The sequence below is a fragment of the Lycium barbarum genome, chromosome 7 (assembly GCF_019175385.1).
Source record: "Lycium barbarum isolate Lr01 chromosome 7, ASM1917538v2, whole genome shotgun sequence".
Taxonomy (NCBI): domain Eukaryota; kingdom Viridiplantae; phylum Streptophyta; class Magnoliopsida; order Solanales; family Solanaceae; genus Lycium; species Lycium barbarum.
Window position 1 is genome coordinate 198904 of NC_083343.1, and position 109688 is coordinate 308591.

Consider the following 109688-nt stretch of genomic DNA (forward strand, 5'->3'; position numbering starts at 1 on the left):
CTTATACTTCTCCACTAACTCCATTAATCCCTTTATCTCAAACTTTTGCATTATCAAAATAGTTGCCCCAACTCTTAGGCCACAAAGCAAAATAGAATTGAGAGAATAAATATGAAACAATGGCAACACACACATGATCACATCTTCACTCTGGAAATAAAGATTAGGGTTTTCACCATCAACTTGTTGTGCCACACTTGTTACAAGCCCTTTATGTGTTAGCATCACACCTTTCGGCAACCCCGTCGTGCCGGACGAATAAGGCAACGCTGCTACGTCATCCGGAAGAATTTTTACACTATCAGATAAAAATGTATCGTAATCCGATTGAGTAATTAATAACTCGGTGAAACTAAGGCAACCCTCGGGTGGCGGCGTATCGTCCGCGCACACGATTTTCACCCCATTTTCCTCAGCGTAACACTTTATTTTATCGACATAATGAGATTGTGTTATGATGAGCTTCGCGCTCGACGACTTTGCTTGCTTTGTGATCTCAGACGGTGTGTAGAATGGGTTCGCAGTCGTGGTTATCGCGCCTCGGAAAGATGCTCCGAGGAAAGCGAATACGAATTCAGGCGAATTCGGGAGCAAGAGCATGATGACTTGTCTTTGATCAATTCCGAGTTTGTGGAGCCCGAGGGCAATTCTTTTGGCGGTGAGTTCAACGTTCGCATAGGTGTACGTTGCACCCGTGGCACTATCTATCAAGCAAGTGCGTGAACTGAATTGGGAGATGTTTTCAAAGCAATATTTGTGAAGAGGGAGATGATTTGGGACGTAAATATCAGGAAGTTTTGATCGAAAAATGTATTGATCATCAAGGTGATTTTCTAATTTGTTGATCATTTCCATAATCTTTTGTTTTTGCTTTGCAGAGAGAGAGAAAAGAGAAGGTAGCTTTTTGGTATAGAGGTATAATAAAGATGAATCTTTATCTTTATCTTTGGTTTGTTTGGGAATTGGTAAGAAGTTATAGACAATGGCAAGATGATTAGGTGATGGTAGAGGAACTAGTAAATTAATGGGTTATTGTTGGTTACTGTTTTGGAGTTTCTGAAAAAAATAGATTTAAAAAGTATATAAAAGTGGATTAGCTACCTTGGCCAGCTCATTGTGCTTATGCATTTAAGATATAAGTTTAAGTTATATATACTACTAGCTTAAAATATTTTATACTATCAATGTTTAATCTATTATAGCAGGTTAGTTACCATTTTAATTTGGTTATCAATCAATGCTTGCTGTAAAATTTACATATACACAATGACACTGTAAAGATGCTTTTACACTATATATCAATGAATTTTAACATGTGATATAGCAAGTTAGCTACCATTTTTTCAAATTATCAATTGACGTTTGTCAAGAGATATGTAGCTGTGATTATCTAATAAATGATTTGATTATGTAGATATTTTTGCACTACCAATGCAAACTTAAGCTCAATACTTATATACTGTAGATAGTAATAATGCAGGGTACCATTTGTCTTTAAAATGTTTCTTCCTTTTCTGTCAAAGACTATATATATATCATCCATATTTGTCGAAAAAATAATATAATATGGAGTATGTTCTTACGTTACGATTGAAATATTGCAGTCAATTATATCTAAATATCCGATCAATATTGCAAATTCAGCTTCATGCAAGCACGTGCATGTGCTATAACAGAAAGATTACAATTTGGTTGTAAATCAAAATTGATTTCGAAAATTATGATACTATAATAAGTCAATATGTCAATAGAAACTTGGTCATCATTAAAGTTAACAATTATACTTATCAAGGGTCATTTGGAAACAAATAACACTTGTGCCTACAGTAATTCATACTTAGTCAAGCTATCAAAAGTTAATAAATTGTTTGACTCTGGTTGGTATACTAAAATACAAGATTTGCACTTCGTAATACAAGAAGACTAAATTAGTTTTTTTAACGCCATTAGTATATAGACCTAATACTCTTTTCAATTTATATATGTATTCGCGAGTAACTTTAGGGGTTGTATTATTCTAAAAAAAAATCCCTTTATGATAAATTAACGTAACCAAATATTGAAATTTGGTTTTAATATTCTGTGTCACATTTGGATAGAGGTTCATATGAGGTATTACGTTTGCAAGTTTACATGTCACCTAACATAATGACTAGTCAAAAACATAACTTAAAATACACTAAATATTGTAATAATGTGTCTTTACAAGAATAAAATAAAAATCTAGGTCGAAACTTTGAAATAGTCTCGATCACAATGTAACAACTGGTACAGCTTACCTACTTCCATTCAAAAGATGGCTGATTAGATTTAGTCATTAGTGCATACATATATATATATATATGTGTGTTTTGTTTACTTAGTCAACTTACATATATATTCCAGAAAAACTTTATTTGAAATGAGTTGTGAGAACGAATAGTTTCACAAAAATAATATAGTATACTCTATCCCTTTTCTTATTTTGGTTTGGATAAGTAAAGTAATTTACTTTGGCACCACAATTTTTTATAATCCAATTAATTGCATTCCTTTTTCTTTGTCAAATGTTATCCTAAACATTACTTTAGTCATTTAGTCTTGAGCTACTAATAGTGGTAGCTGTCCATTTGCTTTCAAGCACCTCCATTAGGTCATGCTATGCTAACCTTTGAAAATCTTATATCCCGTCTAGCTAGATGTAGTGGTCTATGTACTCTTTACCAATTTTGACTCTCCACTTTCCTTGCTTTACACTATGCCTATAGTCTATAGATGATGGAACATTGACATTCATAACATTACTGGTTCAACTAATCTGAATTCAGCGACCTATTAAAGGAGAAAACACTCCTTATCAAAAAAAAAAAAAATTCATTCCCAAGACTTGAACCCAGTTACAGTAAGACGTGAAAACACACCTCAACCTCGATATGTAGAATTGTCTTGCGCCATATGTACTAAGATTGTTTAGGAGACAGGGTCGAAGCCTATAACAACATATCTGTTGTAATCCCACAAGTGACTCTGGAAAGGGTAGAGTATACGCAGACCTTACCCCTACCTTATGCAAGTAGAGGTTGTTTCCGATAGACCCTGGACTCATGAAAAGCATATAAAACAGCATTTATGGAAACATAAGCAATAACACTTGGTCCAAGCCTATCAATAGAAAACATAAAAGTCTGATAAAGACTAGCCTTCCGGTTAAGGATGGAGGTATACTATCCATCTCATAATTCTCGGTGGTGGAAGAGATGGTAGTTGCATTTAATATCCAACTTGATCAGTCGATTAATTCATTAAAAAAATCTCAACAAGATAAAGTAAATTTTAAACAATTAAGTCAAATAATTTTCCCAAGTACATAAAGAAAGGTTATAACTTTAAAATTCATGCAGCCCATAAAGTAATGACAAGCCAGTTGAGGCGTCCACCAAACTTGAACTATATGTCATTATGGACGTTAACTACAAAGTTCGTTTCTATCATATCTATCCATGAACTACATGAAATGATGCATCATTTTGAACCAGAAATACAACAATAAAGTTAAATATGGACAAGCCACCTGATTTTAGAGAAACTCATCAACTAGTTTCTTTCCAAGACTTGCAATTTTTTTTTTCTTTTGCTTTTTCCCGAGTAAAGACAAAAATCTATATCATAAGAAGTTGCAAACAAAAGTAAAACAAAATGTTGCAAAAGTGTGAGGCATCAGAAATATTTCATTCTCCAAAAATTACATAGTATCAAGTTTCAAGGTAATAGAAATCCAGTAAACCTTGAAGAAGCTTATGCAACAATACTCCTGTAACAACATATTCTTTCAAATTTATCATCATTATATGAATCTGACAAAAAAAATGACGTAAGATGTAAAGGCCACACTTTAGGCCTTTGAAAGAATTTTAACAAAGTCAAGCTACCAAGTAAAATTGATTGAATTCGCTAGCACTCTCTATGGCTTCAAAGCAAGGCAAAGACCTAACTTAGGTACTGAATTCTTTGCCTTTGTGTCATACTCGGCTGAGAAAGTAATAAGCGACTTTGGCCTCCATTCCCGCTGGCAAAGCATTGCAACCTTCCCATTGTCGGAAAATCTAGTCTTCACAGATGTTAACGGATCGACTCTGAGAGCACTCCCGATGCTGAAACTATTCTCGAAGGTAGTGAATCTGTGTATCATCTCTGCAGCAACTTCAGCTCCGTTTGTTGGGTCCACCGATTGTACATATGATGCCCTCACGGCTTGTCCCCTGTCCATTCTACATGGATAGCAACAAAAGTGCAGATTAGATACTCGACATGTGTGAATGAAATGCTCCATGTATCATGCATCTAGGACAAGGTAAAATTTTCAATTTTTGCTCAGAAAAGGCACAAAAAGATATACATTGGTTTTGACAGAATTGTGACAAAACTGAGGAATTGAAAAGATATATGAAGAAAGATCTAAGCGTGCTACATCATTAATTAGGAAAGCAAGTAAAGTGTGCTACATCAATTTGGTTATGGAAGCCTAGACACTGCATGCTACTTCAGCCATCTGAGCACAGTGAAGAAATCCGCATGCATTCTCAGGGAAATACACTTAATCTTGACCAACTATTTAAGAGCTCAAGAAACAAATGAGAAATGAAATTAAATTCCAATTACAACCCCTCATTGCAACAATGCAAAGCACCATCCAGATATAGCAGCTCTCGGGAAGTTCAACAAACATGTGCAGCTGTCGGGAAGTTCAACAACAATTTTTTTTATGTACATGTTTCAACAAACAAGTCCAGCTCACGGGAAGTTCAACAATTATTTTTTTATTTACATGTTTCAAAAGGAAAACACCCTTCAGCAATAACAGCAAATTTTGGTAATTCATGCCATAGTTGCTTCCACAACTAGCTTGGGATTTGATGCCCATAGATACAGCTTGCACCTAAAAAAATAAAAAGCAATCTTTGTTTGCTACCGAGATCTATGTCGCTTCATTTTTTTATCAGGAAGATCTATGCCGCTTCATGTACTTCCACCCAATTTATATGACCTGATTTAAGTTGTAACCAAGATTACTAATGTAATGCAATTGATTGTCTAGATAGTATTAAACACTTCAGAGACCTAGTGAAAAAGCAACGGAAGACATAACAAATACCAAGCCATTTTATTTTTCTGTTCTATTTATCAGGAAGTAGGCGTTTGGCCATAGATTCCAAATATTTTTTTTGATTAAGCACCGGGTGTCCGAGGCTCTTTGAGCCCCGACTAATCCCGGGGGTGCACAGGCCCTCGGCAAGGAGTTTCCCGCAAGTGCACCACGGGTAATTCAGGGTTTTACCCAGTCCGATGGCCCTCAGAAATTGTTTGCACCCAGTGAGTTTCGAACTTGAGACCTTGAAAGGGAGCACCCCAAGGCTCAAGCCAATTGCCACCAGGCCAACCCTTGAGGGTTAGCCATAGATTCCAAATATTTCGCATTTAAATTCATATATGTATGAGAGTATGCATTGGCGCAACGCAAAGAAAAATTACTATAGGCACAAACAATAATTACATGGACAAAAGAATTGAAAATTGAAATATCTACAATTAAGCGAAATTATGAAATAAAATCAGATAATCAACTTAAAACCCATTTTAATTTTCTTGATTTAGATGAAAAGCAGTTTTTTTAACAAGGTAAAATATCGAAAAGAAGTTGTTTTATGTTGTTTTTGAGCTAGTATTCTTGTACCAAAGTTTTAATTTGTTGATACCAATCACTAACATTATCTTCATCATGCTCTTAAACTATCAACCTAACAATATCCTCATCATGCTCTTAAATATGGGTGACAAAACAGGCAGACAGAACAATTTAGTACCTCAGTGGAATGCCACCTAAGCGATGCAACGCGCAACCTAACCTTCATTAAGCTCAAGGCTTAAGCACGCAACAAACGAACCTATGATAAAATCACTAAATAAAGAGAATTCTAACAAATGAGTTTCCAAGGATATCCTAGTTTCCTATACCTATTTGACTGCCTATTTTCACCCCTTAAAAGACTTTTCTTTGAACGTATGCTGCAAAAAAATTAGATTAGAGATTACTAGTATGTTTTTTCTAGAGATTCTATTTCTGTCCATTGAATTCTGGTAGGATCTTTATTTAACCTTTTTGTCACATCCTTAGCAGATAACTAGTCATCCAAGTAGACCACCACGAACTAATCAAGGTAGGGATGAAAGATCTTGTTCGGTTCTAGAGACATATGGAGATTTCCCCTTTGAAAACCCTAGAACCCTATGGATTTACTAGGGAAAGTCCTTGGAACTTTCTAGCCTTGTAGAGAATTCTAGCGAAATCTTAGCCCTTATATATACTAGTCACTTAGGGGCTAGTGTGTAAATATTAATTGTTATACAAGTCCATCATATTTACAAGATAAGGGCTTTCTCTAGAATTCTCCACAAGGCTAGAAAGTTCAAGAACTTTCCTAGCAAATCCGGTAGGGGTATCCAAGAATGGGAGGCGCCGACCATGGTAACCAAGTTAAGATCTTTCATAAGTGGCTATTGAGTCAAAGCCAAAAAATTCTCATTGAATTTTGCAGAGCTTCAGCAACATTGTCACTTAACTTTTAAATTGATGAAAATTTGATTTGACAACATCATTTGATTAAACCAAACAAGAAGTTAATTTTTTTTCCAAAATCTAGTACCAATGTTGTCAAAGGTGCGCTTCAGCCCTGACGAGGCGCAAAACATGTTGAGCACTTCCCCTCGCTTAATGTGCGTTTCAGTGTCGTCATCAAGGCTTAAGACATACTTTTCCTTGCCAATAAGCATCTCCTGAAGATGCGACACTAAACAATCGATATTTCACTCTATCGTAAATTGTTTTTTCAATTTCTGCACATATAGTTTTTGTTATTCATTCTTATTATTATTAGTCTTGGACTAAGAAAATGTATTTGTATTTTTTTTTCCATTTGCACCATTTTTCATTAAAGGCGCGCCTTATTTGCATTTTGCGCTATGCTCTTAAAACCCCGACTAACCTTAGAGCTTTTCTGCGCTTTCGCTTTTGATAACACTGCCTAGTACTGCATATATTCCCTTACTCAAAGATTTCTCATCGTTCTTTCCGTACCCTTAAGAATGTCCAGATAAAATGTAAGCATTTATTCATAGTCAAATTAGTAGATTACAGCTGTACAAGTTATTGATATCTGATAATAGTGGTGCACCATGACTTCAATTTTTAAAGCTAAAAGTCAAAACATGTTGCATATAATGATGAAACAAAGAGAGAGAGGCAGACAAAGAAATTGAGTGCTGTGACTTGAGAAGGTAAAAATTACTAAATTGCTTGTTTATGCATATAACTTTGCTTCAGGAAGTACACACAGAATGTAATGTAAGGACTTCTTTATCCTCCTTGCTAACAAAGTAAACGTACAGAACAGGGTGAATTATGATGAAAGTGACAGGGAAATTGTTGAGGAAACTAATGCTGCTACTAGGAAGATATAGAAAATTCAATAGGACATTAAATCATTTCAATAGTCAGCATAACATTTGACTTTTGACATAGCTAACAGGAATACATTTGGAGAACTCAGAAACACCAAGAGTATATTAAGCAGAGAGCAAAAATTAGAATACTTACAACATAACTGCAGCAGAAAAATCCGGTTTGTTAAAACTAATCCCTGCATTGCACTTGGTAAAAGAAGATGAAGCAGTATTAAATCCAATTTCACCACCAAGGGCTAAATCCTTGCTGCCAATAGCAGCAGACAGCTCCAAGAGAGGGGAGGGATTTAAACCAATACTGGAATTGATGGCAGCATGCTGATGAAGGTACTGAACATCAAGCTGAAATAGCCAAAAAAAAAAAAAAGAGAGAGAGATTGATATGGGATCCACAAACCGAATAATGTACAGATTGTTTTATATAAGCCTAAATAAATACAGCTTGAAATCATAGCAAATTGGAAAAAACATGTACAACATACAATGACTAATGGTTTCAACAGATTTGACTCTTCCTAGCATGTGCATGAGTCACACACCATTTTTTTCATAAGGTAAGGTAGTTTTATTGAAGTCAGGCACTATTTTATAACAGGTAGAGCTTGCACCTCTAATTGGCACAATAGGTTCAATTGCTCTCTTTTTCACTCTACTAGAGCCGAAAAAAGAGATTGTGATAGAATAAAATTATAAGATTTTTCTGATGTTCACATTAGCATCCTCTCAAAAAGAAAAAATATTGAAACATTAACATTGAAGGGGGAAAGAGGGAATAGAACCAGTAATCTAGATGACCCACCAAGTGTCTTCACTAAGCGCATGCCCATCAGGATAGAAAGCGAAGCCTCTGATCCCATTTTCAAAGACAACTTAACAAAAAAGTCTCGTCCTTCACACATGCATCTTAAATAAGATTTTTAATTTTGAGTTTTATGTGAATAAAGGAGTCTAGAATTCGCACATTATCCCCCAAAAATTAGTTGTCAATTGAAGTAAAAATAAATTAAAAAAAAAATGCAACAGCCATTAAATGTTTTAAATCCATGTGTCCACCTCTAAGGCTTATTGCACCGCATGATATAATGAACATTAACCTGAGATGATGATGTTCAAGGAAAAGATGATGCTATGGGAAAAGGGTAAAATAGTCTTTGGTGATAATATATTATATCGATATACAAGATTTACTTGCATCCACAGAAAACTTTTAAGAATAATACTTAGTAGGTAGCACATTAATTTTAGTTCACTTAAAAATAACGAATCACACCCTTGCAAATCGATATTAAAATTGAGGAATCACACCCCTTCCGCATTCAAAAATAAGGAAATCACACCCTTGCAAATTCATAATAAGATAAGAGGACCCCTTCGGCATTAATAAGGGGATCACCCCTGCAAATTCATAATAAAATAGAGGAATTACACCCCTTCCTCATTCAAAAAATCAGGGAATCACACCCTTGCAAATTCATATTAAAATAGAGGAATCACACCCTTTCGCATTCAAAATAAGGAATCACACCCTTGCAAATTCATAATAAAATAGAGGAATCACACCTTCCGCATTCAAAAAAATAAGGGCATCACACCCTTGCAAATTCATATTAAAATTGAGGAATCACACACCTTTCACATTCAAGAATAAGGGGATCACACCCTTGCAAATTCATATTAGAATAGAGGAATCACACCCTTTCGGCATTCAAAAATAAGGGGATCACACCCTTGCACATTCATATTAAAATAGAGGAATCACACCCTTCTGCAATTTAAAAAAAAAAAAAAAAATCACACCCTTGCAAATTCATATTAAAATAGAGGAATCACACCCCTTCCGCTTGGGAATGACGCCCTTGCAAATTTATATTAAAATAGAGGAATCACAACAACCCCCCCCCCCCCCCCCCAAAAAAAAAAAAACTACTGGTACCACATTCAAAAGTAAGGGAATCACACCCTTGCAACTTCATAATAAAGTAAAGGAAGCACACCCCTTCCACATTCAAACTAAGGGAATTGCACCCTTGCAAATTCATACTCCCCCTCTGTCCCAATTTATGCGGCACCCTTTCTTTTGCAAATTCATAATAAAATAGAGGAATCACACCCCTTCCACATTCAAAATAAGGGAATTATACTCTTGCAAATTCATAGGAATAATAAAATAGAGCAATCGCAACCCTTCCGCGCTAAAAAATAAGGGAATCACACCCATGCAAATTCATAATAAAATAGCAGAATCACAAATCATTATCTGCCTGCACCAGTAAGATCAGAATGAAGCAATTTAAAATGAGCTATCTTTTATCCTCTAATTTGTCTCTTTGGCCATATCTATGGTAGCATGCGAACTAATTTATTTCATTGGCTCAAACATGTTTTGGTGTGTATCAGACAGAGTAGAGATTCTTTTGACCAGTACTTTAGACAACACAAATAGTAACCTTGCCAGACTTGTGATCAGGTATGTCAAAGCCTAATGACACTTTCGAGGATCGGAAAACGTCAACCAGTGTAACTTTTGTTGAGACCTGCATATAAGATAACATATAAACATCACGTAAGAAATTAATTCGTTGAAATTAAAAATAAGAGAACAAGTGTTTGAATATATCTCATGATCACAAATTAGATTATCAAGAGGGCAAGCAATTGCTGTTCTTACATTGGAATAGGTATCAACTTTGATATCAACAACTGTACTTCCGAGCTTATATTGAGTACTTATATCACCAACAAAAATTTGATCTTTATTCACACCAGTAGCTGTTATTCCCTAATATGAGAAAATGACGGAAGTTAGGATCAGATTCATATATGACTCTAAATTATAGGATACAGAAAAACTTCCGGAGTAAGTTGCACATTACATAGCGATCGTAAAAAAATCTAGTACAAAGGACAGATACCAGACTTGAAGACACATAATAACATATGTCAAAACAAACAAGCGATTTTGTAACGTGAAGTACATTTTTATCCAATATCAAGATATGTATAAATAAATTACAGCAGAAAGAAAGATAATGTGTGCAAGTGGAGAAGTTTGGCAGCCTTCCGAAGCCCAACTAGAAGATTCAACAGCTCAAATAATCTAAATGAGAAATAGTAAAAGATAGAATAAGCTAGTACCACCCCACTGGAGCTCGGAATAGAGAAGGTGAACTTCTGATCATAAGTGTAGTCTTTGGTCAGTAGATCTGCATGAATGTGAGCAATTCACAGCCCATTAGAGTAGTTTTTCATATAACAAGAAATGCAAGCTCCCTTTCGGGAGAATATAATCTAAGAGATGGATAGAAGTTATCAACAACAACATACCCAGTGAAATCCCACAAGTGGGGTCTGGGAAGGGTAGAGCGTACGTAGACCTTACTCCTACCTTAGGAGGTAGAGAGGCTATTTCCGATAGACCCTCGGCTCAGAATAAAGCGATAACTATGGATAGAAGTTATCAAAATTGTTAAATGACTAGCCCTTCAGATGAGTTTAACATGATGCTCACTAAATAGAAATCTACTCGAGGAACTTTGATGATAACTGAACAGTCAAAATTCAAAACTATAAATTTCACTCTTATTCAAGGATTGGTATAACCTATTTCAACGAGTTTGGGAGGCGTGTTTGGGCAAGCCCAGCTTGAAAGGCCCATACACCCGTCATGCCTAAAATTTTAAATTCTACATATTTACGACTTTTCTTGCCTTTAATCAAGAACATATTTGGCATATTTTTCAGCACTGGTGAAAGTTTAGTCTGTACTCTGGCTTGGGCATAAAGTCTTTCCTTTTTGCCTTTTTCTTGTTTTTTATGAGTAGTTGAGCATAAAATCTTCTCAAAAGCACATATTACATGAAGTTTTTATTTGCAATTCATTATGATAACTGTTACTTAAAAGGTTATGAGATATTCTATGTTACATAATAAACTTACTCTTGAATTTTTTAATAAGGCAAATAAATTTCATTAGTGCTTGGGCGACACTCGCCTTTATACAAGTATCATGCCAAAAAATAGAAAACCTACAGAAAAAAGAACTTACTATATTCTTGATAAATAGCGTTAATACATGTGTTATACACTACAATCACATAAATAAAGGGAGGAAGCATGTAACTGCTTCCAAGAGGAGATTGTGTAGGGTAAAAGTTAGTCCAAAGCACCAAAACATGGTTGTCAATTGGCTCACAATGGTACTGGTACACACTTGGAAGTTCCGACAGACAGTATCTTGGGGTTAAAATCTAGAAAACACCTCACACAAAGAGGTTTAAACCGTGGGTGGTAGGGTCTTAGTTTGTCCTGGCTGACTATTTTAAGAGGTTTGATTGCCTATACAGCCTAGGAAGGAGAAATTTCTTGGTTCTAATCCAATTGGTTATGCAGATCAAGTTTAATAACTATATTACTATAGCATCACAAATATTTTTTTATACTTCTTTTTCCCTTGCTAACAAGTGTCAAAAGCATCGGTATTCATTAAACGACGGTGAATCATTACCTCTTGCCCGTCTGCCAATATCTGAAAATGGTGCCGGGCTCTTCTCCATCTCTTCTTCAAATGAAATGACTCTGATCAAAATTGATAAAACAATTAACATTCAATTAGTTATGCCCACACGACCAAAGGACACACTGTTAGTTAAGTGAAGGAGGTAATAAGGAATATGAAGGAAGTACAACTTTTCTCCCATTATGCATAAACCATAATCAGAACCAAGCAAATTAAGGTTTTGCATTTACAGTAGACAAATTAGGATTATTAACAGATTAAATTTGTTTCTCTATTTTTTTTTTATTTTTTTTTTTGAGAAGGTAACATAATTTGTTTCTCTATTTTCCTATCTCAATATTACAGCCTTTCTTCAACTAGCTCTATGCCCTTGCTCGTTCACAACCAGAACAATCCTAAAAGAATATCTACCAAAATTAACCATATACAAGCTTGTTCTCAATGAAAACGGAGATATGACTATCCAAAAGAACACTAAAAGAAATTATTTTGTTCCACATTCAACACCACATAACATGTTTAAACTAAGTTCTTGCAAGCAACTTTGAGCCTTACAAGCAAAATTGAGTTATAATCTCACAAATCTGCTAAGTATATTATTATTATTACAATTTTCAAGAGCAACATAGCATTTCTTTGACTATCTAAGCATACCATACTAACCCCAAACTTGTTCTTTTCCAGACTAAGTACACTGACACTATTAGTGTAACTTGAAACAAGATTGTCTTTTTTCAACCCCATTTACTTATTTGAGATACCCCCACAACAAAATCTTTCAAATATTTTCAATTACTTGACTACCTAAATGCATCTAAACAGTTCATAGGGGTATTTTTCAATTTTCAAGATTACAAATCAGCTACATATTGCATCATCATCATCATTACAATGAAGTATAAAAGAGTAACTTAAAGCTTTTAAACAAAAAAAAAAAAAAAAAATTTGACAGACCTTGGGTTCTAGCCGTCAAGATTTTGGGGTAAGTGAAAAAAGAAAAGAAAATGAAAGCTTAAACCTCTTAACTCTCTATACTTGAGGGGTAGAATTGTCAATTGGATTTATGTCATTTCCTCATATTGGACTATACTAAATATTTGGACTTGGGCTTTGGATGAGCCCAATTTATATTTACAAGCGGGTCATTTGCATGATTGGTCTTCAAAGGCACTGGTCTTTAATTTTTTGACCCTCAAATTGTTGGTCTTTAATTTTTGTCCTTCGTCTAATACCTCGAGGTTCTGGACTCGAACCTCGGCTTAGTCAAAAAAAAAAAATGAATTTCGCAAGGCAGAGGTTTGTAGCAAAATTAGGTTTATTCAGGCAGAGGTTTGCCTTAAAGCAAACTTTTACCCAAAATTAGGCCTTAAGGCAAACTTCTGCCTGAATAGGCCTAATTTTGCTACAAACCTCTGTCCTGCGATTTTTTTTTTTTTAATATTTGACTGAGTTGGGATTCGAACTCGAAACCCATGAATTTTTAGATGAAGAACAAAAATTAAAAAAATTAAATTTGAGGGACAAAAATTAGAGACCAGTGCCTTTGAAGGACATTCCGCACAAAAAAATGTTTACAAGCCCCAGTCTGTTTAGAGCCCACGAATTTTGTTTTTTGGGTAAGGGGTGTGTTGTCATTATTGAGAGGCATTTAATGTCCTAAACAATACTACTCCTACTATATATTATGGAAGCTCTTGTAGAATTAGTCCAAGTAAAGGAGTACCATATCGAGAGTATAATATGAGAGTCAACTTGATAAACTTTTGGATTTGAGACATATCTTCTTAGGTTTTTTTAATAATAAAAAAAAATCATAAACTACATCAAAATATTTCCAAAATCCAAAGACATTCCTCTGATTTCCAATCAATTGATGATCATGTTTTGACGGTTCTTTTGTTTTTCATCGTATCGTATAAACTTTGAGGTCCGATTAATTTAGATTTAAAACGGAAAGTCACACTTTAGAGTAAAGTGCTCTCTACCAAAACCGACTTCATTCCTAGTACTCGAACTCCAGACCTCTAATTATGAATGATAGAGTACTTATCAATCTACTAGAACTTCTAATTTTGATCATATTGTAGTATACAAGTATTTGGGCTTGTTCCTAATATGAGCTTAAAAGCCCACTCCTGAAGAGCCCAATATATATTTTCCAACATTTACAAGCCGAGTCTTATTATATAAACTAGATGGCCTATGCCCGTGCTGCGCACGGGCCCAACACTTTAGATTATAGTGTATCTATGTGTATGTAGTTGTGTTTGGATAGTGATAATATATATATATATATATATATATATATATATATATATATATATATATATATACATACATACTATGTTCAAAATACGATTAATATAACATTGTAGTTTGTGCTCCGTATCTAAAATTTTATTATATTCGTGTTTGTTACGAATACAAAGTCGACAAAAATTTATTAATACTTTTTAAAAGAGAAGACTTGTTTAAAAGGAAACTATTTTCCTCTCTTTGAGATAAAACAATAGTAATATTTAAGCATCAGTTGATACTTTCAATTTTAATTCGATTAATTTAAAGGTGTAAAATACTTATTATTTTTTATCAACTTTTGATTTGGATAATTCTAATTCAAATTATTAAATTAGTTTTACATCTTTAAAATAAAACAAAGTAGAAATTGATTTTCTATTTAAACGAAGAAATACTATTTTTTAATTTTTGGTAAATAATCTCGGTTTAGCTCATTTTACTTGTCATGTTGTTTTTTCTATGATTTTTTAAGGAAACGTCAATTAGAATTAGAATTTGACTAATTTATCTTACTTATTATTTGATCTTCATTTGATATTAATCTCTTTTCACATTTATTAGAGTAAGAATAAAAATGTAAATTCTATCTTATTTTAAAATATAAATATTTTAAGATATTTATTTTAGTAAACATAACAAATAAATGACATGGCGGAATAGCAAATACAGCAGTTAAATATCTAGATTAAATATCAGGCTAATATAAGAAAATAAAGGAAATTGTATGTATTTGGCTACTTAACCTTTTGAAGAAAAGCAATAATATGGGGTCCATATTTTTTGCTGTGCAATAATTTCATTTGCTCCCACTAATGGGTTGATACGCATATGGCAATGAATCCACTATTATTAACTTGATGGGGATACTTTGGGAATGACATGAGTATTGTTTGATTTTTTAATATACGGGGTGCACGTTTTTTTTTTTTTTTTGACAGTGATTGTTTTTTTAATATGGGGTTTACTTTTTTTTTTTCATGAGTTTGGAGAGGGTGGGATCCACTTTTTTTTATGAGTTTGGAGAGGGTGGGGTCCACTTTTTTTCCTTTTTTTTTAAATATTGCTCAGTGTTTTTAGTATGGGGTCCACCTTATTTTTTTTTTAAGAGCGACTGACAATGAAGCATGGGTAAACCGATACTTCTATATAGTAGAAAAATAGAAATATAATAAAGTATTTCTATTTACATTTTTTTGCCCTTAAATAAAAAAGTGGGTGGGACCACAAAGGATTTTTTTTGCCCTTAAATAAAAAATTGGGACCAAAGGACGGACGATGATCTTGCTTATAAACCGGCTCTTCTATATAGTAGTAAAATATAAGTATTTTAAGTATATTTATTTTAGTAAACATAACAAATAAATAACATGGCGGAATAGCAAATACAACAGTTCAATATCTAGATTACATCTCAGGCTAATATAAAAAAAGAAAGAAAATTGTATGGTTTGGCTACTTAACCTTTTGAAGAAAAGCAATAATATGGGGTCTATGTTTTTTGTTGTACAATAATTTCATTTGGTCCCACTATTGGGTTGATATACATGTGGTAATGAATCCATCATTATTGATTTAATGAGATACTTTGGAAATTACATGAATATTGTTTGATTTTTTAATATTTGATGCAATTTTTTTTTACATTGTTTTTTTAATATGGGATTCACCTTTTTTAAAAAAAAATTGCTTGATTTTGTTAATATGGGGTTTCACTTTTTTTTTTAAAATATTGGTTTGTGTTTAATATGGGGCCCACACTTTTTTTTTAATGGACTGACGACTAACGACGAAAAAGTAGCCAACCGTCTCTTCTATACATTTTTTTGCGTGGATTGCCCTTCGTTTGGGGTGGTCTTTAAATTTTGCCCCGAAATTTGTGGTCTTTAAATTTTGCCCTTCATATTTGTGGTCTTTAAGTTTTGCCCTTTGCTTGGAAAGGTGGGCGAATACATGAAGTTCTGGGTTCGAACCCCCGCTCAGGCATAAAATAAAAAAATAATTTCGTAAGGCAGGACTGGAGAAGTGTATGCCGGATCCAGCATACAATCTTTAAGGAAAAGCTAAAGTTATGCCGGATCCGGCATAACTAAAAGTCTGCCCCATAAGGCAGAATTTTTCCTAAGACATAGCTTAGTTATGCCTTATGGGGCAGAATTTTAGTTAATGCATAACAAAATTATGCCCCATAAGGCAAGAACTTTTCTTAAGGCATAGACTTTGCCTTATAAGGCAAAGTTTAAGTTTTGCCTTAAGAAAAAGTTCCGCCTTATGGGCATACTTTTAGTTATGTCTTTGGGGCACATTTTTTAGTTAAGGCATAACTAAAAGTTTACCTCGAAAAGTAAAAATAAAATAAAAATATATACATATGCCTCAAGGCAAAGTCTGCCCCCTCCGGCAGACTTTTAGTTAAACATAACTAAAAGTTTGCCGAAAGGGGCATAGCAAAATTTAAACTTTGCCTTATAAGGCAAACTTTTAGTTATGCCTTAAGGAAAACTTACGCCTTATGGGGCATACTTTTAGTTATGTTTTATGGGGCACACTTTTAGTTAAGGCATTACTAAAAGTTTACCTTGAAAAGTTAAAAAAAAATACATATATATGCTTCAAGGCAAAGTCTGCCCATAAAGCATAAGTATGCCCCCATCGGCATAAGTTTGGTAATTCCTTAACAAGTTTATGCCGATGGGGGCATACTTTTAATGGGCAAACTTTTATGCCGGACCCGACATAAACTTGTGAAGGAATTACCAAAGTTATGCCGGACCCGGCATACTTATGCCAAGTCTGCCCATAAGGCATAATTATGCCGGGTCCGGCATAACTTTGGTAATTCCTTCACAAGTGTATGCCGATGGGGGCATAGCGAAATTTAAACTCTGCCTTGCGATTTTTTTAAAATAATTTTGACTGTGTGGGGGTTCAAACCTGAAACCCATGGGATTTAACCGAAGGACAAAATTTAAAGATTTCAAATATGAGGGGCAAAATTTAAAGGCCACCCCAAAAGAAGGGCAATCGCGAATTGCCCTCTTCTATATAGTTAAAATATAAGTTAAAAGATTCTGCTTTAGCCCAAGAATTTTGTTTTTTGGACCACCTTATTTAAGGACTGTGTTGTCATAATAAAAATATTATTGGAAGGTACCCTATTAATGGAAGAAATTGCCTGGTAAACCATTCAAATGGGCTAGTCTTTAATTTTTGGAACCCTTCAAATGGACTGATGTTCAATTTTGCCCTTCAAAATCGAACTTATACCTAGCGGGGCATAAATTCTTTAAGAGCGCGGAACATAACTTGTGGAATATTATGAATGCAAAAATATAAAGTTATGGCCCGCAAAAAAGTTATTTATCCCGAGGGATAAAAATTAAAGACCACCACAAAATAGGGATAAAAGTGCCAATGACCCCACGATTTTTGTTTTTAGGACCACCTTATTTAAGGAGTGTGCTGTCATAATAAAATTATTGGAAATCCTAAACAATACTAGTTGTTGGAGGCCCGTGCTAAGTTCGGGCCCAAACTCAAAATATAAATATAATGCGTACGTTTTATCAAATAAGTATAAATGGGTCACTTTTTTTAGTACATAATTAATTTAATGTAATTGCAGGTTAATCATATTTTGTTTATAATTTTTTTTAAGAAAAATATTTATGAGAAAATAAGTTTGGTAGGGCAATTAGCAAATACCAAAAAGGCGCAAGTAATTCGATATTCTATAAACTAACATGATAAAGTATGATAATTACAACTCGTCGAAGATCATAAATTGGAAATTAGTTTTGCATTTTTATGAATTTGTGAGCATGCGATTGTTTTTTATAGATAGAAATAGATTTCTTTTGATATTTATTATTTTTTCACTCATTATTCTGCGTGTCAAGGCTTTATGTTAGTCAAATGAGTTTTCTAACCTTAGTTCAGACAAAATTCAATAAATGACTAAATTCATAAAATGAACCTCGAGAATCAATTTAGTTATTCATATATGTTTTATGCTTAAAAAATTATTTTTTGGTTAATCAAACAAGAGATCTTAAAGATAATCTAATCTTGACTGATAACTATAGCTTTATTTTCAACATTAAACAATGTCATTCAATAATTTTTTACTTTCTGTATTTGTAAGCACATATGATATCACTAAAGAAGTAAAACGTTGGATGTTTAATAGAGAGAAACATACGGAGAGGAACATATGGCGTAGGACATGTTTAACTATAAAGTAAGACCTAATAAATGCTCTAGTTGGAACAAAAAGTTTGGCTCTAACAAATCACTCATATCTAGAAATTTAAAAGTCTTTTCACTAAATTATACTTAATTAAATATTATCAATTTTATATGGTTTCTTGATTTTGTATATAAAAGTTAACTTATCTAAATGAGGATACATGGGCCCCTTAACTTTTGGAAAAAATTCTTGATAGTTGCCGAGTGTCCTCCACCTTTGTTGCTTGTTGGAGTATAATTGCCATCAAATTTTTCAAAATTTACCAAATTACGTATAGGTAACTATGCAAATAAAGGCCAAAATAGGGGTAAAAATGAAAGTTTTGAGGTTGTGAGGACTACAAAACTCATGAATCCCCACTTAAATCATCTTAATTAAAGATTGCCCATTTAATATGATTTTTTGATTATGTAAAAATTCACTTATCTAAATAATGATAAATTTGGTATATAAGACTATTAATATCTTCTTAATTATATAAAAAAATATTTATTTGGACTAAATATGAAAGCTAAAAGTACCATGGAAAAAAAAATTCACAAAAAGTACAATAAATATCAATATACCACAATTTTAGGGACCCTCATATAAATGGATAAGAAAAAAAGAAAAGTCAAAAGGAAAGCCACATGTCACAATATTAGAGTATCAAATTTTTTGTGAGGACTACAAAAAATTTGAATCCTCACTTATATTAAGTAGTAATATACTATAGTGGTTGTTCTAGAATTGGCCCAACTAAGAAATACCTTAACGTAGAGTATGCGAGTCAACTTGCTAAGCTTTTGGATTTGAAATATATTTTTCGAAATAACTTTCTTAAAAATTCATAAACTACATCAAAGATATTTCTAAGGACGTTGTTCCATTTCCAATCAATTGATGATCATGTAATCGTGTTTTGCCTTTTTTTTTTAGGTTTTCAAACCGATGTTTGGTATCCATTTTAAGGTCCGACTAATCTTGATTTGAGTTAAAAAGCCCCACTTTGCGGTAAGGTGCTCCTTATCAAAAACTACTTCATTCCTAGAACTCGAACTCTCAACCTCTAATAAAGAATGAGAGAGTACATACTTATCAATCCACCACAACTTTTCGAGGTCTTCTTTTTGACGTTTACTTTCACTAAAGTGTGGCTTTTTCAAACTTATTATGCAAACTACTAGATAAAGCTACAAGAAAGAAATACCTCAATCAAATAAAATGAAGAAGTGACATATATAGACGTTTTCACATTCTCCATCGAACCAAATAGTAAAAACGATTTAAGTTTTTTTAGTAATTGTGCATAGTCAATTAAAATTAAAGAGCTCAAAGAATCAAGATGAGTATATAGTATATACATATTAAAACTCAAAAGTAGGAGTAGTAAGAAAAATTTGTTCTTAAAGAAAAACGTCCTTAGTTGTCCAAGTGGCAAGCAGCTGGTAAACCACAATACTGAAGAAGAATTAAATTGGGTATGGTCTATTTGCCAAGCTTTTCAAATGCTAAAAGTGTTTTTTTTTTTTTTTTTTGAAAAACACTTATTTTAGAAAATGAAGGTGTTTACCCGAGCTTTTGGTGAATAAATAAGTGTCTTTCACTAGTAGAAGTTGTTCTCTAACTTTTAAACAAAAGCTAAACAGGTAGCTTATCCAAAAATGAGCGCTTTTGATTTTTCTAGGACAAGATCACCCATTTCAAAAATTCATATTTAGTAAGCAATTTCCTCTTATGTAACTTAACATTTAAATCAATAATTGAAAGAAAAAAAAAACACTTTTAATAAGATCATACTTCACAAAATAAGTTGATTCTATAACTAGGGAATGAATTAAAGAGAAAGGAGGAAAAGAAAACTAGAGAAAATTGAGGAGATCTAGACAGTGAAAGAAATGTATTTCTTTCTCTTGTTTGGTTGAAGTAAACAGAAAGTATGAACAATTCTCCATACTGTATTAACTCTCTCTTTATTAATTTCACTATGTTCCCTAATTACACAAGAAAAATAAATGTTGCTGAATAACAGGTAAGTGCCATATTACAAAGTCCACAATATATAAATTTACATAGTACTAGTAGAATGCAACTCCTCATCATCATTTAATTTTCTTTTTAGTTTAAGGAAATGCTTAGGTGAGTAGAGCCTGAATAATTGATAGGCAGAAATTGAAGAGACCACAGCCAATAGGAGGACAGCAACATAGCCCAGTATTAAAGCACTTGCAATTTGGATACAAAATTTTGGGAATTTATTGCATAACTTCATCCATTGTAAACTTTTAACCCCAAAGAGTGCTACTGCTGATGCTTGAATTGCTGCTGTGTTTACTGCAAATACAGTGTACACAACCACCTGGACAAAATACATAGACATATACCAAATTACGAAAGATTTTTATGTTTTTAGGTCAATTAATTATAGGCAACCGTACATATATATATATATAATAAAATAAATGGAAAGTAATTTGAAAAATAAGACAAGTAATTAACTTGGTATGAGAGGTTAATTAAATATATTGATATAGTAATACACTACAATGTCAGTTTTTTTAATAATAGTTGTTTACGAGCAACCTTGCATCGTTACACGCATCTTGTGTAGTTGTGCACTATTCTACCAGGTACCTATCATGTAGTCCTATAATACATGCATCGACTTTGTCGACCAAAATTTATGCATATAACTTAAATCTATTAAGCAACTATCATGCTATATTAGGAAATTTATTTTTAAAACAACAACATAATAAAAAGGAAACTTCCCATTAATGTGACCTTTCAAATGTCAAAAGAAAATTTGAGAAAGAGCGAAAAGGTCTTTCTATTTTTGTTGAACTGACCAATCAATATATATTTTAGTTAATCTTTTCCATATTTGCTACTATTAATTAGTGGTCTCATTTAAGTATGAGTTGTCTAACATTTGTTGAGTGAAACATGTGCCTTTGTATCGATTTTTTTTTTTTTTTTGTGTTAAGAGTGATAAAATCAATAGAAAATAGATTGCACTTGAGAAAAATAAAAGTTGGTATTGTAAAACTAGTTATATTTAATTAAGATATTCATGATTTTGAAACCAAACATGGTGGATTTTGATTTTTTTTTCTTTCAAAAAGCCCAACATTTTCGTTATTGATGAAAGCGCAATACGAAAAAGAAACAACAACAACAAATCCAGAATAATTTCACCAGATGGGGTTTAGAGCCCCAATTGGATGGACTTATGACTTTTGACTTATAAACCAAAAGCCATAAGTTAGAAATTCTAGCTTATGCCTTTTGACTTTTAGCTTATTTTTGTCATTTTAACTTAAAAACAAGTACTTAAAAGCGTTTTTTTATTTACATAAACATTACAAAAGTGCTTAAAAACTATTTTGGCTTAAAAACACCGAAAATGAGTCTATCCAAACAAGCTCTTAGAGTAGACGAAAAAGAAAGAAACGACGAAATTGAAATCTCTAGGGTAGCACATTAAATAACATTAATATCTCAACTATAATTCATATTTTCAGCTTTAAAAGCAACAACGTGGAGCATGCATGCTTATTAACAAGCCTAATCACCTAACTAGCTCCAATGATGAAGGTAGAAATATAAACTTCCCACCTTCATTTATTAAATCTAGTCAATGCTCTGTTTATTTATGTTTTTTTATAACTATCTCGTATTCTAAATTCACTGGTACTGTAAAAACTTAATTGAGGGACATATTTTCAATTAGAAATTTCATCATTTTGAGAGAGCTCGAACCCGAGACTTCTATTAACAGTAAAATAGTTTTGTTCATCCCATCACATCCTTTGATGGTGTAACATATTATCCGCTAGATTACATTAACGCACTTCTCAGAGCAATTGATCGCATTTATTTTTTGTTTGAAATCAACAATATTTCTTTTGGTCCAACAAACATATCTTAAAGGAAGCATATCTCTTACTTTTCTGCTTGATGATATTAAAGTGATGCTAAGAAAAAAAAAAGGCACAAACACAGAGACAAAATAGACAATTGGAAATTAAAAGGAACAAAAAAAGTAGAAAAAAAAGGAACATTATATTGTTATGATGGAATATTTTAGAGAGTTAATTAATTACCTGGTCTAAGAAGAAAAACAGCCAACAATTCTTGTAAGATGATTGTTTAGCATCCCCCCTTGAAGTAGAAATGAAGAAACATCTTAACAGTTGGAGTACGTTATAACAAGCAACAGCAACATCAATCCATACCAAAACACTACAAATATGGGCAATAATTAGTTTCAATATTATTTCAGAAATAAAAAAAAAGACGAAAATGATGCAATGCCTCTAAATATAAACTGCAATATTCTAGGCTAAAGACTATAATTTTCATGTTACATAATGATCCATATTTAATGTTGGGGCGTAGCCAGAATATATCTTCTTTTTTATTAAAAAAAATTTAAAAAAAAAATAGTAACGATTGCTAGAATATATCTTACGGGTTTAAGATTTGAATTTCATGGTTCAAGTTCAGGATTCTATATTTACATGGTTCGAAATCTATATTTTATACTAATCTAATAATCTTTTTCAAGTTTCAACACGTACATAAATTATGAGCCAAAGTTGCAGGTGCGGATAAACCCATAGCTAATGCAAAAACTCCTGAACGTACTTAAATAAAAGGGGAGATGGAGAAGAAAGAATATTACTCCCTCCTTTTCAATTCCTTTGGCTTGATTCGGAGTACGAGGATCAAACTAACTAATTTTCAGTGTGAATTCATATATAGAATTTTGAAATTTCTTTTATATAAAATTTACATATTTAAAAACTACATAAAAAATAGTATAAGTTACAATAGCTAACAAGTCAAAATATTTTTTTTTTTTTAAAAAAAGTCACGATTAAATAAAATATCTTTTGACTGTCCAAATATATTAACTAAGACAAACAAAGTAAAACAGTGACAGTAGTAAAACTCACCTCAAGACATTCAAATATTTGAAGGTGGCTTTTCGGTGGACATAGAATAGGACTTTAGTTTGAGTATCAAATCCAACCAAGACAGCAGTCAAAACCAAAAACACAGTAGCAAAAAGCCTTAAGAAAAACTCTTTTCTCACAATGTCCATATTATGATCTTTAAGTTTCAAAACTGATGGAAGAGATGATGGCGGATAGCATCATGCATTTATAATATGTTGTTAACACTTGCTGTTAATTTCGAAATCATTAATGTTATAGTTGTTGGTTTAGGCCTTTAGGGGGGAGGTTGAGTAATAAAGTTCTGGTTTGTAAATGCTACACGTGATCAAGAGGGGACCTCATGTGACAATATAGGCCACTTCAAATTAAACGGTTCATGCACATTCCTAATTATTGAGTTGCTATTACATTTAGAATTAAAAAGAAAAAGAAAAAAAGTTGCTATTATAAGAGTATCATATTTTATTAGACTGAGAGTAGTCTAGCCTACTTGGCTAAAACTAGTGTGTTTGCCTTGAGCTCTTGTTATTATTTTTTAACAATAATAATAATAATAATAGGCGAAGTGGACTAGTAAACTAATTAACCTCATTGAACATGAAATAGTGGAAACAAATATTCTCCTTACATAAACGTATAAAAAATAAAAATTGTCCAAAAGAATTATCATATTTTTTAATCCATTTTTATCTGTCCTCCGAGTCTGAGTTCTCAGAGACACTGAAACATCAACTAAATTTAAATTATTATAATTGCGAATGTCATCAATTGGATGTCGTTAAAAAAAATCCAGGACTAGGCCATCGCCTTTGATTCCTATCGATCATTTCACTTTCCAAAAGTTCTAATTAGAAAAAAAAAATGATTTTTTTCTTAAATGATTGTTAATTATATTCCTTTATATTTCTTTCTATGATTTAATGTAATTATATTTTGTTTAGCGCATTAACTTGATCCCTCATCGCTGTCCCCTAGCTAATAATCTACCTTCAATGTTAGGTACGAATAGTTGGAGATGGTTCTTGATTATAATCAAGTCAACGAGCAAAATTGATACACTTTGAACAAATTAATATTTCAATTTTACATGGTTTTGGGTGAAATCTATGTTGGACCTCCAGAACCACGTGCACCGACTTAGCCCATTTGATTTGTACTTATTGTATTGGCTAAAAGCCCATGTTTAGTTAGTTAGTTGTAACAAAGGCTCAATCTGTTGGAAATCTTACGAAAAATACTTCATCACGAACACGTGTAGGGACTTTTCTTCTTCACGAATATTTGTAAGGACTTCCCTTCATCATGAACACTCGTAGGAACTTCTTCTAAGCTTGAAGAAAATACGTGATCACGAACAATTGTAGAGAATTCTTCGTAGCTTGAGGCATGCCAATGACACTGTCCTTAAGGATATTTCACCCGGTATGGGTGTATCCCCCAGGATTCAACAAGCTCTTCTAGTACAAAACTAGGAGCCAGAATCTAACAAAGATTAACCAAAAGAAAACCCAGCACCAGAAAATAAAGTAGGAATTATTATATACATCTTATAAAAGAGAAAGAGTTGTGACTATATATAGGAGGATTAAGTCCCAGCCAATTATGATAGCCAGTAACGTTTCGTTGGTAATTGTCAAAGAAAATTGAAAACTCTTTAATGGATTAATTGTCATTGTCATGGCTAAAGTTGACGTTGGGATGATAACGTTAGAGCGGCCATCAAAGCTATTCAATAGTCATTAGGAAGAATAATGGCCAATCAAGATGGGGTGATTAATGACTTTTGATCATGGCTAGTAAAGAATAAAAGTATTTCTTTTGTATTAAAGCCAATAAAAAACCTTAGAAATAATCATTTTATTTTTGAGATATTAAATAGAAAATAATATTTTCTAACAATCCCCCATATATCTCAAAAATAATAAAATAAATAAAATAAGAAGTTTTGCTGGATTTTCACATATGAGTACAATGCGTCGAATCTGGTGTCCCGTAGACTATGAACCAGACCTAGATAAAATAAATTTAACTTACAGAACAATGGGTGAAGTTTAGAACTTCTATGAACCAAGAATTCTTTTGTAAGTCAGGGTCTTATTCTATCACATTACACTCGCACAATCTTTGTCGTTATCGCGGTTTTGCGCTAAGAGGCCATGCGCGCGTCCTGGTATTCATGAGTGCTCTAGAAATTCGTCACAATTTCATAGGAGCGGCACCACTCCTCACTCATATAGGTCCACCCATCAAGTGTATTTTGCAGAGCAATACACCACCTATAAAGGATATGGTAATGGATTAAGAGTTTAACTCAGCCTCACTTTGCCTTGCAGTATTTGCACTATATTCACACATCATAGGAAGGGACATAGTTTAATAGTGCACTTTTGATCAACTAATGACTTGTTATTACCCATATGAACCTAATTCATGGGATCTCCAATCACATAGGTTGGGTTACCATCATTGTTAATCTTCTCAAATGACAAAAGTCTCATTCCCCTCGATGTTTCTTTTAGTCTTGTGAATCGGCCAAATTCACCTCAGACTTCACACAATTATAAAAACTATCACATCTCACAATAGCGCTATTAAGAAATTATTTTCTCACATAACTAATGTTGTTTGGCAACCACAATATATACATGTTGGTTTTATTCCAATCTCAATACTCACTAAGAAGTATCTTAACCTCATCACTAGCCAACTTCAAACCATAAACTCATATTTCATTATGGTCTACTTGGCTTATTTTCATATTAATTATTACACCCCCACAAAGGGTAAACACATACTCACTAGTGGATTTTGAGATCCACTTAGCATCAGTGTATCCTCTCTAGTACATCAAATATTAATTCACTATAACACTTATCCATCAGTTGGTTCTTTTCAAAATCATGTACTGAGAAAAGAAATAACACTATTATTATTTATTTTTTTTCAAAAACATTTTGAATAACAAGACCAACTGAAATATTATCCCCTTTAAAACATTCTCTCAAAATAACTCTAGTAAGATGTCATGACCCCCATAATTTCAAAAATTTCAAAGTAAGGATTTTCATGCCTCATAACACCGTAACCCCCACATTTTCAAAGTATTTAAAATAGGGGAACAATACTTTCATAACCTCACAAGTAGTATTACTAATTCTCATAAACATTTCATCTTATAAATAACAAGCTAATAATATAACTCACCCAAATAGCTATACTCACAATATGTCATCATCAATAAATATTTTTAAGAAAAACAATATGAGAAAAATAAGTATCGATATTAAAAGTATTTTAAAAAAATAAATAAATAGTAAGCACATATAAATCATAATTCCAATACTTATTGTCCACTTTGGAAACAGCCTCATCATCTTCAAATAGAGTATTCACTCTGTTGACACCCAATTTTGTCCCGCCTCTCCTCCGAAATACCTATTTACGCTTTTAATATTTTTAGAAAAATTAAAATATATATATTTATTTTTTACTATAATTATTAGTCTCTTATCAATATTGGCGTTTCATTATTATATTACAGTTACTTATTATTATTATTATTATTATTATTATTATTATTATTATTATTATTATTATTATTATTATTATTATTATTATTATTATTATTATTACAGTTCACAATTTTTATCATTTCAGTATTTTACCAGCTTACGCACACGCATCGCATTTATCTTTGCATAATTAAATAATAGTATTTATCTTACTGTGGATTTTCGAAATATTATTGCACGACTATTACAACGCCATTTTTTATCTGAGCATTAATGTTTGCATATTTCATGTTGAGCAATATTTTAACACAAGTTATTTAAATAGGTCTCTTATTTAAATTTAGAAGCCAAACTATTTCTTGCACTCGGTCCGTATTTTGACTTACCGGACCCCAAATTAAAGTCCGATTAATCCCTAATATCTTTTGGACTAGCCCATATCTTTTATCTCAATTTTTTAAAACCAGTCTATGTTTTTAATTCTAGCCCATTCTTTCAATACTCAGTCCAAAAATGGACCCAGTCCAAAAAGAACCGGGTCCGGCCCAATCTTGCTTAAGGGAAACCCTTTAGGTTTCCCCTTCTCATTTTTCCCTCATCTTCACTTATACTCCACCGCCGCTCCCTCTCATCTTCCTTTCCCGCCTCTCGCCGCCGCTCCCACTTCCCCCTTTCCCTCCTTCTTCTCCGCTCCCCACTCACCCTTGTCCCCCACCACCGCCGTTTCCTTTTCATCGTCACCCCACCACGCCGCACTTAACTCCAACCACGCCGCTCCCCCCATTTCCGATTGTCTCCCCTCACGTTCCACCCCACCTCGTTTTGTCCCCCCCCCCCCCCCCCCCTGCTCCTCTCTCTCTCTCTCTCCTTCTTCATCAGAAACCCTAAACCCACCCTATAAATAATTGTGGAGTGGAATCGATTAAGGGGGACTTTGGGATTCAGAAAATTCCCCAAGAATTGAAACCTTAAAATCGTTGAAATCCCCCTAAGAACAAGTCGTTTTTTTTTTACGGCAGAAATCCTCTAGAAATTAAGGGAAATTCGGAGAAATCGCAGAAATTTCCCATATAAGACATTAATTCTTTAGTTGTACTGTTCGATATCAAGTCAAAATCCACACCTTTTGTTCTGTTTCGTCCTTAGCATCTGTCTAGATTCGAAGGGTATGCAAATTCGGGGTTTTTAGTGTTTCGAAATAGATTTGAAGTGTTCGAGGTGGATCGAAAACTCGAAGCCTCATTTCGCTGCACCCGAAGAAGGTAAATACTCCTCCTTTTATTTAATTTTGGCAATTATTGCGTTTAGCATGTGCGTTGGTCAGTCATTATATGTTCATTTCAGTTCTCTGTTTGATATATGTGTGTCGATAGCTATGTCCTTTCAGTCTTATGTTAGCTTTGCTTAGTCTCTTAAGATGAGTTAGTTTAGTTAATCTGTATGTACTAGGTGTTTGTTAAAATGGGATTTGCAAATGATTTATGCACAGTGAGATATCATGTGATCCCCCTTTCTTCATCTCTGTTCATCTATGCTTAACAAAGTGGTCCCGAAATCCTTCGAATTGTTTCACACTTGGATGTTGGTTTGATTAACAGTTAGCTTTGATTCAGCCCCTGCATTTCTTTAAAAAATCTTACTCTATCTACGTTCCGTGTGCATCACATTGTATGTCATTATCCACATCATGTCTTCATTCATGAAGCTCCTATTTCCTGTTAATGACATAGCCATGTTCCATGACTCACCACATGATTCCCTGTAGTTCAAGATTTCTTCTTCCCGTATGCTTGAAAGACTTTCCTGTTTGTTTAACTAATATACATTTGGTTAAGTATAATTTCCCTGTGATATATATGTGTTTGTAACTTATGATCAGTTGTTTAAAGGGGGGCAGTTAGTGGTTATGTTTGAGTAGCAGATAAATTTGAATCATTCAAATTCCTATGAATTGTGGTTATTTGGTGTTTGCTATGAAATATTACTACTTTGATAAGATAAAATGACCATCATGTTTACACACATATTGCTGTCCTGTGTGCTGCAATGATTTTCGACTACACTTGTTAATTTCTTTTCTTACTGCTTGTTCAATAACTGTTAAGTAGTTATAGGCAGTCCTGATTAATTTAAAATCACTAAATCATTACTCCAATTGATAAATGTCTTGTGAAATATTGAAGTGCTCTCCCCTGCCATTTTGAAATCCTGTAGCTTTCAGCTAGCTTTAATTAGTGTCATCTCTGTCTGGAACCTATGATTTTGAATAGGTTTTACTTTCACAAACTAATCTCGGGCATGCTAATTCTGTGTTTGCTACTGCTTATGTTCTGTAATTATATATTTCATTTGACTCCTTTAAATAGTATGAATATGGAAAAGGATCATATCCTTTACTAACCTGTAAGCAATTAGTTAATATCATATAAATCTCAAATGGTTAGCCTGTGATTTTTCCTGTCTACCTACCTATTGGGGTGTTGCTCATTATGTACTCTTGCTTTGCAATGTGCAAGATGTTTGATTATGTATATTTATGCATATTATTAATATAGTTTCACTGAAGCACATTAATGAGGAGGGTAGTTAAATCATATTAAGGAGTTTGAATGCTTCAATTTTCAATTTCCAGTAATTCACTTGGCTCAATGCATTATTAAAAAAAAATGATACTCAGTGCTTGGCTCGGTTGGTTGTGAAGTATACAGATTGTAAAAATGTTTAGTTTCTTCCTTAGTTTTATTTTAGTTTGTGATGAAATCCATTGAAGTTTGATCATGGCCACTGAGTATCTAAAATGATCAGTCCTAAAATACGAACTGCAATGTATTGGCAGACCCCTGCTACTTACCCCTTCCCTCTTTGCTATTATGCTACTGCTGTATGATATACATGGGTTATACACAGTGTATACACCATCTGTTTGAAGGTACATCTTACGTGTTTGATATACTTCATTTGATCATATTCTAATCCTCTTTCTTTCCATTTTTTATGCATGACCGCCTCGCACGAGTCCGAGGGACTCGATTTCATCCGCTTTCGGCGTTGGGCTAAAAGCCCAATACAACTTTCCTCTTGTGTCATCCCACCTGCAGCAAAGTAAAAAAATAGATTCTGGGCCAAGCCCAACTCCCATATCAGCAGCAATCCGAATGGGCTGAGCCCATTTAGCCTTATTTATGATTTTGTTTTATATATATATATATTTTAAACTTGTATATTATTTGACTAACACTCCTCATATTTTGTTTTCTCTTAGCTTAGGTGATCTATTGGAAATTAGTATGGATAATCTAGTAATGGGTAGTTAGCTTAAAAAAGACTAATAATCAATCCTACGAGTTTATTCTCTCCTCTATGTCAAAATTACTTATAATGTCTAATATTATTTCATTGAGAATAACGGACTTGCGAAAAGCACGACTATATATATTTCGAGTCAAGAGGAACATTATTTCATTCTTATTATTTTAGGGATTTCAAAATGTTGCTAATAGTACAAGTACAAAATTCAAGTATAAAGAGTTCTCCGTGTTCGAATTAATCATCAGATCTTAGCGAAACACGATTAATAAGTAACAATGAAAAGTAAAGGGAGCTTTCATTAGCTATTTTCGTATTTTTTTTACTCTTTAAAATCAATCAATATTCCGGCATTCCAATTACTCATTAGACATCGCACAAACTCACATTTGTTTCTACTTATATACTGTATGCATCTTATTTAAAAATAGTATTATTATTATTAATCTTTGTAACATTTATAAGTTTATTTCTTTTTTTAAAAAGGCATTTCAGATTTTATTTTTTCCATGCGAACCACATTTTTTACAAATCTTTCTAAAAATAGCATTTTATTTAATGTCTTAGTCGTATCATAAGTTTTAAATAGCAGCCGAAGCTTCATTTTCATGCAAATTATCATATTTTCTATCGGTCTCGTTCTAAATAACATATCTTATCTAACGCCTTAGCAACCTTTATAAATATTATTCTAAATAAAATTATTACTTTTTTCTTAAACTTTAGCAACATTTCTTAAACCCTTTTTCTTTCCTCAAAATTTAAAGCACCTTATATTTAACCTTAATTAATTAACCCAAGTTGGTCGGATAACCGTAAGTTAACGGATTCTTAAAGGATGCTTAACCCCTTCCCTTTAGGATAATATAGAGCCCTTACCTAGAATCACACTGGTTAAGCAGACTATTAATTGAGGTTTAGTTTTAACTTTGCCTTAGTTAATCTCTAGGTGTCCTAATTCACCGTTAAACTAATTAGGTGGCGACTCCTTAAAACAAATAAATAGGAATCACCAATACGTCATATTCCCTAAATTTAGCCACCCGGTTAAAATGGGGTGTGACACACTCCAATGATAACACCAATATTTTTCAAAAGTAGTTTTAAGATTTTTTTTTTTTTTTTATATTGTAAGAACTTGAGCAGTTCTTGAATCACCAACATAAGTAAATCATTTTTCTTCTTCTTCAACTTGAGTGTAGAACTCAAAATTAACTTTACTTGCACAAATATGATTAGTAGCATCAAAGTCATCTAACACCCAATATATTACATTAGCCACAAAAGATTCGCTCGAGAAATGACCACAATAAATATATCATCCGCTTATCCAAAATTGTTTTTAATTAGCGGGATTATCATTCTCCGAATCTTCTCTACATTGATGAACATGATGACATAGTTCGTCACACACAAAATAATAATTATTCCCATCAAAACCTTCTTTATTAGTGTTGCAGAATCTGATCAATACCATATCATTTGACACATGAAGTTGACTTTGTCCAACATCATTCTCATAAAAAAAATATTAGGACCAAAGTAAAATTTCCATATAAATATCTCACATTTGTAGAAAAAGAAATTTGTCATAATTCAACATTTCTTCATCCAAATCATCAAGCAAGATAATTTTAAAGCCTAAATTAAATTTACCAAATCTCTTCAATGTGCAAAGAACACAACTTATACAAACACAGATCTCAAAAATAGGTCTACAAATTCTTGCACCATAATTAATCTATAAAGATAAACATCAATTTCAAGCCAACTTTTCAAAAAATTATCACAACATATAGATGCATATTATTATACATATCTTTGCACTCATCTTACCACCTCAAATATAGATTATCCACAAATATACAAATGGCTTGGACATTATTTAAGAGCTACCTAAAATAATCTAACAACAACACAAATTCATCACAAACCCAAAACCAATTCATTGTATTTAGCATTTTGTTGATCCAAATGACTAAGACAAAAAAAACATGATTAATTTCAGAGTCTACATTATCCAATATAAAAATGTTCACCACAAAATTTCAAACTTGTAGAACATCATGATAAACCCACTTATAATTTTTACACTAGAAGTCTGCTCCACAATTCAATATTAAATCTTAGAGAAGATAATCACTAAAACTACTATCCAAGCACAACTTAAAAGTCTCAAATAAAAATATAAATTAATCATATTAAAATCATTACTACTTTACTTTTAGATCATATATTTTCCATTATACTATAATTCAGAAACATACCTGTAACTTAGACAGATTGTACTAAGTTATTTTTCTTTTAATTTTTCGTAAGAACATACCGGGTGAAATATCCTTAAGATTGTTGGAAATCTTACGAAAAATACTTTATCACGAACACGTGTAGGGACTTTTCTTCTTCACGAACACTTGTAGGGACTTCCCTTCATCATGAACACTCGTAGGAACTTCTTCTAAGCTTGAAGAAAATACGTGATCACGAACAATTGCAGAGAATTCTTTGTAGCTTGAGGCATGCCAATGACACTGTCCTTAAGGATATTTCACCCGATATGGGTGTATCCCCCAGGATTCAACAAGCTCTTCTAGTACAAAACTAGGAGCCAGAATCTAACAAAGATTAACCAAAAGAAAATCCAGCACCAGAAAATAAAGTAGGAATTATTATATACATCTTAGAGAAAGAGTTGTGACTATATATAGGAGGATTAAGTCCCAGCCAATTATGATAGCCAGTAACATTTCGTTGGTAATTTTCAAAGAAAATTGAAAACTCTTTAATGGATTAATTGTCATTGTCATGGCTAAAGTTGACGTTGGGATGATAACGTTAGAGCGGCCATCAAAGCTATTCAATAGTCATTAGGAAGAATAATGGCCAATCAAGATGGGGGTGATTAATGACTTTTGATCATGGCTAGTAAAGAATAAAAATATTTCTTTTGTATTAAAGCCAATAAAAAACCTTAGAAATAATCATTTTATTTTTGAGATATTAAATAGAAAATAATATTTTCTAACACAATATGCATATAAGGCTCATGTATTCATTTCTTTGTACTCAATCATTCATTTTGGACATAACGAGATAGTGAAAACATCCCCTTTCTCGGTTCCTTTTCTCTCTCTTCGAATATGAACCCTAATTCAATAAACTTGATCGATTTCACTCAATCTTAACATTTTGATATGGTATCAGAGCGGGTAATCCGATAATGCTCACAATTCGTTGAGTTTTTTTTGTTTCGAAGATATACAAGTTTTTTTTTTTGGGTTCGATTTTGCAATTTTCACTCAGTTTTTGTTGATTTGGTGATTTTTGCCGGTATATTTTGCGATTTCGTGTTCGTTGATGAAGGTTTGGTGCTAAGATTGCTTTGTTTGGTTGTTTGGAGGTGCGATTTGCTTCAGCTGAAAAAAAATCTAGGGTTTCTTTTGTCCGTTGCTTCGTAAAAGGAGTTTTGGTAATTTCTGTTATATCCCGCATTTTTGTGCAATCGGATAATTCAAGACAATCGCGGGAAGACAACAAGCAAGGCCTTATTTTTGTTTTGTTTGGCATATGAGTTGCTTATGAAGAATTTGGAAGTGAAAATATTAAGAAAGGCTAGGGGCAAAAAGGTAAATTCGTAATATGACTCATGGAAATGTGGGGGAAGACGAAGGGAAAATTTGAAATTTGGAAAATAATTTTTCATGAATTGTAGAACACAAAAAAATAAAAATGGGCTTGGAATTAAAGGGGCCATTTGGGCCATCCAATTGGAGTGGGCTTAGCCCATCTAGAAGCTTAATGGATAAATAAAAGATGACTAAGTCATCTTATTCACTTATTTCCCTAGAAATTTCAAGAAGCTCCAAGAACAAAAGAAGGAGGAGAAAAATAAAAGGGGCATTCGGCCACCTTCAACCCCAACAAAAATCTTGGAAAATTTTTGCCAAAAATTATTTTCTCCTAGCCAAATAATCCCTTGAAGGGTCCTTAACAAAGTGGAGTGGTTATTGAAGCAAGAAAAACCTATATTCATACAAGTTGTAAGTTCTATACAAGTGAAGAATCAAGGAAAAAGGTGAGGTTTAATCCCTTTTCTTATATGTTATGGGTGATTATGTATGTTGTAGTGTGCAAAAGTGAATGAAAATCATGAAAATAGAGATGTATGTTGTGGCCATATATATGGTGTTTGGCCGTGCATGTATATATAGGTGTAGGAATAATGATTTAATTATTTTATCTAGTATTTGGTTGTTGTTGTTGTGGGTGTTAGGTTGATAATGAAAATTGGATGATTCTAGTGAAATTGTGGTTTCTTGTGAATTATGGAAAAAGTTAGAATGGCACTAGTGAAGTTTCTTATAATGGTGGTAATGATATTGTTAGTGTATCGGGTGGAGTAATGTATTATTGAAGCCGTTTGAATATTATGTGAATCGAATTAAATGTGAATGAAGTGTTGTTGAATTGTGTGACAAAGGTTGCAAATAATGGGTTGATTGTTGAAGTTATTAGTTTGATGGTTGGCATTATTGTTGGTAGTTTGGCCGGGTTGAATTCCCGGATTGTTGTTGATTGAAAATTGGCTAAGTTGAACTTTTGGGAATGGTGTATTTACAGGGGAAGTGCTGCCGAAATTTCGGTAGCCAAGTATTATCTTAAGATTCCAATTCTAAATGCTCTAACCAAAGTTTGGTAAATATGACCAATTTGTAGATTGTGGCGGATTTGCAACTTGAATTTGGAATAGCATAAGGAGCGGAAAGAGGTATGTAAGGCTTTACTCTTTCTTCTTTGGCATGTCTTAGACATACTAGGTTGGATACGAGCCTCGGGAACAACACTACTCTCCGGAATCCGCACCTAAAGTTACCCCTTTTTCATTCAGTAGAATTGAATTAGATATTCATGAATAGTTGGAAGAATTGCCTAAACATCTAGATCTTGCGCAAATGGAACTCAAATACCTTAAAACCCTCACAAGTGACGCCATGAAATGTAACATATGCAAATTGTGTACGCTACCTCACTCGGCCCGAGGTGGGCCCATTGTTGCCGGATTTTCCTTATTGTTCCGTTTGACCTATTTTGGAGTAGAATCCAAAGGAAACTTTTGATCCTTGTTCCGTTTATCAAATGACAAGTACTGTAACTATCCTAATGAGAATACTTCTATGATGATAATGATAACGATGATGTAAGGAAGAGAATGTGCCTATGATAAGTATGACAAGAATGATTCCATGGCTAAGAGTCTTAAGCTAAGGATTCAATATGAGTATGAAAGTATCAAACTAGTTCTTGATCTTTAATCCTATTCCTTGGCTATGACACTATCTTCTAAAGATTCCAAAGCAGATGAATTGATTTCTATGACATCCATGACTTCATTCTATGTTTCTTTCAACGCTATTCTCCGTTGATAGTCTCGCCTTAGAATACTCGTTCCTTCAAGGTGAGACAAAGCGATCACGGTTATTCCATAAGGTATTCGGAGGTCACCGACCTTGCGTCACTCCGATGGATACATGATTTTCTTTGGGCTCTCCTGCATGCTTACATGACATATGTATATAAGATATGTATATGTACATGGGGTGGGGGAAGGGATACATGGGGGATGGGAAGGGACACATGTTTCATTGCCACCTGGTCAGCTGGCGTTATCATCCCGGACGCGGGATGCCCGGACGCGGGATATATGGGCGAGCCGACGTATTTCGGCGCAATGTGGGCGAGCCGACGTTGTTCGGTGCTATGATATACATGATATGATATGACATGATACGATATAACATGATATGATATGATATGATATGATATGATATGATACGATACGATATGATATGATAACACATGACATGATATAAGTTCTATTTTCTATGTCTATGAAAAAGAACTGTTTCTAAAAAGGGAAAGACAAGCATGCATGGTATCCGGCCTGAAAGGGTATTCCTATGTACAGGTTACTTCTTATCTCATTATATGTCCAATGATCTCAGGATACTGTTATTCATACTTTATGTTTCTGTTTGTATTATCTTCCATGCCTTACATACTCGGTACACTATTCGTACTGACGTCCCTTCTTGTGGACGCTGCGTTTCATGCCGCGCAGGTCAGCAGGTAGACAGATTTGACTCCTAGGAGCTTCATCAGCAGTATTGTAGCAGCGCTCCAGTTGTTTCGGAGCCTCAGTCTCTTGGTACTACTTTTGTGTATATAATCGGGCATGGCAGAATCCGGCCCTTCATATGTATATGTGTACTTTGTTTAGAGGCTCGTAGACAGATATGTACAGTTAGATGTTTTGTACTTTTGATTGTCTTTGTCGCGGTATAATGTGCTAGCAAAGTTTATTAGCCTATGTTTATAATTATGCTACTAATGTTACTGTTAAGTAACAAAAAAAAAAGATATGGTATAGTTCATATGGCCCACTCGGAAATAGAGGTAAAATGATAGATAAGGGGTGCTCGGTACAAGTATCGGGTATCCGTCGCGGCCCCTAGTTGGGTCGTGACAATTTCGTCCCAACTTTTACTCTATTTTGTGGTTATTGTAGTGATTTTGCTATAGATTGTTGACTGATTGAAAATGGTTGGGTCAAATACCACTGCATCTTCGTCTTTTACCCCTGAATCCTCTAGTCCTATGTTCCTAATGTCGTCAGATGAGCCTGGGTTTCTCTTGTTACTGTTCCTTTCTCAGGAACTGGTTTTGGGGTGTGGAAGCGTAATATGATAGTTTCATTGTCTGCTAGAAACAAGCTAGGGTTTGTAAATGGGTCATGTTCTAAACCTGCTGATGATTCTCCTCAACTTAGTCAGTGGGAGAGATGTAACAATGTAGTCATCTCTTGGTTGACCAATTCCCTAACACCTGACATAGCCGAAAGTGTGCAGTATTCTGATACTGCTGAAAGTATTTGGGCACAACTCACCAAGAGATATGGAACAGTTAATGGCACTAAGGTTTTTGAGGTGAAAAGAGAGCTTGCCTCTACTGGTCAAGGTTCTTTGAACATAGCTTCTTATTTTAACAAGCTAAAGAAGTTGTGGGATAAGCTTAAGTTCATGTCTAACCATCATGTTGGCACTTGCACATGTGCTCCTAAGGATGGACTTCAAAAAGAGGAGGAAGAAAATAAGTTGCATCAGTTTTTAATGGGGCTAAATGAAACATATGTTGGAGTTAGGAGCAATTTTCTCATGATGAATCCTCTTCCATCTTTGGATACTGCTGTCATGCCCCGAACCATGGCCTGGGCGAAACACGACACTCGGTGCCTTACTGCATGTGACCGAGCGAACCACATGGCTTGCTGAATCATCATGAGGCATAACATGAGCGGAAATATAGCATGAACGTGATGAGCTTTTATAAAACATGAGATGTCATAATAATTTAATGAAATACTTGTTTAAATCATAAATGCGGAAATAACATGAGTTGAGCCCTAAGATGGCTAAACACCTTGCATGTCTAACATAACTAAACTGACTAGTCTATGAAACCTCTAATCGTGAATCTTGATTGGAAAATGTACTTGCTGGGACAAGGCCCCCAGCATACCTTTAAATGCATGACTAGCAGAATAAAGATAACTGACTAAACCCCGAGTGAGATGGGGCTCACCAATGAGCTGTTACGAGCAAATCCTACTGAGCAGATGCAGCGTCCTGTAAATACGTACCTGCATCGTGAAATGCAGGCCCCCGAGCAATAAAAAGGGACGTCAGCACATTGAATGTACTGGTATGTAAAGCAACTGAAAGAAATAACACGGGACATGGAATATTATGATAAGAACTGAAACTGAAACTGAAAACCTGGACATGAGCATGTGCATGGGTATATATATATATATATATATATATATAACATAAGTAAAACATGATAAGTAGGGAGAGCATTTCATAAACCGACATGTGATATCACCACGTGGCTACGTGGAGTCTGGTACCTCGCCGGACCAGCAGAGCCCTCATACCTTGCCAGAGTATAAGGTAGTAAATCACCACGTGGGTACGTGGAGTCTGGTACCTTGCCGGACCAGCAGAGCCCTCATACCTTGCCCGAGTATAAGGTAGTAAGGTACCTGATGGATCCATTCAGTGTAAAATTAAGGTATCGTCTTATCTGGGCGGAGCGATCCTTGTCCTACTGTGGCTACGTAGTTTCAGGATATCTGAGCCTTCTCGGTAATTTGTGCAACTCCCAAAAACATTAACATAATATAGTTGGCTAAGAAGCCCATGATTTTCGTGAATTAACTTGTACTTGTCTTGAAATAATGATTTCACGAAATAACTTGTAAACATGGTTTTATGAAATAACTTGTAAACATGGTTTTATGAAATAACTTGTATTTAGTATGTATATATCTTGTATCATAGCATGAAAACAATCATATAATATAGTTGCATGAAAACTTGTAGACATGTAGGATATTTATGAAATAATCATCTTATTTAAAAACATGCATGCAAGAACCCATATAATACAAGATATGGGTTTTCATGGATTACGGACGGATTCTCAATAATCATAAAGAAATATTAAGAACTCAATGATGGAATTATAACAATTCATACATGATATAATCATAGACATGGACCTAGGGTTATCATGAGCGTGGTATTGAAACCCTAGTTTTAGTAGAGAATCAAAATTTTATGGATTATGAGGCGTGGGGAAGAACAATGATGTTCCCACACGTAGATAGTAACTCTACATACCTTAGTCGCTCCAAAACTTGGATTAAAGACTTGAGCTTTGAAGAAGATTTCCAAAATCTTGAATTCTTGAACCTTGAGATGGGTTTTCTTGAAAACCCTAGTTTATGAACAATGATTTCTTGCTTAGATTACAAGGATATACTTTAGAATTGACTTGGAATGATTAGAATAGGCTTACCTTGGGGTTCTTGATGATGGGAGGGAATAGAAGGTCGTTCTAGGGCTTGGGGGTGTGAAGAATGAAGTGAAAAGGCCTTAAAACGATGTTTTAAAATTACTTTCGGACCCATTTTACGCTCAATTTTACGTCCCGTATAATTTGTACGGACCGTATATCATACCGTAAAACCATTCCAGTGATTTGGACATTCTGGACCAATTATACGGCTGGAATATACGGCCCGTATAATTTTTACGGTCCGTATGTTCCACCGTATAATTTTTACGGTTCGTATGTTTCCACCGTAAACTGACAGAACACTGGTTAGTAAAACGGGCATAACTCTTTGTACACAGCTCCGTGCAAGACCCATAATATACCGTTGGAAAGATATTTCAAAGGGCTACAACTTTCATCAAGGAAGTTTTCCCAAATTCCAAATTAATAAATGGGTTATGGTCGTTGGAATTAAGACTTTCTACAAACTCACTTGCCAACATGCCCCGTAGAGTGGCTTTCAACTTTGCTTTGCCCAAAGGCTCTTCTCATGTCTTGATTGGGTTTCAAACACTATTTATACACTACTCAAATTGGGTTCATTATACTCCCGTATTACGAGTCAAATATTAGCCCGAATGCACGAGGCGTTACAACTGCCTATAGCATCCTACTTCAGGATGAGAGGCAAAGACAAGTTAATAACCCTTCACAATTCCAATCTGATTCAGCCTCATTCACTGCAAATGTAAATCTGAGTACTAGACTGTCTAACAGACCTCCAGTCACTCATGCACCTCCACCTCCACCTCCGCCATATCAAAATCCTCCCCTTAGACACTTTTCTCAAAGGGTAAATTTTGATTAGAATCAAGGGGCTCTTGTTTGTAGGTACTGCAAAAAGCTTGGTCATACAGTGGATAGGTGTTATAAGCTCAAGGGTTACCCTTCCCATTATAAGTTCCCCAAAAACAATGGTAGAACTGCTGCAAGTGCTGAGGTGCAGGGTTCCTCTTCCAATTCTACTGTTGAGGGTTGTGCTTTTCCCACTGAGAGCATAGGTGTTGGTGATGCTCCCATTCCTGGTATGACCATGGACCAATATCATCAGCTGATGCTCCTTCTGAAGAAAAATTAGATTTTTGACTCATCCATTTCCACACCAGCCAATTTGATGTCATCTGCTAACTTTGCTGGTATAGTAACCTCTCCTTACTGTGTAGGTAATATGTCTTTTGGTGCATGTATGTTTAGTAAAGTGAGTGATGTGACCTGAATCATAGATTCTGGGGCCAATGATCATATGACCTCAAACAAAGATCTTCTCTTTGACATTAAACCACTAGTCATCCCTTACTTAGTCACTCTTCCTAATGGCTACAAGGTTAAAGTAACATGCACTGGCTCTTTACATTTTCTTTCATTCACTCTTCAGCATATCCTTTTTGTTCCTACTTTTAAATACAATCTTATCTCTATTCACAAGCTTGTTCATCACTTAGACTGTCTGGTTCTGTTTAGTAAGTTTGCTTGCTTTATACAGGACCCTTCAATGAAGAGGCCACTGGAAATTGGTAAACAAGATCAAGGTTTATACAAGCTTGTGTCAACCTCTCCACCACATGTCCCTTCTGCTGTTTCTGCTGGTTCTGATTGCTTTTCTGTAGTTTCCCTTACTTCGAATTGTAAATTTCACTCTCTTTTAGCTTCTGTTGGAACTGATGTACATTGTATAAACCATCCTGAATTGAATAAAGTGGAGATATTTTGGCACAATAGATTGGGGCATATGCCCTTTGTTAAAATGAAAGACATTTCTCTTATTCCTTGTAAATTTCTGCTAAACAACCTTTTATTTGTTCTGTCTGTCCACGAGCTAGCCAATCCAGATTATCCTTCCATGACAGTTCTATCAAATCTTCTCATCCCTTCCAACTTATCCATGTAGACACTTGGGGCCCTTATAATAGCCTTACTTACAATGGTCATAGGTACTTCTTTACTATTATGGATGATTTCACTAGATGCACTTGGACTCATCTCATGGGATCAAAGAGTAATGCTTTTCCTCTTCTCAAAGCTTTTGTTACCATAGTACAGAATCAGTTTCAAACCTCTATTCTTACAGTTAGAAGTGATAATGCTCTAGAACTTGGGTCAGGCAGCCTTCTTGGTCAATATTTCCTTGACCATGGCATTGTTCATCAAACCTCTTGCCCTCACACACCACAACAAAATGGTGTAGTTGAAAGGAACATAGACACCTATTAGAAACTGTAAAAGCTTTACTTTTTCAGTCAAAATTGCCAATCAGATTCTGGGGTGAGTGCATACTTCATGCCACTTATCTCATTAACAGATTCCCTACTAAACTTCTTCACAACAAAACCCCATTTGAGTTACTCTATAGCAGTCCTCCCTCTTATGCCCATTTGAGAACTTTTGGTTGCTTGTGCTTTACCACTGTTCCTAAATGCCATACAGACAAGTTTCAGCCTAGAGCACACCCTTGTGTGTTTTTGGGATATTCCTTAGCCAAGAAAGGATATAAGCTTTTCAATCTAGCTACTAAGGTGTTCTTGGTGTCCAGAGATGTTACCTTTCATAAAGATATTTTTCCCTTTGCTTCCCTGCCATCTGCTCCTTCATCTCTCTTTCCTCCTACAAATGCCTTTTTTCTTTTTTCTGACCCTATAGCTTCCTCGTCTCCTCCTTCTTCTCCTTTTGCCACTAATGTTTCATCTTCTCCTTCTCCTACATCCCCTCATCTCTCACCTTCTGCTGCTCCTCCTTCTACTACTTCTTCTCCACCTTGTATTCATGTTCCTTCTAAGAAGTACAGTCGAGTTTATCTTTCCACCTACTCATCTCCAACAGTACATTTGTGACCTCCCTCCTTCCATCAGTGGTGCTGGTCTTTCCTCCACTTTAGTGCCACATACTGTATTGGAGACTCACTCTTACCTTCAGGCAGCCTCTATTCCAGCTTGGCAAGACGCCATGACTAAGGAATTTGAGGCCCTAGAGGCTAATAACACTTGGTTAATTGTTGAATGACCTCTTGGCAAGAAGCGCATTGGTTGCAAGTGGGTATATAAAATCAAACAGAGGGCTGATGGATCTGTGGAGAGGTATAAAGCTAGATTGGTAATGAGAGGTGATACTCAGGTGGAAGGGGTAGATTTTAATGAGACCTTCTCTCCAGTCATTAAATTTTCATCTATCAAATGCCTCATTGCTGTGGCTGTCAAACACAACTGGTCCCTCTTTCAACTTGATGTAAATAATGCATTTTTGCATGGGGATTTGGATGAAGAAGTGTACATGAAACTTCCTCCTGACCTTATTGCTTCTTCTTCTTCCCCCAGTTCCTCTTCCACTTTGGTTTGTAAACTTCAAAAGTCACTTTATGGTCTCAGACAAGCATCTAGACAGTGGTATGCCAAACTGTCCTCTGCCCTTTACACTAGAGGTTATTCCCATTCCATGAATGACTACTCACTATTTTACAAGAAGTCTGGGTCCTCCACTGTTCTATTGGTTGTGTATGTTGATGATATTATACTAACTAGGAATGATCAGGCTGAAATCGTAACTTTAAAGTCTTTTCTTGACTCCCAATTCAAGATCAAGGATTTGGGGATTCTGCATTTTTTCCTAGGGATTGAGGTCGACTACTCTTCTTCTGGTTTATTGTTGCATCAGAGGAAGTTTATCAGAGATCTTCTCTCTGATTATAACTGTGCTAAAGTTTCTCCTGTGACTTGCCCTTTGGATCTTTCTGTTAAACTCAAGGCCTCTATGGATGATCCTTTGCACTCACCTGAATCTTATAGAAGTTTGGTGGGTAAGCTGAACTTTCTTACTCACACTAGACCTAATTTGAGTTTTGCTGTGCAACACTTAAGCCAGTTCCTTCAGGCCCCCTGCCAAGCACATATGAAGGCTGGATTGCATCTGTTGAGATACCTCAAGGGCACTCCAGATGTTGGTGTTTTCTTTAACTCATCCTCTTCTATGTCTTTGACTGCTTATTGTGATAGTGATTAGACTGTATGCCCTGATACTCAATGGTCTGTTACTGGTTTCTGCATCTTTCTGGGTGATTCTCTTATTGGTTGGAAAGCTAAGAAACAGTCAGTTGTCGCTCTTTCTTCTACTGAGGTAGAATACAGGTCTTTGAGCAAGGTTGTAGCTGAGTTGACTTGGGTTATGCGACTGTTATCTGATTTTGGTATTGTTGTCTCTACTTCTATGCGTGTGTTCTGTGACAATCAGGCAACCATTCACATTGCTCGCCACCCCGTCTTCTATAAGCGCACTAAACACATAGAGTTGGACTATCATTTTGTCCGGTCGAAGCTCACTGATGGTTTCATTTCACTGCACCACGTGCCTACCACTGTTCAGCTAGCAGATGTGTTCACCAAGCCCCTGCCTGGTCTTGCTCATCACTCTTTGTTGCTCAAGTTGGGTGTGGTACCACCCTCCAACTTGCGGGCGGTGTTGGACCTCTAGAACCACGTGCACCGACTTAGCCCATTTGATTTGTATTTAGGGAAAAGGACACTGTGTGTCCACTCAGCTAAAGTAATCCCACATTTAACCATTGTTTGGGCTTAATTCCACTAGGTATCCGTTCGGCCAAAAATAATGCTAAAAAATGGCCGGTCGGCCCAAAATAATGCCAAGGCTGACCGACCCAACGGCCCAGGCACTTAAAAAAAAAAAGGACTTTTCGTGGCGACTAAGTCGCCACTAAAGGGCTGCTACAGTATATATACATATGTTGAAATTATATATACACTTTATATACAAGAATTTTACAGTTTATATACATATGCTGGAATTAATCATACATTTATTTTACATAAGTTATACGTTAATTATACAATTATTATACACATATTATAAAATAATGATATGATTTTTTTTACATATACAATAGTGATACATATTATATACAACAATGATACGGTTTCTATTATACATTTTTTATACGTATGGTACACTTTCTATACAAGACTGATATAATTTATATACACATGCTGGAATTATATATACACTTTATATACAAAAAATGATACATATTATATACAAAAATGATACAATTTTCTATTCTATACAGGGCAGTTGCACTGTGCTGATACACATTATATACACAAATGATACATATTATATACAAAAATGATACATAACTTAGTGATTCATATTTTATACAGTTTCTATACATTACAGATAGGTACTGATACATATTTTATACACAAATGACACATATTATATATAAAAATCGCCTCAAACATTTTTGTATTTGGATTTTTATTTGAAAATTGTCTTATTTAAGTTTTGGCTAATGGATGAGATTAGTTTAGTAGATATAATTTGGGTTTGGGAAAAATTGGGTTAAAGGGTGGGATTAGTTTCACCCAACCGGCCATTTGTGTCCTTTTCCCTTGTATTTATTGTAGGGATTACTACATAGCATAACTAACATTATTATATATTTATATTGAGTAGCTATAGTTTAAAATAATTACATTCCATAACTAATAATTATATGTTAAATACATCTTATAGCTATATATATATATATACAAAGTAAAATACCCCATCATCACATTATTTACTTCCAACTCAATCCTCCCATCTCTTTCTCCCCTCCCCCCCACCCCCACCCCCACCCAACAATGGAAAAGATAGAACTTTTGTTTTGGCAAGGGCCTTCTTTGCTGGAAGTCAACGATATGGAGCAATTTGGACTGGAGATAATACAGCAGAATGGGAGCACTTGAGGGTTTCAGTCCCCATGGTGTTAACTCTTAGCATCTCTGGAATAGTATTTTCAAGTCAATATAATGAGGTATCTGCCACTTCAATCGCCTGGAAAGACAATTGGAAAACATAAATCAGATTATTCCTTTTTTTTTTTCGAAAAGCAGAACATTGATTCAGGTGATTATTAATATGATCTCTGTCGCCGACCACCAAGATCTGGCCAAGATGTCGCCGACCACCATGACTTTCTCCGACCACAGCGAGCTTTTACGATTAGATCCGGTCAGATCTTGGCCGGATCTGACCAGATATACACCAGATCTGAAAAATCACGTTTCTTTTTCAGTGTATTCATTAATTTTTTAGCATACAATTCAATGTATTCATTAATTTTTTCGTTGTATTTGTTGTATATTTATTGTGTATATAATGTTTTTCGCTTGTTTTTGTTAATTTTTTGGTGTATCTATGTTGTATACAGTTTTTTTCGCCTGTATCTGTTGTATACATATCGAAAAATATGATGCATTTGTGTAATTATTAGTGTATATACATTCAGTTTTTTACTTATTGTATTCATGAATAAAATAAGTCAATTTATGAATACAGATAATTACTTCATGAATATAGTGAGAAAAAAATTATTTTAGTCATGAATACAGCGAAAACAAAAATTGAATACAGACGAAAAAAATGAATACAGCAAACAAAAAAGTAGCTATCAGTTGTAAATAAGCAAAATGTTGCTATGCCAGATTTTTAACCCTTAAAATGTAGTCATTTATGAAATTTTCCCTTTATTGTATTGGAGCCCATGTTTAGTTAGTTAGTTGTAACAGAGGCCCAATCTGCATATAAGGCCCATGTACTCATTTCTTTGTACTCAATCATTCATTTTGGTCATAACGAGATATTGAAAACATCCCCTTTCTCGGTTCCTTTTCTCTTTCTTCGAATATGAACCCTAATTCAATAAACTTGATTGATTTCACTCAATCTTAACATTTTGACAATCTATATATAATACTCCCTCTGTCCACTTTTACTTGTCCACTTTGGACTTTTCACGCTGTTTAAGAAATAATAAATGGAGTACATAATTTACCGATGTACCCATATTAATTGATGCATATTTTTATTGGATTTGAAAAATTATTTGAAGTGAGTAATTAATACTATGGGTAAAACAAGAAAAAATAAATTGTCTTCTCTTGATATGCTAAAAGTGACAAGTAAAAGTGAAAATCTATTTTTAAAATACTGAATAAGTAAAAGTGAACGGAGGGAGTATAAAGCTAGACATAGACAAGGTGATGTGACACCTCTCTTAAGCCACCATTGCTATTTATCTTTTTTGTCAATTTTTTGACCTTTTTCTCTTATATTTCCCTTAAAATATTGGCTGAAAATATTAAAATCTCTCCATCAATAAGTCTGTAATTATCCACATTTATTTCTCAATTAAAAGGAATGACATTCAAGAATATTAACTCTTTATTTGATTTCTGTGATATATAAAAAATATTAAAAGTCACTTTGTGAATTCCAATGGTCACTTCTTATCTTAACTACCATTTGGAATCTGCTAAGTCTGGCGCCTTTGATTCATCAAATCCTATCCTATACGAAAAGGTACGCAATTAATTTGACGAAATTTACGGACTGACTAATGGCTATTTATTATGGGAATTAAATATGATTATTCAGTAGTCCATTCTGTCCATTATTTGCAACGGTCTAAAACCCCTATAAAAGATGATATGAAAAATGAACCAAAATATATGTTCATATCCATTGTGTTTTATTAGCGTTAATATGCATGTGTAGATGAAGAGTTGTCTCTTTCTAATTCTTCGCCATCGCTTTCTCTTACCCTCCATTTTATTCCTATTGGTAGCAGTAGTAGTAGTTCCATATATTTAATTTAGCAGTATATTATAGCGGTTGTGAATGACACTATTCCAGAGAAGAACACAATCATAAATAGATAAGATGAGGATGTCAAGTTGTTTGATTCCTTATTCTGGAAGTGATAAATGCAACAAATTGGAAGACTCTTCAACTGCTGAAAGAGAGAAAGAGTTTTTGGTCTATACAAGAATTCTGGTACTAATATCTGGAAATTTGCGTCAATGTTCGTTATTTGCGCTGATGCTTTCTGCCAAATATGAGCTTTCAACATATATTTGAAGAGGAAGGGATTTTGCGGTACAAGAAATCTGCTTATTTATTCTATTGTGGTCTCTTAGCATTTCGGTTCTCTTTTCCTTACCACAATTGTTGTTAATAATGTTATAATCACTAGGTATATTGTATATTCACTAACAACACAAAAAGATCGAACCCTTAGCAAGACATGTACATGGATTCATTCCACAAATCCAAGAAAAATCAAGGATGGACGCCTCATAAAATAATTTTAATAATCAGTTGCAGCATCAAGTGAAGTCTTATGTACATGACATATTTTGCTCTTTATATAATAGGAATTGTGAAACAAACTACAATTCTCAACACAACTACTTATTAAGTATTATATAATCAGTGATAGCCAAATTATAACTAACAGTTGAATTTCAACAATTAAAGAACAACAACGAGAAATTAACAGGAAGAAAGCCAGAAGGGGATGAGAAGTTAGAACTCAGAGAAAGGGGATGAGAGAATACAGATACTTCATGACTATACGCATAACCGTTCTATTCCAACTTCTAGTCCTTTATACAATTGCTAATTGGGCCTGGATCCCAAATAAAACCCTCCAACATTTTACTCGACCCAATAACCTCAGTTGGATCAGTCTTATTTATCACTTCTAGCCGATAGACCCATATGGAGTGAATACGGTTCATAACAAATTGGAACAACTTTTCTTTGAAGGATTGCTTCAGTACTTGTAATTATTTTTTTCCACGTATATATCTTTCCTTCTATATTTGTTCTTTTTTCTTAAAGTTTTCAGGTATGCATGTCGTGCCTTATATGTCTATTTATCTTTTACTTTTATTTTTGGTATTTTATGTATAATTGAAGGAATGAGAAGCACTGCATGCAAGCGCGAGGAAATTAACTATGGCATATCAATGCACAAATTTCACATCATCTTAGTATACTTCCTATCACAATTCCCGCAAATTAAAGTTTATTTTTTGATTGTGAGGGATGATTCTAACTTTTGGCCTATGCAAGGTGTCCATTATTCGCTAACGTTATATTTCATGTGTGTGGTACATGCATGTATGTATGTATATCTAAAATAATTGTTAAAATAAATGTATAATAATTCACGTAGCATATTTAAACATGGTATCATAGAAAAAGCAATTATAATGATATGAAGTAACTCTAAATGTATATTGAGTGTTTTCTTTTTTGGAAAAAGGGAATGTGTCTAAAATTATTAATGCTCTGTTGATCATTTCGTAAATGCACTAATACATTTCATGGTTAAATTCACTAGTGTAATAATAATACCAAAGGACACCTTTAATTTGCCTTTCTCCTACTTTATACTTGCAAGACCTTTATTTTAGTTTTACCAAAAATCGTTGCTTCAGTTTAATGTTACATTGCAAGACCTTTATTTTAGTTTATAACACGTCAAATTTAGCATCCTCTCAAAGACTTAAAAGTCGGCACAGATACAATTATAGAACAAGTTGCATATAACACATCAAATATTTAACGGACAAGAGCACTTAGAATGCTGTGCTGCTTATAGTGTTTTGGTTTAGCTTCTTGCAAAGATATATAGCTGATGAGAATCAAAGATTGTACAATAAGGAACATAAGATTAATCAAAAAACAGAAAGAAAAAAAAGGTCAATGCCACTACAAGAAAGTATAAATATCGCAACAAAAAAATTTATATTTGGCAATAACTTAGTTTTATTATTGGCAAATGATTTTTTTGTTGCCAAAGAAGTTAATTTTGTTGCTATAATATTGATTATTGTTGCAAAAAGTACTTTTGGCAACAAAAAAAAAGTTGTTGCACGTTGTTGCAATAACAGTCGTTGGGAAAAGTTCATGCAACAAAATATTTTTTTTATTGTCAAAAATACTTTTTGCAACAATAATTAATCTGTGACAACAATTCTTTTTTTATTGCCACATATATTTTTTCTTATAGTGTGCGGGACGAACACTTTCACCTCCATTATTACTACTAACACGTAACAATTATTATATACGCATAACACTTTCAACTTTCAATATTAAAAGCATACATAGAAATATTGCAACACTCCCCCCTTACCACTTAGCCACAACATAAATTGTGGAGAGAAAAAAAGAGACAAAAATAGAGGCTATGAATATAGACCAAAATTTATTTCTACTTATAATTCCTACATATAACTAATTAATTAAGTGGCACTACACTCTGGAGGAAACCCTTGAGGAAATCTCTTAGCATCAGTACAATAATTATATATCATGTATTTTTGCTGCACCCTTTTCAATTTTTCTTCACTCACAGGATCCAAATTTGCTACTCCTAAAAATTTGCAAGAACTATTATTAGGAGTAGTATTGCAAATATTGGCATTGAAATTTCTGTAAGAGGCAATGAATGGGGCTTGGGCCCAATCAGTCTTGATAAGCCCACCCCTTGTGGCCCATTCATCAGCATTCCAAAGACTTGAGTAAAGTTTCATTGGTTGAGATTTTGGAAATGCCACACCTCTGTCTTCCATGTTCTTGAATTCTCTTATTGGTACATTGTCCACTGAGAATCTGAAATTTTTTAAGATCAAATCATCAAAAAGATAATTACAGTAACATATATATCTCTAAAAACAAAATTATATATAGAAAGTACTACTCCCTCCGTCTCAATATATGTGATATAATTTGACTAGGCTCGGAGTTTAAGAAAGAACTGAAGACTTTTGAAACTTGTGGTCTAAAACAAAACATAAATATTTGTCTGAAAATCATTTTACTAAGGATAAAAGGGAAAGTTTTAAATTAAATTATTTTTAAATATAATAATATATCATTCTTTTTCGGACAGACTAAAAAGAAAAATGTATTACATAAAGTGTCCAAGTAGGACAGAGTGAGTACATATTACCTGCTAAAATTAAAATACACTATCGATGTAAAAATATGACGTCAGTATAAATAAGTTAAATAATAGTATCAAAATTTAGCCTTAATGAAGATGGCGACACTATATAGGAAACCATAATATATAAAGAAAAAACATAGACGTTTCGACATGAATTTAGTAATGTTTGAAAAGGAGAAGTACCTGAAGTTCAGTTAAAAAAAGCATTTGAAAATCAAAGTTGTGTCTAGAGTTTAGAAATACATATAAATTTCACTTGATGAGTACATTTGTAGGAACCCTTTTTTTATTTGAAAACCGGTTAAAACTAGTCAACTTCAGGTTGAAGAAAAAATATCTGCAATGTATAATAAACAATTTTTTTGGGACAAAAAAAATAACTGAAGAAAAATAACATGTTCAGACGTGCGCCTAAGTTTTCTATTGGATGTATTATTTAACACAGTTTGCTAGTAGTACTTATACGTTTTATGGTTGTTGAATATTCTGCTGGTGATCTTAGACTTACATTAGTAGTGTATTTTAATTATGGTCCATTATATTCCTTCCTTCCCATTATAACTGTCATCTTAGCTAAAAATATTTGGCTCATAATAAGTGTAGTTTTAGGAAATCAAGACGTAAATTGACTAGTTTTTTTCAACTCTACCCTTAGACAAAAATAGACAAGTTAAAGTAACTTCTAAATGATTATTGAAAAAGCCACGTAATAACTTAGTGTTGTTGAATTTCCAATGTCAAAAGGATTATTACTTGTACATGCTCTAATCAAAAGAAAAAATAATTTATTTTTATTATATAAGGGTAATTTAGTAAACTTCACATTGCATTATTGATTTTTTAATATCCGTATTTTTAGCTTATGTGACGCTTATTATGGGGCGGAGGGAGTAAAGAACACGCTTTCTAAGAGAATTTCTTACACAGTTACTCCTATTTGACACTTACACAATAGTCTGTGGATTCCAAAGGACAGAGTATGTATGAAAATCAGCAGTAGGATCAAACCACAAGTGAAACTGTTGCTCTCTATCACCTTTGCCTCGTGTAAACACATTTGTATGAACTGTGTATGGCTCCCCAGTCAAATTCCCAAGAAACTCAAAATCTATCTCATCATGGCTTGATCCTTGTGATGACAACTAATTTGAAAAAAAAAAAAAAAAACCAACATCACAAACATAACAAATAACATAAATAACTAATTTCTTGAAAAAAAAAAGAAGTTGTAACAACAAAAATTACATAGTAAGCAGTGACAGTGCCTGCAGAATTTCCAGGGACCAATTTGATTTGCATATCAATTTTTCCAAACAAGTATTCCCTCTTTGATTCAAAACCAGAGCCTGAAGTATTATCAAGTGTAAGAGTAAGAATATCCCCATTATTTAATATTTTTCCCCTGCCATTCCCCCATGTAATATCAAAATCTTGATTAAGATCACTAGCAGAATATTCAACAATCAAACAACTTATAATAACTACTAGCAAACTAAGTCTAATACTAAAGGAAGCCATTATTATTAGTAGTAGAATGAGGATGGATATTTTTTAGAGAATTGAAAGTGGAATGAAATAATTGCCCTTTTATAGAGGAATGAGAATGGAAGAGACAAAATTGTGTCCAGAAAGGGTGGTTCAATGAATGCCATCTGAATATAAGAGAGTTGTCAACAGCTTGCATATACTATAATGTAGCTAGCTGATGAGATAAGGTAATTTTTCTGAATATAAAAATGGTTAAAATTTAGTAATATAGCTCGGTTTGTTCATTACTCTATGGACGATGACAAGAGTAATTTGTATATCTTGTTGAATTAATAATATTGGTCCAGTTAAATAGATAAAAACTTGCAAGTATAGTACGTTTAATTAAAATGGCATGTTACAAATTTGGTGCTGTAAGATTACGTGCAACTCCGAGGCCCTTGACACTTTTATGTAAAAACATTCAATGAAACTAAATAAAATATAAAAGTTATAATTCTTATCAAGAAGAAAACAAAGATAACAATCGAGAATAATAGTGTCTCTCAAACACAAGAATAATATTGACTCTCAAACACAACCAATTTACTTATTAATGAAGATCTTCATATTGGCACTTTTTTTTCTCCTGCTATATCATTAGCTATTGCAATTATTTTTCACATAGCAAGTTGTACCGATTCTGAAATGAAAGATATTTTAGAAGCTCATAAAAATTTCTCCACATTATAATGTTTGATCGGTTCAAATTCAACTTAACTCAAGCACATTGACATTCTTAGTACGTACTACCTTTTTTGTAACCTTAGTACTCGATATTTATAGTTTTGTATTTTCACAAAAGTTGACCTTCTCAATGAAGTAAGAAAGAGAGGAATGGGAGGAAGATGTTTTATACTTCTCGAAATCGGAAAAGATATGATAGCTTTGTGCCTAGTGCCGAGTGATGAGTTGATCACTCTGATTTTCCTTTTTTATATTTCCTCAGCAATTTGCATGCAGATGCAGTCAATAATACTGTGTGAACTCATGACTCATCAACAATTTTTAGTTACGTGTCATCTCCTTGTGACCTTCTTTGTTATCTAGGTAATCATGTGAATATACTATAAATTAAATAGTGACAGGATCAGTCGTCGTCTCAAACTTAGAGGTTTGGTTCGACTATTTGATTGGACCTAACTTTACTATTTAATTGCAGCATAGCGTGAAGATTTTCTTAGAAATACGATTGGACCTGACATACAATCGATTAATGGTTGAACTCATGTGCGCAGGTTGGTATTTGGTTGGGGAATCAAGTGAACAAATATCCGATTTGAGATCACTGTTTAAGTTACGTTGTAGTTAGAGGTTGAATTTGCTTGTAAGTTTATCTACTTCTAGAATAACTTCAGATATATGACATTGAAGTTATAAAGATTCGTGTGTGAAGTTGCAAAAATGTCTCGATTGGTATGATTAAACTTTAGTCACATATGACTGAGGTGCTTGAATAACATATATAACTAAATATTTAAATATTTTTATTTAATATTTGGCCTAACCGTTTCAAATATTTCAAATAATTTTATCTAAAGTTGGTATAACTCATGTGTGAAGTTGATTTTGAAAAGGTACCATAATGGCCGATGTGTTATATTGAGATTTTTATCTGATGTTTGGCTTAATAGTCACAAATTTCGGACAAATGATTCGAAGTTTGAGTTTGGCTTGACATTTCACTCATAGTATCATCATTTTATGCTTATCTCTATCCAACTTATTCATTTTCAGTACGAAATTAACTCAAAAATAAAGAACAATCTACGAAAATTGACAACACAATAAGCTATGAAATCTCTGTCAACGAATACTGGACAAAACTTTTAAAACGGGAGAAAAAGACTGAGAATAAGCGGAGGAACAATTTTGTCTTAAATTCGCCTAAATCGGGTACCAATTATATTATATGTTAAAAATAATTATATCAGGTTTAAGTACAAATTAGAAGAGAGCAATCAAGTAGAACGACCGAGAAATTTTTACTATTTGGTCTTAATTAAATACGATTATGGCTTGAAAGTTTTGATGAAATTTCATGAGTTGTGAGGTTTATGTGCAACTTTGCTTGTGTACGTAAGATAGGGATAAGTGCATCAAGGAGTTGAAGGGATTTTGCCACACTTGACACTTGTTGATACACAGCATATGTTTTATGTTAGAAGGTATGTTCCTTATTAATAAAGCTATTTGAAACATATGGTTATACTTGAATTTAATCTATTATGCTTATTAAATGCTTGACTACAAATGTAAGATGAGAAACATATAGCACCGCCGTGTACAGTTAAATCATTCTATAGTTTTTACTGCTATAACGAAATGATAATATAGTGAACATATAATATAACGTAATATAAAAAATTAGTTTGAAAAATGTCAACCGATAAAAAAAATATATTATTATAAAAGATGATCATCACATAGAAGTCTAATGGTATTTATTTTAAAAAATGGAATTTCACCCACTAAATTAATGGTACCACAAATGAATTAGAGGCCTCAAAAAAAAAAAAAAATTGCAAATGCTCTTAACATTCCTTGGTCTTCACTTTACACTATTCTACTACAGAGCAATGTGTCGCCTCGAGCATGGGGTAAGTTGGACCAACAACTGGGATAAAATAGGAATTAAAAGCAGATAAATTTGGTAATTATTTGGCTTTGTAGCAGTCAATGCAAAGAGTGTAAATAGAAAAACAGACTATTATAAATTTACCTATTAAAACAAATATATGTCAAAGAAGCTTTAACGATGAATGAAACCTCATACATTAATTACAAAACTCACAACAAGAAAAACAGAAGATAAAAAGAATTATTATACATGCACTGCAATTATCATACTTCTGTAGCATTACATTTTATTGCATGATCCTATTCCAAAATTTATCATCTGTGAAAATGAATTTCGTCAATTACAAGAGGAATGTGATAATTAATCACCAAGACCGATAAAATCGATGTTGCCAAGACTCTTCAATGCTTGTCAGATCCTCCAAAATTGCATGTCAGATCCTCCAAAAATAGTGCATTTTTGGAGAATCCAACACAAGTGTGACAACATTTCAGGAGAGTCCGAGCAACACAAAATAATACAAGTTTAACTAGTTGTGGAGTTGAAAGTGCATTCTAGAGGAAGGCCTTGAGGGAACCTTTTAATATCATTGCAATAATTGTAAACCATATAGTTCTTTTGCACCCATTGTAATCTAGCTTGGCTTGTTGAATCAAGTTCTTGAGAGTACCATGGCTTTGTTGAATTTGTGTTGCTGCATGAGGATTTTCCAAATTCCCAAACACAAGCATCGGCTTTGAAATTTCTAAAAGAAGCTACGAATGGAGCATTGGACCAATCCGTTTTAACAAGGCCACCCCTTGTGGCCCAATCATCTGCATTCCATAGACTTGCATACACTCTCATAGGTTGGTTATTTGGGTAAGGTAGCCCCCTTGACTTCATGTTCTTGAACACTCTTATTGGTGTGCCATCCACATAGAATCTAGAAAAAATAGTAAAAAAAGAAAAGAAAAAAAAAAGATATACAATATTGTCAATTTATTGTGAAGGAAGAAAAAACATAAAAATTTCAAGTTGTTAGCAAGAATCAAAGATGATTTGATAGATTTCAACTTCTAATCCTGTTATTGCGTCCTCCGGTCCATTTTAAATGTCGTTCACATAATAGTTGGGACGTTTTTCTTAGAAAATTGATGGTTTATTGGAGCAAAGGCTACATTTGTAAAAATAAAAAGAGAAAAGGGTCAAAAATACCCCTCTACTTTGAAAAAAGGGCTAATAATATCCTCCAAACTTATTTTGGGTCAAAAATACCCCTCCTGTCCTTAAAGTTTTCAAATATACCCCTGTCTTGACGGAAATTATCCCCCAAAATAACCCGTAATTATTTTTAAACCCGCCCCATCATTTAAACCTGACTCAACTAAATAATAACCCATAAGATCTCCTTATTCCCCCGATTCCCTCAAACTTCATACCTATGTATTAGGGGAATAAGGGAATCTTATGAGTTATTGGGCTGGGTTTAAATGATGGAGCTGATTTAAAAAAGAATTTCGGGTTATTTGAGGGGATAATTTCCGTCAATATAGGGATATATTTGAAAACTTTAAGGATAAGAGGGGTATTTTTGATCCAAAATAAGTTCGGAGGACATTTTTAGCCCTTTTCCAAAGTAGAGAGATATTTTTGATCCTTTTCCCAAATAAAAACTTATGTCTAGAAGTGAATTCAAGATTTAAAATTTATAATCTGAAAACTAATGAACTTATTGATCATTTGAGTTTACTTGGTTAAAATTTAATATTTATACATATTTAATATATTCCTTAATACATATACGTGGTTTGAGCTAAATTACTGAATTTGACTGAACAAATAATTTTAATTGTGCATCCTCATGCGTATATCTTCTTGGTTTCTAAAGCGACACGTACTTTAAATAAAATTTATTCAACTTAAACAAAAATGGACCAGAGGTAGGATAATATTGGTCATTATTATTGGATATGTCGAAAAGAATAAGCCAATAGTAAGATAAAGTTCAAATTTATAAAACTTTAGGGTGGGAAAAACAAGAAAGACCTTGATATGTCTTGTATATTTTGTTTTGGACTCTAGAGTATAAGGGATATACTTACATAATTGTTTGGGGATTCCAAAGTATGGAGTATGTATGAAAATCAGCAGTGGGGTCAAACCAAAGGTAGAATTGCTGTTCTTTGTCACCTTTGCCTTGAGTATACACATTTGTGTGAATAATATAAGGATCTCCACTAAGGTTTCCCAAGAATTCAAAATCTATCTCATCATGTGTTGCCCCTTGTGATGATAACTGCATATAAAATTGAAATAAGAAAATTCTTAGTAATCATATGATATTCCATAAATATTCCATATTTATCACGACGGATCAACAACATCATTTGATGCATATCAAGTCGTGACAACTATATATCATTGGCAAATACTAAAATACTTAAGTCGAGCCTTAGGTGTAATACTTACATAATATGTAGTAACTGTACCAGCTGAATTTCCAGGCACGAGCTTAAGCTTCATATCAATCCTTCCAAAGAGATATTCTTTCTTGGATTGAACACCAGAACCAGAGGCTTTGTCAAGGGATAGGGTAAGAAGTTTCCCATCGTTTAGAACCTTTGCCCTACCATCTCCCCATGCAACATCAAAATCTTGATTGAAGTTATTAGAAGCCAAACTATAACGCAAAGAGCATAAGGCAAAAATGACCAAAAAAAGAGCTAAAGAAGGAGAAGAAGAATAAGAAGCCATCGAGTAATTGATTTTAGTGATCTTTCTAGATATGACTTGTACAAAGTTAAATGTTGGTTTGTAACTTTGTATCCATAGGCTATATAGGGATGAGAAAGTAGTTAGGAACAAAAGAAAGTTCTTAGCAATTGGAGGGCCATTTTGGTAATGGTGTAGGACAGCTGGCAAATAGTTTTACTCAAAGTGGGCGGGCCCTATGCATCTGACGTGGCTTAATTCGATGGTTTAGCAAAGTCCATAAAATAGTATAGTCATCATTACACATCATAATGAAAACAAACTACCAACTCCTATACAAGTTGACGCGGTTTTAGACTTTTTAGTTTTCTTGGAGAAGATAAATACCTTTTCTTGTGTCAAATTGAGTCATAAATTTTACTTTTAAAAAGTCTAATTAACCGTATTTATATTTTCTTGAGGTTCTTAAGGGAGTAGTTCATATATTTTGAAATTGAACTCTAAAAAACATTTTTTTTAAAAACTTTTTGTCAGATAGGGAATGGAATGAGAAGGAGAAATGGAATGGTAAGAATCAAACTTATACTTACCGTGTGAGAAGCTTCATTGATATTACAAGGCTATAAGCTTTAATGCAATGTATAACATTTCTCTACACGTAATTAGAGATTTTGCTTTGGGGTCGAACTTTGAGAGAAAAAATATGCTGGTAGGGACGCTAATTAATGCCCCTTACATTTACGCACTGTGAATTCGGATTAATCGGGTCTCGAAGCAAATACCATATATCAGATAGAAAGCCAAAAAAAAAAAAAAAAAACTTGGAACTACATACTGTGTCAAGATTCTTTAAAAAGTTCATGAAATTAATTAATTGCAAATCTACTTGAAGTGCTTAATTGTTTTTACGCCAAAGCATGGATCCAAAGAAATTACTTGTATATAAATACAAGGATATGTCTCAAAAATTAAAGTCAAAATCCTTTAGCAGTTAGAAATGCTCAACACTCAAAATATTAAATTTACAAGTCGTCAAAACATAACATTTGAGGCTGTCAGTTTCAAATTCAATAGATAGGTTGGCAAAACTAATTAACAAGAAGGTAAAACGACTTTATTAATCTAATGGCTAGAATCACTCTTTACCTACTCTTTGTTTATATGTGTCTAAATTTTAAACTACGCGGACCTGTCATTTTATGAGATTATGTCTCAACTTCAACTTCAAATGAATTATTTTTTTATTTTTAACTAGATAAATATTATCCAAACATCTATAAATTATTATTGCTTTGAACTTGAATCTACTCCAAGCTTAGCATTCTATCTCTCTCCCTGTCTCCCTCCTTTTTTCCTTATCTGTCTCTTTTTTTTTTTTTTTTTTTCTGATTTTAGGATGTAAGAGATATTTAGGTTTTTATGCATTAATAATATAAGATTTGGACAATTAGATTGTTTAAAAGGCAATTAATCAAATAACTCTACGTAACCACCTGATCGATTACCTAGAATAAATGATCACATATATATACTCTCTCCGTTCCATTTTACTTGTCGTCTTTATTAACAATAGATGGTCCGAAATAATTGCCATTCAAGATATAATTAACTATTAGTTTCCACCTTTACTCTTACTCAATAAATTTATAGAGAGATTAATTTACTGAAAAAAGAAGTAGTATTAAGTTGAGATCAAAGAACAAATAAGGATAATTTAGTCAAATTGTCTTTTTAATTTAATATTTTTAAGGGACGAGAAAAAAAAAAACATGACAAGTTAAGCGGACCGGAGGGTGTAAGTAACTTCTTGTACAAGGTCAATTTACTCAAATAATGTACAAAAATATATGTTGTTAATACTCCACTGTCCCCAAATAAGTGTCGTTTTAGCTCATTTCATGCTCATTAAAAAATAATAAATACAAGATTTAATTTATTAAGTTATCCCGTTCTTTAGATCTTTGTTGAAAACTGAGCGTTATTGAAAAAAGTATTTGTTTTAATATATGAGTATAGTTGGAAACAACTACCTATTTTTTGTCTTCAATTCCTAAAGTGATGCTTAGTTTGGAATAATTTTTTTTACTAAAGTGACACTTATTTTGGGACGAAGGGAGTATATACAACTTTATTATTAATGATATATATGGCAAATATATATGTGGATGGAAGGGGTAAAGTCTGGAAGATTCTATTGGCTCATGTAGAAAATTCTAAGAACCAATAGATAATATTTCTTTTGCGTGTAGATTTCTAGTGCATTCCGAATATGTTGCTATTTGAAGAAACCAAAATTTTCGGATATTACTAGAAACATCTTTTCATTTTCATTGGTCAATGCTGACAGCTAGAAAACCAATAACTGGTGCTGTAATAGTTAAATGGGAAATGGTCTTTGAATAATAAATACTGTACTAGCTTTACATGGGAAGTTGCAAATAAACAAAAACACAATTAGATGTGTTTATGCAATGTTCATGTCTCGATAATGGTCAATCATCAATGGAAACATTAATTTGGTTCTCAAAGTGAATAATAACTTTTTAGTGTCCTCAATTTGTCGAATTCCTTTATTAATACGGCATTGTATCAGTAATATGAAGCAAGAAATTTCGCTAAAGTATTTAAATTTTGAAGTAGTGAATAATAAAAGACATAGATTAATAGGTGCATCGAATATTTTCTAGCATTATGGCACTAAGCAACTGCCTAAAACTCCATTCAAATGCGACTTGTAAATGGCGTTTCTCCAATCCGTCTTGTAAATTGGGCTTCTTAAATGCGATTGTAAATCGATTTTGTAAATGCTATTTGTAAATCACATTTTTAAGTGCGAATTTAAAAGAGTTGTATATCAACTTCTCAAACACGACTTGTAAGTTACATTTCGTAAATACGACTTGGAAATCGTGTTTTTCAGTGCGACTTGTGAATCACACTTTTCAATTGTAACTTGTAAATCACATTTTTTAAATTAGACTTGTAAATCGAGTTTTTTATAAGCGACTCGTAAATCGCCTTTCTGAAATGTCATTTGTTAACTCACATTTCTTAAAAGCGCTTATAAATCGTCTTCTTCTAATACCACTTATAAATCCCGTTTCTGAAATGCGATTTGTAAATCACATTTGTCAAATGCGACTTGTCTTTAATCATCATGGCAATGTCTTTTTGTCTAACTGAGATAACCATGAAGAATTTTCTTTGCCGCGATATAGTCATTAATAGTATTCCTTCATTAATAGTATTCCTTTTGTTTCAATTTGTTGTCTTACTTTATTTTTGATTTTGTTTCAAATGAATGCATCATATCTAATTTGGCAACACTTTAATTTCAACATTCCACATGACATGTTTAAGATCACAAGATTAAAGAGACCTTTGGTACATTATACATTTTTTTAGCTTAAAACCACACGATTTAAAAGTCTATTTTATTTTCTTTAACTCGGTAAAAGTCAAACTAAGACAAACAAATTGAAACGGAGGAAGTAATAAGTTCAATTTCATATTTCAAATAAAGTAAAGAAGACTGAAAATTATTTCTGAATCAGTTGGACCGGGCTTATGAAATATTCAAAGTTCTAGGCCCAATGGCCCAATTCATGACTTTTTATATGGGGACCAAAATGTTCCCTCTTTCTTTTCTCCCAAGAATTTAAGACACATTTCTTAATTGTTAACTATCTATAACATCCTCCTGTATGATTCATCATATAGATTACAAATAAATAACTCCAAAATTTGTAATAAGTTAAAAAACCTGTAGAAAATCCCAAAATACAAGATATGTGAAACCTTATACATAATGAACAAATTAAACTTATAATTTTCCTATTGTTATTGAAGCTTGCATTCAGGAGCAGGGCCTTTAGGAAACCTCCACTTATCATTGCAATAATCATAGATCATATGTTTTTTCTGCAAAGCTTTCATTTTAGCCCGACTTCTCCTATCTAACTCGTATGTTAGCCAGGCGTTGCTTGTATCAGGAGGAGAGTCGATATTGCATGAAGACGTGCTAGTTAGTCTTGAATAAATGCAACCTTTATAAGTGAAATTTTTGTAGGAAGCAACAAAGGGTGCTAATTTCCAATTAGTTTTGACACGTCCACCTTGTGTAGCCCAATCATCTGCATTCCATAGACTTGAGTATAATCTCATTGGTTGGTATTTTGGATATGAAACACCAATTCTCTCTGCATTTCTGTATTCTCTAATAGGTATGCCATCGACATAGAATCTACATTGAAAAACAAGAAGAAACAAATGAGTGAAAAATCCTATAAGGGAATCTTGGAAATTAAGAATATTCTTGATGTAATTAATTGCATAGTAGATGTAGTAATTCTTTGGAAAAGTCTTATTCTGATAAGAAAATGGACCTTGGGATAATTAAACTCAAAAAGTTAGCTGAAGAGGTGAGGATTGTGGACCACATAGGAAGATAAATTGTCATCGAACCAACCGATGTGGGACTACTAACACCCCCCGCACGCCGAGGCTTGACAATTAGAATGTGAACAAGATAATATAGGGGCCAACATCGGGTGGGTCCAGCATGATATGAGGATTGCCTTAGATCATAGTAGATGATAAATTGCCGTCTCACCCACCGATGTGAGACTATTGACATGTTATCTTTATTTCTAAACTCCATTCCTCAATCTACTGATTCCTTTGATCGTATGCCTCCCCAACTGACAATAGCCGAACCACGTTTCCTTAGTGCCTAGTACCATACAATTACTTCAGAACCAATGTGTTGCTCCTTGACTAAAGATGTTCAAGATATTGATGGATACCACATATGATTGAAACATGTTCTTTGTCGGGATTGAATGGTTAAGAATGTCTTCTCCTAGAGATACTATTTCACCAAACAAGTCACAGATCGACCAAATGTGATATTTTTGAGTACCAAGAAATTTTGCAGATAAATTGGCAAGATAGTAAAGAATGAATTATGTCATTAACTAGTCTATATAATCTCGGGAAAAAAGCTTGAAGTGGAATTTTCTAAAGCAGGGAAAACACATACTTAAAAGAAATCTAAAGAAAGAAAGTTAATAATAGTACTTACATAATACATTTAGGATTCCACAGGATTGAATAGGTGTGGTAATCTGCAGTTGGATCAAACCACAAGAAAAATTGTTGTTCTCTGTTGCCTTTGCCTAGACTGAATACATTAGTATGAAGAGTATAAGGATTCCCTGTTGAATTCCCCAAGAACTCAAAATCTATTTCATCATGCTTGTTCCCTTGTGATGATAGCTGCAACAAAACAAAAAAAAAAGTTATGAAATATATAAATAAGGGAAAAAGGTAACTCTGAAATACAAAGGTAGCATTTTGTTTCCAAAAATTAAAAAAAAAAAAAAAAAAAGTTTAACAATATTTGTCAAGAAAATGCAATTTTTTTGGTTAATAGCAATTTTGGTCCTTCAAGTATTGATAATTTATGATTTTGTGATATTTGACTAATCATATTTAAGCTTCAATTAATTGAAATATGTACTTATGATCCCTTTGCTTGTGATTTGTGAATATTCACAAGTTTATGCATAATTATTAACCATTCCTCTACCTAATTAAGCATGTGTTGCGTTAAGCTTATACTGTTGTAATTCCAAAAATTGTCCGAATATAACATACATTCTACAAAAAGGGACAAATAAGAATATTTCAATTGATTGAAATTTAAATGTGCTTAGTCAGTTATTACAAAGATCAAAATCATAATTTAGCAATAACTGAGAGACCAAGACTATAACATACTTCAATTTTTTTTTTTTTTTTTTTTGCGTAATGTACTTCAACCGAATGTTATTAGAGAGGACTTACGTAAAATGTAGTAACAGTACCAGCTGAGTTTCCAGGGACAAGTTTAATTTGCATATCAATTTTAGCAAAGAGATACTCTTTTTTGGACTGGAAGCCTGATCCGGACTGCTTGTCTAAGGAGAGTGTTAAAAGCTCTCCATTTTCATGTATTTTTCCTCTGTCATCTCCCCATGATAACATAATGTGCTGGTGAAATGTGCCATTTACCAAAACTACTGGTAGGCTGCGGCAATATTTCACAAAAAAAAAAGAAAATTTAGTTGTTTGCCATAGTAAAAGGACCAAGAAAAGAATAAAGAAAGAATCTGCGACAAAAAAGAGAAATAAGCGATAACTATAGGTCATTCTTCTTTTTTGGATTTTTTTTGTTTAGAATTTAAATTTTTCTATATTGTCGGTTTAAATGGATTTTATAATTATCAGGTCAGCTAAAAGATACATATAGATAAATATTTATAAAACGTGAGATAACTAATCCGATAAAAAAAAAAAAGCTACGATATATGAAAATATACTTATCGTGTTAAAAAACCTTTATGCTATCCGTACATATAAGTTAAACTTTCTTGTTTATTATATGTGTTTTCAATGTCTAATTAACTCATTAGGTAAAAAATTAAAAAATTGGCGGCTTTTTATTCGGTGTTCGGTATTTTCTTTGGCGTTCGATTAATTCAGATTCACAGTGGGAAACGCCAATTTGCAGGGTAAAGCGCCCCTTACCAAAAGAAGCTTCATTTTCAAGACTTGAATCCGATACTTCTGATTAAAGATAAAGGGGTATTATAAAGAATAACCATAAGAAAAAACTAAAAATAAGGAGGAAAAATATTGTGTACCTATCATGGTTTTCTTGGGTTTTGGGCTTCAATAAGATACGACTAGGAGTGTTCTCCAGGTTGCGACGGGCTGAACTAAATGACTGAGATATGATAATATCTACCTGCTCATGTAATTAATTCCACAAACATGATTAATTTCAAATATTCAGAGATATGTTGATGCTAGAACAAGGCACAAAATCATTTTTATGCAAGAGAGATCTAGATAGACGTAGGAGACACTAAAATTTTATCATCAATTTTTTTCTTTTTTAAATGTAGAATCATCTATTGGGATTAATATGAAATCTGGACGAATCATTGTTGAAAGAGGACGAAAACTCACAAGTTGCTTCCCACAGATACCAAAAAAATGAGAAGGAATGTGATTCCCCATCAATTGTGACAGCTAAAAAACAGCTGTTACAACAAAAAGCATACATGTTCTAGATATTCGATAAAATTGAAGGGCCATCAAGAAAACACATTGAGAAAAGTATGCACTTTGCATAATCGTAGAACAACGCCAGAATTATCATATTGATTAGATTTTCATGTCAATGGATGTTAAAACATCTATTAGAAAAACTTGAATATTCAAATTTCAATGGACATTTTCGTCAGAACATTATTGGACCGTCGAAAACATTTCCGAGCTAATTTTTACACATTTTGTTTTTTTAAAAAAATTGTCTGACATTTGCATACTATTTAGTATTGACCATTGATAAACAAAGACTAAACAATGACGGACGTTCCGACTTGCTTGTCGCACTGTGAGACAATTGGAAACATTTCCGACAAGTCAATTTTGATGAATTTCATTGGAAGTTTCCATCAGAAATTCATGAACATTGATCAACAAGATCAAGATTCATTGAGGACTATGTATACAATCTTTGAGATGATAATAAAAGAAAGAAAGAAGAAGAATTTATAAAAGTAGGACATACCTTGAAGACAAAAAAGGCTGCAATTAAGAGAAAAACCAAATATGGAAGAGAGGACCTGGACCTTGATGAATACCTTGATGGAAATAAAGCCATTGGACTAATTTGATCTTTGAAAACTTTTGCATTCTTGTTTTTGTATACCTCATAATATATTCTATACAAATGGAAATTTTTTGTTCATTGATTAGTACTTTTTTTTGGGGATTCTTTCTTCGTAGTGGGTTCATATTGGTAACCAACTACGTCCATTCCTTCTTTCTTGCTGGCTTCAATCATCATCACCTAACTTTTTGTGGTCAAATATTCATATTTTAACGTAAACTAGCATCCTTTAATAATTTGGTCCCATTTCTTTAATATATTCTTTTCTTTACAGCATGGGAGATGCTATCGGTGATATTTACTAATGCTTAATTGCACCGCATCTCCCACATCATGACAAGAATTCTTTTTGTTTAATTATTTTTTGGGATGATAGCACTTTTGATACCTAGGTTATTGGCTACATGACTTACATATTTAATATTTAATTTAACTAAGTACATGTTTATTTTTGGCGTAGAAATATGTCTTATATTTGACTTATTTTATAAAATTATCATACAATAATTATGTTGCGGAACAATTTACAATTATGCTAAATTGTGAACATTCACGAGCAAAGGAATTAAACATGCACAATTTAATCAATTAAAGGTTTGATGTGATTAGTAAAATTATACGGACTACTATCAGAATTATCAATAACTAGGAGATCAAATGTAATATTAACCTTTATTTTGTTGTTTTGTTATTGTCGGTGCGTGGGAACGCATCCTCTTACTTTTAAAACACTTTAATAAGATAATTATCATTCTTTAATCGTATTTGACTTTACTATTAAGTTATCCTCTTCCTCTCTCTCTAACGTTGAAAAAGATTATATTTGATGGTTGGATAGTCTTTTCAGATAGTTACAAATAAGTTCCCAAAATTAAAAAAAAGTTCCAGAATGTCAAAATTTTGCTTTGATTGTTTATATTTCTACGACCTAATAACCATGTGTGACCAAGTTATTGCCTTATTTTATTCATCAAAAGTCAATTTGAATTAAAAGGTTAACTAACTCGCTAGATTACAGCTTGAAAATGATAAGTATCAATGGAGACAGCGGAAGGATAAATTTAAGCAATAATTGTTGATATTTATTCTACTTTAATTTTTTATAATTAATTAATGTGATCGATTATCTTGAAACAAATTATTAATCAATGGAAATCTCTAAATCCAGTTTAATCCCGTATAGGGAGCAAAGATTTTCATTAAGAGGAGCCAAAATATAAAAATTTAAATACATAAAAAACTAAAGGAATTTGTATAGTATATACACATAAAAATATTTTTGCTTACTTATTCACAAAGTAATTTTCCGACAAAGGAATGTCAATTTGACATCTCTCGGATAATAATGGCTCCGCTACTGCCTCCCGTGCATCAACCAAGTTTGCACTTTGCACAACTTATGTAAAGCCAAAGACTGTTAAGATCGTACAGTAATGGTCTAAATTTTACCACTTAGATAAGCAGAAACGGCAAGAAAAAAACATATCAACAAACAGAGGGCATCTAAGTTAATTCTATTATTATATAAAAATTATACTGGAAAGTGGTGCGTGCAATGCAAATGATATATTATATAAACGTAAACAATGTACAAATTATCACAATATACGTTATATAGATAATAGATGCACCACCATTTCTGAAGAGGATTTCCCAAGAGGTAGCAAACACTACACATAAAGGAAAATCATCCTTAAGAGTTTATATAATAATAACTAGACATAAAACAAACCATAACGGCTAAAAACTAGATCTAACTAATCTATAGGAATAGTTTATAAGCATGCCTAGCAAATCCTATAAAAGCTAATCAATTGTGGTACTTTTGGGTAAAAAGACCACATATGTTAGCAATCTCCATTTGATTTACCACTCTCACCATTGACAACATTCTTCGTGTTATTTTCTGGTAGATACATAGTAGAGTTATTCATCTCATAATTCACAAGGTACTGGTCAACGCAATCCATTGGATCACATTGGTCAGCATTATTGTTCAATTTTTCATGTCCAAGATACTCACCATAACATTCTTGCATTGTATAGCCACCACTAGTACAGGAACTGAAACAAGGTACACCAAATCCTTCGCTTTTCATGGTGTGATCTTGTCTGATTGAGCTGCTGGTAGCTCTCGCAGAAGAGATAGGTTCGATCATCATAGGTGAAGGGGCGCATTGGTGAAATGTATCATTTGTCATAGATGTACCTTCATCAAGGACGCCATTGAATTGAGGTACACAATTTTGGTAGTCATATGCACTAGTTGTGGACCATGGCATGTTACAAAATGTTGGCATGTGAGAGCTCTGAGCCAAGTTAGAAAATCTCGTGGGAATTTGAGGGTGAAATGTTGTTGCATGATTGTTGAGATTACACAACATGTCGATGCAGTTTGTGGGGCTGTGTCTAGTAGAGTCCTGACCTGCGGACTCGGAAAAAGTGTCAATATGGCTGCTCAAGTTTTCATTAGAGGATTCATGAACTTGCCCATCATAAGTGTCTAAAACTTCACCAATATATTCATAATCCCTACTTCTCTTTCTTTGGGTGAACATAGTGTTATCCCTATCTGATTTCTTGTAGATCTTGCACAAAACCCAATCATCCAACTGCACGAAAAAATAAATAAATAAAGGAAAACAGTGACATACCATGGTTAATTAGGAAACATAACAAAAAATAAAGTAGAAAAACAATGAAATGATAAAAGTTACAACTACTATACAAATAAGAAAACCACAGCATTCAAGGACTTTTTGTTAAATGACCAAAGCTGAAAAACCAAAAGAAACAAAATGAAAAAAAAAAAAAAAACAGATAACATGTGTTAAAATAACCAAAAGTAGTTGGGTTACTACATAAAGCAATTACAATAAATAACCTACTATAACATCATGCTTGCTTAGTGTTGTTTTTTCCAGTTCAACCATTCGGTATCTGAAATCACTGACATGACAAATTACATTCTTACGTGACATAGTATTATACTTGATAAACCAAATAAATAGACCAGGAAAAAGATTTAAGTTATATATCCTTATAGTGCCATGATTTTCTTATACGAGTTACTTTATATCATAAATTAAGGTATATCATAGAGAATGAATGTAATTAGTTTATAAGTAACTTGAACGGACAGTACATAGAACTTAATTAACTCTGAGGAAAAATTAGAAAGTAATTAAGATAGTTAATTACCGTCTGGTCACCAGCTTCTCTTTCAGCTAAATTTGGAATCCCAGGGACTCTATACTCATGCATAATCCAATCAGTCTTTTTCCCCTTTTGTGCCTTTCCAAGGTAGAAAACTAAAGCTTTTTTAAATCCAACTATAGTCCTTTTAGGATCCTTGATTGGTTTATCAGCTCCAGTAGCTTTCCAATATCCATCACCAGCAGATCTGCTGGGTCGCTTTCCATTTGGGTACTTACGATCTCTTGGTGTTAATATGTACCACACTTTTTCTTCAGTCGTTGGCTTAACATGTGCTGCAAAAAAGAAATTAACCTAATTAAATAGCCATACATCCAACTACTTAAATTAAAAATAGCAGGCAGATGTGTAAAAGGTGTACAATTACTTATAATCAGTGTAAAATCCACGTATAACGGTGATTGTGTAAAGATCCCAAAAAATATTGAAACAACAAAGTAAAGATGAGTGTTGGGTATTTAAGGAAAGTATGCATCATAAGCAAGAAATAATTAATAGAGACAATCACATTATTTGTTGCACACATAAGATATTAATTAGTACAGATAGCTAGTAGATATATAAAGAAAACAAAATTATAGTTAAATTATCACTTAAAAAGGATTAGATTAACCTAAAAATTGTGAAAAACTAGATCAATTGGTTGCCAACCAAAACCCTAAGACAAACCTAAAACAAGATTGAATTGAACAATCACATGAGAATTATAAGGCACACTAAATACTGGTACACGAAACTAAAACCTAAAAATCTTAAACCCTAGGCATCTTAAACAATCACATGAGAATATGCACAAAAAATACTTATTCAACAAGAGTAAGCACATAAACTCTTAAACCCTAGCCCTCTTAAATTATCACTTGAGAACAAAGCACACTAGACACTTATATAGAAGAAAAATAAAACACATAAAATCTTAAACCCTCGTCATCTTAAACCAAAAATTCAAAAGAAAAGGCATGTTAAATGGAATACTTATACAAGAACAGTAAAACATTTAAATATTAAACCCTTAAACACTAGTCATCTTAAACAAAAACAAACCGAGCCATCAAGACTATGTACTAACCATTCCTAAAATTAAAAAAGATTGTTCAAACAAGTTATGAGATTATACACATATGAACGACGTACCAGCAATCATCTCAGGGTTGTAGTTATATATATTCATCTCATAAATCTTGTTAGGCTGCAATGGCAAATTATCTATCTTCCGCTTCAAATAATGCGTAACGAGCTCATCATCGGTAGGGCAAAACCGATAACCTGGAGGGAAACTTTTGATATAAGCTTCAATTTCTTCAGCAGACTTAGTTTGATCACCATTGCTGTCATTGTTGCTAAGCACAGCAATAATTTGGAGCTCATTTATATGATTAGCACTAATTGAGTTCTCATTAGAGATATTAGCATTGTTTGTAGGAGATGATGAGTGATAGTTCTCCATAGTGCAAGGGACTCTCAAAAGAAACTAAAAACCCTAATTAGATGAAAGACGTCAATTAACAAGAAGAAGAGTTTTTATAATTATCAAAATGGTGTTTATGAATTTTTGTTGGAAAAGGAGTGGATGAGTATAGATTGTATTTCAAGATAACTAAAAATCCCTCAGGTAATCTCTATATATCTTTAATTTGTTGCTGATTGGATGGAATATAATTTGGAAGTTAATCCAATTTTTGTTTTTTGGTTAAATGATTGGAAAATTAATTAAAACGTCCCCGTAATATGACTCGTGTGTGAATACACCCCCTTATATTTATGAATTAAGAACTTAATTAAACAAAGTCTATTAAAAAGTCAACTCCTTTTCTAACAAAAATTTATATACACCCCCTTATATTTATGAATTAAGAACTTAATTAAACAAAGTCTATTAAAAAGTCAACTCCTTTTCTAACAAAAATTCATAAACACCATTTTGATAATTATAAAAACTCTTTTTCTTGTTAATAGACTTGTTTAATTAAGTTCTTAATTCGTAAATATAAGGGGGTGTATTCTCACACGAGTCATATTACGGGGACGTTTTAATTAATTTTCCAATCATTTAACCAAAAAAAATTGGATTAACTTCCAAATTATATTCCATTCAATCAGCAATAAATTAAATATATATAGTTGATACGGTACTCTCTTCGTTTTATAATAAGATCTTCAATGTGCAAGAAGCCATTTTTTTTAAGGCAAAGAGGAAAAGAGGAAAGACGTAATTAAGGTCGAAAGGTATCTTCATTGCAGTGAGATGATATATGATTTTGGCCGACGCAAAAGATTGTATTGAAAAAAATAAAAGAGTTGGGCTGATGTGAAAGAAGTGAAAGTAAGAGGGTAGCTTTTGAAAGAGAAATATTGATTTTCTTACTAGTTAGGATAAATACTAATTTGTATAGAGTACTATTGTACTAACATAAGTTAAATTATGGAGTATCATGCATACTCTCCAAAGTGCATTAATCCAACATTCCCATTTGTTCTAGTTATGTAAATTTTCAAAAAATGTATTATTTCTATGAATTGGCTGAAATAATGGCTTATAGTAATGAATATAGCTAATACTCGTAATTGGTGCTTAAAATTTGTTCTGTTTATGGAAAAGCATATATTTGTGTTAAACTTTACATCAGATAAAAGCGGAAACTATGATATGTTAAGTCGAAACCAATGTGCAAACTAGCTCTTACTTAATGGACTAAGGAAAAGGATAAACATAACAAATTTATGATACGCTTATAAAAGAATATATCAATTTCATGTTTATAAGAATTTATTACAAAACTAAGATGTTTCTGATCTTCAAACCAATAAAAGAATCATTACAATACCTTATATAAGATCATAAATAAAAGAATACTATGTTCCTAATATATATTTTTTTTTAACTTGTCAATGCTTAGTTGTTTTGAGCACAATCAGCTGGAAATCCTTGTGGAAACCTCTTTGTATCAGTGCAATAATTGTAAACCATGTAATTCTTCTGCACCCATTTCAACCTCTCTTGGCTTGTGTTATCCAACTCTTCATTCAGCCATGAATTGCTTGTTGAAGTTGCAGAATTGGAACTGCAAGAAGATGATGATGGAGTCTTGGGAATACAAGCATTTGCATTGAAGTTTCTGTAAGAAGCACTAAATGGTGCTTGACTCCAATCAGTTTTCACAAGTCCTCCTCTTGTAGCCCAATCATCTGCATTCCATAAACTTGAGTATATCCTCATTGGTTGGTTTTTGGGATATGACACTCCAACTGATTCTGCATTCTTGTATTCTCTAATGGGTGTTCCATCTACATAAAATCTGTTCAACCAAAAAACAAGAGAACCCCAAGTCAAAATTGACACTTTTTAAAAAAAACATGAGAACCCAAAATCAAGATTTGACTCTTATTATTAAAAAAAACAAGAGAACCTCAAGTCAAAATTGACATTTTTTGAAAACACAAGAGGACTCCAATTCAAGATTGATTTAAAAAATGTGTTAGATTTTGAAGAAAGTTAGAAAGTTTAATTACTTACATGATGCGTTGTGGATTCCAGGTGATGGAATAGGTGTGAAAATCAGCAGTTGGGTCAAACCAGAGATGAAATTGCTGCTCTCTGTTGCCTTTGCCTTGGCTAAATACATTAGTATGCAGAGTATAAGAATCACCACTTAGATTTCCCAAGAACTCAAAATCTATCTCATCATGTGTTGGCCCTTGTGATGACAACTGCAATAAAATTCAAAAAAAGATCAGTTTCATTTCAACTCAATAAACATCTATACTATATAGTCTAGCTCAAAAATGTTACTTTACAAAAAGAAAAGAAGCTTACATAATAAGCAGTGACAGTGCCAGCAGAATTGCCAGGTACAAGTTTGAGCTGCATGTCTATTTTACCAAAAAGATATTCATTCTTGGATTGAAAACCAGAACCAGAAATTTTGTCAAGTGATAGAGTTAAAAGGTCTCCATTGTTGAGTATTTTTGCTCTGCCATCACCCCATGTTATTTCAAATTCTTCATTAAATTTACCTCCAATAGCAACACCAAAAGCACTAACCATAACACATATCATAAGTAGTACTAATTTAGAAGAAGAAAAAGAAGCCATCTTTATTTCCTTATATTTCAAGATTTGAGACTTTTCAAGTTTGTTGGATGAATTTGAGTTGGACAGTCTAGGTGGGGTTTTATAGGGGTTTATTACCCCCCAACCCCCACTCACCCACCTCACTAAGATAAAAATAGCTTAAGCGTGTGGGGTTTAGGCATGAGGAAGTAGAGACGAAACTTCAGTGTAAAAAAGAAAGCAGGAAAAAAATAAAGATTTGAGTATTGAGCTGGACACAGAAAAAAAATGATGCCATCAAAGCTAAGTGACAGCCCATATACTGATTTTTCCAACCTCATGCTATCATTTTCTAATAAAATTATGTCTTAGGGTATTGAAAATGAAAAAAGAATTAGTAGAAAATATTTTTCTGAAAATGAAACTTTATATAGTAGCTAACCTCTTCCTTTAATGAGCTTTATGAATGGCGAATTTAAATTAGTTGAGCTTTAAAACGAGTATTAAATATTGAGTGAAAAAAATAATAATGTAAATATGTATGGATAAGATTTTATCATTCAAGTCGGTTGGTTTGATCCAACAGTTAGAATATTCAAAATTCCAGAATATTAGAGTTTTATCATATAGAACAGCCTATTTGACTAGTAAGTGGGTGATTGTGATTTACTGCAACGTCCAATAAAAACACATGCACTATATTTAATGATTTGCGTGGACCTACTAGCTGGCCTTTTACCATTTTAGATGTACATTTTGATTGGCCTTTTCATTTATTTATTCATCAGGTCCTTTCCAAGGTGCATTCATCAATTCCTTCATACTACTAGTAGTTTAAACTTGGTCAAAATCAAAGCCGGCTAAGTCACACGTTTCCTTCTGAAAATTTCGGAAAAAATGTGAAGTTCTTTAAGAAAAAGCAAGAAATGTATGATCCAATAAACCTCATAGCTGAAATTTCAACTTGCTTTAAGTTCAAAGACGGACTACTAGAAAAGAAGATTTTTCCCATCAATATTCAGTGAAAATTTGTTTTATAAAAGTTGATTTTCGCACGTCTTTCGCACCTTACAATTTCATTGGAAAAACGCATGGTGGGAAATAAGTTCTCATTGAAACGCTGAAAAACTTTCTAATTTTTCCGTGTGAAAACTCTACTATTTAGTGGGAAATAGTCACTAAATTTTTTTCTGTGGAAAATAGTAATTTTGTAGCAGTGTCAGCATCCATATAGTCCTGGATGAGCCCGACACTTTTGTAACAAAAAAAAAACTTTGAAACCAAACTAACTTATTAAAAAAAAAAAGAACCAAACTAGGCTTCACGCACAGAATCTGTGCGTGAAAGGATCAAACTGTAACTTTTTGAGTTTGGTCCTTTCATATATGGACATGGATGATAGATGATTTTGGCAGACGCAAAAGATTGTATTGAAAAAATAGAGTTGGGCTGATGTGAAAGAAGTGAAAGTAAGAGGGTAGCTTTTGAAAGAGAAATATTGATTTTCTTACTAGTAGTAAGGATAAATACTAATTTGTATAGAGTACTATTGTACTAACATACGTTAAGTTATGGAGTATCATGCATACTTTCCAAAGTGCATTAATCCAACATTCCCATTTGTTTATCATGTATACTTTCTAAAAGTGCATTAATCCAACACTATATTAAAGTACTATGCAGTTGGTAGCCAGAGCTAGCTTATAAATCACACGTTTCCTTCTATTGAGGGAAAAGATTTCCACAAAGATCGTCTGGCTATAATGAGTGCTAGCCATTTCATGAGTCCGGAACCAAAATAGCTCAAAAAAAAAATATTTTGAACCAAAATGCTCCAACAAAAAAAAAAGTTACTAAAGTACCTATAGCGCAGTATTTTACTGCGCTATAGTACTAACGGAGACGGCCCCGTTAAGTCCTATAACGTAGTAAAATACTGCGCTATACGGAATACGCCTCAACGTATAACGCATGATTTTACTGCATTATAGGACTTTGCCTCTCTCCTATAACACAGTAAGATCATGCGTTATAGTCTCCACTATAACCCGATCGGGTTCCACCACCGCCTCCTCCAGTGGCAGTTTTTTTTCAAAAACGCCATTGGAGGGCAGATTTCCGTGGTCCCCACCAAATAAAAACGTCGTTTTCTAATAAATTTCATCCGGAAAGTTTAGATTCTCGGTATATTCAAGTCAAGGAGCAAGATTCTAAGTTTGAATTTTGAGAAAAAGCGGTGTACAACTCGATTAAAATATCTACAAAAAATCTTCGATTAAGGTTTTCTACTATGAACTTTTGTTATATACATTATATTGCATGCATGTTTAACATTTAATCATCATTAATAAAAAATAAAAAAAATCAATTTTTTTTTTTGTGTTTGATCGGCTGGGGGCAGTGGCTTAGGCCACTGTTCCATTTTTTTATTTTTTATTAATGATGATTAAATTCATTATTTGTTAAATGTTTATGAATTGTTAATTGTTAAATGTTTATGCATTGTTAATTCGTTATATGTTTATGAGTTGTTAATTTGGTTAATTATTTATGAATTGTTAACATTGTTAATTTGTTATATGTTTATGAGTTGAATTTGGTTAATTATTTATGAATTGTTAATGAATTATTATTTATACTAATAAAATTATCGTTACATAACAATAAAATTAAAGTAGTAATCAAAGCAAACATTTTATTTATACTAACAACATAATATAATACAATAGGTAACAACCATCCAAACAAGTTGTAAACGATTATGAAATGTTAATCTATACAATTCTATAAGCATGAATATATATGTTAAATTAAAAAAAATTATCTTAAAAAGAATAGTTAAAGTTCTTCTTTTCATAAATACATAAGCTAACGAAAAAAATATAAAGTTTATAGGAACTGACTCTTACTTTACTCTCCGTTTTATTATTTATTTTAAATACTTTAATGACTTTACTTTAAGTTTTGTAGAAATCAATATCACACTCCGAGGATAACTATACACTTTAGGCTCGTCCGCCTTTAATAGGACATTTTAGGCTCGTCCGCCTTTAATAGGACACTTTAGGCTCGTCCGCCTTGAATAGGACATTTTAAGCTCGTCCGCCTTTAATAGGACATCATTTCTTCAAATGCCCGCACTGCATATGCACTACTGCTTTCAAATGCCCGCACTGCAAAAGCACCACACCGGCATTGCATTATTACTTTCAAATGCCCTGCAAAGGGACAATATCATTGTTCGCAAACGCACAACATTTAAGCTCGTCCGCCTTTAGGCTCGTCCGCCTTTAATAGGACACTTTAGGCTCGTCCGCCTTTAATAGGATATCATTTCTTTAAATGCCTCACACGACATATGCATCATGTCCTCGAAAACAACCGGAGACATACTTGGGTTCGTCCACCATAAAATAGGATATATTGGGTTCTTCCACCCTAAAATAGGATACTTGGGTTCGTCCACCCTAAAATAGGATACTCGGGTTCTTCCACCCTAAAATAGGATACTTGGGTTCGTCCACCCTAAAATAGGACATATCGGGTTCTTCCACCCTAAAATAGGATACTTGGGTTCGTCCACCCTAAAATAGGATGCTTGGGTTCGTCCACCCTAAAATAGGACATATCGGGTTCTTCCACCCTAAAATAGGATACTTGGGTTCGTGCACCCTAAAATAGGACATATTGGGTCATTCTACCCTAAAATAAGAATTCACATTTTTATCTTGAATTTTACAGGATTGGCGTCGAGTCTCCGAAGACAACCGGGGGCATCATTCGACTATACAATCTCATATACATAAGCCAGACGGCTGCACTATGACTTTACTCTCTACTTTACCATTCACTTTACCAACTCTAACGATTTTACCTTGAACTTTAAAGGAATTATCATTAAGCCTCCGAAGACAATCGGAGATATATCATCAAGTCCCCGAAGACAACCGGAGATATATCATCGAGTCCCGAAAACAACCGGAGACATCACATGGCTACACAGCCTCACCTGCATAAGCCAAACGGCTACCCACTTACTTTACTCTATACTTTATGGCTTTATTTCATCATCTACTTTACCTACTTTAACGACTTTAGCTTAAATTCCGCAGATATCATTTATCATCGAGTCCCGGAAGACAGCCGGAGGCCTCATTATCATTTAAAGTCTTCAAATACAACTGGAGATATTCAGTGTTGACACCCAATTTTGTCCCACCTCTCCTCCAAAATACCTATTCACGCTTCTAATATTTTTAGAAAAATTAAAATATATATATATATATATATATATATATATATATATATATATTTATTTTTTTTTTACTATAATTATTAGACTCTTATCAATACCGGCGCTTCATTATTCTATTACAGTTACTAGCCATCCTCGTTATCATTTATCAATCATTATTATTATTATTATTATTATTATTATTATTATTATTATAATTCACAATTTGTTTTTATCATTTCAGCATTTTACCAGCTTACGCACACGCATCACATTTAACTTTGCATAATTAAATAATAGTGTTTATTTACTGTGGATTTTGTAAATATTATTGCACGGTCATATAATTTTATCCGAGCACTAATAATTACATATTTTAGTCCGTATCAATTCAGTCCATAATTAAATCCTAAAACTATTTTGGGCTAAAGCCTAATTTGTGAGACCAACCCAATTTTCGGACCAATCCACATTTTTCAATACCCAGCCCAACATTTTCAGCCCACTACTCAAACAGACCAGCCCATACCCGTTTTAACATTACCCGACCCGGAAGCCCAATCCCGTTCAAAAGAAGGGAACCCTAGCGGTTCCCTTCTCATTTTCCCTCATTTCCCTCACCTCACCGCCGCACCCCCCTTCCCCATCTCCTTCTTCGTCTCTCCCTCTTTTCCGCCGCTCCCACTTTTCCCTGTTTCCTCTCTCTGTCTCCCACCTCTTTCTGTTCCCCACCTCCGCACTTCCCTTCCCCGCTCCTCTCTCCTTTTTCAAACAAGCCAAAACCCTATAAATAGGGGCGGCTTGAAATCACTGAGACAGGTCCTGGAACCCCCAAAAATCGCCTCACGAAAGTAGTTCTTGAACTCCAAAACCCCCTAAGGCAAGAAACAAGTTTTTATTTAGTGGCAAAATCACTTAAGCAATACTAGTTCATCAGCCGCCTCAAAATATCCATAAAAAATCAGTTTCTTTAGCAAATCGTAGTCTCATTTTAATCGGGTCAAAATATTAGATCCCAATTTATATTCGTTTGCCTTGTTATTGCTGTGAATCCGAGTGTCGCAAGCTCGGATTTGATAGTGTTCGAGGTGGATCAAAGACTCGAAACCCCACTTCGCTGCACCCGAAGAAGGTAATTTCTTCCTCATCTTAGTTTATTTTCAGCCTGGTAGCTTAGTTCGTTTATGGATTTTGTATGAATTGATTTAGTAGTAATCTCGTTAATATAGGCAGTCTGCTATATTAGTGCAATTGAAGAGATTTTGTTGGTAATTAAGCAGTGTTTTATACATGTTTTAAATCCGGATTAACCATACCAAGGTGCTGATAATTGGTGTTATTATATTTGATGTTGGTTAATTGAAACCCCTTTTAGTCGACAATGTTGTAGCTGCTTGTTTAAATTGATATGATTGATGCCGGCTGATTAGTTTAAGATTTATTTTTCTCTACAAAGTCATGGTTGTTTGTTGAAGCTGCTAGCATTAATGTTGAATGGCTAGTATGAGACTTAGGTTAGTTTACCACATCCTTACTTTAAGTCGAATTCGATTAACGCTAGATAATAGTTGCTGGTCTGGTTAGCTGTAATTCCCTCTAGCTTACCTTGCCATAACTGTTTGTTAAAGTAGAATATGATCAATGTTGAAAAATGTTGGTTTGAAGTTCATACTAGTTCATATTGTCATAATCGACTATCATGAGTTGAACATGATTAGCATTAACTACAACTTTGCAATTTTGCTAGCCCATACTGATATATCTATCTGCTTTAAGATTGGATATGGTGAGTGTTGAGCATAAGCTTTATGATATGCTGTTAACTTCATATGTCATTATAGTTTTCCCTTATTTGAATGCGACTGATGCCATATGAACCTCTGGTCTGATTTTAGAGCTTGCATTACTATTGTTGTCCAGATTAAATGTGATTAGCTATTAATAAGAATCTCACACCAGTAGTAAAGGCCTAAGTCATGAATGTTTGCTTTGGTTGATATGGAACAGTATCAGTATAAGTCTGCCTAATTTTGAATCATAGATGATTGTTGAGTCACCCTGACCAATCTTGACTGCTAACCCATGTGAACCTGCCTAATTTGAACTATTGCAAGTGTGCCATGAAAAACAACTCTAACTAGCATTGATGGTGACTTAGTAAACCATGCCTTGATGTGTCTTTCCTTTATAAAAGCATGACTGCTCTTCACATGCTTGCTTACTCAATTGTCATGTTGTCTTAATGGAACAATTGCATACTTGACTCCATGTTTATTATGCACTATTGGAATCCTTCTTTAGTCTCTATACTTTATCACTTGTTAATAATATATCCATGCTCCATGACTCACCACATAATTGTCTGTAGTTATCCAAGTGTATAATACATGTCTAGTAACTTCATATTCAACTGTATCTATCTAAATTACTGTCTTGATGACATAATATGATTCTGTGCTTCTCAATTTAACTCATATGTGACCATTATATAATCATAGCATTTGAATCTGGTTTGACATGACCATCAACACCTTGAGTTTGATTTTTTTTTTTTTTTGGATCACCTGAATTCTATATTGAGAGTTCATTCTTAGTAGCTTGCATAGTTAGTTTCTCCCTTGGGAATTCTGTGGCATTGCATCTCATTTTGGGTATCTTATTGATCATGAATATCAAACTTCATCCTTGTCCTGTTTTACTTCTTGAATTTTGCATTACTGTTTATGATTTATCACTCTCCCTGTTCTAGATATGTCATCATATACCATTGCATGAATTTTGCATAGCTTCTCCCCTTCAAACATGTTGTAACTCGCCTGTTCTCTTTCACCTTGGCTGCTGTTTTCTTTGTTATGCCATGATATATCAAATCTTGTGTTCAAATAATGCATTACGTTGACTGAATTTAGAATCGGTACCATTGGACTGAAAATCTGTTTCTTAGAGATGAATCATGAGCTATTGGCAGGGGTGATATCTGATGTAGCCACTAGTGTTTGTCTTGTTAATATGAAAAAAAATGTGGACTAAAATGTGTCTGAATATTATAAGTACTCCTCCTGAATTCAGTGGTTGCTTTGTACCACAAATCTGCCATGTTTAGGTTCAATACGCGCTGTGTATTTCTGGTGCATCTCTTTTAAACTCTGCCTATGCCACACATACAAAATTCTCCATCTAAAATGATTAAATGTGTATCCAGTGTGCAAATCTGTGTGTTGACTGCTGTATGTTACCCATTTTTTAGTGCTTTTATTTGTATGTCTTGAAATGATGTCTCAAGTATGTCAACAGGTTGAAATTTGCTGATGTTTGAGTATTCTGTGTCCTCATAGATAGGGTATTATTAAATAGTTTCTTAAGTCTAAATACAGGTTTGGTTGTGGATCAGTGTGTTTAGTCATAATAGTGGTCTCTTTGCCTTTCTACTCAGCTTGTTGTGGTGACAGATCCTGCTGTCCCTCCCCTGTTTGGTTTCACACTACTGGTATTATATCCACGATGATCTTCTTCCTTGCTTCGATCAGCTTCAGTTAAATAAGACCAAAAAAAAAATACTTTATTTTAAACCTTCCCCTTTTTTTAGTTTCAATTCTGTCCTGTTAATTTTGTTCACCCACTTATACTTAAATCTTTGAATGCTCAAGTCCATGATAGTCCTTTCTTGAACTTAATTGTCACCGCATGCATATTTGCCAAAATTTGGAACACTGATTTTCTGTTTGCGGTATGATATACCTTAAGAAATACATATAATATACGCAATCTGCTGGTTTGACTGAGTTGTATTTCACATAGTTATTACATCTCACTGATTGTGTACTAACCTTTTCTCCTCTCATTTTTTCTGCATGACTGCCATATATGAGTCCGAGGGATTCATTCTCCTCCCGCATTCGGTGTTGGGCTAAAAGCCCAACGCAATATTCTCGAGTCATTTTCTCATCAGGCCTGTTCGCAGCAAAGGAAACAGAATATTTGGACCTGGGCCCATGTATACGGCAGCAGCAGCCCCCCAATAATAAAATTTGCTGGGCCGAAGCCCAGCAGTGGCCCAGATCCAAGGGGACTGCTGGGCCGAAGCCCAACAGTATAACAGCAATCTCAAAATGGGCCGAGCCCACTTATTTTATTTATGCCTTTGCTTATTTTATGCCTTTAACTTGTATGTATTATTTGACTAACGCTTTCATATTTTTCTGCTCTTCCTTAGCTTAGTTGGACTATTGAGAATTAGTATAGATAGTTTAGCAATAGGTAGTTAGCTTAAAGAAGACTAATAATCAATCCTACGAGTTTATTTCTCTTCTTTTGTGTTAAAATTATTTATGATGTCTAATATTATTTCATTCGGAATAACAGATTTGCAAAAAAGGCGCAACTATATATATCAATCAATATCTCGGCACTTCAGTATCTTTTTTCTACTCCTAAAAATATCCCGGCATTTCAGTTTATTTGTTAAAGGAAACTGCACAAACCCACTTTTTCTTTTACTTATGCGTCTTATTTTAACAGCATCATTATTTTAAAATCTTTGCAACATCTATAAGTTTATTTCTAAACGACATTTAAAGTTTCTTTTATGCGAATCATTACATCTTCTACAAAATGCGTTCTAAATAGCACTTTTATTTAAAACTTTAAACAGTATTTATAAATCTCATGGCATTTGAAATCTCCTTTTATATAAATTATTATATTCTCTTCTATAGGTTTTATTAGCATTTCATTTCGGAGCCCTAGTAACATTCATAAATTTTTATTTCAAATAGCATTCTAAAATTCCCCTTTATACAAATTACTAGTCTCATTTTTTCTTTAACAACCTTATTACTTGAAATCTTCTTTCTTTATATAAAAAAAATAAACATTTTAAAATCCTCTTTTGCATAAATTGTTATATTTTTTATAAATCTTATTTGCACAAGCTTTCTTTTAGAATTTAAATACTATATCCAACATTGATTAATTAACCTAAGTTTAGTCGGATAACCGTAAGTTAACGGATTCTAAAGGATGCCTAATCCCTTCCCTTTAGGATAATATAGAACCCTTACCTAGAATCACACTGGTTAAGCAGACTATTAACGGAGGTTTAGTTTTAACTTTACCTTAGTTAACATTTAGATGTCCTAATTCATCGTTAAATTAATTAGGTGGCGACTCCTTAAAACAAGCAATATAGGAATCTCCAATATGTTATACTCCGCTCTAACCCGGGTTAAAATGGGGTGTGACAGCTTGGCGACTCCGCTGGGGAACTTTTAGGTTCTTAACCATAACAACTTAGGTTAATAATTAAATTTGTTGGATATTTGGTTGTTTTCTTTATTTTTTGCCTTTATTGTTGCTTTATTTTTTTTTTATTTTTTTTTTATGTTCTTTTAAGTGATTGTTTTATTATGTAAATTTTCTATGTAATATGTATGTTATTGCTTTCCTTAAATTGGCATTCCGCTCATATTTCTTCCACTCCTGGAAAACTCACACATATTCACACACTTAAAGCGGCTTCGCAGTTTGCGCCCGTGCACTACTAAATTACCCCTTTAGTTGGATTGGTCTAGTGGATTTAGTCGATCAGCGGTGCAGTCGATGGCCACGGACTTTCCACTCCCAAGTTGTCCGCTTGGGGGAGCCTTGCGTCATAGGAAAACAACTCCTAGTCAGCCTAAGATAGAGCTAAGCCAAAACCCTTTAAGGGCATGCACGAACCTAGGAGGCTTAATACCCAGGGTGTATTAAGTCCATTAGTCAACCTCTTCCAAATGTCCAGGTGGGTCCACGACCCCGAGCGACGGTTATCACGTTATGTGCATTGATTTGAAGGATGAATGTGCGTTATGTGGACCATGTGCTATTTAGGTAGAACTAACCATTTGTGAACACAGGTAACCATGAGTCAACACAATGCCTACCCGAGATTCAGCATGGTTTTGAGCGTCCCTTCCCAACTAACAGCATGGTGGGTTGATTTGGGGGATTACGGACAACGGGTTGTACGTGGAGCATTGGGACACTTACCGTCTTTGATGGATATCCAGCCCTGCAGAGACATCATCGAGGCTGCAACTGTGTTTTGGGATGAAAAGAGGGTCGTGTTTAGATTTGGCGACATTGAGATGACTCCGTTGTTAGAGGAAATAGGAGGCTATATAGAAAATGTGGCATTATTACGTAAACCAAGAAAATGGCAAAATTGTGGCATGATTATTCCAAGGCAACCTTTACCAAAAGAATTTGCTGACAGCTTCGGGTTCAGAGAGGGTAAAGGTGTGGAATGTTTGCAGAAGTCTATGATACCACTCGAGTATTTGTATCACAGATTCGGTTATCAAAGGAGTTTCATCGATCATCAGGATGAATTCTTCTCATATGACTCTTGGAAGCAGAAACGGTGCTTCGCTTTCGCAGTATGTTTTTTAGGGACTATAGTATTTCCTAAAGGAACCACAAAAGATATTCACACCCATCTTGTTATTGTAACTAAGGCTCTTTTTGGTGGCATCGACGGGAAACACTACACTCTGGTCCCTATGGTCGTGGCAGATATCTACCGAGCATTAGGGCGTTGTAAGCGCGGGTATAAGCATTTTGAAGGATGCAACTTGCTTCTGCAAATTTGGCTGATGGAACATCTTCAGAAAGTCAACGGGGGTCTAGCGTTCCAGAAGCCGACGGGTGAGAATCACATTCTGGGTCATGTTCCAGGCGCTATCTTGACAGCAAAATCATTTGAGAAACCAAAGTGTGTGAAAGAGTGGGTAGAATTTCTTAGCCATTTGAACGATGACTCGATGCAATGGATGTTCAGTTGGTTTCCGTCTGAGGTCTTGGTGTTTCGAACGAAGATCGTACCATTTTTGGTCTTGATAGGACTTCGAGGTTTGCAGCCTTACGCCCCGCTGAGAGTTTTGAGACAATCAGGGAGGAAGCAAAACATACCTTTAGTGGCAGATATGAGTCATTACTGTGTTGACTACAAAGAAGGGAAAATTCCTTTTGCAAAAGAGGTTATTCGCATGTGGAAATTGAAAGAGACCACAAAAACAGATTCAGTTGAGCCAAATAGATACCAAGCTGGGTGCGAGGACAACTATGTGGAATGGCTGGCCGCTGATTTGGAGGAATCAATCAAACCCGGTGTTAGTTTGAAAGATCGGATTAAGGATGGGGAAGCCGAAGCATGCATATTACTCCGACAATTGCGTAAGAAAAGTCTTGTTTCTGAAGCCGAGCATCATGCGCAACTTAAGGAAAAGGAAAGGGAAGCAGAGAATTGGAAGCAGCAAGCACTTAGTTACGAGCAAAGTATGCAAGAGTTGGATACACTTCTGGCTGAACAGGGCGATACTTGTATCAAAGAAGGCATCAAAACAGGGGGTGTTCTAGCTATGTCATACCTTGCCCAAAATCGCCGAAAGATCGATCAGTCAATTCGGGCAACCAAGAGGTTCAAGAGCGACGAAGGGCCATCTTCATTTTAGTTAACTTGTTCAATAGCGATTGTAATAATTTCTTTTGCATTGGGATTGTATTCGTTTTGGGCTTTCAATTAATAGCACACTGGAATGACACATGACTACATATGTTATCCTTCAAATCCACGCTAGGCCTACCTTTGGCACAAAAGGTCCCTTGCATAATAGGACGCATTGATTTCCTTCCGATATGTTTTGTTTGCTATTCAATATATGTTTGTTTGCAATATGTTTTGTTTGCTATTCAATGTATGTTTGCTACGCAATATGTGCTTATTTGCTATGCAACATGTGCTTATTTCAACATTATCTGCTAAATCTCCATATTATTTTAAACAGCAATCATTCGGACCATACTAACACAGCTTTCTTCATTCTTAAAAGGTTTATTTTTTACTATCCCCCAGAGGTTGATTCGCGTTGACTGTGAACTGGCAGACCACCCATACTTCACGAGATCAAAAGCACGAACATCCGGCAATATGAATGATTCAGGGGCATCCGAACAGACTGGCTTGGGACTCGTCACTCTTCCAAGAGAGGAACCTGAAGCTTCAGGAGGGGGAAATGATGAACTCATTGCCCAATTGTTGCAGCAAATGGCCAATATGCAGACCGAAATTGAGCGACTGCGGAATCTCACCAATCTGTCCATCACTTTGAACGCCCCTCACCCTGAGCAAAGAACAAACACAACAATTCCACCATCCTTTTCGCCTGTCGATTCACCCGCTCCACAACCTTCTCCCTCAAACCCTCCGCTTTACACAGTCCATCCAAATACCTCCAACCCCCAACAAACTAACCAACAATCCGCCTCACAACAGTCAAATCCACAACAAACCATTCCACACCAGATCCACCCGCAACCAACCATCCCGCAACAAACAATCCAACGACAAACCATCCCGCAACAAGCCAACATACAACAAACTACTTCACAACCAAATGACCAGCAACAAGCCAACCTCCAGCAAATTAACTTCCAACAAACCAATTCACAACCTTTCGCTACTCCTTACATTTCTCAACCTGTAGTTACCCAAATTAACCCACATACCCAAAACTACCAAGCGGTTCACCATACACCATTGGCGCATATTGCCAGCCATAACACACAGTATGCGGCAGAAGCTCATCCTTTCACTACCCAGGCACAGGCCTTGCAACATCCAGAAGTTGACCCCTATGAAGAGTTGGAAAGGGAAGCTAGGGCAAGAGCGGACGAAGATGTGGCAAAAGAGCTTCGCAGTCTGAGGGAAGCAGTCAGGAACATCCAAACCAACAGGGGATGTGAAGGACTTGAATATGAAGATCTGTGCATTCACCCGGACATTGAGTTACCTGCTGGATATAAGGTGCCGAAGTTTGACATGTTCGACGGGAAGGGAAACCCTCGGGCTCATTTGAGATCATATTGCGATAAGCTTGTCGGAGTGGGTAAAAATCAAGCTATCAGAATGAAACTGTTTATAAGGAGCTTAACTGGAGAGGCACTCGATTGGTACACATACCAAGACCCGCAGAGGTGGCACAGTTGGGGAGATATGGCCCAGGAATTCATGGACAGATTCAGGTTCAACACTGAGACTATCCCGGACCGGTTTTATTTGATGAAGCTGGAGAGAAAATCAACAGAAACTTTCCGGGAATACGCTATGCGCTGGAGAGCAGAGGCGGCAAAAGTCCAGCCTCCAATGGCAGAGAGTGAAATGACGATGCTTTTCGTACAATCTCTAAAGGACCCCACATATTATGAGAGAATGTTAAGTGTCATTGGGCAGAAGTTTGCTGAAGTCATCAGGATGGGGGACTTCATAGAAGAAGGGATAAAAACAGGAAGAGTTACAAATCTTGCGGCCTTGCAGGCCACAAGTAAGGCCATTCAGGCAGACCCTGCTAAGAAGAAGAGAGACGGAGTATCCCCGGTCATGGCCATCCAAGATCAAAGACCCACCCCAAAATCAACCCGCCAATATTCTTCACCCCAGCCCTCGCACTACAGCCAGTACACCCAAATACCTCAGCCTTATTACCAACCCCCACCTACCCCTCTTCCGGTCTATCATACTCAACCAACATATTACTCACCCCGGTCACCTTCCTACCAAAACCCACCACAACACCGTCCAACCTACGCAACGCAACCCCAGTACCATTCACCAAACCACCCACAAAACACCCCTAGACCACGCCCAAATGTCGAAAGAAGACCAACCAAAACTTACACACCATTAGCCGAACCTTTAGCCCAACTGTACGAGAGGCTGAAAATGGCAGGGATACTCCAACCGATTCAAGGAAGAACTCCTGATCCCATCCCGGGATGGTATGACGGGACTAAACATTGTGCATATCATTCAAGAATTGCAGGGCATGATACCGGAAGCTGCTTTGCTCTCAAGGATAGAGTTGAGACGTTGATCAAGGAAGTGGTCATACAGCTTAAGGAAGCTCCCCCGAACATAAACAACAATCCGCTGCCGAATCATGGCGATGCAAATGTGCACATGATCACCCTTGATGAAGATTGCAATCTGGAGGGGACTATCGTGCCAATTAAAGAAAGGGAGGAGGTTGAATCGTCGGCTTATGTTGCTCCAATAATCACGGTTCAAAAGAGGGCCCCATTCGAAGTGCTCACCCCAAGGCCCAGGATCACAGCTTTCGTTGCCCCAACACCTTCTCGCAACACCAAAGCAGTCCCCTGGGATTATCAATCTGGTGAAAGAGACAAAGGGAAAGGAAGAGTAGTCGTGGAAGCCGTTGCCACCGGAATGACTAGGTCTGGACGGTGCTATGCCCCCGAAGAGATAGCACGAGGGGCGTCAAGCAAGGAAAATGGTCCGAAGAAGGCCGTTACAGAAGCTGAAGTCGAAGAATTCTGGAGAAAAATGCCAACGAAGGAATATTCTGTTGTAGAACAATTGAAGAAAACGCCAGCTCATATTTCCTTATTCGCATTATTGATGAGTTCTGAAGCTCATAGGAGCGCTCTAGTGAAAATACTGAACGAAGCCTACGTTCCGGCCGAGACTTCCAGTGAGAAATTATCGGCTATGGTAGGGGAGATCCTTGAGGCCCACCGGGTCTCTTTTCATAACGACGAGTTGCCACCTGAAGGTTTGGGGTATAACAAAGCATTGAACATCACCATCAAATGCAGGGATAAGTTCATCTCCAAAGTATTGGTCGACGGAGGCTCTGCTGTGAATATATGTCCTGTTGCCACTCTACGAGCATTAGGGATAGACGTCGGGAAACTCCGTGACAGTCAAGTCAGTGTCAAAGGATTTGACGGAGCCCAAAGAGATGTTGTTGGAGAGATCGATTTGTTTCTGGAGATTGGGCCTGTGGAGTTCATTGTGAAGTTCCAAGTGATGGACATATCTACTTGTTACAACCTGCTGATCGGGAGACCATGGATCCACATGGCTGGCGCGGTTCCTTCCACTTTGCATCAGAGCCTGAAGTTTGTGTGGAATCACCAAGAAATAGTGATCCATGGAGAAGGCAACAATTCTTTATACCCGGAATGTTCAATTCCTCCTATTCAAAGTGTGGAAAGGCTAGACGGATCGGTTTTTCATATTAAGGAGAATGTGTGCACTGCTCAAGCGAAAAGAATGGAATTGCCACAAGTACTTATGATGGTGGCATGGGAGATGCTGAAGAATGGCTTCCGACCCGGTCAAGGCCTTGGTCCGAACTTGAATGGAATTGTGGAACCAATTCAACTGCCCGGGCATAAGCATACTTTCGGTCTCGGATATGAGCTCACCCCCGAAGAGATTGCTTCGGCTAGTCTCAAAAGAAGAAGTGACATTCCCTTGCCAAAGCCTGTTCCTTGCCTGAATCAGTCATTTCTTAAGGCTTCCGCTGCCCAAGCACCAGAGGAAACGCTTGAAGACAAACTCCTGGAAAGTTTTAAACACTTATTCATCACCGAAGAAGAAACTGAATGCAGTATGGTTTCGGATGGGTATTCTGAAGATCCGACTATCCGGGATGCAGAGCCAGGATGTCGTTTGAACAATTGGATTTGTAACCCGCCCCCGTTTCTCCGGGAGTCTTGGTAGACTAATTGTATTCAGCATTTGATGAAACAGACACGATTTGAAATTGAGGCTTGAATCGTGTCTATGCTTTTGTTATTTTTGCCTCTAAACTTTGAAGTTCAAATGCAATTTTCAAGCCATGCTTTTATTTATATTTTTTCTGTCTTTGCTTAATTAATTTTCTTTTATTTTTCAGCAATCAAATTAACAAATCTGCCAATACTGTGAATGTGACACATAATGAAACAAGCAACCCTTGAAAAGTTATAAATCCATAAATAACATTCTCTTAACAGGTTCGACCATAATTCCTTCTGCCCTCGTAATATTTTCCACCAATTCTCCTAACCCATATTTTCTCAAGTTCTTTCGAGTTCGTATTTGTTGATCGGAACAAAATTGGCTACTACGTCAACTTCTTCGCCCGGGGACTCTTACATCGTCTACAGTCAAAGAGGGGCATCTGTTGACACCCAATTTTGCCCCTCTTTTATTTAATTTTATTTACTCGGGCTTCTAAATTTACTGACGAGCTAAACACTTTATTTTCACTATTTTTTATTTTATTACTACTACTATTAATATCGTTACTTTTATTTTCAACATTACGAGCATTACTTTATCACAAATCATTTTCGGGTTTGGACTCGTTAAATTAATTACAAGACAACACTTTGCAAAATCTTTATTTTTATACATATTAATTATTATTTGTCTTTACATAATATATATTGTAGCAGTTATTAAATTAGAAGCCCCAAAATAATTTAGATAAAGGAAGAAGGATCCATATTTTCATCCAATTGCTGGCCCAAACAACAAAGCACAATATGCCAAATAAATGGCCCAACCCATGTTTTTAATTTCATCAGACTAGCCTATTTCCTCACTTAACCAACCATCCCAAATCATTCTTTAATAACTTACCCAACAAATCAGCCCACTACCTAATATTACCCGGTCCAGCCCACACATTCCATACCCGACCCGGTCCGTTCCACAACATGAAATGAAACCAGTAGGGTTTTATTTCATTTTCCTCTGCACCTCACCCGCCGCCTCCCTTCTCTCTCTCTACTCTTGTCTCTTTCTCCTCTTCTCTTTCCCACGTTCCACGTTCCCTTCCACTTCCCCTGTCCCCCACGCTCACGTTCCTCTCCACCATACCTCTGTTCCCCTCGCCTTCTCCCATACTCTTCCCTGCCACTTCCACTCGCCACTGTCCCCTCACGCCTGTCCACTTCGTCTCTCTCCCACGCTCCTCTATTTTCTATAAATGGGTCCTAAGTTGAATCAGTTCGGGGGGATTTGGGGCTGGAGAAAGAGGATATTCAGTATCTTTGGGGATTTGGGGGAAACAACACTCAACATTACTTATTTTTGTTACTCTAAATCTGAGTTTTTGTTCAAATTCTCTTGTTAGAGTTCTTGGAGTGAAGACGAAATCAATCCTACGAAAAAGGACCAAGAATCTGGAACCAAAAAATTCCCTACAAAACACAAGTTTTAATCAACCAAAAATAGCCAACAATTACTCTATTTTCCTTTCTTTTTCTGTTTAAAACCGTAGTTACTTTAATCGGGTCCGGGTTCGGATTCTTCGAGTTCGAGTGTAGATTCGAGACCTCGACGACCCCAGTTCACTGCACCCACAAAAGGTCGGTGAATCTTGAAGCTTTAATTTTTCCTCAGTTTTCTTTTTATTGGTAGTGCGTAACGAATCTGTTCGTTTGGAATAAAAGCATGAATTAGAGTTCTCTAGTGTAAAATCATGCCTTCGGAACATGTTAATGTCGTATATGGGATGCTTGTGTTGATATTCAGACATCTGTTATGTTGATGTATTGTGAAAGTAGATATCGAGCATTCCTCTTGTCGATACCCGTGTCGTTTGGATTAAATTCATTTTTAGAAATCATGTGTTAAGTTGCTGTTGTTTTCGGCCTGTATAAACTTCATAGTTCTGTTGCTATCTTGATGGTTTCCAATTAATTTTTAGCTTTGTTTGCTGCTTGTTTAAAGTGCGACATGGTTTGGTCGATGTGATTTTATAAGCGTCTTAGTATTACGTAGTTTCAGCATGCGAATTGAGAAGCATAAATCATTTACAGCTTTAGTATTTTTTTTTCATCTGTTCAAAATGATTTAGTGTGGGCTGTAGATTCTATGGTTTAGCCTTCAAACGCGTAGGTGTTTGGTTTCATATTCCTGTTTTCATTTGAATCTGTCCTCATCTTAGTCCATCTTCATTCTAATAGTTTAGTTTGTTCATGAGTTTTGTGTGAATTGATTTAGTAGTAATTTCGTTAATTTAGGCAGTGTACTATGCTAGTGTAATCGAAGGGGTTTCGCGGTAATTAAGTAGTGATTATGCATGTTCTTTATGTCATTTGGTCGGACAAGTCGATTAGTGTAATGTTCATAATGAGATTTAAATTTTGTTAGCATCCGTGAATTTGTGCTAGTGCTCTGTTGAGTCTTATAATGGTGTTTGGAGTCACCTGTTGATGAAATCTGTCAATCCTGTGTCGTACTGACCTAGATGCGATTCTGTATGCTTGTTTCATTACATGTATGTTTATTTGCTTTTGTTTGTGTCTGTTAAGCTGGGAACTGATGTATAAACTTTATGGGAATGAGTCAGCCTGAATGTTGTCTGGTTTCATTTCATTGTGCACTGTTTTTGCATATCCAACAAATTGGTGTACAGGCTTCTTGAAAATAGTTTCTGATTGAGTTATCGGCTAACATCAGTTGATTTTGGTTTTTGTCTAGTCAAAGTGCCTGTGATTGATCATTTGTGTTAGCAGCCACCAGCTTGTAACTTGTTGTCTCCAGTTTCCTCTTAATCTGCCCTGTTATCTTTCTTTTGTATTTTCCCCATATCATGTTGTCAAGGTAAGATAAACTTAGACTTTGGATAAGGACATTGTTATGTATCTAGCAAGTAAGTTCTGTGTTTATGGGTGAATGGAACTTTGGTAAAATGTTTTCTATTGATTTTTCAAACGAAGGAATTGGTTTCGGGAAAGATAAAAGGAATAAGTAGGAGTCCAGTATTGTTGAAAGGAAAATGAAGAAAAAGGATGTCAGTTGGTGTTTTACAGGATTAGTTGATCACTTGTTTTCAACTCGATAAATCTGTATAGTTTGTCCTTGCCTGACCTATACTGTTGTTTTTGTTAAATCAAATAAACTTATGATAGCTGAAACCTAAATCAAACAGTTTAGGATATAATTGATGCCTGTTTGATGAATACTTTGTGGAAGGTGTAGCAAATCTTCAAATACTTTAAGATGCACCTAGCTGCAGCCTTGTGATGCCATGAACGGCTGTACATTTTGGTCTTTCTACTGCCATTTATTGCTGTTGCTTTGCTGTTGCGTTAAGGTTGTCACTACGTTGTATCTTTCTTCATATAGTAACAACGTGTATCTCTTTTTGCCTACTGTTTACATACACCTATCTTCGTCTATTTATTAGTATCACATCAGCATCTGTTTCATGTTTTAATCTTTCTTTATTTCTTTGTTTGCATGAACACCGGAGCCAAAGAGTTTCATTTTTGAGACTCAACGACGCCGCAATCACATGGAGCCTGTGCGTGCTTGTTCGTTCCCAGCCCTACGTCGCTCAAAAGCGAACCAAATCTAATCTTTCTAGAATCAATGTCGGTTACAGACTATTTGGCTTCTGCTTATTTTTTACCTATGTTATGCTTGTTTGACGATATCTTTCTGCTGAACTATAAGATCATTATTTGCCCTCTGGTTTGTTTGCTACTTTAGCTAAATAACCAGGTAGTTTTAAGCTCTGTTGTTGGTTGATCTAAACTTGTTAGCAATGCTAAAAATATACTCACATCACGTCTAATTAAATATATTAGCAATGCCTAGTTATTATTTATAACCAGCTTCATTTAAAGTTCCACTATAATTAATAGTGAATAAGTTACTATAGGCTTGGAATTTTCCCTTATTTCACGATACGAAGGAAAAGGTACTTTTTTTTATCACACAAAGGAGGACCTTTTATTTTTAGACTTAAGAAATTCGTTTCAGTCCATTTAGAAGTTTTCAACGACTTTCGAAAATACTCAATCTATTTACTTTAAAAAAGAGAAAACTAGCATCATTCTATGGCAAATAAATGGATAAGATTGTTTACCTTAATTTAGCTTCTTGGGTCCACTTTATTCCGTTGGTTTGGAGCTGTTCACGTTTTGCCTTTAGGAAGCTACTTTACCACTTGTAAAATTTTGATTTCTAACTAAGCACTTTTTATAAAAATCATTATTTTCTACAAGTCCTATTTAAACAACATTGTTATATTTCTATTTACAACTTTAGCAATTTTTACAAAATTATTTTCGTTTCTATAATATTTACACTTAACCTAATTAATTCCTTTAAGTTCGGTCGGTTAACCATTGCTAATGGGTCTTAAAGGATGCCTAATACCTTCCCTTTAGACTAATTGAACCCTTACCTAGAATCCTAAGTTTCGCAGACTTTTAAAACAGAGTTAACTTTAAAATAACTTTAATAAACTTTAGGTGTCCTAATTCACCATAAATAATTAGGTGGCGACTCCTTAAAATAAACATAAACAGGAATCTCCAATATGTTGTACTTCTAATTTAACCCGGTTAAAATGGGGTATGACAAGCGGTGGAGGCCAGAGACACATACCTTCCATCTTCGCACTGGTGAGGCCACGATTACACTTGAGGATGTAGATGTCCTCTTTGGATTGCGGGTTGATAGAGAGCCACTGCACACTCGGTACGAGCCTCTTCCTAGTCGGACGTGGGTGACAGAGTTGACTAGGCTCACCCATTTCGTGCCTGATGCTGCGGCCCAGATATCCGGACAGAGTCGGGTTCAGCTTAGTGCACTCTGCACTTATTTGGAGGGTCTGGATCCGGTTGGCGACGGCACCCCGCAGGACGATGTTGATCGTCATGCCCGTTTGTACCTGCTAATTATATTCGGGGGCATCTTGTTCCCGAATTCATCGGGTGCCTTTGTCAGTTTACGTTACTTGGTTTTTTTGGAGCATCTGGACCGTTTGGGAGACTACAGCTGGGGCGGTGCTGTTTTGGAGTATCTTTACAGATGCCTGTGCCGAGCGTCTATTGGTGCTGTCAGAGATGTGTGTGGATTTTTTGCTCTTCTCCAGGTAATATTTAAGTTGCGTTCCTGTAATGTCAACAAACCTCTTGAAAGGAAGGGCGACTAAAAAATCGTATTTTCTAATATCGCTTACAGTTATGGGCGTGGGAGAGGATGCTGCCTTTTCAGCCCGTACCTAGACATCACCTCGAGATTTACATGCCTTATGCGAGGAGGTGGACAGCGGGTTTTGACCGGGATGTCGATACGCACCACAGTATTCTTCCATTCCGGGACCAGCTTGATCACATGACGGATGATGCAGTAAAACTATTTAAATTTACATTAATAATTTAATTAAACGCCTTTTCTACATGGTGATCACTGATTTGTATTTATATGTTATGCAGCTATTTATATGGACGTCGTATGCTGCTATATTAGATGGTTTGCCCCCCTTCTGTAGGGCAGGTCAGGGGGTTTGGAGGTCGCGGTGTCCATTGATACACCTGGACATCGTAGAGGATCACATGCCCGAGCGTGTCTTACGACAGTTTGGGCATAAACAGAGTATACCCCCTGATGTCCGTCATGAGCTCCGACACTACCAGCGAGACGATCGGGCTGCCATTGATGTTAATTTTTTGGATTTCATGGATGTCCAGCTCCACCGTTGGGAGAACAGGTTGGGCACCTTAGCGGTGGTCGGCCATTTGACTCCCGTTGAGCATTACATGCGCTGGTACCATCAGATCACACGCCGATTGATCGGCAACCCAGCTTTGCGTCCCCCTAGGGATGTAGGATATTCAGCACTCGCGAGGCAGTACGAGACATTGGTAAGTTTATCGTATTTAGATTTATCTAATTTCAATAATTGTTACGTTTTAAAAATAAACTTTTTTTATTTCTGTTAAACACAAATGCAGCTGGTGGTCGTACAACGTTTACGCATCTTGGGGTTAGAGCATATGCCTTACCCTGGGCTTGCGGGGCTTGCCACGGAGATGGTTAGGATTTCCGAGAATGGTATCCGCCAGGCAGGCGAGATTAGGCGCATGGCGGAGCCTGTTCCGGAGGCTGAGTATCAGGCAGCACCGGGGGCTCCCAGAGGCGGAGGCCGTGCTGGCAGAGGACGCCGTGCTGCCGGAGGACGCCGTGCGCGTAGAGGACGCGGCGCTGTTGCCGGAGGACCTGGTGGTGGAGGACTGGTAGATGAGGCAGATGAGGCCGATCCCATTCCAGAGGGCGTTCACGGTCTAGTCCATCCGCAGCCCTTCCAGGTCGGTGGCAGCTCACCTGGAGACTCACCTACGTTTACGCCGGCGCTCTTACTTGCTGAGATACCCGGGTCTTCATCACAACCGAGCCATAATGCATACATCGAGGAGCGTGATAACGTTGATTGGGCGGCGTTACGCGCTTCATTAGCCGATGAGCGGCCTGTGAGGAATTCAGAGGGAGCCCGGATTCTTGACTTTGATGAGTTTTTGATCCCGGTTAGTATTTAAAATACATATTTGTTCATTTAAATTATTTATTTATATATATATATATATATATATATTATTCATTATTTAGTAATATTTTATATTTTAGGATTCGGCGTCAGCGGGTCCATCAAAGCCACCCACTCAGCCTGCCAAGGCAGAGGTGTCTTCTCATGAGACTACCGAGGCGCATGTACGTTTTTTACTTAAAACTAATTTTATTCAATATAAGGTCAATATTTAATATACATATTTGATCATTTAAAGTACTTATTATTTCATTTTTTTCATATTTTAGGATTTGGCGCCAGCGAGTCCATCAAAGCCACCCACTCAGGCATTTTCTCATGGGTATGCCGAGCCAGCAGTGTCTTCCCATATGACTACCGAGCCACAGGTAAGCTTTTTATTAAAATTTATTTTATTCAATATAAGATCAATATTTAATATACATATTTGATCATTTAAAGTACTTATTATTTCAATTTTTTTTTCATATTTTAGGATTCGGCGCCAGTGGGTCCACAGGAGCTGCCCATTCCGGAGCATTCTCATCAGCCTGCCGAGGCAGAGGTGTCTTCTCATGAGACTACCGAGGCGCATGTAAGTTTTTTACTTAAACTAATTTTATTCAATATAAGGTAAATGTTTATTTAATTTTTATAACCTTTACTTGAACTTCGAACAGCATCTCGTCCAGGAGACTACCTCATATTCACCATCACACCCATCTCAGGAGGCTACAAACCCATCTCAGGAGCCTTCTCAAGCGCCCGTTGACACACAGGTTTGATTAAATAAATAACGTTAATGTATTCAACATAAATAAGAAATGATACTAATATTTATATATTTTTCAGGTTCATCCTTCGGCGCCTGCGGTGGCGACTCCTGACGAGGAAGAGGTCCAGTTTCCAGACCCAGCTCAGCCTGAGGTTCTGAGCGTGGCAGCGGGACAAGATCCCAAGAAGAAGCACGTTCTAGTTAAGGGCGCAAGGGCTAGGGGAAGAGGAGATGATCATGACTTGGAGCGCCCGGTTATTAAGAGGAAAAAAGGCGACGGAGACGATGGCGAGGGCGGTGGGGATGGTATGAGCCTTAGGCCTAGGGATAGTCTCCGCCATACTACATGTGGGACCCATCCTCGATAGTGTATATACATTAGTGTTGTACAATTTATCGTAAATATTATACATTTTTTGCATATTTATAAATATTATCATTAGTCTTTATTATTGATAATAAAAAAAAACGTGACACATTCGAAATAAAGTTAAGCATTAATTTAAAAATAAGACGAAACCCTAAAGGATAAATAACTTAAAGCTAATGACTACAAGTCTTCAAACAAAAAAGGACTTCGAGCACTTTTCAACTATTAAAACGACAATTCAAAGTATCACATATTCTTGATGTGTTGAATCTATTTTATTAATTGTACAAATATAACTAGAGTTCTATATAAAATATTGAAGTTTCGGAGTCTTAAAGCATGATTAATATACGGCTAAACTACGTAAAAAAGTTTTTATTACGTAATAAGGGAAGAATGGAAAGGGGAATTTGTGGTTTTGTGGTGTCCTATAACGCAGTAAAATCATGCGTTATACGTTGAGGCGTATTCCGTATAGCGCAGTATTTTACTGTGTTATAGGACTTAACGGGACCGTCTCCGTTAGTACTATAACGCAGTAAAATACTGCGCTATAGGTACTTTAGTAACTTTTTTTTTTGTTGGGGCATTTTGGTTCAAAATGTTTTTTTTGGAGCCATTTTGGTTCCGGACCCCCATTTCATCCACTTGACAATTATTCTTGAATGGGTGTTCGGACATAAATCGAAAGAAATTATTTAAAGTTATGTTGAAAAATATTTAAGTCGAGGGTATATCAAAAATAATTTTTCCATCTTTACGAGGTAGGACGTACGCTTTTCCGTTTTCAAACTCTGTTTGCGTAATTACACTGAATATATTGTTATTAAAAAATAGTATGCAAGGTCCACCACTGCGTACAAGGCTGTAGCAAATGCAGCTATTGAGTTCTCATGTTTGTATTCTTCACTGTTTGAGCTTGGTATCCATATTCAACAGTCACCTATACATCTTAAGGTGTGATAATATTGGGGCAGCTTACTTGGCTCTTAGTTTCATGCTAAAAACACATTTATTTTATCAAAGTAACTAAGTAAGTCATTATTTCATCTAATTCACTAAAGTAATACGTGTTTTTGAAAATTTTCAGAACTAGAATATTAAATGTGTTCTGTAGTAACGTATTAAACATTATTTTATTCAAAAAAATCCAACGGCAAAAAAGTTAATGGTGAACGGTGACGTTTTATTGCTAATACGTAACTGATAGTAACGACTCTAAAGAATTCAGGCACGGACAATCCTTGTGCGAAATCTGACAACAACTGATCTTAAAATCTAACAGTAGATATGAAAGATGGTTGTTTCTTAATTTTCATATATAAAAGACCATGATATATATATATATAAATTAATTGCTACTAGTTATTTTTGTAAACTTAAGACATTACTATATAATATAAGAGGGAATGTGAGGACTACAGTTTCTCAAATTTTTAAAAACTTTTTAATTAATTACTTTTATGTCCTAATTTTATTTATTTAAGTAAATTTTTTTATTTTTTATTTTTAAGGTCTACTTTTCAAAAGCTATCGAACCTGGGGACTTTTATAGTCCTCACAATAATTTCTAATTCTTTAAAAAAAAAAAAATTAATTACTTTTAGGTCCTAATCTTATTTATTTAAGTGAATTTTTTTATTTTTTATTTCTAAGGTCTACTTTTCAAAAGCTATCGAACCTTCTACCTCATTTTTCATGTTCTTTGATTTTCTGGTTCGTGCTCGATATCCGCATTTAAGCCCAATTAATCTAGATAATTAGCACTGTATCGCGCCTATTCAGAGGGAACGCTTCCTCCAAAAAAATTTTCCATATCCATGTTCGAACCCCTAATCCCTAATTAAGAGAGGAGCAGCTTCATCCGCTGCACAAGTTAAATTATGTATTTGTCTTAAAAGTTCATTAACTATGTATAGATTATTTATTTAGAACTAAATAACTTCAGAAAATTAGGATACATAAGTTATAAATGTCAAATTCTGGCTCCGCATTTGATTTGAAGTAAATAATTTTATCAAAATGGAAGTTAAAATATTAAAGCAGTGGAATGAAAATTTTGCTTTTATATAATTACCCACTTGTGGGACTACAATGGGTATATGATTGTTGTTGTACACTTATACTAACACAGATTATATTTTTTTAGTTAAATATCTACTTTTATATCTTGAATTTGGGCCCGGGCTTAATACAGGCCTCACATAACTAGTTGTATCTATAATTTCTTTTGCGCTTTAACCATCTTGCACTTTGAAGGTAAGATTAATTACGTGTAGAGATCTTATCAATGTCTTTGCCTTTAATTTAGCATTCTTTTGTTCAAGATTTTTCTTTATTGGTTTTTAAAAAACTTTTCCAAATTTTCCTTGTGATGCCAATCTTTTTTTTTTTTAATTTTTTTTTTGTACTGAAAATGCATAAGGTCAAGAAAGATACCATCTTATGTATGGATCTAAAAAAGCATCACTTGATAATTTGTTATAGTTTATTTTCTCGGTTGATTTTTCTCCAACGTAGTGTGAAGATTGCTTATAGATCAATTTGAGTTACGACCTTAATATCAATCAACTATCAGATTCCATATTCTTTAAAGCAGTTACCATCAGTTACGTATTAGACATAAAACGTTACTTACAGTAACGAATTACCTTTAACACCGTTAATCATTAACTTTTTTGTCCGTTGAATTTTTTGAATAAAATAATGCATAATACGTTAGTGCGGAATACGTTTATTCTAGTTATGTAAATTTTTAAAAAAACGTATTTCTATGAATGGGCCGAAATAATAGCTTATTGTAATGAATATGGCTATATTTTAATATCTCGTAATTGGTGCTTAAAATTTTTCCGTTTATGGAATAGCATATATTTGTGTTAAACTTTACATCAGATAAAAAGCGGAAACTATGATATGTTTAGCAGAAACCAATGTGCAAACTAGCTCTTACTTAATGGACTAAAGAAAAGGATAAACAAAACAAATTTGTGGTACGCGTATAAAAGAACATATCAATTTCATGTTTATAAGAATTTATTACAAAACTAAGCTGTTTCTGATCTACAAACCAATAAAAGAATCATTACAATACCTTATATAAGATCATAAATAAAAGAATACTATGTTCCTAATATATATTTTTTTTTAACTTGTCAATGCTTAGTTGTTTTGAGCACAATCAGCTGGAAATCCTTGTGGAAACCTCTTTGTATCAGTGCAATAATTGTAAACCATGTAATTCTTCTGCACCCATTTCAACCTCTCTTGGCTTGTGTTATCCAACTCTTCATTCAACCATGAATTGCTTGTTGAAGTTGCAGAATTGGAACTGCAAGAAGATGATGATGGAGTCTTGGGAATACAAGCATTTGCATTGAAGTTTCTGTAAGAAGCACTAAATGGTGCTTGACTCCAATCAGTTTTCACAAGTCCTCCTCTTGTAGCCCAATCATCTGCATTCCATAAACTTGAGTATATCCTCATTGGTTGGTTTTTGGGATATGACACTCCAACTGATTCTGCATTCTTGTATTCTCTAATGGGTGTTCCATCTACATAAAATCTGTTCAACCAAAAAACAAGAGAACCCCAAGTCAAAATTGACACTTTTTAAAAAAAACAAGAGAACCCCAAGTCAAAATTGACACTTTTTAAAAAAAACATGAGAACCTCAAGTCAAAAATTGACATTTTTTGAAAAAACAAGGACTCCAATTCAAGATTGATTTAAAAAATGTGTTAGATTTTGAAGAAAGTTTGAAAGTTTAATTACTTACATGATGCGTTGTGGATTCCAGGTGATGGAATAGGTGTGAAAATCAGCAGTTGGGTCAAACCAGAGATGAAATTGCTGCTCTCTGTTGCCTTTGCCTTGGCTAAATACATTAGTATGCAGAGTATAAGGATCACCACTTAGATTCCCCAGGAACTCAAAATCTATCTCATCATGTGTTGGTCCTTGTGATGACAACTGCAATAAAATTCAAAGAAAGATCAGTTTCATTTCAACTCAATAAACATCTATACTATGTAGTCTAGCTCAAAAATGTTACTTTACAAAAAGAAAAGAAGCTTACATAATAAGCAGTGACAGTGCCAGCAGAATTGCCAGGTACAAGTTTGAGCTGCATGTCTATTTTACCAAAAAGATATTCATTCTTGGATTGAAAACCAGAGCCAGATATTTTATCAAGTGACAGAGTTAAAAGGTCTCCATTGTTGAGTATTTTTGCTCTGCCATCACCCCATGTTATTTCAAATTCTTCATTAAATTTACCTCCAATAGCAACACCAAAAGCACTACCCATAACACATATCATAAGTAGTATTACTAATTTAGAAGAAGAAAAAGAAGCCATCTTTATTTCCTTATATTTCAAAATTTGAGACTTTTCAAGTTTGTTGGATGAATTTGAGTTGGACAGTCTAGGTGGGGTTTTATAGGGGTTTATTACCCCCCAACCCCCACTCACCCACCTCACTAAGATAAAAATAGCTTAAGCGTGTGGGGTTTAGGCATGAGGAAGTAGAGACGAAACTTCAGTGTAAAAAAGAAAGCAGGAAAAAAATAAAGATTTGAGTATTGAGCTGGACACAGAAAAAAAATGATGCCATCAAAGCTAAGTGACAGCCCATATACTGATTTTTCCAACCTCATGCTATCATTTTCGAATAAAATTATGTCTTGGGTTTTGAAAATGAAAAAAGAATTAGTAGAAAATATTTTTCTAAAAATGAAACTTTATATAGTAGCTAACCTCTTCCTTTAATGAGCTTTAGGACGGCGAATTTAAATTAGTTGAACTTCAAAACGAGTATTAGATATTGAGCGAAAAAAAAAATTAATGTAAATATGTATGGATAAGATTTTATCATTCAAGTCGGTTGGTTTGATCCAACAGTTAGAATATTCAAAATTCCAGAATATTAGAGTTTTATCATATAGAACCGCCTATTTGACTAGTAAGAGCCTGTTTGGATGGACTTATGTCTATAAGCTGCAAACAGCTTATAAACTGCTTTAGATAAGTTAAGTTAAATGGGCTTAATTATTTTTTTGAGTTTATTTTAAGCATAAAATGACTTTAATCTGACCAGCCAAACGCTTAAAAAAATTGAAAACAGCTTATAAACAACTTATAAGTCAATCCAAACGGGCTCTAAGTGGGTGATTGTGATTTATTACTGCAACGTCCAATAAAAACACATGCACCGAATTTAATGATTTGCGTGGACCTACTAGCTGGCCTTTTACCATTTTAGATGTACATTTTGATTGGCCTTTTCATTTATTTATTCATCAGGTCCTTTCCAAGGTGCATTCATCAATTCCTTCATACTACTAGTACTTTAAACTTTAAAGTTGGTCAAAATCAAAGCCGGCTAAGTCACACGTTTCCTTCTGAAAATTTCTGAAAAAATGTGAAGTTCTTTAAGAATAAGCAAGAACTGTGTGATCCAATAAACCTCATAGCTGAATTTCAACTAGGGCTGGGCATAAATATCGAAAATCAAAAAATCGAACTGAATCAAACCGAAACTTCAACAAACCGAACCGAACTAGTTTGGTTCGGTGTTTGGTGTCCACCTTCAAAAAATCGAAACCGAAATAGCCGAACCGAAATTTGATAAAACCGAACCGAAAAACCGAACACACACCGAAATTTAATACATTACCCAAAAAAATTAAAATAGTCCAGGCCCATTAAGTTTAAAGCAAAAAAAAAAAAAAAACAATTGTAACAAGCCCTCTTTTGCATTTGTATCCCTAATTTTCTACTTCAGTTGAGAAAATCAAATATGTTAAGGAAGACAACTAGGATGTGTCTTTAGTATTAATGTATGTCCTTTATGTGTTTTCTTAATTATTCTCACGGTATGTATTAACACCTAGTAATCCTATATTATGGTTATAATTTTCTATTCTTGTATATCCTGTTTGTTTGATTTTGATTTCAATTTATTAGTTTTATGTTTTATTGCTTTTGAGAATATGAATTAGTGTCAAAGGAATCGCTTCTAATATCATATCAAAAAAACCGAACCGGACTTTAAAAAACCGAAACCAAAAGAACCGAGCTGAACTAGTTTGGTTCGGTGTTCGGTGTCCACCTTCAAAAAACCGAACCCGAAATAGCCAAACCGAAGTTTGATAAAACCGAACCGAAAAACCGAACGCCCACCCCTAATTTCAACTCACTTTAAGTTCAAAGACGCACTACTAGAAAAGGAGATTTTTCCCATCGATATTCAGTAAAAATTTATCCTATAAAAGTTTATTTTCGCACCTTACAATTTCATTAGAAAAACGCATGGTGGAAAATAAGTTCTCATTGAAACGCTGAAAAACTTTCTAATTTTTCCGTGTGAAAACTCTACTATTTAGTGGGAAATAGACGCTAAAATTTTTTCAGTGAGAAAATAGTAATTTTTTAGTCGTGTCAGCATCCATATAGTCCTGGACGAGCCCGACACTTTTGTAACCCAAAAAAAAAAAATTGAAACCAAACTAACCCATTAAAAAAAATCAAGCTAAGCTTCACGCACAAAATTTGTGCGTGAAAGGATCAAACCGTAACTTTTTAAGTTTGGTCTTTCATATATGGATACGGATGATTTGTCCATCCATATTGGTTCAAATTGCAGTGAGATGATAGATGATTTTGGCAGACGCAAAAGATTGTATTGAAAAAATAGAGTTGGGCTGATGTGAAAGAAGTGAAAGTAAGAGGGTAGCTTTTGAAAGAGAAATATTGATTTTCTTACTAGTAGTAACTAGTAAGGATAAATACTAATTTGTATAGAGTACTATTGTACTAACATACGTTAAATTATGGAGTATCATGCATACTTTCCAAAGTGCATTAATCCAACATTCCCATTTGTTTATCATGTATACTTTCTAAAAGTGCATTAATCCAACACTATATTAAAGTACTATGAAGCTGGTAGCCAGAGCTAGCTTATAAATCACACGTTTCCTTCTATTGAGGGAAAAGATTTCCACAAAGATCTTCTGGCCATAATGAGTGCTAGCCATTTCATTCTTGAATGGGTGTTCGGAAATAAATCGAAAGAAATTATTTAAAGTTATGTTGAAAAATATTTAAGTTGAGGGTATATCAAAAATAATTTTTTTATCTTTACGAGGTAGGGCGTATGCTTTTTCGTTTTCAGACTCTGCTTGCGTAATTACACTAAATATATTGTTATTGAAAAATAGTATGCAAGGTCCACCACTGCGTACAAGGCTGTAGCAAATGCAGCTATTGAGCTCTCATGTTTGTAGTCTTCACTGTTTGAGCTTGGTATCCATATTCAACAGTCACCTATACATCTTATGGTGTGATAATATTGGGGCAGCTTACTTGGCTCTTAGTTTCATGGAAAATGTCCAAAAATACCCCTAACCTATTGAAAAAAGCTCATAAATATCCTTCTTCCACCTTTTGATTTAAAAATACCCTTAAAATTTGTTTTTGGCTCAAATATACCCCCCAACCTATTGAAAAAGGCTCATAAATACCCTCCTTCCACCTTTTGGTCTAAAAATACCCTTAAGGTTTGTTTTTGGCTCAAATATACCCCTCAGATTTTTTTAAATCTGATTTTATTTTTTAAAATCTGGATTTTTTTTTTAAATCTGGATTTTTTTTTTAAATCTGGTTTTTTTTAAATTACGGAATTTTATTATTGACCAATTATGGAATTTTATTATTGACCAATTACGGAATTTTTAAAAAAATCTGGATTTTTTTTTAAATTATGGAATTTTATTATTGACCAATTACGGAATTTTTAAAAAAATCTGGAGTTTTTTTAAAATCTGGATTTTTTTTTAAAATTACGGAATTTAAAAAAAAATCCATATTTAAAAAAAAAAATCCAGATTTAAAAAAAACTCCAGATTTAAAAAAAACCAGATTAAAAAAAAACAGATTTAAAAAAATCTGAGGGGTATATTGAGCCAAAAACAAACCTTAAGGGTATTTTTAGACCAAAAGGTGGAAGGAGGGTATTTATGAGCCTTTTTCAATAGGTTGAGGGGTATATTTGAGCCAAAAACAAACCTTAAGGGTATTTTTAGACCAAAAGGTGGAAGAAGGGTATTTATGAGCCTTTTTCAATAGGTTAGGGGTATTTTTGGACCTTTTCCGTTTATTTTATCAAAGTAACTAAGTAAGTCATTATTTCAGCCAATTCACCAAAATAATACGAGTCTATGAAAATTTTCAGAACTAGAATATTAAACATGTTTTGCAGTAACGTACTAGACATTATTTTATTCAAAAAAATCCAACGGCAAAAAAGTTAATGATGAACGGTGTTAAAGGGTAATTCGTTACTGTGAGTAACGTTTTATGGCTAATACGTAACTGATGGTAACGACTCTAAAGAATTCAGGCACGAACAATCCCTGTACGAAATCTGACGACAACTGATCTTAAAATCTGACAGTAGATAATGAAAGATGGTTGTTTCTTAATTTTCATATATAAAAGACCATGATATATATATGAATTAATTGCTACTAGTTATTGTTGTAAACTTAAGACACTGTATCTTTAATTTCTTTTGGGCTTTGACCATTGCACTTTGAAGGCAAGATTAATTACGTGTAGAGATCTTATCAATGTCTCTGCCGTTAATTTAGCATTCTTTTGTTCAAGATTTTTCTTTATTGGTTTTTAAAAATCTTTTCCAAATTTTCCTTGTGATGCCAATCTTTAATTTTTTTTTAATTGTTTTTGTACTGAAAATGCATAAGGTCAAGAAAGATACCATCTTGTGTATGGATCTAAAAAAGCATCACTTGATAATTAGTTATAGTTTATTTTCTCTGTTGATTTTTCTTATACATAGTGTGAAGATTGCCTATAGATCAATTTGAGTTACGACCTTAATATCAATCAACTATCAGATTCCGTATTCTTTAGAGCCGTTACCATCACTTACGTATTGGGCATAAAACGTTAGTCACAGTAACGAATTACCCTTTAACACTATTAATCATTAACTTTTTGTCCGTTGAATTTTTTGAATAAAATAATGCCTAATACGGTAGTGCGAAATACGTTTATTCTAGCTATATATTTTTTTTTTAAAATGTATTATTTCTATGAATTGGCCAAAATAATGGAAAAGCATATATTTGTGTTAAACTTTACATCAGATAAAAGCGGAAACTATGATATGTTAAGTCGAAACCAATGTGCAAACTAGCTCTTACTTAATGGACTAAGGAAAAGGATAAACATAACAAATTTATGATACGCTTATAAAAGAATATATCAATTTCATGTTTATAAGAATTTATTACAAAACTAAGCTGTTTCTGATCTTCAAACCAATAAAAGAATCATTACAATACCTTATATAAGATCATAAATAAAAGAATACTATGTTCCTAATATATATTTTTTTTTAACTTGTCAATGCTTAGTTGTTTTGAGCACAATCAGCTGGAAATCCTTGTGGAAACCTCTTTGTATCAGTGCAATAATTGTAAACCATGTAATTCTTCTGCACCCATTTCAACCTCTCTTGGCTTGTGTTATCCAACTCTTCATTCAGCCATGAATTGCTTGTTGAAGTTGCAGAATTGGAACTGCAAGAAGATGATGATGGAGTCTTGGGAATACAAGCATTTGCATTGAAGTTTCTGTAAGAAGCACTAAATGGTGCTTGACTCCAATCAGTTTTCACAAGTCCTCCTCTTGTAGCCCAATCATCTGCATTCCATAAACTTGAGTATATCCTCATTGGTTGGTTTTTGGGATATGACACTCCAACTGATTCTGCATTCTTGTATTCTCTAATTGGTGTTCCATCCACATAAAATCTGTTCAACAAGACAACCCAAGTCAAGATTAGAACTTTTCAAGGAAAAAAAAAAACCCAAGTCAATATTGAAACTTTTTAAGAAATAAGAGAATCCCAAGTCAAAATTGACAACTCTTAGAAAAAACAAGAGAACCCCAAGTCAAGATTGACATTTTATAAGAAACAAGAGAGCCCCAGGTCAAAATTGACATTTTTTGAAAAAACAAGAGGACTCCAATTCAAGATTGATTTAAAAAATGTGTAAGATTTTGAAGAAAGTTTGAATCTTTAATTTCTTACATGATGCGTTGTGGATTCCAGGTGATGGAATAGGTGTGAAAATCAGCAGTTGGGTCAAACCAGAGATGAAATTGCTGCTCTCTGTTGCCTTTGCCTTGACTAAATACATTAGTATGCAGAGTATAAGGATCACCACTTAGATTCCCCAAGAACTCAAAATCTATCTCATCATGTGTTGATCCTTGTGATGACAACTGCAATAAAATCCAAAAAAAAAAAAAAAAATCAGTTTCATTTCAACTCGATAAATATATTATCTAGCTCAAAAATGTTATACACAAAAAAACTTACATAGTAAGCAGTGACAGTGCCAGCAGAGTTACCAGGTACAAGTTTGAGCTGCATGTCTATTTTACCAAAAAGATATTCATTCTTGGATTGAAAACCAGAGCCAGATATTTTATCAAGTGATAGAGTTAAAAGGTCTCCATTGTTGAGTATTTTTGCTCTGCCATCACCCCATGTTATTTCAAATTCTTCATTAAATTTACCTCCAATAGCAACACCAAAAACACTAACCATAACACATATCAAAAGTAGTACTACTAATTTAGAAGAAGAAAAAGAAGCCATTTATATTTCCTTATACTTCAAGATTTGAGACTTTTCAAGTTTGTTGGATGAATTTGAGATGGATAGTCTAGCTGAGGTTTTATAGGGGTTTAAGAAGTAGCTAGAGCGTGTGGCCGTGTGGGGTAGTGTTTAGGAAGGTTCATAGTAAAACAGAAAGCAAGAACAAAAAAGAAGAGTATTGAGCTGGACACAGGAAAAAAGTGATGCCATCAAAGCTCAGAGACAGCCCATACACACTACTACTACTCTTTAAGATTTACCTGTTGGCCTGAAGGTTACTCATTCCAACCTCACTCTCTCATTTTCAATTGCAATTGTCTCGAGTGCCGGTCCATGAATTAGATTTTTTTTTATTTTTTATTATGAAATGTATTTTATTTATTGGGTCCAAGGTGAATTTAAATTAATCGGGATACTAAAATAAGTATTATATATAGAGTGGACATTTCATTATAAACTTTTACTCCCATCGTCTCAAAATACTTGTCACGTAATTTTGAGGGTCAAATTACATGTATTTTGACTAGTATTTTAATACATATTTTTTATCATATTAATATTAGAAGATTTCGTAACTTATAATAATACTAGTATTTTACGTATCGAAGATCAAAATATTAGTAATTAAGTATTTTGAGAGGGAGGAATATTCAAAATTCCAGAATATTGAAGTTTTTTCTATAGAACCGCCTTAAATTATTTGACTAGCAAGTGGGTGATTGTGATTCTGTAAAATCCAATAAAAATACATGCACCGAGTTTAATTATTATTATGGACCAACTAGCTGGCCTTTTACCATTTCTATTTCGGACGTGCATTTTGATTGGCCTTTTCATTTATTTATTCATCATGTCCTTTCCAAAGTGCATCATTTTTTCAACTCCTTCCAAGGTGCATTCAATACACCGTATTAGTATCAAGTTGGTAAAATAAAGCCCGTTAATACAGAAATACTTTGTTGATTTTATTTGTTCTTGTTTTTTACCCCATTTTTTATATTATTTATATTATAATTCGATTAAATTTACATTCGTATGGATATTTTATATACCGTGTAACATAGTACTCCTAATAAAGACGACAATATATCTAATCCTCAAACTCAACTTTTATAAAGATGAAAGAATACTCACCATTTCGCCATAACGTGACTCCATTTAATTTGTTTTTATCTTCACTTAACAGACTAAGAAAATTAAGTGAAATATCTTTTTGTAGAGAAGAATATCTATAAAAGTTTGAATAGTACTAACCCTTTTTTAGCCAGGATTGCTCTTCATATGTGTTGGTCTTTAATTTTTGTCATCCATCTCATTTAATTAAAATTCGTGGGTCAAAGTACCTTTATTCGTTGGTCTACAAAATCAGAGATTCTGGGTTCGAATCTCAACGGAGAAAAAAAAAATCGCGAGGCAAGGTTTCATAGAACTATGCCTATTTGGGCAAAGTTACATAGCAACTATGTCTTGTCCGACATAGTTTTGTAGAAATTATGTTACGCGGCATAAGTTTATAGAAACTATGACTATTCAGGCAAAGTGACACAGAAACTATGACTATTCCGGCATAGTTCTGTAGGCATAGTTTCTGTAGGATAACTTAATTTTTAAAGAATTATGGCGGACAAGTTTCATAGAAACTATGCCCTGCGACATAGTTATGTGGGATAACTTAGTATCCGACATAGTTTCTATGTAACTTTGCCCTAATAGTATAATTCTAGAAATCTTGCCTTGAAAAATTAGGTCATAAATCCAAATTTTTATTTTAGTTTTTCAATGCCAGGGGTATTATCGATCATTTTTTATTACTTAAGGTCACACAGGTAAAAATTAAAGACCTACTATTTGAGGAGCAAAAATTATAGACCACCCCAAGATAGGGGCATCGTGCGAATTGCCCTAGTATTAATACGGTAATACCTTCCCTACGATCTGAATGATAGCTTTTTCTTAATGATTTGTATTTTCTTATGATTCTACAGTAGGAATTCAACTAATGAATTGAAAATCAATTTTTAATTTTGGTCAAATTATCAAAATTAATTTATTTAATTACAGGTGTTTTTTGAGAAAAAAAATATGTTTGACCATTACTTAAAAACAAACTGATTTTTGAGTTTCAAATTAAGAAAAAGGAAGTTACTATTAATTTTAATTTGGTAAAAACAATTTTTTGATATGGGAAATCTTGTCATAAATCAAAAACATTTATTTTTGGAAAAGCCATTTTTTTGCTTTAAAGTTTAAAAAATAATTTCTACTACTAATCAGAAACATACTTATCTCTTCACTAAAAATTTGGTCAAACACCTTCATCAATTCTTTAAATAAGTATTTTCTAATAAAAGAAATTGGCCAAACAAGCTAGTATTAATCAATTAACTATGTTATCAAATGCTAGGTTAACCCTAGACTAACATGAGATGCTGGAAGTAACTCCATCCTTGGACTTTAGCAGCATCTAGACAAGATTTATACAACAGTTTTTCATCATTAAGAACAATGTAATGCGAACTAGCACTAGATAGCTCTTAACTAATGGGTGATGACAAGTATTTATAGTGATCAAAGAATGTAAAATACTCGTTCTATGGGCGAATTTGTGTGCCAACTTTGGGGCACGTGAAATCATGTTCTCTCCATAAAACTAGATAATTTATGTATACATTTTCTAAAATGGTATAATATTATTTGCTAGAATCCATACTACAAGAAGGTTAAATGGTGCACTTGATTGAAGATTGAGTTATTTACTTAGAGGTTTAGGGATTAATTTCCACTTAATACAAGCTTCTCCTTTTTTTGTTTTTTAATAGTAGTGACCATGTTCAGAAAATTCTAGATTCGCGGAGGCAGGATTTTTCCCAATAGGGTTCAAAATTACAGAAATTGTTATTAGCGCAACTCGAACCTTCATTCTCTAAGAAAATTTGAACCTCCTTTACGACTAAGCTAAGATTTTGGTTTGTGTCAAGGGGGATCAACAATTAATAGATACACATAAAACAAGACATTTATCATATATACACAGTGTATTTCTATGATGAAGTGGGTTCGGAACCCCCTGGACTCCATGTAGCTCCGCTCCTGTCTACGTTGCACTTGGTAGCTTGCTCAAAAGTACTCATTCATTCCGCGGAAGGTTCTGAGCTGCAGTATAAAATGTAGCGTTGATCAAACAATTTTGAATCTTGACTCTTAACTTGTTCCAAGCAATCTTCAAACTTTCAAATACGGTATTCTTTGCATCAAAATAGCTCTCCAAACACCTTCTAACAAATTCTGAAAGATCATGCATCTCCTTAATGTGCAATCCTTAAATGCTCTAGTCTTGAAACAAGTCAATAGTATATCGCCATTGGCTTATAGTTTTTGAAAAATTAAGTATGTTTTGAACCAGACATTTTTTTTTTTTTGGCAAAGTGTCTTGACTTTCCAAAAGTGCTTTGCGAAAGCATAGTTTAAGTTAGGAGGTTGGGTTGACGGGCGAAGAATTTAGGCACTTCTTAATTAAGTTCATTTACGATTGTGTATGTAACTTTAATTGCATTCATAAGTTACCAATTAAGGCGTAAACTTGATTAAATAGTTATATAT

At 34.3% G+C, this 109688-nt stretch overlaps 10 protein-coding genes across 11 annotated transcripts in view; all 10 read right to left on the bottom strand.

Moving 5' to 3' along the window:
- LOC132602796 (4-coumarate--CoA ligase 2-like) overlaps positions 1-994 on the bottom strand; it is a 3520-nt gene extending 2526 nt beyond the window's left edge. Inside the window, exon 1 of the mRNA XM_060315566.1 lies at positions 1-994. This exon is cut by the window's left edge and continues 171 nt beyond it. Within this exon, the coding sequence (XP_060171549.1) occupies positions 1-855 (855 nt within the window). The 5' untranslated portion in view covers positions 856-994.
- Positions 995-3689: 2695 nt separating this feature from the next.
- Positions 3690-13052, bottom strand: LOC132602797 (mitochondrial outer membrane protein porin 4). Its single transcript, XM_060315568.1, has 7 exons — positions 12968-13052; positions 12002-12072; positions 10633-10700; positions 10166-10276; positions 9945-10031; positions 7631-7839; positions 3690-4247 (listed from the first exon to the last, which is right to left on the bottom strand). Exons 2-7 carry the CDS (start codon positions 12048-12050, stop codon positions 3941-3943), a joined length of 831 nt encoding a protein of 276 aa, XP_060171551.1. The 5' UTR covers positions 12051-12072; positions 12968-13052; the 3' UTR covers positions 3690-3940.
- Positions 13053-20490: 7438 nt separating this feature from the next.
- LOC132602798 (CASP-like protein 2C1) lies at positions 20491-23736 on the bottom strand. Of its 2 annotated transcripts, none has more exons than XM_060315570.1 (3): positions 23498-23736; positions 22643-22700; positions 20491-20895 (listed from the first exon to the last, which is right to left on the bottom strand). In XM_060315570.1, the coding sequence occupies exons 1-3, from the start codon at positions 23644-23646 to the stop codon at positions 20605-20607; spliced, it is 498 nt and encodes a 165-aa protein (XP_060171553.1). In that variant the 5' UTR covers positions 23647-23736; the 3' UTR covers positions 20491-20604. The 2 variants fall into 2 exon arrangements, with proteins under 2 accessions (XP_060171553.1, XP_060171552.1); XM_060315569.1 differs by having other exon boundaries at positions 22643-22781; positions 23498-23725.
- Positions 23737-49153: 25417 nt separating this feature from the next.
- On the bottom strand, positions 49154-51628 carry LOC132602799 (probable xyloglucan endotransglucosylase/hydrolase protein 25). The gene is made up of 3 exons (XM_060315571.1): positions 51311-51628; positions 51014-51207; positions 49154-49728 (listed from the first exon to the last, which is right to left on the bottom strand). Exons 1-3 carry the CDS (start codon positions 51581-51583, stop codon positions 49359-49361), a joined length of 837 nt encoding a protein of 278 aa, XP_060171554.1. The 5' UTR covers positions 51584-51628; the 3' UTR covers positions 49154-49358.
- Positions 51629-54284: 2656 nt separating this feature from the next.
- Positions 54285-56970, bottom strand: LOC132602800 (xyloglucan endotransglucosylase/hydrolase protein 24-like). The gene is made up of 3 exons (XM_060315572.1): positions 56625-56970; positions 56258-56451; positions 54285-55098 (listed from the first exon to the last, which is right to left on the bottom strand). The coding sequence occupies exons 1-3, from the start codon at positions 56907-56909 to the stop codon at positions 54699-54701; spliced, it is 879 nt and encodes a 292-aa protein (XP_060171555.1). The 5' UTR covers positions 56910-56970; the 3' UTR covers positions 54285-54698.
- Positions 56971-60440: 3470 nt separating this feature from the next.
- On the bottom strand, positions 60441-64818 carry LOC132602801 (xyloglucan endotransglucosylase protein 7-like). Its single transcript, XM_060315573.1, has 5 exons — positions 64489-64818; positions 63554-63657; positions 62715-62937; positions 61951-62144; positions 60441-61110 (listed from the first exon to the last, which is right to left on the bottom strand). The coding sequence occupies exons 1-5, from the start codon at positions 64579-64581 to the stop codon at positions 60708-60710; spliced, it is 1017 nt and encodes a 338-aa protein (XP_060171556.1). The 5' UTR covers positions 64582-64818; the 3' UTR covers positions 60441-60707.
- Positions 64819-66437: 1619 nt separating this feature from the next.
- Positions 66438-69253, bottom strand: LOC132602724 (NAC domain-containing protein 19-like). Its single transcript, XM_060315504.1, has 3 exons — positions 68941-69253; positions 67792-68081; positions 66438-67202 (listed from the first exon to the last, which is right to left on the bottom strand). Exons 1-3 carry the CDS (start codon positions 69251-69253, stop codon positions 66438-66440), a joined length of 1368 nt encoding a protein of 455 aa, XP_060171487.1.
- Positions 69254-70536: 1283 nt separating this feature from the next.
- Positions 70537-71956, bottom strand: LOC132602802 (probable xyloglucan endotransglucosylase/hydrolase protein 23). Its single transcript, XM_060315574.1, has 3 exons — positions 71621-71956; positions 71321-71514; positions 70537-71102 (listed from the first exon to the last, which is right to left on the bottom strand). Exons 1-3 carry the CDS (start codon positions 71897-71899, stop codon positions 70700-70702), a joined length of 876 nt encoding a protein of 291 aa, XP_060171557.1. The 5' UTR covers positions 71900-71956; the 3' UTR covers positions 70537-70699.
- A 26437-nt stretch (positions 71957-98393) lies between these two features.
- On the bottom strand, positions 98394-99806 carry LOC132602803 (probable xyloglucan endotransglucosylase/hydrolase protein 23). Its single transcript, XM_060315576.1, has 3 exons — positions 99470-99806; positions 99170-99363; positions 98394-98956 (listed from the first exon to the last, which is right to left on the bottom strand). Exons 1-3 carry the CDS (start codon positions 99749-99751, stop codon positions 98554-98556), a joined length of 879 nt encoding a protein of 292 aa, XP_060171559.1. The 5' UTR covers positions 99752-99806; the 3' UTR covers positions 98394-98553.
- Positions 99807-104656: 4850 nt separating this feature from the next.
- On the bottom strand, positions 104657-106142 carry LOC132602804 (probable xyloglucan endotransglucosylase/hydrolase protein 23). Its single transcript, XM_060315577.1, has 3 exons — positions 105807-106142; positions 105516-105709; positions 104657-105234 (listed from the first exon to the last, which is right to left on the bottom strand). The coding sequence occupies exons 1-3, from the start codon at positions 106086-106088 to the stop codon at positions 104832-104834; spliced, it is 879 nt and encodes a 292-aa protein (XP_060171560.1). The 5' UTR covers positions 106089-106142; the 3' UTR covers positions 104657-104831.
- Positions 106143-109688: the final 3546 nt, after the last annotated feature.

Bases quoted from the DNA above. Each gene is read 5' to 3' on its own strand.
- LOC132602797 (XM_060315568.1), bottom strand. From the start codon at position 12,050: ATGGAGAAGAGCCCGGCACCATTTTCAGATATTGGCAGACGGGCAAGA. The intron at 10,032-10,165 runs GTAAGAACAGCA...TCTTATATGCAG, and splicing joins AAGTTGATACCTATTCCAAT to GTCTCAACAAAAGTTACACT. The intron at 4,248-7,630 runs GTAAGTATTCTA...CTATCCATGTAG, and splicing joins TTTTCTGCTGCAGTTATGTT to AATGGACAGGGGACAAGCCG.
- LOC132602798 (XM_060315569.1), bottom strand. From the start codon at position 23,646: ATGGACATTGTGAGAAAAGAGTTTTTCTTAAGGCTTTTTGCTACTGTG. The intron at 22,782-23,497 runs GTGAGTTTTACT...CCATATTTGTAG, and splicing joins AAATATTTGAATGTCTTGAG to TGTTTTGGTATGGATTGATG. The intron at 20,896-22,642 runs GTAATTAATTAA...TATTTTGTCCAG, and splicing joins TGTTTTTCTTCTTAGACCAG to GTGGTTGTGTACACTGTATT.
- LOC132602799 (XM_060315571.1), bottom strand. From the start codon at position 51,583: ATGGCTTCCTTTAGTATTAGACTTAGTTTGCTAGTAGTTATTATAAGT. The intron at 51,208-51,310 runs GTAATTTTTGTT...TTTTCAAATTAG, and splicing joins GCACTGTCACTGCTTACTAT to TTGTCATCACAAGGATCAAG. The intron at 49,729-51,013 runs GTAAGTGTCAAA...AAAAAATTTCAG, and splicing joins TGGAATCCACAGACTATTGT to ATTCTCAGTGGACAATGTAC.
- LOC132602800 (XM_060315572.1), bottom strand. From the start codon at position 56,909: ATGGCTTCTTATTCTTCTTCTCCTTCTTTAGCTCTTTTTTTGGTCATT. The intron at 56,452-56,624 runs GTAAGTATTACA...TTTTATATGCAG, and splicing joins GTACAGTTACTACATATTAT to TTATCATCACAAGGGGCAAC. The intron at 55,099-56,257 runs GTAAGTATATCC...TATTTTTTCTAG, and splicing joins TGGAATCCCCAAACAATTAT to ATTCTATGTGGATGGCACAC.
- LOC132602801 (XM_060315573.1), bottom strand. From the start codon at position 64,581: ATGGCTTTATTTCCATCAAGGTATTCATCAAGGTCCAGGTCCTCTCTT. The intron at 62,938-63,553 runs GTACACAATATT...ATATTGCCGCAG, and splicing joins ACCCAAGAAAACCATGATAG to CCTACCAGTAGTTTTGGTAA. The intron at 62,145-62,714 runs GTAAGTCCTCTC...GTTTTGTTGCAG, and splicing joins GTACTGTTACTACATTTTAC to CTATCATCACAAGGGAACAA.
- LOC132602724 (XM_060315504.1), bottom strand. From the start codon at position 69,253: ATGGAGAACTATCACTCATCATCTCCTACAAACAATGCTAATATCTCT. The intron at 68,082-68,940 runs GTACGTCGTTCA...TCTTTTTTGCAG, and splicing joins CAACCCTGAGATGATTGCTG to CACATGTTAAGCCAACGACT. The intron at 67,203-67,791 runs GTAATTAACTAT...TTTTTCGTGCAG, and splicing joins GAGAAGCTGGTGACCAGACG to TTGGATGATTGGGTTTTGTG.
- LOC132602802 (XM_060315574.1), bottom strand. From the start codon at position 71,899: ATGGCTTCTTTTTCTTCTTCTAAATTAGTACTACTTATGATATGTGTT. The intron at 71,515-71,620 runs GTAAGCTTCTTT...ATTTTATTGCAG, and splicing joins GCACTGTCACTGCTTATTAT to TTGTCATCACAAGGGCCAAC. The intron at 71,103-71,320 runs GTAAGTAATTAA...TTGGTTGAACAG, and splicing joins TGGAATCCACAACGCATCAT to ATTTTATGTAGATGGAACAC.
- LOC132602803 (XM_060315576.1), bottom strand. From the start codon at position 99,751: ATGGCTTCTTTTTCTTCTTCTAAATTAGTAATACTACTTATGATATGT. The intron at 99,364-99,469 runs GTAAGCTTCTTT...ATTTTATTGCAG, and splicing joins GCACTGTCACTGCTTATTAT to TTGTCATCACAAGGACCAAC. The intron at 98,957-99,169 runs GTAAGTAATTAA...TTGGTTGAACAG, and splicing joins TGGAATCCACAACGCATCAT to ATTTTATGTAGATGGAACAC.
- LOC132602804 (XM_060315577.1), bottom strand. From the start codon at position 106,088: ATGGCTTCTTTTTCTTCTTCTAAATTAGTAGTACTACTTTTGATATGT. The intron at 105,710-105,806 runs GTAAGTTTTTTT...ATTTTATTGCAG, and splicing joins GCACTGTCACTGCTTACTAT to TTGTCATCACAAGGATCAAC. The intron at 105,235-105,515 runs GTAAGAAATTAA...CTTGTTGAACAG, and splicing joins TGGAATCCACAACGCATCAT to ATTTTATGTGGATGGAACAC.